The 120,117-nt window shown below is 45.4% G+C and overlaps 2 protein-coding genes across 5 annotated transcripts; one reads left to right on the plus strand and one right to left on the minus strand.

Annotated features, from left to right (window-relative positions):
• Positions 1-23,745: 23,745 nt before the first annotated feature.
• On the minus strand, positions 23,746-29,764 carry LOC309972930 (speedy protein E4-like; the record flags this gene model as incomplete). The annotated part of the gene is made up of 7 exons (XM_082856827.1): positions 23,746-23,871; positions 25,710-25,814; positions 25,975-26,143; positions 27,681-27,766; positions 28,252-28,310; positions 28,916-29,128; positions 29,614-29,764. The coding sequence occupies 7 exons, from the start codon at positions 29,762-29,764 to the stop codon at positions 23,746-23,748; spliced, it is 909 nt and encodes a 302-aa protein (XP_082712953.1).
• Positions 29,765-38,538: 8,774 nt separating this feature from the next.
• On the plus strand, positions 38,539-98,668 carry LOC309973746 (zinc finger protein 12). Of its 4 annotated transcripts, none has more exons than XR_014326836.1 (7): positions 38,539-38,655; positions 38,838-38,964; positions 39,949-40,013; positions 71,150-71,214; positions 77,931-78,057; positions 78,326-78,421; positions 81,272-87,034. XR_014326836.1 is itself a non-coding variant. In XM_082858155.1 (7 exons), the coding sequence occupies exons 3-7, from the start codon at positions 71,200-71,202 to the stop codon at positions 97,838-97,840; spliced, it is 351 nt and encodes a 116-aa protein (XP_082714281.1). In that variant the 5' UTR covers positions 38,539-38,964; positions 39,949-40,013; positions 71,150-71,199; the 3' UTR covers positions 97,841-98,668. The 4 variants fall into 4 exon arrangements, 2 of the variants coding, with proteins under 2 accessions (XP_082714281.1, XP_082714280.1); XM_082858155.1 differs by adding an exon at positions 97,836-98,668 and having other exon boundaries at positions 38,539-38,964; positions 81,272-81,379; XM_082858154.1 differs by having other exon boundaries at positions 38,539-38,964; positions 81,272-81,379; positions 84,569-87,034.
• The last annotated feature ends 21,449 nt before the right edge of the window (positions 98,669-120,117 follow it).

Genomic DNA, 120,117 nt, shown 5'->3' on the forward strand with positions numbered 1-120,117 from the left:
AAAGAAATCTCATTGTTGTGCAACCATCCCGACTGTCCGTCTCCAGAATGTTTTCATGCTGTCAAACTGAAACTCTGTCCCCAGTAAACACTGACTCCCCATCCCTTCAGCCCCTGACACCCACCCTTCCACTTTCTGTCTCCATGAATTTGACCCCTCTGGGGATGTCACCGAAGTGGAATCATGTAACATTTGTCCATTTGTATCTGGCCTTTCCACTTAGCATAATGTCTTCACGTGTCATCCGTGTGGTAGCCTGTGTCAAAATTTCCTTCCTAGACCCCAAAGCCAGTGTGGACAGTACACAGTGAGTGAGAAGGAAATAAAACCCTGGGTCTGAAGAAGTTCAGATGTATGCCAAGTGCAGTGGGAAAGCAGTGAATGAGAGGTGTCGTGATCCAGTTTGCACTGAAAGGGAAACAATTGATGTTGGCTGCTGTAGAAATGGATGGGGTGGGGATTCAGCAAGAGTGGAAGTCGGGAGACCCAGATATGGTTAGGAATTTGGCGTGGTAGTGCAGGAAGACGATGTCTGAGAAGATGGAGAAAAGCCAACGGGTTCCATATATTTGGAGGGAGACTCAGCAGGGCTCATCGGGGGATCAGATTGGGGGGAGGTAGCGGGGCGGTATTTCTGTTTACTCTGTGTGCACATGTGTGCTTATGCCTCTACTGCTGAGACTTAACTGTTTCTACAAAGAAACACTAACCTTTCCTCTTACAAGTGGAATTGTTAAAGTTTCACTGTTTATACAAAGAAATGTCAAACAATCATTGAAAAATACCGAAATGACCTTTCTATCAATTAGAAACTTTCCTTCCTGTTTGTGGATGAATAATATCTGTTGTATGAATATACACACTACATTTTCTTTATCCATTCATCTGTCAATGAACGCTTGGGTTGTTTCTACATTTTGGCTCTGAATCTTGCTTTTGAATTATTGTTTGGACTTTGATGAGAAGTATCTCTGTTGTTCAGGATGTGCCCAGAGTTTTATTTTGTCTTTGGATCACTTACATATTTCTAATTAGCCCAAGCAATGCATACGTAGAGTCAGATCAGTTCATCCAAGGTGCAGGGACTGAGTGTCTCTTTGGTTTGCACTCGTGGACTTTCTGAGATGTTCTAGGTCTCAGAGGCCATGCAAAGAGCATCTGAGGTCCTCCAGAGCTGCCACAGCCCGGCTCTCCTCAGGGTCCGCACTGCTGGGAAAAGCACTGCTGCTTGAGGACCTGTGTCCCTCTGCTGTAGACTTTCCATCGTTAGGAGGCAAATGAGTTCAGATTTGCATTCATTGTACTTTCAACCATCACCGCTGATTGGGTCCTTGTATAACAGAACAGAAGTTCACTCTCCCTCTTGGTTAAGAGGCTTTCAAATCTTAGAAGGTTGGTATTCTGTCCCCGTGAAAATTTCTCTTGTATACTGTGAAATACCCTGATTGCTTTATCTAGTCTTCGGATATGGATTTGCATAATCCCACCCCACCTCACCTTGTCTAAATGTGCTAAAGTCGGGTGGGACCCATCTTATGATGTGTTGGTATGTTGTCCAAAAACGGCGTAAACAGCCAAGATCGAATCTGATGTTGTAAGTGAGCAGGACCTTGTGGGGCCTTCCTGGGACGGATTCTCCCCATGTCTTCTGCCTGCTTCTTGTCTTTAGAAAATTTTAGCCTCCTAGCCTTCCCTGAGTTCGAAACGGACAATTTAATCAGAGAAGGGAGAAAGTGCAAAAAGAAAGGAAAAGAGTCCAAAACGACCAAATAATACTAGTGTAGCCATTAAACAAAGTCAAGGACCTTTCCTTCTTCCTCAAGGGCTGTAGATACTGTTCTGAGCCTCGTCCTTGGAGCTGTTTTGCAGACTGAAGCCCCCAGCAGGTGGAAGAAGTGAACTGCATGCTGCCCGCAAGCACGTAGGCCCCAGACCAGCTGGAACCAGAAGGTTGATGATGTTGACCTCAAATTATCTCACCACCAACCAATCGGAAGAATGTCCACAAGCTGACCACACACCCCTCAACCTCCCCTCCCTCACCCCACTCTTTTGTAATTCACTTTAAACATTTTTTAAATTTTATTTTGGGACTATAGTTGGTTTACAATGTTGTGTTAGTTTCCAGTGTACAGCAAAGTGATTCAGTTATATGTACACAGATATCTTTTCTTTTTCAGATTGTTTTCCCATTTAGGTTATTACAAAATTTTGTGTTTTTTTTCGTTGCGCTGTGTGGCTTGTAGGATCTCAGTTCCCTGACCAGGTATTGAACGCGGGCCACGACCATGAAAGACCAGAATCGTAACCTCTGCGCCAGCAGGGGACTCCTTACGTTAATAGAGAATATTGAGTAGAGGCCCCTGTGCTATACAGGAGGTCCTCGTTAATTGCCTATTTTGTATATAGTTGTGTGTGTACGTTAGTCCCAACCTCCTGATCTATTCCTCTCCCCCACCTTTCCCCTTTGGTAACCATAAGTTTGTTTTCTATGTCTGTGAGTCTGTTTCTGTTTTGTAAAGATGTTCATTGGTATCATTGTTTTAGATTCCACATAGAAGTGATATCATATGGTATTTGTCTTTCTCTGTCTGACTTCCTTCCCTTAGTATGATAATCTCTAGGTCCATCCATGTTGCTGCAAATGGCATTATCTCATTCTTTTTTATGGTTGAGTAGTATTCCATCGCATGTATGTACCACGTCTTCCTTATCCATTCCTCTGTCGATGGACGTTTAAGTTGCTCCCATGTCTTGGCTATTGCAAATAGTACTGCTATACATATTGGGGTGCATGTGTCTTCTTGAATTATGGTTTTCTCTGGGTCTGTGCCCAGGAGTGTGATTGCTGGGTCGTACGGTAGCTCTAGCTTTAGTGTTTTGAGGAACCTCCACACTGTTCTCCATAGTGGCAGCACCAGTGTACATTCCCACCAACAGCCTCACCCCATCTGTAAACACCTTTCCCTGAAAGCCATTGGGGAGTGGGGGCCTTCTGAGCCCTACATACCTGGACCCCTTGCTTGTTGCCCTGCCAGAAACGCGGCACTTTCCTTCACCGTGACCCGGTGTCAGTAGATTGACTTTAGTGCGTGCGGGCGAGTGGACCCAAGTTTGGTTCAGTAACAGCGTGTTTGTAGACAAGCAAAACTATCACCTCTCCTCCTCTCTTTTCCTCCTGTGGATGCAGTTTAATATAACAACGGCTGTAGCTCTAATGCAGAAATATCAGTAGAGTGAAGCACAAGTGCTTTGTCAATACAATCCTTTCCGCATGAAAGTCACGTGGAGAAAATATTACAACACAGATGCCTGGACCCAGCCTCACAGATTCTAATTCCACAGCACTGAGCTAGGGCCTAATTTTAACTTTCTCAATTGACATTCTTCGGATTTGGAAATCTCTGGGTGGGACGTGCCACCCAGGCTGGTGCAGTAGGGGGGCTTCAAGGCGTCGTTGAATGAAATAAGAAGGAGGGAGGTGAACCGTGACCTGGATTTCACCCAGGCATCCTCTGGCAGGGCTGTGGCCAGGCCATGGGTCCACAGCTGAGCGGACGTCTGTGTCAGCCTCCAATCCTCCTGCCAACGCATCCGTGACAACCCCTCCAGCAGCCCGGTGCTGCCGTGGATAAGCAGCCCTGGGATCGGAGTTCAGCCCAGGCACCTACCTTGTACATGCATAGTGCATGTGCTGGTGAGGAAAACGCCCTCTCCACTGGGAAGCCTGGAGCACATCCTCCCGTACAGCCCTCAGAGGGGACCAACCCTGCTGACACCTTGATCTCAGACTTCCAACCTGCGTAAATGTCGGACAGTGCATTTGTGTTGCTTAAGCCTGCCAGTTTGTCGTACTTGGTGACGCAGCCCAAGCAAACCGCTACAACCTGTAGTTTGAAAAAGAAGAAATTCACATGTGACGGTCGCTTTCCTGCTTCCCCTGCCTTTATTTTTTTATTTTTTAAAAAATATTTATTTCTCTTAGGCTGCGTCGTGTCTTAGTTGCGGCATACGGTCCTAATTGCCCCGTGGCGTGTGGGATCTTAGCTCCCGGACCAGGGTTCCCGGGCCTCGAACCCGCATCCCCTGCATTAGAAGGCGGATTCGTTACCACTGGAATACCAGGGAAGTCCCTCCCCTGCCTTCAAATTAAGACGTGTCACTGAACTTCAAAGAAGAACCTGTCCTTTTCTGTTAGATTAGAAACCTGAGCTTTCTTCTTAAACGTTGCGTTTCCCGGTTGTGGTAGATGTGTTAGTGTTGAAAAAAAATGGCTGAGAGACTTTAAGAGGAAAAGGATTTTACAAATCCTGAAGATGGCTGCCAGTTATCGTGATAAAACTGCTATGTTAACAGAGCAAAAATAAACAGGAGACAACACAGATAAGTACTTAGGAAATGCAGGATGGGAAAGGCTGCTTCAAGGACAGTGTCAAAGCAGATGAAAAGTATGTAGTGGAAGTGAAGGATTTGAACACAACATAGTTTTTTAAGTGTGTGTATAAGAGAATGTGAGAGTAAAAAGTTAAAAAGATAAAGAACAGGAATTGACAGATACACACTTGTATATGTGAAATAGATAAACAGTGATGACCTAGTGTATAGCACAGGGAAGTATGTTCAATACCTTGTAATAACCCATAATGGAAAAGAGACTGAAAAAGAATACATATATTCTTACATAAATACATGTAACCGAATCACTTTTCTGTACACCTGAAACCTTGCAAACCAACTATACTTCAGTAAAAATAGAGAACTGACAAAATAGGGGAAATATCTGTAGTTAATAGAGATGCAGATACACAAGGAGAAAGCTTTGTATTGTAAATATCCATATATATGAAGAGATCCTAAGGAAACCAAACTAAAAGGTGGCCGTTGCTGCCTCTGGTCAAGGTGCAGTCGCAGGGTCCAGGTTTACCCTCCTAGCTTAAAACAGCTTTAAAAAGGGGGAAATGTATGAAATGACGGTTTTTCGCCTTTTGGAGAGAGGGGTGAGTCGTGAGGGACATCAGCTCACTGCTGGACATCCTATTCATTGGGATGACTCCGTCCTTATTCCCTTTTTTAGAGCATTTCCTCAAGACAACTGGTAATAGAAATACTTCCAGAGAGTGTCCAGGGCAAAGTACAGGGCAGGGGGCTGGGGAGCCCAGCATGTCCCTGGGCTGAAGGGATAGAGTGAGGTGTTGAGGTGGGCACAGCAGCTGGGGTTCACAGGCCACCCCAGTGTTCTGCTGAGACCCGGTCAGTGCATGTGGGTGAGCTGAGAACTGGAGGCCTGGTGGCGGGCTGATGGGCGCGCTGCCCACCCACGGTGCTTCCGAGCAAGGTACTCCGTGTAACTGACGTCTTTACGTGGTGAAAATGGAAAAGGCGAGAAATGCGCCCTGGAGGTTTGCCAGGCTCAGGCTCAGAGCAGGCGTGGTCGCTGTCATTCACACACAGACAGCATTTCATCGGTGAGATATCAGGCAGAGGCCACAGTCAACAGCAGCAAGAACCGGAAAAGACCATTCCTGGCTCCAAGCAGCCACTTCCAAGAGCAATTTTGGAGAAGCACGCAATTGTGCAGGATTAATGTAATGTGGCAGTTCAGCTGGGGAAATCAGGAATGGGTTATGTGCTTATTCATTTGGACGAATCATCACTTCTTATTTCCGTTTTTAGAGGATTTCCTCAAGACGCTTGTAATAGAAATAGTTCCTCTGTCCCTTTCGTAAGTATCTAAATCTTTTTAAAAGCTAAATCAGTCTCTTGCCAGCATTACAACCCAGGAATGTCTTTGTTAAGGACCTGAGAGCTATCTTCTTTATCTCTCTGTCACTGGGGGAGTTTAGGCTAGGTGGTAGGCACTTTGCTCTGAGCTGTAAGTACCTGCTTATCCTAGAGATAGGAGCAGTTGTCTTTCTCCCTTGGATAAAGGGTATTAACTAGAATGGACAGCCACCGAGATTACCAGGTGAATTTAGGATATACTCTGAAAGAATGTATGCCATTTTTATGATGTTGTCCAGTCTTTTCACATGAGACAAGTTCCCGTTTATCTTGAGAACATGTATGCAACAGATTTTATCTGCTGAGCTATAAAAAAAAAAAAAGGTGAGGTTGATTTCATTTGCACAAACATGTGCTTCGCCTGTGGTGCACAACAGTCTGGTTTAATGGTTATTCAACAGTAAAACCGTTTTCTTTACGTCTACATTTGTGGAGAGGATTTTCTCGGTTGGCGGGAGATTTTATTTTTTTTATTTTGTTTGTTACTTACTTACTTAATGGGACTGCACTGCGCAGCATGCGGGATCTTAGTTCCCCAACCAGGAATCAAACGCGTACCCCCTGCAGTGGAACCTAGGAGTCTTAACCACTGTACCGCCAGGGAAGTCCCTGGAGATTTTATTTTTAACTTTTCCCCTAGCAGCTTTTAAGGAACAGTTGGCCAAAAACACAGTTATATTATTTCATCCCCAAAATAGTGATAAATCATTACCCTTATGATTCCATTTTTGAAAAATGATATTTTTACCTCACATAAACGGTATCCTCTTTAAGAGGTAAGATCCCTGGTATCTGATCTTCGTACAGTTTTTATCGTGTTGGCTGTGTAAACAGCTACAATTTCTATTTTCTTTTCTTTCCGTGGGTAATATTAGTTTGTATCATGGCTGGGCATTTATTGTATCCTAGGATTTGAAGGAAAGTTGTAGCTTTTCAGTTAAGCGATCGTGATACACTCCTTCCCCTCTCCTGGCGGTGGGGGAATCTCAGATGTAACCCGAAATGTCTCAGGGCAGGGAAAGGACCAGGGACCCTGGAGGCCATCACACAGCCCCCGCTTGAGGCCACAGCTTTCCTTGATCCCTAACAGGAGTGAAGACAAATGGGCAATTGAGTCCCTGGTCCCGACGGCCCACCGTCGCAGCCCAGCAGCTCTTCACGGCCAGATGACTTGAAGACGTTTAAGTATCTCACTAACTGGACGGCGCGGAGACTTCTGGGAAATAGAGTCCTGGCACTTGTTCCGCTCTCCGGTCGGGCTGTGGCAGGCGGACTTCCGGCGTCCTCCTGCGCAGGTGCGCCTCACGGTTTGTGCGTGTTGGCGCAACGCCTCGTCGCCGCGCCGCCGTCGCTTCCTGTGTGTGCAGTGGTGTCCGCTGGTCGTGGTTCCCTCGACTTGGCCTCTTGTGGGCGAGCATTTCGGGGCCTGCGGGGCTGGGCGCCGTCCGGCCCGGCCGGCAGCCAGCGCGAGCGTGTTGTTTGGGCGAGGGTTGGCGCAGGCCGGGCGGAGGCTGGAAGTGGGACCCCCGAGCTCGAGCTGCGGAGCCCGCGGCCTGGGCCGGAGTGGCCGAGCGGCCGGCGGCGGTGCAGTGCCCGACCGTCTGCAGCGCGCGGCATAGCGAGTTCTCGGGAGAGACGTGGGCCTGAAGGGAGTTTGTGCCATAGGCCCAGAGCCGGCTCCTCGGTCCCAGTGGCTTCGTGAGGCGCAGCGGAGGGACCCGAGAGAGGAGCGCGCCGGAGGAGCAGCCCTCGGACCGGAGCCTCGGGAGTCCGGGGCCGGTCAGCTAGTCTCGACGGGGTAGGTGTTGCGTCTGTGGGCCTGCAGGCGGTTGCGGACCCTGCGGCCCTTGGAGAGCGGGGCTTCTTCGGGTAGCCCGCCCCGGGCCCCGCGGGGGAGCGACCGGGAGGGTTTGAGCGCTTCCCCGAGGTGGATGGGCCGGGCTGGAGGGCAGGGCCGGCTGCTCCGGATGGGGCTCCCCTGGGACTTGTGAGCTCCGGGGGTCCTGGGGGAGCAGGGGCGGGACGTGCCGCGTCCATCCCTCCGTCCAACCGCGATCCTCCTGGTCTTCCTCCTCTTGTCGTCTGGGCATCTCGCACGTGCCTCTCAAAGCGCGTTAGCACATTGGTTGTGTAAGCTAAGCGTCCGCTGCCCCCCTGGGTTGTGCCCTGTGGAATCGCACAGTGTAATCGGTGCAGGATGAGTCTGCAAGGCTTCTGTCCTGCTGCCTCGCTTGAGGAAGGAAGAGATTGGGCCTGAGAAGGGAGATGACTTGTCCTAGATCCTCACCGGGTGTGCACGTGGGGTCGCTAACAGGACTCCAAACTCCTGGGGCAGGTGTTCTGTCCACTTAAAGTCCGTTTTAATGAAAGAGTATTTTGAGCGTCGCACTGAAGTTTGTAAAGTTTGTACAAATAATTGAAAGACTGAAACGCACCTGTGTCTCTTTATTCCGGGTATGCTGTGGATTTCCTGATCTAAGTTGTTAACAGACTTAGAGGAGATAAACTATAAGCGTTTTTTAATTTCATATTTATTGACGGAGGTTTAATTTAATAGGACTCAATGTACCCTCGCTACTGAAAAAAAAGTATCCCCTCAGGTACCCCAGCCACGTGGGAGTTACAGACCTGAGGGTGGTTGCTCCCTCCTCATTCTAACAGGCCCTTCTGAAGATGAAATGGCGGGTCTCCCACAGGTGTCTCTTGTGGAGCGCGGGGCGGGTGCTCGTGCAACCCCGAGCCGCTTCAGTCGTAGCTTCACTGCCTGCGTTTTCCTTCTGCAGGTCCGCCTCCACTGTCACAGTCCTGCACGGTGTTCCAAGAGCAGCGGAAAATGAATCAGCCCCTGGTGAGTTTTGTTGTTTACTTATTTACCTGCTGCTGTTCTTTTGTGATAACACCTTGGGAGGCGAATAGTTCAAAATGTGAAATGGGAAAGTAGGAGTAGGGAAAAGATGTGGTTCGACAAAGCGTAGAGGAGCAGGTCAGTACCAAGTGTTTCTGGCAAGTTCCACGTGTAGATCCCACGATCCTCTTATAGACACAGTACAAGCCTCGTGTTCTTGACATTTGTGGCAAAACGCCATCCCTTGCTTGACTTACATTGTCCTGCCGAAGCACTTTTGTTCTCGGGCGTTAAAGGTTTCCTTGAGGATCCCGCTGTAGGCCGCTAGCCTTCCTGAGCCACAGCCCCTAACGTGTTGACATCGGTGCCTTCCTTGTGCTTCCCGTAAGCCGAGAGCACGCCTTCCAGGGAGCCCTCAGGGCATAGAACTTTTCTGTTCAGTAGAACACCGTTGTCACATAGGTACATTGTTTTCAGTGCTCAGTCCAGGGATGCAATGAGGAGCATCTGGAAGCACAGCCTTGTCACCCTTCCAGTAAATTTCCCTCTCTGTCACTTACAATCTAACAGGGTCGCGTTACACACCATGTAGTGATGTCTGTGGCAAAGATTCCGTGTTTCCTACCTGAATTGTATCGTGCGGTCTTGGTTCTGCCCCTCCCCGGAACCTGATCCGGTTGAGGTGACCTGGCATCCAGCGTACAAACCAGTGGAGATTTGCCAGTCGTCACCTCAGACCACTGTCGCCTTCCCATCTGCAGAGTCGGCTGTGTTGGTTTCTGTGACAGATCTCTCCTTGCTCTCTTCCTGACTGATTCTTTCTTCCCCCCTCTCTGTGTGTTGTCTTTTCACTCTTGGTTCATGACTCTTCAACCTGTCTGACTTCGCCTTGTGGTGCTTTTCACTTCCAGCTCTGTCAGTTCTCCCAGCTGGACCAGATAGATGCCTCTGTCCAGCCACTTGCCAGCATCTCTGTGGAGTTTGTCCAAAGGGCGCCTCAAATTGCTAGATCCAGTAGATCCAAGAATGACTATTTACAGCTCCCCCGCCCCTTGCCCTCTCCTTTTGTCCCTGGCAGCTCATCGTTGCATCGTCTAGCCTGTCACCCTACCCAGAAAAATGGGTTCATTCTAAAGTCCTTCTCCAGCCTCTGTTACCATGTTGTAGTATTAGGCTTGTTAATGTCGTAGTCTAAATAGTTTTTATTCGTTCCCCTTCATCCCTACTTGGTACCATTAAAATAGCTTATCTTTTCATTTCTGTAGTTACGGAAACTTTTCTTCTGTGCTGCTACCTCTTTCCTCCGGCAGCTCAAGTGTATTGTGCACGCTGAGTATTTCTCCTAAAATATTAATCACAGCGTTTTGTCTGCATATGGGAAGCACTTTAGAGGTTCCCTGGGTGACTGGACAAACGAGGTAGCCGTTCTATGGAGCCATTAACCGTCGAGCCCAGCACTGGGGGGAGGTCGTACCCCGCTGATGATGCGTTTGGATGGATCTGTGGGGTAAAATCCTGATCGGAGACACTTAGGAGAGAGGAGTGGGAGAACTGGGTTTGTTCTGTTTCTAACTTTTTCAGGACGTTTTGCTGTGACGGGGAAAAGAGAAATTGGACGGTAGCTGGAGTAGGAGCTGAGGTCCGGGGAGGGTGTTGTGTTGTGTTGTGTTTTGACGGGAGAAGTAAGAGTGGGAATGATCCAGTAGATGCGTGTGGGGGAGGGGAGAGCTTCTGCCCGGGGTGCTGGAGTGGGGAGGGGATGGCAGAGCTGGGTTGCAGGTGGGGAAGCCCTCCGATGGCTTCTCTGTTCTCAGGGAAGCAGCTCCTCAGCTGAGGGTGAGGGTGAAGTTGGGGGTTTGAGGAGAGAGCAGAGCTCTGGGGCCCAGCTCCATGGTGACCGTCAGCACACACAGTGCAGCCAGCTGGGAAGACTGTACTTGCCTTGTCTGCCTGAAGAGCCATCTCCTCTCTTAAATGTGGGAGGAATTACTTTTTGGGGAGCCTATGTAATGACACGGGTGCTTCTCAGCTCAAAGCGAATTGAGCGCCAGTTCTGGCCACGGACACTTTCTGCTCTGCTGGTGGAAGGGTCCCCAGACGATGTGTCCTGCTTCCCTGGCTCTTGGCCTCGGGGACCCTTCACGCCATCTAGTGTCGTGTCTTTTATCTTAGACATAAACTTCAGATGTCTTCAGGTTCTGCATGTGATCTTGAGCAATTCTCTGCTTCCAGGAGCTTCTGTTCTCCTCGGGAAAGGCACTTCACAGACGTAATTACAGGAGAGGACGGGAATCCTGCCCATCGATACGTCGGGAACTCCAGAGTGCTGACACAGCAGAGCCTGCTTTTATTTATTTATCTATGTGTTTTAATTTTTGTTTCTTATTAATTTATTCATTTTTGGCTGCATTGGGTCTCTGTTGCTGCGCGCAGGCGTTCGTCTCTAGTTGCGGTGAGCTGGGGCTACTCTTTGTGGGGGTGCGCGGGCTTCTCATTGCGGTGGCTTCTCTTATTGCAGACCGTGGCTTCTAGGCATGCGGGCTTCAGTAGTTGCGGGCCGTGGGCTCAGTACTTGTAGCGTGCGGGCTGTAGAGCGCAGACTGAGTAGTTGTGACTCACGGGCTTAGTTGCTCCGCAGCATGTGGGATCTTCCCGGACCAGGGTTCGAACCCGTGTGCCCACCATTGGCAGGCGGATTCTTAACCACTGCGCCACCAGGGAAGCCCGAGAGCCTGGTTATAAATGCATCGTCAGAGCACGTGGCTCAGTGACTCGGGGAAGGGTGACGGCCCTCAAGTGACCAGGACTTGGGTAGCTGCAGAGGTTGTCGAGGCTCTCAGAGCAGCGTGAGGTGGACTGGATGAGGCTCCTGAGGTGCTGGTAAGGACCTCCTTCCTTAGGACGTGGGCCTCCCGTCAGGAACAGCGGGACGTGGATGCAGGCAGACCCTGAGGTTGACTGAAGAGCCTCCCCTCTGTGCTGGTTTTGGTTTCATCCTGTGGAGAAACTGAAACCTTGTAATCGGGACAGTGAGTCATCTGATCTAAAGATGTCATGTGTAGAGACCGTGGACGGCATGAAACACGGGGTGGGGTGCGGTGGGTCAAGTCAGGGGGACTCGGCTCCAGCGCGATGCCCGACAGGAAGGGGCTAGGCCGCGGCGTGTTCCCGCTGGTCCTAGGCCCCGGTAAGCAGTATGGACGTTCCCTTGGGGTTTTTCTGAATCGTGAATGAGGTTGAGAGTATTTTCACACGCTTAGAAGCTGTTTCTTCTTTTTAATGGATAGACAGTTTTTAGAGCAGTTTTAGGGTTCCAGGAGAATCGAGCAGACAGCAGTTTCCTATGCCCGTCCCTCTGGGTTCCCTCCCTTGATAACCTCTCAGGCCTGTGTGGCGCGTCATCTCAGTGATGGCTCAGCATTGACCCCTGACTCTCCCGTGGAGTCTGTAGTTTGTATTAAGGCTCCCTCTCTGTGTCCTGCTGCCCAGGTTTGGACAAGTGTGATGACCTGCAGCCACCACTGCAGTGCCACCCAGAAGCATTTCACTGCCCGAAACATCCGTGCCGGTCACCTGTTCATCCCCCCCAGTGTCCCCAAGCCCCCGACAGCTGCTGATCTTGTTACTGTCTGTGTATTTTTGCCCTTTCCAGAATGTCACGTAGTTGGAATCCTTCTGTCTGTGGTCTTTTCAGACTGGTGTATTTCTGTTTTTATATGAAGGGCCTGTCATGTCCATTGCCCGTCTTCCTGCCCCAATACTGTCTTGTTTTGTTTTGTTTCGTTCTGTTTTGTTTTCCTTGTCTTAATTGGCTTTCAGAGTCGTGTTAAATGTTCCTAAATTTTTCCAGTTGGGGTCATGTTAGTAAACATTGTTTTCCAAGGTTTATTGTCTTTTTCCTGTATTTTCCAGCATTGCTATGTAATTCATTACTTTTTTTTTTTACTTTGAGAGGTTGAATACTATGCATTTCAAAAGTTTCTCAAAATCAGCACGTTTGTGTGGGTAAGATTCCTAGTTGAAGAGCACCCTCCTTGGTCAGTACTGAGGTGCAGCTTCTTTGCGGGCGGAGGCGCGTGAGGGGGGAGGAATGCATCGGTCTCGTGGTTCCCTTTCTGCTGGGTCTCAGTTCCCCTTTCTGGTTCTGGGCAGTGCGTCAGCCACTCTCCTGGGACAGGCCAGGCAGGTGGGGTCCTCGCTTCCTGGCTGTGGAGGCTGTGTGTGTCTGGGAACACCTTTCTTTTTCCCTGAGGAGCGAGAGGACCCTTTTGGTTGTGGAGCGGCGTCCTAGGACTGCGGCCCCTGGGCCCCCGCTGTTGTGTGTCATTTGGGCTCCAGTCATGCATGGGAGATCTCTGACACAGGGACGCAGCTGTTAAAGCCCTCTTGGGGTTTTGTCATGTACAATCCTCTGAGGAATACTCCTTTTCTCTAATGGAATTCCAGTGCTTAAGGTTTCTAGCCACTCGTGAAAAGAATCTCAGAAAGGAAAGGAGACCTGTCCTCTCTGCCACCAAGCAGGGGAGTGAGCCGACACTGTGAACGTAACGCTGAGAAAGTGGCTTGTGGGAAATGTGTAACCAGTTCTGAGTTGTGGGATTACAAGGCTGTCTGTGGAATCTTACTGTACCAAGTGGTCTTTTAAGACACATTCATCGTGGGTGGTTCCCTTGTGTTTTGAAACTAACTTAAAACCCCTCAATATTTGCAGTTCTGATTGCTTTCTTAATTTGTTATCCAGGTTTCCTGACATCCATTTTTTTAAGTTTAAAGTGCAATTTTCTCATCTTCCCTTTACATAAACGTGAACGTGGGCAAGCCACTTAACCCATCACCAAATAGAAAATCATCTGGAACATTCACATGAATGCTGTTTTCAAGCAGCAACAGTGCATATATTTTTATGCCCATTACCAGTGAAAACCATAATGTTTTCTTATCGTGCTGTTTTTTTCTCATCCGGCAAAATTACAAGCACTTAGAAAAGCCCCACAAGTCACACATTTTGTGAAATTACAAATGCAGAACCGGAAAGGAGAATACGGTGTGCGTGCTTCTGCTTCTGCTTTAAAATGAGAGTAGTTCATGGTCTGATCCCTCACTCTCTTGCATTTGGTAATAACTTTCAGTGTGTGAACGTGTGGGCCCCCAGTCTTCATCCGGGCAGCCACAGGTGTGACCAGTGACGCCTGAATGGAATATGGGCAGAGCTTCTGGAAGACTTGCTGTCGATTTCTGAGACAGGCTTCTCGAGGCTGAGCCGAGGCAGTTCTGCACAGACGCTCGTCTGCCTTGTGTGGCAACCAGCTCTTGCCCCCGCCCCGCTCACCCCCCCCCCCCGGTGTCCTGTCAGCAGGTGGGCACCCTCAGCCTTCCCAGGCCAGCAAAGCCTGGGTCCCAGACGTCTGTGCATCTGGAGCTGGGGGTCAGGTGACCTGGCATCTCAGGGGACCTTGGTAACAGGACCCATCCTGCCTCTTCGGTTGTTACACATAAAGAACTTTGATTTCCAGTCAATGTCAGGAGTTTGTTGCCATCTGAAACGGCCTCTGTGCTTGGCGTGGTCTTTTCCTTAACCTCCTCCACACCATTCCTTAGTTACCCTGCGGCACGTGGGATCTTAGTGTCCTGACCAGGGATTGAACCCAGGTCCCCTGCATTGTAAGGGGGATTCTTTACCACTGGCCCACCGGGGATGTCCCTACCCTTATGTTTTAACATTTTTGTAGGTCTTCACAGAGATCCTGGATGGATTCACCTAACAGCACCAGGTAAACTTCATGTCAAGAGTAGTACACCTCATTCGTCAAAAATTTTAAAGTAGGACTATTATAAGATGCAGAAATTCCACTTCTGTGTATTTTTTTGGAAGAAAACAAAAACACTAGTTCAAAAAGACACATGCACTCCTATGTTCATTGAGCATTATTTATAATAGCCAGTGTATAGGAGCAACCTACGTGTCCATCCATAGATGAATGGATACAGAAGATGCGTCACATACACACACACACACACACACACACACAGTGAACTATTAGCCAGAAAAAAAAAAAAAAAAGAAGAATGAGGGGCTTCCCTGGGGGTGCAGTGGTTAAGAATCCACCTGCCAGTGCAGGGCAAATGGGTTCAAGCCCTGGTCTGGGAGGATTGCACATGCCACGGAGGAACTAAGCCCGTGTGCCACAACTATTGAGCCATGCTCTAGAGCCTGCGAACCACAACTACTGAGCCCGCGTACCACAGTGACTGAAGCCCGCTCACCTAGAGCCCATGCTCTGCAACAAGAGAAGCCCCCGCAATGAGAAGCCCACGCACCGCAAGGAAGAGAAGCCCCCGCTGGCCGCAACTAGAAAAGATGCCGCCTGCAGCAACAAAGACCCAATGCAGCCAAAAGTAAAATCAATAAATTTTTAAAAATTAAAAAAAAAAAGAATGAAATCTTGCCATTTGTGGCAACATGGATGGAGGCAGAGGGTGGTGTGCTAAGTGCAACAAGTCAGAGTGAGGAAGGCAAATACCGTATGATCTCATTTGTATGTGGCATATAAAAAACAAAGTAAATGAACTAATGTCACTATACAGAAACAGACTCATCGATACAGAGAACAAACAGGTGGTTGCCAGAAGAGGGTAGGTGGATGAGTGAAATAGGTGAGGGAGATTAAGAGGAACAGATAAGCAGTTACAAAATAAATGAGTCTTTGGAGTGAAATATACAGCATGGGCAATACAGTCAATAACATTATAACTTTGTACGGTGACGGATGGTAACTCGACCACAACTAGACTTAATCTTGGTGATCATTTTCTAATGTATAGAAATACTGATATTATGCACCTGGAACTAACATAGTGTTGTAGGTCAGTTACACTTGAATGAAAATGTTTTAATTCAAACGAAAAGAATAGTGTGCCTCGTTAACTATAGACGCTTAGTCATACAGCAGTTCTCTAGAACATATTCATCCTGTGTAACTGTAACTTTATACCCATTGAACAACTCCCCATTCTCTCCTCCCCCACCCCTGACAATTTATGTGTGACTCTTTTAGATACCTCATATAAGTGGAAACACACAGTTTTGTCCTTCTGTGACTGACTTATTTCACTTATCATAATGTCTTCTAGTTATATCCCCGTTGTCACAACTGGTAGGATTTCCTTCTAATAAGTCTGAATATTATCCTATGTATATACCCCATTTTCTTTATCCATTTCTGTGTTGGTGAAAATTTGCGTCGTTTTCCTATCTTGGCTCTGGTGAATAATGCTGTAATGAATATAGAGGTGCACGTATCTCTTCTAAATATTGATTTCCTTTTCTTTGAATATACAGGCTATATTATAATTTATTATATTATATTACATTATATTCTATTATAGTTATTGTGCTTCCCGGATCTTGTGCTTTTCACAAATTGAAGGTTTGCGGCAACTCTTTGTTGAGCAAGTCTGTTGGCACCGTATTTCCAACAGCAGTTGCTCACTTCTTGTCTGTGTGTCATACGTTAGTGATTCTCACACTATTTCAAACCCTCCATCAGCAAAAAGGTTACTACTCGCCGAAGGCTCAGATGATGGTTAACATTTTTTAGCAGTAAAGTATTTTTAATTTTTTTTTGTTTCGGCTGTGCTGCACAGCACAGCACGTGGAATCTCAGTTCCCCGACCAGGGATCAAAGCTGCGCCCCCTGTATTGGAAGGCGGATTCTTAACCACTGGACCACCAGGGAAGTCCCTAAAGTATTTTTTTTTTTAACATCTTTATTGGAGTATATTTGCTTTGCAGTGTTGTGTTAGTTTCTGCTGTATAACAAAGTGAATCAGCTGTATGTATACATATATCCCCATATCCCCTCCATCTTGCGTCTCCCTCCCACCCTCCCTAGCCCACCCCTCTAGGTGGTCACAAAGCACTGAGCTGATCTCCCTGTGCTATGCGGCTGCTTCCCACCAGCTATCTGTTTTACATTTGGTAGTGTATATATATGTCCATGCCACTGTCTCGCTTCGTCCCAGCTTACCCTTCCCCCACCGCCCCGTGTCCTCAGGTGCATTCTCTGCGTCTGTGTCTTTATTCCTGTCCTGCCACTAGGTTCATCAGAACCCCCTTTTTTTTTTCTTTCGGTTCCATAAATGTGTGTTAGCAGACGGTATTTGTTTTTCTCTTTCTGACTGACTTCACTCTGTTTCACAGACTCTAGGTCCATCCACCTCACTACAGATAGTTCAATTTCGTTTCTTTTTATGGCTGAGTCATATTCCATGGTATATATGTGCCACATCTTCTTTATCCATTCATCTGTCAGTGGACACTTAAGTTACTTCCATGTCCTGGCTATTGTAAATAGTGCTGCAGTGAACATTGTGGTACGTGTCTCTTTTTGAATTATGGTTTTCTCAGCATAGGTACCCAGTAGTGAGATTGGAGGATCATATGTTAGTTCTACGTGTAGTTGGTCTTTTGTTTTGTATAAATTTATGTCGTTTTATTTATTCCTTATTTTCGGCTGTGTTGGGTCTTCGTTGCTGTGCGTGGGCTTTCTCTAGTTGCAGCGAGCAGGCGCTTCACTGTGCGGTGCACGGACTCCTCTTGCGGTGGCTTCTCTAGTTGCGGAGCGCTGGCTCTAGGCGTGCCGGCTTCAGTAGTTGTGGCACGCGGGCTCAGTGGGTGTGGCTTGCGGGCTCTAGAGCGCAGGCTCAGTAGTTGTGGCACACGGGCTTAGTTGCCCTGCGCATGTGGGATGTTCCCGGACCAGGGTTCGAACCCGTGTCCCATGCACCGGGAGGAGGATTCTTAACCACTGCGCCACCAGGGAAGCCCTATTTTTAGTTTTTGAAGGAACCTCCGTACTGTCCTCCGTAGTGGCTGTATAAATGTACATTCCCAGCAGCGTGCAGGAGGATGGTTCCCTTTTCTCCACACCCCTTCCAGCAGTTATTGTTTGTAGATTTTTTGATGATGGCCATTCTGAGTGGTGTGAGGTGATACCTCACTGTAATTTTGATTTGCCTTTCTCTAAGGATTAGTGTCGTTGAGCATCCTTTCATGTGTTTGTTGGCAATCTTATATCTTCTTTGGAGAAATGTCCATTTAGGTCTTGTGTCCATTTATGGATTGAGTTGTTTGTTTTTTTGATATTGAGCTGCGTGAGCCGCCTGTATATTTTGGAGATTAATCCTTTGTCAGTTGCTTCGTTCACAAATATTTTCTCCCACTCTGAGGGTTGTTGTTTTGTTGTTGTTGTTTATGGTTTCCTTTCCTGTGGAAAAGCTTTTAAGTTTCATTCGGTCCCATTTGTTTATTTTTGTTTTTATTTCCATTTTTCTAAGAGGTGCGTCAAAAAGAATCTTGCTGGGATTTATGTCATAGAGTGTTCTGCCTATGTTTTCCTCTAAGAGTTTGATAGTGTCTGGCCTTTCATTTAGGTCTTTAATCCATTTTGAGTTTATTTTTGTGTTATGGTGTTAGGTAGTGTTCTCATTTCATTCTTTTACAGGTAGCTGTCCAGTTTTCCCAGCCCCACTTATTGAAGAGGCTGTCTCTTCTCCATTGTATATTCTTGCCTCCTTCATCAAAGATAAGGTGACCATATGTGCGTGGTTTATCTCTGGGCTTTCTATCCTGTTATACTGATCTATATTTCTCTTCCCTAAAGTATATTTCAATAAAGGTATGTACATTGTTTTTTTAGACACAAGGCTATCGCACACTTAACAGACTACAGTATAGTGTAAACATAAGTTTTTCATGCACGGGTACACCAAAGAATTCATGTGACTCGCTTTATGGCGGTATTCGCTTCATTGCAGTGTTCTGGAACCGAAGCTGCAGGGTCTCTGAGCTGGGCCTGTATACCCATAAGTGGGATTGCTGGATCATATGGAAATTTTATTTAAAAGATTTTGAGAAAACTGCGTACTGTTTTCCACAGTGCCTGCACGATGTTACATTCCTGCCTACAATATGCAAGGGTTACGATTTCTCTACAACCTTGACAACTCTTATCTTTAAAAAAAAAAAAAAATTGTGGGCATTCTAACAGATGTGAGGTAATATCTCATTATGATTTTGATTTGCATTTCCCGGATGATTAGTGACGTTGAGCACCTTTTCATGTACCTGTTGCTGTCTTAAGTCTTTCTAACACACACACACACACACACACAGGGATAGAAGGAATGTTTTGGAAGTGATGAGTATATTACCGTGATGGTGGTGGTGGTATCACAGGTATGTGCATATTTCCAGACTCATCAAGTTATACAAATTAAACATGGGCTGCATTTTGTATATCGATTACATGTAAATAAATCTGTAAAAACCCAGCAAAAAGTGGTGTGTTTCATTAGCCAGTGAAGCCCAGGTACGTCTTTTCTCCTCTCCCAGGGGTGAACCCAAGCTGCCATTGAACTTGGAGCACTTTCTGTTTCTTTAGTTTCCCCTTGTATTACTTTTGTGTTTCTGCGTTGTTTTCAGATTACAGCTGAGTGGTTCCCCATTTGGAGCAGCAGGGATTCTGAGTTTGGCTCTGTCGTTTGAAGACTTTTGATGGTCTCTCCAAAGGGATTAAGTTTCTACAGAACTAATCTCAGTTAGGTGAGAGGTAACAGAGGATCTGGTTTGTTAGTCTTTTCTTAGTCTTTTCTGTTTGTCTACTTGGACAAGCTCAGATCAATTGAGAATCTCTTGCCCAATGGGAGAAGAACTGCTCTTTAACATCTAGACTGGTGAGTGTTTATTCCTGACTCATGTCTAAGACTTGAGAACTGAAGGTAAAAGTTCCATTCTCTGTGTCTGTGTGTCTGTAATTCAGAAAGGTCTTTACCTCTGGCAGTGTGAGTATGTAATGTTTTCCTACTTCTGGATCTATTAAAGTACATTGTAGAGTCTCTTAAATTAACGGGTTTCTGTCCTGATTGGCCTACAAAGATACAAATGTGCTTATAAAAATTATATATCCCTAAAATTCTCAGAGAGAAAGGAATTAGAACTTCTCATATGTTAAATATGCTAGAAAAGTATTCTTGTAGAAATCAAGTCAGGGAATTCCCTGGCCGTCCAGTGGTAGGACTCGGTGCTTTCAGTGCCAGGATCCGGGTTCCGTCCCTGGTCAGGGAACTAAGATCCAGGAAGCCTGTGTGTGCAGCCGAAAAAAAAAAAAAAATCAACTCAGAAATTGAAAGACTTCAAGTTTACATAATTTAGGTAAATCTTTGACAAATGAAGCTAGTCTAATATTTTTGGTTTAATAAATATTTATACCTATCTTAATTATCGGTATTAGGCATACATTTAAAAAAATTCTACTTGGGAGTGTTCTTCCTAAATTTATATAGGTGTGCCCATCAAATAAGCTAACGTTACTTCTACTTAATATTTAAGTCTGTGAAAAATGTGAATTTGTGTTTAAGTGCATTTAATTATTATTCCGACAAACTTTCTTTCAACAGTAACTGTGTTTTGTACTGTGTTAGCTTGTCGATAAATTCCAAGATCTTTAGTTTACGTAAAGCCTTGAACTGATATTAAATTGTGTTACTTACTGGATAATCGTTGGATACCGAGGTCATTTCTAAGCAAGACAGAAATCCGAAACATTGATTACTAAGCATAATCTCAAGTTCTATGCTCTTGCTGCATATTTTTATTTGTTACCTAGAGGCTATGTCTGTGGGTGTGTTAATGAATGTGTTTGTCTCTGCCACTTGGAGAAGTCGTGTAAGGGATGTTTGTGGCTATGTAAAGTTGTGCTATGTGTGTTCGTGAGCTCTCCTAGCCTAAAATGCTGATGTGTGATGGGCAGTTGTCAATTATTCACTCCTAGTTTTCTTTGTGAAATGGAAGTAACTTTGGTTCAAAGTTATCATTAATATAATATGAATGAGACTTGACCAATAGTAATGTTATCGGCTGGAACAGAACTCAGGTTCAGCTGATCATCGCTCAGCAGTCAATGTTCCAGAGACAAAGGTTGGTGGAGGAAGAAAGATGCTTTATTCAGGAAGCTGGCAACCTGGGAAGATGGCGGACTAGTGTCCCCAAAACCATCTCCCAGTTGCCAATTAGAGGGAAAACGGGTTGATAGGGAAAAGACGGGAAGTCTCTGGGCTGTGCGGGTGGGAGCTACATGCAGAGTAGCACAGTCAGCTCTGACCATCATCTTGAAATTGGTCATGCAGTGGTGTGGTCGGTGTCATGTTGATTGTTTCAGGCACAGTTAATCTTCAACTCCAGTGTTGGTTTGTTCCCATTGCCTTGAGGGCAGTTCCTGGAATTGTGTAAGCCATTGGTTCAGGTCTGCTCAAGGTGGAGCAGCTTACGTCATAGCTCCAGTCTGGTGATCATACAGTTAGCTTTCTTCTCTTGGAGTGGTTTTAGTATCTGCTGAACAAGTTAGGAGTGTGTCTCTGACACTGTTACTTATGTCCTTCGGGAGGAACCAAAGATTCTGTGAGTGCTGTTGTCCTAATCATGAACTGCTTGAACCTGTTCTTTTGTGACTCAGGGGAGGCCTGGGAGACTGCAGCTGTTTTACAAACAAGAGGCAGGGGACATGGAAGGGCCCTGCAGGGTCCTGCTTGGTTCCAGCAGCCGAGAGGTACAACTTTGTATGCAAGATAATGAGATGTAGTTTTGTTTATTCACAGGAACAAAACTAGTTTGGTCCTAAAGTGAAATGACTGATTGTTCCAGCACCAGAAAGAGGATAGTGAAGGACACAACCTCAGTGAATATAGAAAGTTGCAGGAGATGGGTGGAAAGGGAATTTCATTTGTCTGAGCCGAAGGCGGCTCAGTTTTGATGTTTATTCCAGAGGTTTTCAAAAAAGAGCTTCTGGTTCTCTGAGTATCAAATATTATATTGATGCAGAGCTGGAGTTTGGTTTTCTCTCTGTAAAATGATAACTGTTTCTAGTGGAGTGTTGGTCTCTTTAATAAGTGGTTGGAAAGTTGTTCTCTAAATCTGCGTAAACAGCAGAGCTTCTGTGTCTCACTGGAAGAGCTTTCTGCCCCTAGTTCTGAATTCATCCGGCCTTATTACGTTTCGAAAATAAATGCACAGGGACTTCCCTGGCGGTGCAGTGGTTAAGAATCCGCCTGCCAGTGCAGGGCACACGGGTTCGAGCCCTGGTCCGGGAAGATCCCACATACTTTTAGAAACTAGAGCACGGAGAGAGTAAGGTCATACGAAATTTGAGACGCTAAATATTGTCATAGTTTAAGCAGTTTGAAGATTGTTGGAAGAAATTATTTGTCATTCATTCAAGCCATAAACATTTGATGAATACTTGCAAAAAATAGAAAATAAAGAAACCTCGAGAGGCCGCGAGCCACAACTACTGGAACCCACGTGCCTAGAGCCCATGCTCCGCAACAAGAGAAGCCACCGTATTGAGAAGCTGATGTACCACAACGAAGAGTCGTCCCCGATCACGCCAACTAGAGAAAGCCCACGTGCAACAACAAAGACCCAACACAGACAAAAATAAATAAATAAATTGATAAATGTATTTAAAAAAAGAAAAAGTAAATGCACAACAAAATTTCTGCATTTCTGAGAAAGTTAAGCTTCCTTAAAACTGTGTTTCTTTTGGTCTGTTTGTTTTTGTTTTTTTTAAGTGTACTGTCAGGAATTCCCTGGCATTTCAGGGGTTAGGACTCTGCGTTTCCACTAGTAGAGGCCTGTTTTTGACCCCTGGTCAGAGAAGTAAGATCCTGCAAGCTGCATGGCGTGGCCAGAAAAACAGCAAAGACAAAATAATCATACTTTAGCCGTTCAACACAGTCAGGGACCTTTAGTTCCTCCTCAAGGGCTATCGGGTAATATTCTGAGCCATGTCCTTGGAACTGCTTGGCAGAGACTGAAACCCCCAGCAGGTGGAACAAGTTAACTGCATGCTGCCCACAATCACATAGACACCAGACCAGTTGGAACCAGAACGCTGATGATGTTGAGTCCCCGTGACCTCACCACCAACCAATCAGAAGCATGTCCGTGAGCTGATCACGTACCCTGTAACCCTCTCTTCACCATGTAGCCCCTTTCTCTTCTCCCTGTATAGTCCTCAAGCAAAACCTCAGGAGGGGAGAGTTGGTTCTTCGGGACACGAGCCCACCATCTCCCCTGGACTGCTGGCTTCCTCAATAAAGCTATCTTTCCTTTACCCAACACTTGTCTCTCAGTATTGGAGTCCTGAATGATGCAAGATGTGCCTCATCTTCCGTAGTTTTCTCTACACGAAAAGTAATTCAGGATTATTTTTCAGAGTTAAGAAATGTGGTTGGATAATCACAACACCATCAAGCAACACCTCGTTGGACAGCAAAGAGGCGAAGCCGACTGGTAATGACCACACACATCATGACTGTGGGAAGACTTTCGTCTTTATTGTATTTTCCCAAAAGCTGCAGTGCACGGTGCTCTTTAATAACCTAAAATAACATACAGACATGTGGAGACAAGTTAAAAAATTACGACTGAATTCCCACAATTCAATAATGAGAACTAAAAAAATAAAATTTATGCTTACAAGATTTGGGAGGAAATACCCACCTAGCTATAAGTAGAATGGGAATATTGTGTAATATGTAAAATGTATATTATGTAATAGATGAAAATAAAAATCTCTCTTGAAAATGTGAATAAAACTGTATATATGTGTAAATATACAACAGCTGTAATACTCATCAGAAAAGTTTGTAGGAACAAGGTGTTTCAAAATGAAGACTATTTCAAAACTATTTAAAATAAATATATAAATATAAAAATACAATAATTTTATAGCTGACATTTTCCAAATAAGCCTGTGAAAGTTAAGTCATCAGTCACGACCCTATGGCTCTCATTATATATTTTAAACTTTTTCTCTCCTATTCTGAGCCCCTACACTCCACCTTCAAATGCTTCTAGACTGGGGCAAACAAGTGTATAAAAATTGGGACCTCCAATGGGACCTCAGGGGAGATTTGAATGAAATGATCTGAAAATTGGGGTGGTGACTTCCAAAAGGATGGAATCTGAGAAAACCCTGTTTTCTTATTGTCCTGCCACAGACTCCTAGAAGCATGCCCCGCTCCTAGGAGTATGATATGAACACTCTTCTCAGCTCGTTCTAGAAGGTGCTGGGTTGTTCGCGATTATCTGCACAAGAGGCTTTCTCCCTTCCTTCCTCACAGCTGTCATCACTGTCTGGAGTGCCCTCGTGTTGAACATCCTCATCTCTCCTGGGCTCTGTGATCTGGATGTAAGAGAAAGAGCGAGGATGTCAGATTGCAAAGTGGCAACTGTGCAGCTATAAAGGTTTTCACATGCTTAGTCAATTCTAAGCAGAACTGAGACTCCTTTATGATTGCAGTTTTATCTCAAATTCGCCATTCTGAACCCCAGTCCTGAGCCATTCATTGTTTTCAAGTGTGATTCTTGGACTCTGGTGACCCTGACTCCAAAAACTACTGAATACAGCTAAGGTCAGGCCCAGTAATCTGCTTTATAGCGAAGACCCCAGGTGATTCTGCGCAGGGAGCTGGCATTTGGAGAAATGCTGCTTTAGTCTCAACTCACCTTGGTCCTCTGGCACCACTTCAGTTCTGAACTTGGCACCACACTATAGACATGACTGACAAGTCAGCATCGTGGACCAGGAGACCTGATGCCGGATGCCTAACCCTGACGCTAACCCTGCATCCTAATGTCTATTTTATTATCAATTTTTCATTTATTTACTTATTTCCTTTATTTTATTTTTGGCTGCATTGGGTCTTGGTTGCTGCGCGTGGGCTCTCTCTAGTTGTGGTGAGCGAGGAGTACTCTCCATTGCTTCTCATGACGTTGACTTCTCTTGTTGCGGAGCGTGGGCTCTAGGCGCACAGGCTGAGTAGTTGTGACTTGCGGGCTCTAGAATGCAGGCTCAGTAGTTGTGGCTCGTGGGCTCTAGAGCTCAGGTGCAGTAGTTGTGGCGCACGGGCTTAGTTGCTCCGCGGCATGTGGGGTCTTCCCGGACCAGGGCTCGAACCCGTGTGCCCTGCGTTGGCAGGCGGATTCTTAACCACTCTGCCACCAGGGAAGTCCCTGGATCCTAATGTTTAAATAATACTCAGTCCTCAACTTGGTTAGTGTTACGGGCTGAATGTTTGTGTCCCCCCAAAATTCTTATGTTGAAATCTTAAAATCTTAACCGCTAAGGTGCTGGTATTAGGAGGTGGGGTCTTTGGGAGGTTATTAGGTCATGGGGTAGAGCCCTCATGAATGAGGTTATTGGCCTTGTAGAAGAGACTGTGGAGTGTTGTTTATGAGCCACGCGGTCTGTAGTAGGTAGGGCAGGTCGAATGGACTAAGACAGCTAGTTTGCAAGATTTAAGCCAAATGTTTGCTCAGTCCTCTGCCCACATCTAGCACTCTAATGTGTCAATTGTAATAAGCCATGCTGAAGATGGCATTCCTTAACCTTCACTCGTTGTGATAAACCCCCTTGACCGTCAACTTGAGGGGGAAAAGGTGAATTGCACAAGAGGAATCATTGGTCCAGAAGTGGTGAGTCAGGGGAAATAAAGAGTCCCAGGTCATCTGGCCATAAGCAGTTTGAAAGTAAATTTGGATGAAAGTAAAGCCAGTCCTAATTCATCTTTTCTTATTGAACGTGTGGCCTGTTGTATGTAATATCTGTTTGTAGACATTTACTTTGTTGTAGTTAAATGCTAGAACCCATATCCCTGAGGGATGTAAGGCCAAAAATGAATGAAAAAGAGAAACTGGAAACACAGTATATGGAAGAAAATCACCATCTCGTCAAAGCTGTTATTTGGACCCAGTTGCTTTGGGTGAAATGACTTCAGTGAGACCCATGCGTCTGGGACAAACTGGTTTCCCCGAGGTCTGGCGCCCACGGGCCCCGCGGTGCTGGTGTGTGTGTGTGGCTGTCAGTCCGTGGCTGGGCGCTGAGTCGGCGTGTGGCTGTGTGCCCGGCTGGCCCCCTTCACAGCGTGAGAGGTGATGTGGGTCCAGCAGTGGGATCCCTCCGATTTCCTCAGTAGACAACACGTCATTCCGCCCTCACCTTTGCGTACTATGCAGACCTACCTTTGCGCAGGCCGATGACCTGAGGCCTGCGTGCTCCTGGGGCCCCTGGGGCAAGAGGGTGCGATCTCTTCCCCACACCCAGAGCTCTGGATCAAAAGCCTGGATCTGGAAAGAAAAACAGCCCCTGGCAATGAGGATGCCGCTGCCTCCCGTTGCCCGGCCTCCGGTTCTTTCTCGTCCATCCCCAAGTCCCAAACCGAGTTCCCCGTGATCCCCCCCTCCTCTCCGGCCCTCCCCCTCCCCGAGACCGCCACAGCCCACCCACCTGCTCGCACTCTTCCCGAGTGACCCTCGTCTTCCAGCCCATGGAACGGATGAACTGGGAACGCAGTTTGTGGAACAAAGGACGCTGGGAGCGGTTCTTTCCATAGAGGAACGAAAAGATGGCCTGTTTGGGGGCCTGGTTGTCCTCTTCCATGTCGCTGGCCACATAGCTGGGGAAAGACATCAGGTCACTGTCATCAGGACAGGAAGGGCCTCCGCTTGAGATCAGCTTCCCAGGAAAGAGGCAGGCTGAACATCCTCACGCGACCCACCCAGCCCTGCCCAGTGTCACCGTCACCGTCACCGAGAGCCGCCCAGTCTTCAAGGAGGCACTGCCAGGCAGGACCTTCGGAAGGGTGCCTCTCACACCTTGAGGATGAGGACAAAATCCAAACCCCCTGTTCCCTTCAACTTGTTTTATGTGCACACACCTCTCTCCCTATGTTGTAGGTACATGGACAGTTCCTGAGGGCAGGACCTGATCTGATCTGTTTCTGCATTCATCCCTCTCCTACCAAATGACACATTTAGGGCTTGGTTCGTATTGATGCATGAATTCAACAGCCTTTTGTGAATCTCTGTTCCCATCACCTCATATTCCGCGGTATGTAGGGTGTACTTTATAAGTTTTCATTAGATCAATGAATGAATGAATGAATGAATGAACATTTAATCTCAGAGCCAAATGCAATACTGATTACCTCGAAGACTCACAATAACGAACATTTGCAAAATGAAAAGAATTGTGCTGAGCGTTTTGGGAATACATTGACATTTTGACAAGACCTGCCTTCCACATTGTGTCCAGTGTTATGGGACTGGGGAAGGGGAAGGGGGGAGATAAGAAATGACTATAATGCAAAGCATCACATTATAATACGATTTTAACTCAAGTGCCTCGGGATGCAGAAGTTAGGGAGATCAGGCATCGTGAAGGTTTTGGTGTTTGAACCCACTTTAAGGATAGGGTCATTTTCTTCAGATAAATGTGTGGGAAAGATACCTGGACAGAAAGCCCAATAGAAACTTAGAGGGCAGGGTATTTGGAAGGAGCGGTGGAACACAGGAATGAAGTGTCAGGACAGTGTGATGGAGATTGCAGAGAGAGTTGAATTCCAACCCAGAACCCTGGCCCTGATTTGGCACGGCATTAGCCGATGAAATTGTGTGAAGCGGTCAGACCTGTGTTTTGGGAGGATATTCAAGCAAATAGAGCCGACTGGCTTGGGAGACTTGGAAGAAACGTCAGTGGGGAGCGTTTTACACCAGAGCCGTGCTATGTGATAAGGGCCCCCCGATTGTGGCATGTGTCGTGGGAACGCAGAAACGGAAGATAATCACACTTGGTGCTGATGTGGGAAGACCCGAGACTGGAAAATCGGAACCGGAAACGTCTCAGGGCTGTTTACTCGGGGGCAGGATGGTGTCAGTTCTTTCTTCCTCTCCTCTTAGGAAGCTTTTGTGTTTTGCTTTGTTTCGTTCAGTGTTTTAATTGACATTAGGGTAGTTTGTTTTGACAACGAATGGTATAAAAAACATAACTTTGTTTGGAAAAGAAACCACTGTACCGTAATCCTGTCATTTTCACACCAGAGTAAACAGTACAAAGGGGTTTAAAAAAATAGATGAAAGGTCAGCGCCCCCGTCTCTCTCTCCGCCCTCCCAGGGTGTTGAATGTTGATGGCGGGGATGGAGCAAGGTACTCACAGAGCTATGAAGAAATGGATTCTCTGGAATTGCCAGGAGAAGAGCCCGGCCCGGCTAAAATAAGCTATCACCATCGACAGGAGATACTGATGGAAAGAGGGAAAAAAGCGTAGGAGAGAGGTCACCTCCTGGAAGAGGAGAAGGAGTGGGAGGGAGAAGGGAGCAGGGGACGAGGAATGGGTGGTGCCACTTGGAGAGGAGACCCCCCGTGTTGGGTGAGCCTGATTATTTGGGGAAGGGGAGAGGACAGAAGGTCAGAGTTGGCGACGCTCCAAGGATGGGAGGCTGTGGGTTTGAGGGCGTGGACTTAGGGCCACTGGCACTGGATTGTGTTTGATGAACCGGAGCCAAGGCGAGTCCCCAGGAGCTGAGAGGAGAGGGGACTTTGGCAGCAGCCATCAAAGGGGCTCACCTGGGGCTCAGATCCCAGAGGGGACCTCGAGGCCCCTGGAGGGAAGTGTGGACAAGGCATCAGGTTGGGAGGGGAGTGGAAACGTGGGTGTAGAAAGCACCCCGTGCGCCCACCCAGGACAGGCGCTGGAGCTGGAATCCATCTCAGCGGGTGGTTTACCTTGTCAGATACTTCCAGCCTTTTGTCCCAGGCAAGGAATTTCTTAACGACGGGATCCTCTGTGAAAAGAGGGCAGATGTTGCCCGTGGGAACTGGGCTGTCGTGGGAGCATTGCAGAGCCAAGAGGGAGAACCGCCCCACCCCCGGGGAAATGCCAAGTTGTGGCCCAGGGTGAAGCTGACGGGAAGAGGGGATTGAAGACCATTCACTGTGGGAGGAAAGGGGGTGACTCCCCTTCTAGGGGGCCGAGTGACAGGGAGTGATGCCCCTTCATCGTGCATTCACGTATCACTGCAGAGGGCATCGAGTTACTCTCAGCCAGTTTCTCAATTGACAGTCTCGTTGGGGCGAAGATGGACTGTCAGCCCCCCGCCCCCGCCCGCCCCACACCAGTAAGATTCAAAAGGCCAGTAAGAGCTAGAGTCTCAGGGGTACAGTTGAAACCCAACAAACCTAACCCTGTATCATTTCTAAATGTAACCTCATCCTGCATCATTTACGTGTCCCCTGTATCCTTTGTCCGTAGACAGTCCGCCAGGGACGGAGAGCGCACCAACTAGCAGGGAATTGTTTTCCACTGGAAAAGTGTAGTCATGGGAAGATTTGTTTCTTTGTTATTCAAGTATAGCATTGGAGGGTGCTGGGCGAGGGGGCGGGTCCTTACCGAGCATCCTGTTGAAGACCTCGTGGTGCTCAGGCAGCACTGAAGACACCCGCTGTCGCTTCAGCTTCATCTTGAGCCCAATCAGCCACTCCACGACCCAGGTGTCCTGGGCCTCAGCGGCCGGGTCGCCCTCCACCTCCGCTCTGAACGCCACTGACCTCTTCCTCTTACCGCCAGGGCGCTGAGGTGGGGAGGTGCAACCGGCCCAGGGGGCTGACGAAGGAGAAGAGACTACAGTATGACGCTCTCGTCTTGGGAATTCAGCCACTGGTGACCACCCAACCCCACCCCGACTCTGCCTCCCCCCTGGAGCACCCCCGTGCTTTCCAGTCTCACAGACCGCTGACCTTGCCCCAAGTCATCTTTCCATCTTTCTGTGTCCATATCTACCGATCCCTCCCCTGACTCCTTGTGTCATTTTGCCAGCTTCCTGTCCTCGAAACTCTTTCTCATGGTAGATAATTTCTCCCACCAGAAAAACAAAACAAAACAAAACAGAACCCTCCCCTTGTTTCCTCTCTTCCCTCCTCTCATCCTTAGATCTCGTCTCCTAACCCTCTTTCTTGCTCCCCATGTGTTCCGTGTCCCCAGCTCCTGTGCTCTCCTCCCTCAATCCCTGGCTTTCCGAATGTCTCCTTTCTTTCATAGGCACCTTTCGCAGGGGCTCTTTCCCGACCTCTGTACCCATTCCTCCTTACCGGTCAAGCCTTTGAAATTCCTTCTCGTGCCAGCTCCTTCACCTGACGGTCCTGGGTTTTCTTCATAGACAGTCACCTCCAGGGGGTACCCTGAGGAGCTGGGCTGGCAGGTCTCGTCCTCAGCCTGGGAACTCGGTGGACGATTGTCCATGATGTCTCCCAAACTCTTCCCTTCCTCGAAGCCTAGACTCTGCTTTGTCCCAACTCTTGTTCTGGACTTGGGCTAAACACGAGTGGTCGTCCCTTCTCCAAGCTGCGGGGCAACTGGCAGTGGAGAGAAGCTCTGGCGAGATGCTATTGTCTACTACTGTTGCCGAGCACCACGGAGTCTGGTCCTTCCAATCAGGAAGGTCGGAAGCCTCTGATGTCATCATCCGTCATTCCAACCTGGCAAGCAGTTTGAAGGAAATCACAAGTAACTGTCAGACCTATGTGTGCACTTGTCCCAGAGATCGGGATAAATGGTATCTCCTGCCACTGACCCAACCTCTGCCCGTCCTCCAAAACCCCCCTCAAGGTGTCCAGACCCCGCTTTACCGCTTCCCAGCAGGTGCGCTGTCCTCTCCCTGCTGGACTCTCCCCCTCCCTCCCATTCCTTTTCCACGGGCTGGTGGGAGAGTGGGGAGAGGGACAAGGAGACTTAGGGGAAGCAGCAACGGTTCAGCCTTATAAGAGTGAGATAAGTATGTAAAAAGATATCCCAGGTACATTGACTCACTGGATTAAAAAGTTACGTTAAAACATGGAATTTTGCAAAGCTCTTCTGCTCAGTGTTTACTGGCACTGTGTTCAGAATTCTGTAGTGGGGGAGCACACGTCCGCTACCCTCAGGCACCTTTGAGTCCAAGAGGTATTTTGAGAAGCTAAAATCATACAGAACTACTCGTGCTCACGAACCCTTCAACGGGTGTCTACAGACAGACACACACACACGCACACACAAAAAGGGCACCTTTGGGTTTCACAAAGTCCATGGATTGTCCAAAGCCTGCCCCTCGATTCCAATTAAGAAGTTCTTGTCTACTTACCAAAATTTTGAGAATGTAGTATCACTGTTGTCCCAGAGATTTCACTACCTGAATAAAAATGTCACATGTACAAAAGCCTAAATGGGAAAATCTCCAGTTCAAGACAGGTTATTTTTCTATGAGGGTAGGAAGTACACGGTAGACGAGATGCAGAGAAGAAAATAGCCAACTCGGGATCGTGCAGTGTCACTGGAAGCTTCTTCTGAACTTCCCAACTCATGCTTCCACACCTCGCCTGGGGGGTCTGCGTCTTGCTTTTCCTTCCTTCCTGCCTCCCTCCCTCCCTCCCTCCCTCCCTCCCTCCCTCCTCCCTTCTCTCTTTTTTTATTGTGATAAAATTTGCATTACATGAAATTTGCCCATTTTAAGGGTACAGTTGAGTGACATGAAGAATTCACATTGTTGGGTTACCCTGGTGGCACAGTGGTCAAGAATCCGCCTGCCGATGCAGAGGACACGGGTTCGAGCCCTGGTCCGGGAAGATCCCACATGCCGCGGAGCACCGTAGCCCGTGCGCCACCAGTACTGAGCCCGCAAGCCATAACTCCTCAGCCCGCGAGCCACAACTACTGAGCCCGTGCGCCTAGAGCCCGTGTTCCACCGTAAAGAGAAGCCACCGCAATGAGAAGCCCGTGCACCGCAGCGAAGAGTAGCCTCCGCTCACTGCAACTAGAGAAAGCCTGCGCACAGCAAAGAAGACCCAACGCGGCCAAAAATAAGTAAAACAAAACTCTTAAGAAAAAAAATAAAGAAATCTCATTGTTGTGCAACCATCCCGACTGTCCGTCTCCAGAATGTTTTCATGCTGTCAAACTGAAACTCTGTCCCCAGTAAACACTGACTCCCCATCCCTCCAGCCCCTGACACCCACCCTTCCACTTTCTGTCTCCATGAATTTGACCCCTCTGGGGATGTCACCGAAGTGGAATCATGTAACATTTGTCCATTTGTATCTGGCCTTTCCACTTAGCATAATGTCTTCACGTGTCATCCGTGTGGTAGCCTGTGTCAAAATTTCCTTCCTAGACCCCAAAGCCAGTGTGGACAGTACACAGTGAGTGAGAAGGAAATAAAACCCTGGGTCTGAAGAAGTTCAGATGTATGCCAAGTGCAGTGGGAAAGCAGTGAATGAGAGGTGTCGTGATCCAGTTTGCACTGAAAGGGAAACAATTGATGTTGGCTGCTGTAGAAATGGATGGGGTGGGGATTCAGCAAGAGTGGAAGTCGGGAGACCCAGATATGGTTAGGAATTTGGCGTGGTAGTGCAGGAAGACGATGTCTGAGAAGATGGAGAAAAGCCAACGGGTTCCATATATTTGGAGGGAGACTCAGCAGGGCTCATCGGGGGATCAGATTGGGGGGAGGTAGCGGGGCGGTATTTCTGTTTACTCTGTGTGCACATGTGTGCTTATGCCTCTACTGCTGAGACTTAACTGTTTCTACAAAGAAACACTAACCTTTCCTCTTACAAGTGGAATTGTAAAAGTTTCACTGTTTATACAAAGAAATGTCAAACAATCATTGAAAAATACCGAAATGACCTTTCTATCAATTAGAAACTTTCCTTCCTGTTTGTGGATGAATAATATCTGTTGTATGAATATACACACTACATTTTCTTTATCCATTCATCTGTCAATGAACGCTTGGGTTGTTTCTACATTTTGGCTCTGAATCTTGATTTTGAATTATTGTTTGGACTTTGATGAGAAGTATCTCTGTTGTTCAGGATGTGCCCAGAGTTTTATTTTGTCTTTGGATCACTTACATATTTCTAATTAGCCCAAGCAATGCATACGTAGAGTCAGATCAGTTCATCCAAGGTGCAGGGACTGAGTGTCTCTTTGGTTTGCACTCGTGGACTTTCTGAGATGTTCTAGGTCTCAGAGGCCATGCAAAGAGCGTCTGAGGTCCTCCAGAGCTGCCACAGCCCGGCTCTCCTCAGGGTCCGCACTGCTGGGAAAAGCACTGCTGCTTGAGGACCTGTGTCCCTCTGCTGTAGACTTTCCATCGTTAGGAGGCAAATGAGTTCAGATTTGCATTCATTGTACTTTCAACCATCACCGCTGATTGGGTCCTTGTATAACAGAACAGAAGTTCACTCTCCCTCTTGGTTAAGAGGCTTTCAAATCTTAGAAGGTTGGTATTCTGTCCCTGTGAAAATTTCTCTTGTATACTGTGAAATACCCTGATTGCTTTATCTAGTCTTCGGATATGGATTTGCATAATCCCACCCCACCTCACCTTGTCTAAATGTGCTAAAGTCGGGTGGGACCCATCTTATGATGTGTTGGTATGTTGTCCAAAAACGGCGTAAACAGCCAAGATCGAATCTGATGTTGTAAGTGAGCAGGACCTTGTGGGGCCTTCCTGGGACGGATTCTCCCCATGTCTTCTGCCTGCTTCTTGTCTTTAGAAAATTTTAGCCTCCTAGCCTTCCCTGAGTTCGAAACGGACAATTTAATCAGAGAAGGGAGAAAGTGCAAAAAGAAAGGAAAAGAGTCCAAAACGACCAAATAATACTAGTGTAGCCATTAAACAAAGTCAAGGACCTTTCCTTCTTCCTCAAGGGCTGTAGATACTGTTCTGAGCCTCGTCCTTGGAGCTGTTTTGCAGACTGAAGCCCCCAGCAGGTGGAAGAAGTGAACTGCATGCTGCCCAGAAGCACGTAGACCCCAGACCAGCTGGAACCAGAAGGTTGATGATGTTGACCTCAAATTATCTCACCACCAACCAATCGGAAGAATGTCCACAAGCTGACCACACACCCCTCAACCTCCCCTCCCTCACCCCACTCTTTTGTAATTCACTTTAAACATTTTTTAAATTTTATTTTGGGACTATAGTTGGTTTACAATGTTGTGTTAGTTTCCAGTGTACAGCAAAGTGATTCAGTTATATGTACACAGATATCTTTTCTTTTTCAGATTGTTTTCCCATTTAGGTTATTACAAAATTTTGTGTTTTTTTTCGTTGCGCTGTGTGGCTTGTAGGATCTCAGTTCCCTGACCAGGTATTGAACGCGGGCCACGACCGTGAAAGACCAGAATCGTAACCTCTGCGCCAGCAGGGGACTCCTTACGTTAATAGAGAATATTGAGTAGAGGCCCCTGTGCTATACAGGAGGTCCTCCTTAATTGCCTATTTTGTATATAGTTGTGTGTGTACGTTAGTCCCAACCTCCTGATCTATTCCTCTCCCCCACCTTTCCCCTTTGGTAACCATAAGTTTGTTTTCTATGTCTGTGAGTCTGTTTCTGTTTTGTAAAGATATTCATTGGTATCATTGTTTTAGATTCCACATAGAAGTGATATCATATGGTATTTGTCTTTCTCTGTCTGACTTCCTTCCCTTAGTATGATAATCTCTAGGTCCATCCATGTTGCTGCAAATGGCATTATCTCATTCTTTTTTATGGTTGAGTAGTATTCCATCGCATGTATGTACCACGTCTTCCTTATCCATTCCTCTGTCGATGGACGTTTAAGTTGCTCCCATGTCTTGGCTATTGTAAATAGTACTGCTATACATATTGGGGTGCATGTGTCTTCTTGAATTATGGTTTTCTCTGGGTCTGTGCCCAGGAGTGTGATTGCTGGGTCGTACGGTAGCTCTAGCTTTAGTGTTTTGAGGAACCTCCACACTGTTCTCCATAGTGGCAGCACCAGTGTACATTCCCACCAACAGCCTCACCCCATCTGTAAACACCTTTCCCTGAAAGCCATTGGGGAGTGGGGGCCTTCTGAGCCCTACATACCTGGACCCCTTGCTTGTTGCCCTGCCAGAAACGCGGCACTTTCCTTCACCGTGACCTGGTGTCAGTAGATTGACTTTAGTGCGTGCGGGCGAGTGGACCCAAGTTTGGTTCAGTAACAGCGTGTTTGTAGACAAGCAAAACTATCTCCTCTCCTCCTCTCTTTTCCTCCTGTGGATGCAGTTTAATATAACAACGGCTGTAGCTCTAGTGCAGAAATATCAGTAGAGTGAAGCACAAGTGCTTTGTCAATACAATCCTTTCCGCATGAAAGTCACGTGGAGAAAATATTACAACACAGATGCCTGGACCCAGCCTCACAGATTCTAATTCCACAGCACTGAGCTAGGGCCTAATTTTAACTTTCTCAATTGACATTCTTTGGATTTGGAAATCTCTGGGTGGGACGTGCCACCCAGGCTGGTGCAGTAGGGGGGCTTCAAGGCGTCGTTGAATGAAATAAGAAGGAGGGAAGTGAACCGTGACCTGGATTTCACCCAGGCATCCTCTGGCAGGGCTGTGGCCAGGCCATGGGTCCACAGCTGAGCGGACGTCTGTGTCAGCCTCGAATCCTCCTGCCAACGCATCCGTGAAAACCCCTCCAGCAGCCCGGTGCTGCCGTGGATAAGCAGCCCTGGGATCAGAGTTCAGCCCAGGCACCTACCTGGTACATGCATAGTGCATGTGCTGGTGAGGAAAACGCCCTCTCCACTGGGAAGCCTGGAGCACATCCTCCCGTACAGCCCTCAGAGGGGACCAACCCTGCTGACACCTTGATCTCAGACTTCCAACCTGCGTAAATGTCGGACAGTGCATTTGTGTTGCTTAAGCCTGCCAGTTTGTCGTACTTCGTGACGCAGCCCAAGCAAACTGCTACAACCTGTATTTTGAAAAAGAAGAAATTCACATGTGACGGTCACTTTCCTGCTTCCCCTGCCTTTATTTTTTTATTTTTTAAAAAATATTTATTTCTCTTAGGCTGCGTCGTGTCTTAGTTGCGGCATACGGTCCTAATTGCCCCGTGGCGTGTGGGATCTTAGCTCCCGGACCAGGGTTCCCGGGCCTCGAACCCGCATCCCCTGCATTAGAAGGCGGATTCGTTACCACTGGAATACCAGGGAAGTCCCTCCCCTGCCTTCAAATTAAGACGTGTCACTGAACTTCAAAGAAGAACCTGTCCTTTTCTGTTAGATTAGAAACCTGAGCTTTCTTCTTAAACGTTGCGTTTCCCGGTTGTGGTAGATGTGTTAGTGTTGAAAAAAAAATGGCTGAGAGACTTTAAGAGGAAAAGGATTTTACAAATCCTGAAGATGGCTGCCAGTTATCGTGATAAAACTGCTATGTTAACAGAGCAAAAATAAACAGGAGACAACACAGATAAGTACTTAGGAAATGCAGGATGGGAAAGGCTGCTTCAAGGACAGTGTCAAAGCAGATGAAAAGTATGTAGTGCAAGTGAAGGATTTGAACACAACATAGTTTTTTAAGTGTGTGTATAAGAGAATGTGAGAGTAAAAAGTTAAAAAGATAAAGAACAGGAATTGACAGATACACACTTGTATACGTGAAATAGATAAACAGTGATGACCTAGTGTATAGCACAGGGAAGTATGTTCAATACCTTGTAATAACCCATAATGGAAAAGAGGCTGAAAAAGAATACATATATTCTTACATAAATACATGTAACCGAATCACTTTTCTGTACACCTGAAACCTTGCAAACCAACTATACTTCAGTAAAAATAGAGAACTGACAAAATAGGGGAAATATCTGTAGTTAATAGAGATGCAGATACACAAGGAGAAAGCTTTGTATTGTAAATATCCATATATATGAAGAGATCCTAAGGAAACCAAACTAAAAGGTGGCCGTTGCTGCCTCTGGTCAAGGTGCAGTCGCAGGGTCCAGGTTTACCCTCCTAGCTTAAAACAGCTTTAAAAAGGGGGAAATGTATGAAATGACGGTTTTTCGCCTTTTGGAGAGAGGGGTGAGTCGTGAGGGACATCAGCTCACTGCTGGACATCCTATTCATTGGGATGACTCCGTCCTTATTCCCTTTTTTAGAGCATTTCCTCAAGACAACTGGTAATAGAAATACTTCCAGAGAGTGTCCAGGGCAAAGTACAGGGCAGGGGGCTGGGGAGCCCAGCATGTCCCTGGGCTGAAGGGATAGAGTGAGGTGTTGAGGTGGGCACAGCAGCTGGGGTTCACAGGCCACCCCAGTGTTCTGCTGAGACCCGGTCGGTGCATGTGGGTGAGCTGAGAACTGGAGGCCTGGTGGCGGGCTGATGGGCGCGCTGCCCACCCACGGTGCTTCCGAGCAAGGTACTCCGTGTAGCTGACGTCTTTACGTGGTGAAAATGGAAAAGGCGAGAAATGCGCCCTGGAGGTTTGCCAGGCTCAGAGCAGGCGTGGTCGCTGTCATTCACACACAGGCAGCATTTCATCGGTGAGAATTCAGGCAGAGGCCACAGTCAACAGCAGCAAGAACCGGAAAAGACCATTCGTGGCTCTAAGCAGCCACTTCCAAGGGCAATTTTGGAGAAGCACGCATTTTGTGCAGGATTAATTTAATGTGGCTTCTCAGCTGGGGAAATCAGGAATGGGTTATGTGCTTATTCATTTGGACGAATCATCACTTCTTATTTCCGTTTTTAGAGGATTTCCTCAAGACGCTTGTAATAGAAATAGTTCCTCTGTCCCTTTCGTAAGTATCTAAATCTTTTTAAAAGCTAAATCAGTCTCTTGCCAGCATTACAACCCAGGAATGTCTTTGTTAAGGACCTGAGAGCTATCTTCTTTATCTCTCTGTCACTGGGGGAGTTTAGGCTAGGTGGTAGGCACTTTGCTCTGAGCTGTAAGTACCTGCTTATCCTAGAGATAGGAGCAGTTGTCTTTCTCCCTTGGATAAAGGGTATTAACTAGAATGGACAGCCACCGAGATTACCAGGTGAATTTAGGATATACTCTGAAAGAATGTATGCCATTTTTATGATGTTGTCCAGTCTTTTCACATGAGACAAGTTCCCGTTTATCTTGAGAACATGTATGCAACAGATTTTATCTGCTGAGCTATAAAAAAAAAAAAAGGTGAGGTTGATTTCATTTGCACAAACATGTGCTTCGCCTGTGGTGCACAACAGTCTGGTTTAATGGTTATTCAACAGTAAAACCGTTTTCTTTACGTCTACATTTGTGGAGAGGATTTTCTCGGTTGGCGGGAGATTTTTTTTTAATTTTGTTTGTTAATTACTTAATTAATTAATGGGACTGCACTGCGCAGCATGCAGGATCTTAGTTCCCCAACCAGGAACCAAACGCGTTCCCCCTGCAGTGGAACCTAGGAGTCTTAACCACTGTACCGCCAGGGAAGTCCCTGGAAATTTTATTTTTAACTTTTCCCCTAGCAGCTTTTAAGGAACAGTTGGCCAAAAACACAGTTATATTATTTCATCCCCAAAATAGTGATAAATCATTACCCTTATGATTCCATTTTTGAAAAATGATATTTTTACCTCACATAAACGGTATCCTCTTTAAGAGGTGAGATCCCTGGTATCTGATCTTCGTACAGTTTTTATCGTGTTGGCTGTGTAAACAGCTACAATTTCTATTTTCTTTTCTTTCCGTGGGTAATATTAGTTTGTATCATGGCTGGGCATTTATTGTATCCTAGGATTTGAAGGAAAGTTGTAGCGTTTTAGTTAAGCGATCGTGATACACTCCTTCCCCTCTCCTGGCGGTGGGGGAATCTCAGATGTAACCCGAAATGTCTCAGGGCAGGGAAAGGACCAGGGACCCTGGAGGCCATCACACAGCCCCCGCTTGAGGCCACAGCTTTCCTTGATCCCTAACAGGAGTGAAGACAAATGGGCAATTGAGTCCCTGGTCCCGACGGCCCACCGTCGCAGCCCAGCAGCTCTTCACGGCCAGATGACTTGAAGACGTTTAAGTATCTCACTAACTGGACGGCGCGGAGACTTCTGGGAAATAGAGTCCTGGCACTTGTTCCGCTCTCCGGTCGGGCTGTGGCAGGCGGACTTCCGGCGTCCTCCTGCGCAGGTGCGCCTCACGGTTTGTGCGTGTTGGCGCAACGCCTCGTCGCCGCGCCGCCGTCGCTTCCTGTGTGTGCAGTGGTGTCCGCTGGTCGTGGTTCCCTCGACTTGGCCTCTTGTGGGCGAGCATTTCGGGGCCTGCGGGGCTGGGCGCCGTCCGGCCCGGCCGGCAGCCAGCGCGAGCGTGTTGTTTGGGCGAGGGTTGGCGCAGGCCGGGCGGAGGCTGGAAGTGGGACCCCCGAGCTCGAGCTGCGGAGCCCGCGGCCTGGGCCGGAGTGGCCGAGCGGCCGGCGGCGGTGCAGTGCCCGACCGTCTGCAGCGCGCGGCATAGCGAGTTCTCGGGAGAGACGTGGGCCTGAAGGGAGTTTGTGCCATAGGCCCAGAGCCGGCTCCTCGGTCCCAGTGGCTTCGTGAGGCGCAGCGGAGGGACCCGAGAGAGGAGCGCGCCGGAGGAGCAGCCCTCGGACCGGAGCCTCGGGAGTCCGGGGCCGGTCAGCTAGTCTCGACGGGGTAGGTGTTGCGTCTGTGGGCCTGCAGGCGGTTGTGGACCCTGCGGCCCTTGGAGAGCGGGGCTTCTTCGGGTAGCCCGCCCCGGGCCCCGCGGGGGAGCGACCGGGAGGGTTTGAGCGCTTCCCCGAGGTGGATGGGCCGGGCTGGAGGGCAGGGCCGGCTGCTCCGGATGGGGCTCCCCTGGGACTTGTGAGCTCCGGGGGTCCTGGGGGAGCAGGGGCGGGACGTGCCGCGTCCATCCCTCCGTCCAACCGCGATCCTCCTGGTCTTCCTCCTCTTGTCGTCTGGGCATCTCGCACGTGCCTCTCAAAGCGCGTTAGCACATTGGTTGTGTAAGCTAAGCGTCCGCTGCCCCCCTGGGTTGTGCCCTGTGGAATCGCACAGTGTAATCGGTGCAGGATGAGTCTGCAAGGCTTCTGTCCTGCTGCCTCGCTTGAGGAAGGAAGAGATTGGGCCTGAGAAGGGAGATGACTTGTCCTAGATCCTCACCGGGTGTGCACGTGGGGTCGCTAACAGGACTCCAAACTCCTGGGGCAGGTGTTCTGTCCACTTAAAGTCCGTTTTAATGAAAGAGTATTTTGAGCGTCGCACTGAAGTTTGTAAAGTTTGTACAAATAATTGAAAGACTGAAACGCACCTGTGTCCCTTTATTCCGGGTATGCTGTGGATTTCCTGACCTAAGTTGTTAACAGACTTAGAAGAGATAAACTATAAGCGTTTTTTAATTTCATATTTTTGACGGAGGTTTAATTTAATAGGACTCAATGTACCCTCGCTACTGAAAAAAAAGTATCCCCTCAGGTACCCCAGCCACGTGGGAGTTACAGACCTGAGGGTGGTTGCTCCCTCCTCATTCTAACAGGCCCTTCTGAAGATGAAATGGCGGGTCTCCCACAGGTGTCTCTTGTGGAGCGCGGGGCGGGTGCTCGTGCAACCCCGAGCCGCTTCAGTCGTAGCTTCACTGCCTGCGTTTTCCTTCTGCAGGTCCGCCTCCACTGTCACAGTCCTGCACGGTGTTCCAAGAGCAGCGGAAAATGAATCAGCCCCTGGTGAGTTTTGTTGTTTACTTATTTACCTGCTGCTGTTCTTTTGTGATAACACCTTGGGAGGCGAATAGTTCAAAATGTGAAATGGGAAAGTAGGAGTAGGGAAAAGATGTGGTTCGACAAAGCGTAGAGGAGCAGGTCAGTACCAAGTGTTTCTGGCAAGTTCCACGTGTAGATCCCACGATCCTCTTATAGACACAGTACAAGCCTCGTGTTCTTGACATTTGTGGCAAAACGCCATCCCTTGCTTGACTTACATTGTCCTGCCGAAGCACTTTTGTTCTCGGGCGTTAAAGGTTTCCTTGAGGATCCCGCTGTAGGCCGCTAGCCTTCCTGAGCCACAGCCCCTAACGTGTTGACATCGGTGCCTTCCTTGTGCTTCCCGTAAGCCGAGAGCATGCCTTCCAGGGAGCCCTCAGGGCATAGAACTTTTCTGTTCAGTAGAACACCGTTGTCACATAGGTACATTGTTTTCAGTGCTCAGTCCAGGGATGCAATGAGGAGCATCTGGAAGCACAGCCTTGTCACCCTTCCAGTAAATTTCCCTCTCTGTCACTTACAATCTAACAGGGTCGCGTTACACACCATGTAGTGGCAAAGATTCCGTGTTTCCCACCTGAATTGTATCGTGCAGCCTGCGGTCTTGGTTCTGCCCCTCCCCGGAACCTGATCCGGTTGAGGTGACCTGGCATCCAGCGTACAAACCAGTGGAGATTTGCCAGTCGTCACCTCAGACCACTGTCGCCTTCCCATCTGCAGAGTCGGCTGTGTTGGTTTCTGTGACAGATCTCTCCTTGCTCTCTTCCTGACTGATTCTTTCTTCCCCCCTCTCTGTGTGTTGTCTTTTCACTCTTGGTTCATGACTCTTCAACCTGTCTGACTTCGCCTTGTGGTGCTTTTCACTTCCAGCTCTGTCATTTCTCCCAGCTGGACCAGATAGATGCCTCTGTCCAGCCACTTGCCAGCATCTCTGTGGAGTTTGTCCAAAGGGCACCTCAAATTGCTAGATCCAGTAGATCCAAGAATGATTATTTACAGCTCCCCGCCCCTTGCCTTCTCCTTTTGTCCCTGGCGGCTCATCGTTGCATCATCCACCCTGTCACCCTACCCAGAAAAATGGGTTCATTCTAAAGTCCTTCTGCAGCCTCTGTTACCACGTTGTAGTATTAGGCTTGTTAATGTCGTAGTCTAAATGGTTTTTATTCGTTCCCCTTCATCCCGTACTTGCTACCATTAAAATAGCTGATCTTTTCATTTCTGTAGTTACGGAAACTTTTTTTCTGTGCTGCTACCTCTTTCCTCCGGCAGCTCAAGTGTATTGTGCACGCTGAGTATTTCTCCTAAAATATTAATCACAGCATTTTGTCTGCATATGGGAAGCACTTTGAGGTTCCCTGGGTGACTGGACAAACGAGGTAGCCGTTCTATGGAGCCATTAACCATCGAGCCTAGCACTGGGGGGAGGTCGTACCCCGCTGATGATGCGTTTGGATGGATCTGTGGGGTAAAATCCTGATCGGAGACACTTAGGAGAGAGGAGTGGGAGAACTGGGTTTGTTCTGTTTCTAACTTTTTCAGGACGTTTTGCTGTGACGGGGAAAAGAGAAATTGGACGGTAGCTGGAGTAGGAGCTGAGGTCCGGGGAGGGTGTTGTGTTGTGTTGTGTTTTGACGGGAGAAGTAAGAGTGGGAATGATCCAGTAGATGCGTGTGGGGGAGGGGAGAGCTTCTGCCCGGGGTGCTGGAGTGGGGAGGGGATGGCAGAGCTGGGTTGCAGGTGGGGAAGCCCTCCGATGGCTTCTCTGTTCTCAGGGAAGCAGCTCCTCAGCTGAGGGTGAGGGTGAAGTTGGGGGTTTGAGGAGAGAGCAGAGCTCTGGGGCCCAGCTCCATGGTGACCGTCAGCACACACAGTGCAGCCAGCTGGGAAGACTGTACTTGCCTTGTCTGCCTGAAGAGCCATCTCCTCTCTTAAATGTGGGAGGAATTACTTTTTGGGGAGCCTATGTAATGACACGGGTGCTTCTCAGCTCAAAGCGAATTGAGCGCCAGTTCTGGCCACGGACACTTTCTGCTCTGCTGGTGGAAGGGTCCCCAGACGATGTGTCCTGCTTCCCTGGCTCTTGGCCTCGGGGACCCTTCACGCCATCTAGTGTCGTGTCTTTTATCTTAGACATAAACTTCAGATGTCTTCAGGTTCTGCATGTGATCTTGAGCAATTCTCTGCTTCCAGGAGCTTCTGTTCTCCTCGGGAAAGGCACTTCACAGACGTAATTACAGGAGAGGACGGGAATCCTGCCCATCGATACGTCGGGAACTCCAGAGTGCTGACACAGCAGAGCCTGCTTTTATTTATTTATCTATGTGTTTTAATTTTTGTTTCTTATTAATTTATTCATTTTTGGCTGCATTGGGTCTCTGTTGCTGCGCGCAGGCGTTCGTCTCTAGTTGCGGTGAGCTGGGGCTACTCTTTGTGGGGGTGCGCGGGCTTCTCATTGCGGTGGCTTCTCTTATTGCAGACCGTGGCTTCTAGGCATGCGGGCTTCAGTAGTTGCGGGCCGTGGGCTCAGTACTTGTAGCGTGCGGGCTGTAGAGCGCAGACTGAGTAGTTGTGACTCACGGGCTTAGTTGCTCCGCAGCATGTGGGATCTTCCCGGACCAGGGTTCGAACCCGTGTGCCCACCATTGGCAGGCGGATTCTTAACCACTGCGCCACCAGGGAAGCCCGAGAGCCTGGTTATAAATGCATCGTCAGAGCACGTGGCTCAGTGACTCGGGGAAGGGTGACGGCCCTCAAGTGACCAGGACTTGGGTAGCTGCAGAGGTTGTCGAGGCTCTCAGAGCAGCGTGAGGTGGACTGGATGAGGCTCCTGAGGTGCTGGTAAGGACCTCCTTCCTTAGGACGTGGGCCTCCCGTCAGGAACAGCGGGACGTGGATGCAGGCAGACCCTGAGGTTGACTGAAGAGCCTCCCCTCTGTGCTGGTTTTGGTTTCATCCTGTGGAGAAACTGAAACCTTGTAATCGGGACAGTGAGTCATCTGATCTAAAGATGTCATGTGTAGAGACCGTGGACGGCATGAAACACGGGGTGGGGTGCGGTGGGTCAAGTCAGGGGGACTCGGCTCCAGCGCGATGCCCGACAGGAAGGGGCTAGGCCGCGGCGTGTTCCCGCTGGTCCTAGGCCCCGGTAAGCAGTATGGACGTTCCCTTGGGGTTTTTCTGAATCGTGAATGAGGTTGAGAGTATTTTCACACGCTTAGAAGCTGTTTCTTCTTTTTAATGGATAGACAGTTTTTAGAGCAGTTTTAGGGTTCCAGGAGAATCGAGCAGACAGCAGTTTCCTATGCCCGTCCCTCTGGGTTCCCTCCCTTGATAACCTCTCAGGCCTGTGTGGCGCGTCATCTCAGTGATGGCTCAGCATTGACCCCTGACTCTCCCGTGGAGTCTGTAGTTTGTATTAAGGCTCCCTCTCTGTGTCCTGCTGCCCAGGTTTGGACAAGTGTGATGACCTGCAGCCACCACTGCAGTGCCACCCAGAAGCATTTCACTGCCCGAAACATCCGTGCCGGTCACCTGTTCATCCCCCCCAGTGTCCCCAAGCCCCCGACAGCTGCTGATCTTGTTACTGTCTGTGTATTTTTGCCCTTTCCAGAATGTCACGTAGTTGGAATCCTTCTGTCTGTGGTCTTTTCAGACTGGTGTATTTCTGTTTTTATATGAAGGGCCTGTCATGTCCATTGCCCGTCTTCCTGCCCCAATACTGTCTTGTTTTGTTTTGTTTCGTTCTGTTTTGTTTTCCTTGTCTTAATTGGCTTTCAGAGTCGTGTTAAATGTTCCTAAATTTTTCCAGTTGGGGTCATGTTAGTAAACATTGTTTTCCAAGGTTTATTGTCTTTTTCCTGTATTTTCCAGCATTGCTATGTAATTCATTACTTTTTTTTTTTACTTTGAGAGGTTGAATACTATGCATTTCAAAAGTTTCTCAAAATCAGCACGTTTGTGTGGGTAAGATTCCTAGTTGAAGAGCACCCTCCTTGGTCAGTACTGAGGTGCAGCTTCTTTGCGGGCGGAGGCGCGTGAGGGGGGAGGAATGCATCGGTCTCGTGGTTCCCTTTCTGCTGGGTCTCAGTTCCCCTTTCTGGTTCTGGGCAGTGCGTCAGCCACTCTCCTGGGACAGGCCAGGCAGGTGGGGTCCTCGCTTCCTGGCTGTGGAGGCTGTGTGTGTCTGGGAACACCTTTCTTTTTCCCTGAGGAGCGAGAGGACCCTTTTGGTTGTGGAGCGGCGTCCTAGGACTGCGGCCCCTGGGCCCCCGCTGTTGTGTGTCATTTGGGCTCCAGTCATGCATGGGAGATCTCTGACACAGGGACGCAGCTGTTAAAGCCCTCTTGGGGTTTTGTCATGTACAATCCTCTGAGGAATACTCCTTTTCTCTAATGGAATTCCAGTGCTTAAGGTTTCTAGCCACTCGTGAAAAGAATCTCAGAAAGGAAAGGAGACCTGTCCTCTCTGCCACCAAGCAGGGGAGTGAGCCGACACTGTGAACGTAACGCTGAGAAAGTGGCTTGTGGGAAATGTGTAACCAGTTCTGAGTTGTGGGATTACAAGGCTGTCTGTGGAATCTTACTGTACCAAGTGGTCTTTTAAGACACATTCATCGTGGGTGGTTCCCTTGTGTTTTGAAACTAACTTAAAACCCCTCAATATTTGCAGTTCTGATTGCTTTCTTAATTTGTTATCCAGGTTTCCTGACATCCATTTTTTTAAGTTTAAAGTGCAATTTTCTCATCTTCCCTTTACATAAACGTGAACGTGGGCAAGCCACTTAACCCATCACCAAATAGAAAATCATCTGGAACATTCACATGAATGCTGTTTTCAAGCAGCAACAGTGCATATATTTTTATGCCCATTACCAGTGAAAACCATAATGTTTTCTTATCGTGCTGTTTTTTTCTCATCCGGCAAAATTACAAGCACTTAGAAAAGCCCCACAAGTCACACATTTTGTGAAATTACAAATGCAGAACCGGAAAGGAGAATACGGTGTGCGTGCTTCTGCTTCTGCTTTAAAATGAGAGTAGTTCATGGTCTGATCCCTCACTCTCTTGCATTTGGTAATAACTTTCAGTGTGTGAACGTGTGGGCCCCCAGTCTTCATCCGGGCAGCCACAGGTGTGACCAGTGACGCCTGAATGGAATATGGGCAGAGCTTCTGGAAGACTTGCTGTCGATTTCTGAGACAGGCTTCTCGAGGCTGAGCCGAGGCAGTTCTGCACAGACGCTCGTCTGCCTTGTGTGGCAACCAGCTCTTGCCCCGCCCCGCTCACCCCCCCCCCCCCCCGGTGTCCTGTCAGCAGGTGGGCACCCTCAGCCTTCCCAGGCCAGCAAAGCCTGGGTCCCAGACGTCTGTGCATCTGGAGCTGGGGGTCAGGTGACCTGGCATCTCAGGGGACCTTGGTAACAGGACCCATCCTGCCTCTTCGGTTGTTACACATAAAGAACTTTGATTTCCAGTCAATGTCAGGAGTTTGTTGCCATCTGAAACGGCCTCTGTGCTTGGCGTGGTCTTTTCCTTAACCTCCTCCACACCATTCCTTAGTTACCCTGCGGCACGTGGGATCTTAGTGTCCTGACCAGGGATTGAACCCAGGTCCCCTGCATTGTAAGGGGGATTCTTTACCACTGGCCCACCGGGGATGTCCCTACCCTTATGTTTTAACATTTTTGTAGGTCTTCACAGAGATCCTGGATGGATTCACCTAACAGCACCAGGTAAACTTCATGTCAAGAGTAGTACACCTCATTCGTCAAAAATTTTAAAGTAGGACTATTATAAGATGCAGAAATTCCACTTCTGTGTATTTTTTTGGAAGAAAACAAAAACACTAGTTCAAAAAGACACATGCACTCCTATGTTCATTGAGCATTATTTATAATAGCCAGTGTATAGGAGCAACCTACGTGTCCATCCATAGATGAATGGATACAGAAGATGCGTCACATACACACACACACACACACACACACACACACACAGAGTGAACTATTAGCCAGAAAAAAAAAAAAAAGAAGAATGAGGGGCTTCCCTGGGGGTGCAGTGGTTAAGAATCCACCTGCCAGTGCAGGGCAAATGGGTTCAAGCCCTGGTCTGGGAGGATTGCACATGCCACGGAGGAACTAAGCCCGTGTGCCACAACTATTGAGCCATGCTCTAGAGCCTGCGAACCACAACTACTGAGCCCGCGTACCACAGTGACTGAAGCCCGCTCACCTAGAGCCCATGCTCTGCAACAAGAGAAGCCCCCGCAATGAGAAGCCCACGCACCGCAAGGAAGAGAAGCCCCCGCTGGCCGCAACTAGAAAAGATGCCGCCTGCAGCAACAAAGACCCAATGCAGCCAAAAGTAAAATCAATAAATTTTTAAAAATTAAAAAAAAAAGAATGAAATCTTGCCGTTTGTGGCAACATGGATGGAGGCAGAGGGTGGTGTGCTAAGTGCAACAAGTCAGAGTGAGGAAGGCAAATACCGTATGATCTCATTTGTATGTGGCATATAAAAAACAAAGTAAATGAACTAATGTCACTATACAGAAACAGACTCATCGATACAGAGAACAAACAGGTGGTTGCCAGAAGAGGGTAGGTGGATGAGTGAAATAGGTGAGGGAGATTAAGAGGAACAGATAAGCAGTTACAAAATAAATGAGTCTTTGGAGTGAAATATACAGCATGGGCAATACAGTCAATAACATTATAACTTTGTACGGTGACGGATGGTAACTCGACCACAACTAGACTTAATCTTGGTGATCATTTTCTAATGTATAGAAATACTGATATTATGCACCTGGAACTAACATAGTGTTGTAGGTCAGTTACACTTGAATGAAAATGTTTTAATTCAAACGAAAAGAATAGTGTGCCTCGTTAACTATAGACGCTTAGTCATACAGCAGTTCTCTAGAACATATTCATCCTGTGTAACTGTAACTTTATACCCATTGAACAACTCCCCATTCTCTCCTCCCCCACCCCTGACAATTTATGTGTGACTCTTTTAGATACCTCATATAAGTGGAAACACACAGTTTTGTCCTTCTGTGACTGACTTATTTCACTTATCATAATGTCTTCTAGTTATATCCCCGTTGTCACAACTGGTAGGATTTCCTTCTAATAAGTCTGAATATTATCCTATGTATATACCCCATTTTCTTTATCCATTTCTGTGTTGGTGAAAATTTGCGTCGTTTTCCTATCTTGGCTCTGGTGAATAATGCTGTAATGAATATAGAGGTGCACGTATCTCTTCTAAATATTGATTTCCTTTTCTTTGAATATACAGGCTATATTATAATTTATTATATTATATTACATTATATTCTATTATAGTTATTGTGCTTCCCGGATCTTGTGCTTTTCACAAATTGAAGGTTTGCGGCAACTCTTTGTTGAGCAAGTCTGTTGGCACCGTATTTCCAACAGCAGTTGCTCACTTCTTGTCTGTGTGTCATACGTTAGTGATTCTCACACTATTTCAAACCCTCCATCAGCAAAAAGGTTACTACTCGCCAAAGGCTCAGATGATGGTTAACATTTTTTAGCAGTAAAGTATTTTTAATTTTTTTTTGTTTCGGCTGTGCTGCACAGCACAGCACGTGGAATCTCAGTTCCCCGACCAGGGATCAAAGCTGCGCCCCCTGTATTGGAAGGCGGATTCTTAACCACTGGACCACCAGGGAAGTCCCTAAAGTATTTTTTTTTTTAACATCTTTATTGGAGTATATTTGCTTTGCAGTGTTGTGTTAGTTTCTGCTGTATAACAAAGTGAATCAGCTGTATGTATACATATATCCCCATATCCCCTCCATCTTGCGTCTCCCTCCCACCCTCCCTAGCCCACCCCTCTAGGTGGTCACAAAGCACTGAGCTGATCTCCCTGTGCTATGCGGCTGCTTCCCACCAGCTATCTGTTTTACATTTGGTAGTGTATATATATGTCCATGCCACTGTCTCGCTTCGTCCCAGCTTACCCTTCCCCCACCGCCCCGTGTCCTCAGGTGCATTCTCTGCGTCTGTGTCTTTATTCCTGTCCTGCCACTAGGTTCATCAGAACCCCCTTTTTTTTTTCTTTCGGTTCCATAAATGTGTGTTAGCAGACGGTATTTGTTTTTCTCTTTCTGACTGACTTCACTCTGTTTCACAGACTCTAGGTCCATCCACCTCACTACAGATAGTTCAATTTCGTTTCTTTTTATGGCTGAGTCATATTCCATGGTATATATGTGCCACATCTTCTTTATCCATTCATCTGTCAGTGGACACTTAAGTTACTTCCATGTCCTGGCTATTGTAAATAGTGCTGCAGTGAACATTGTGGTACGTGTCTCTTTTTGAATTATGGTTTTCTCAGCATAGGTACCCAGTAGTGAGATTGGAGGATCATATGTTAGTTCTACGTGTAGTTGGTCTTTTGTATAAATTTATGTCGTTTTATTTATTCCTTATTTTCGGCTGCGTTGGGTCTTCGTTGCTGTGCGTGGGCTTTCTCTAGTTGCAGCGAGCAGGCGCTTCACTGTGCGGTGCACGGACTCCTCTTGCGGTGGCTTCTCTAGTTGCGGAGCGCTGGCTCTAGGCGTGCCGGCTTCAGTAGTTGTGGCACGCGGGCTCAGTGGGTGTGGCACACGGGCTCAGTTGCCCTGCGCATGTGGGATGTTCCCGGACCAGGGTTCGAACCCGTGTCCCATGCACCGGGAGGAGGATTCTTAACCACTGCGCCACCAGGGAAGCCCTATTTTTAGTTTTTGAAGGAACCTCCGTACTGTCCTCCGTAGTGGCTGTATAAATGTACATTCCCAGCAGCGTGCAGGAGGATGGTTCCCTTTTCTCCACACCCCTTCCAGCAGTTATTGTTTGTAGATTTTTTGATGATGGCCATGCTGAGCGGTGTGAGGTGATACCTCACTGTAGTTTTGAATTGCCTTTCTCTAACGATTAGTGTCGTTGAGCATCCTTTCATGTGTTTGTTGGCAATCTTATATCTTCTTTGGAGAAATGTCCATTTAGGTCTTGTGTCCATTTTTGGGTTGAGTTGTTTGTTTTTTTGATATTGAGCTGCGTGAGCCGCCTGTATATTTTGGAGATTAATCCTTTGTCAGTTGCTTCGTTTACAAATATTTTCTCCCACTCTGAGGGTTGTTTTGTTGTTGTTGTTTATGGTTTCCTTTCCTGTGGAAAAGCTTTTAAGTTTCATTCGGTCCCATTTGTTTATTTTTGTTTTTATTTCCATTTTTCTAAGAGGTGGGTCAAAAAGGATCTTGCTGTGATTTATGTCATAGAGTGTTCTGCCTATGTTTTCCTCTAAGAGTTTGATAGTGTCTGGCCTTTCATTTAGGTCTTTAATCCATTTTGAGTTTATTTTTGTGTTATGGTGTTAGGTAGTGTTCTCATTTCATTCTTTTACAGGTAGCTGTCCAGTTTTCCCAGCCCCACTTATTGAAGAGGCTGTCTTTTCTCCATTGTATATTCTTGCCTCCTTCATCAAAGATAAGGTGACCATATGTGCGTGGGTTTATCTCTGGGCTTTCTATCCTGTTATACTGATCTATATTTCTCTTCCCTAAAGTATATTTCAATAAAGGTATGTACATTGTTTTTTTAGACACAAGGCTATCGCACACTTAACAGACTACAGTATAGTGTAAACATAAGTTTTTCATGCACGGGTACACCAGAGAATTCATGTGACTCGCTTTATGGCGGTATTCGCTTCATTGCAGTGTTCTGGAACCGAAGCTGCAGGGTCTCTGAGCTGGGCCTGTATACCCAGAAGTGGGATTGCTGGATCATATGGAAATTTTATTTAAAAGATTTTGAGAAAACTGCGTACTGTTTTCCACAGTGCCTGCACGATGTTACATTCCTGCCTACAATATGCAAGGGTTACGATTTCTCTACAACCTTGACAACTCTTATCTTTAAAAAAAAAAAAAAAAATTGTGTGCATTCTAACAGATGTGAGGTAATATCTCATTATGATTTTGATTTGCATTTCCCGGATGATTAGTGACATTGAGCACCTTTTCATGTACCTGTTGCTGTCTTAAGTCTTTCTAACACACACACACACACACGCAAAGGGATAGAAGGAATCTTTTGGAAGTGAAGAGTATCTTACCGTGATGGTGGTGGTGGTATCACAGGTGTGTGCATATGTCCAGACTCATCAAGTTATACAAATTAAACATGGGCTGGATTTTGTATATCAATTACACGTAAATAAATCTGTAAAAGCCCAGCAACAAGTGGTGTGTTTCATTAACCAGTGAAGCCCAGGTACGTCTTTTCTCCTCTCCCAGGGGTGAACCCAAGCTGCCATTGAACTTGGAGCACTTTCTGTTTCTTTAGTTTCCCCTTGTATTACTTTTGTGTTTCTGCGTTGCTTTCAGATTACAGCTGAGTGGTTCCCCATTTGGAGCAGCAGGGATTCTGAGTTTGGCTCTGTCGTTTGAAGACTTTTGATGGTCTCTCCAAAGGGATTAAGTTTCTACAGAACTAATCTCAGTTAGGTGAGAGGTAACAGAGGATCTGGTTTGTTAGTCTTTTCTGTTTGTCTACTTGGACAAGCTCAAATCAATTGAGAATCTCTTGCCCAATGGGAGGAGAACTGCTCTTTAACATCTAGACTGGTGAGTGTTTATTCCTGACTCATGTCTAAGACTTGAGAACTGAAGGTAAAAGTTCCATTCTCTATGTGTCTGTGTGTCTGTAATTCAGAAAGGTCTTTACCTCTGACAGTGTGAGTATGTAATGTTTTCCTACTTCTGGATCTATTAAAGTACATTGTAGAGTCTCTTAAATTATAGGGTATCTGTCCTGATTCGCCTACAAAGATACAAATGTGCTTATAAAAATTATATATCCCTAAAATTCTCAGAGAGAAAGGAATTAGAACTTCTCATATGTTAAATGTGCTAGAAAAGTATTCTTGTAGAAATCAAGTCAGGGAATTCCCTGGCCGTCCAGTGGTATGACTCGGTGCTTTCAGTGCCAGGATCCGGGTTCCGTCCCTGGTCAGGGAGCTAAGATCCAGCAAGCCTCTGCGTGCAGCCAAAACTCAACTCAGAAATGGAAAGACTTCAAGTTTACATAATTTACGTAAATCTTTGACAAATGAAGCTAGTTTAATATTTTTGGTTTAATAAATATTTATACCTATCTTAATTATCGGTATTAGGCATACATTTAAAAAAATCTACTTGGGAGTGTTCTTCCTAAATTTATATAGGTGTGCCCATCAAATAAGCTAACATTACTTCTACTTAGTATTTAAGGCTGTGAAAAATGTAAATTTGTGTTTAACCGCATTTAATTATTATTCCGACAAACTTTCTTTCAACAGTAGCTGTGTTTTGTACTGTGTTAGCTTGTCGATAAATTCCAAGATCTTTAGTTTACGTAAAGCCTTGAACTGATATTAAATTGTGTTACTTACTGGATAATCGTTGGATACCGAGGTCATTTCTAAGCAAGACAGAAACCCGAAACATTGATTACTAAGCATAATCTCAAGTTCTGTGCTCTTGCTGCATATTTTTATTTGTTGCCTAGAGGCTATGTCTGTGGGTGTGTTAATGAATGTGTTTGTCTCTACCACTTGGAGAAGTCGTGTAAGGGATGTTTGTGGCTATGTAAAGTTGTGCTATGTGTGTTCATGAGCTCTCCTAGCCTAAAATGCTGACGTGTGATGGGCAGTTGTCAATTATTCACTGCTAGTTTTCTTTGTGAAATCGAAGTAACTTTGGTTCAAAGTTATCATTAATATAATATGAATGAGACTTGACCAATAGTAATATTATCGGCTGGAACAGAACTCGGGTTCAGCTGCTCATCGCTCAGAAGTCAATGTTCCAGAGACAAAGGTTGGTGGAGGAAGAAAGATGCTTTATTCAGGAAGCTGGCAACCTGGGAAGATGGCGGACTAGTGTCCCCAAAACCATCTCCCAGTTGCCAATTAGAGGGAAAACGGGTTGATAGGGAAAAGATGGGAAGTCTCTGGGTTGTGCCGGTGGGGGCTACATGCAGAGTAGCACAGTCAGCTCTGACCATCATCTTGAAATTGGTCATGCAGTGGTGTGGTCGGTGTCATGTTGATTGTTTCAGGCACAGTTAATCTTCAACTCCAGTGTTGGTTTGTTCCCATTGCCTTGAGGGCAGTTCCTGGAATTGTGTAAGCCATTGGTTCAGGTCTGCTCAAGGTGGAGCAGCTTACGTCATAGCTCCAGTCTGGTGATCATACAGTTAGCTTTCTCCTCTTGGAGTGGTTTTAGTATCTGCTGAAGAAGTTAGGAGTGTGTCTCTGACACTGTTACTTATGTCCTTTGGGAGGAACCAAAGATTCTGTGAGTGCTGTTGTCCTAATCATGAACTGCTTGAACCTGTCCTTTTGTGACTCAGGGAAGGCCTGGGAGACTGCAGCTGTTTTACAAACAAGAGGCCGGGGACATGGAAGGGCCCTGCAGGGTCCTGCTTGGTTCCAGCAGCCGAGAGGTACAACTTTGTATGCAAGATAATGAGATGTAGTTTTGTTTATTCACAGGAACAAAACTAGTTTGGTCCTAAAGTGAAATGACTGATTGTTCCAGCACCAGAAAGAGGATAGTGAAGGACACAACCTCAGTGAATATAGAAAGTTGCAGGAGATGGGTGGAAAGGGAATTTCATTTGTCTGAGCCGAAGGCGGCTCAGTTTTGATGTTTATTCCAGAGGTTTTCAAAAAAGAGCTTCTGGTTCTCTGAGTATCAAATATTATATTGATGCAGAGCTGGAGTTTGGTTTTCTCTCTGTAAAATGATAACTGTTTCTAGTGGAGTGTTGGTCTCTTTAATAAGTGGTTGGAAAGTTGTTCTCTAAATCTGCGTAAACAGCAGAGCTTCTGTGTCTCACTGGAAGAGCTTTCTGCCCCTAGTTCTGAATTCATCCGGCCTTATTACGTTTCGAAAATAAATGCACAGGGACTTCCCTGGCGGTGCAGTGGTTAAGAATCCGCCTGCCAGTGCAGGGCACACGGGTTCGAGCCCTGGTCCGGGAAGATCCCACATACTTTTAGAAACTAGAGCACGGAGAGAGTAAGGTCATACGAAATTTGAGACGCTAAATATTGTCATAGTTTAAGCAGTTTGAAGATTGTTGGAAGAAATTATTTGTCATTCATTCAAGCCATAAACATTTGATGAATACTTGCAAAAAATAGAAAATAAAGAAACCTCGAGAGGCCGCGAGCCACAACTACTGGAACCCACGTGCCTAGAGCCCATGCTCCGCAACAAGAGAAGCCACCGTATTGAGAAGCTGATGTACCACAACGAAGAGTCGTCCCCGATCACGCCAACTAGAGAAAGCCCACGTGCAACAACAAAGACCCAACGCAGACAAAAATAAATAAATAAATTGATAAATGTATTTAAAAAAAGAAAAGAAAGTAAATGCACAACAAAATTTCTGCATTTCTGAGAAAGTTAAGCTTCCTTAAAACTGTGTTTCTTTTGGTCTGTTTGTTTTTGTTTTTTTTAAGTGTACTGTCAGGAATTCCCTGGCATTTCAGGGGGTAGGACTCTGCGCTTCCACTAGTAGAGGCCTGTTTTTGATCCCTGGTCAGAGAAGTAAGATCCTGCAAGCTGCGTGGCGTGGCCAGAAAAACAGCAAAGACAAAATAATCATACTTTAGCTGTTCAACACAGTCAGGGACCTTTAGTTCCTCCTCAAGGGCTATCGGGTAATATTCTGAGCCATGTCCTTGGAACTGCTTGGCAGAGACTGAAACCCCCAGCAGGTGGAACAAGTTAACTGCATGGTGCCCACAAGCACGTTGACCCCAGACCAGTTGGAACCAGAAGGCTGATGATGTTGAGTCCCCGTGACCTCACCACCAACCAATCAGAAGCATGTCCGTGAGCTGATCACGTACCCTGTAACCCTCTCTTCAACATGTAGGCCCTCTCTCTTTTCCCTGTATAGTCCTCAAGCAAAACCTCAGGAGGGGAGAGTTGGTTCTTCGGGACATAAGCCCACCATCTCTCTTGGACTGCCGGCTTCCTCAATAAAACTATCTTTCCTTTTACCCAACACTTGTCTCTCAGTATTGGAGTCCTGAATGATGCAAGATGTGCCTCATCTTCCGTAGTTTTCTCTACATGAAAAATAATTCAGGATTATTTTTCAGAGTTAAGAAATGTGGTTGGATAATCACAACACCATCAAGCAACACCTCGTTGGACAGCAAAGAGGCGAAGCCGACTGGTAATGACCACACACATCATGACTGTGGGAAGACTTTCGTCTTTATTGTATTTTCCCAAAAGCTGCAGTGCACGGTGCTCTTTAATAACCTAAAATAACATACAGACATGTGGAGACAAGTTAAAAAACTACGACTGAATTCCCACAATTCAATAATGAGAACTAAAAAAATAAAATTTATGCTTACAAGATTTGGGAGGAAATACCCACCTAGCTATAAGTAGAATGGGAATATTATGTAATATATAAAATGTATATTATGTAATAGATAAAAATAAAAATCTCTCTTGAAAATGTGAGTAAAATTGTATATATGTGTAAATATACAACAGCTGTAATACTCATCAGAAAAGTTTGTAGGAACAAGGTGTTTCAAAATGAAGACTATTTCAAAATAAATATTTAAAACTATTTAAAATAAATATATAAATATAAAAATACAATAATTTTACAGGTGACATTTTCCAAATAAGCCTGTGAAAGTTAAGTCATCAATCACGACCCTATGGCTCTCATTATATATTTTAAACTTTTTCTCTCCTATTCTGAGCCCCTACACTCCACCTTCAAATGCTTCTAGACCGGGGTGAACAAGTGTATAAAAAATGGGACCTCCAATGGGACCTCAGGGGAGATTTGAATGAAATGATCTGAAAATTGGGGTGGTGACTTCCAAAAGGATAGCATCTGAGAAAACCCTGTTTTCTTATTGTCCTGCCACAGACTCCTAGAAGCATGCCCCGCTCCTAGGAGTATGATATGAAAACTCTTCTCAGCTCATTCTAGAAGGTGCTGGGTTCTTTGCGATTCTCTGCACAAGAGGCTTTCTCCCTTCCTTCCTCACAGCTGTCATCACTGTCTGGAGTGCCCTCGTGTTGAACATCCTCATCTCTCCTGGGCTCTGTGATCTGGATGTAAGAGAAAGAGCGAGGATGTCAGATTGCAAAGTGGCAACTGTGCAGCTATAAAGGTTTTCACATGCTTAGTCAATTCTAAGCAGAACTGAGACTCCTTTATGATTGCAGTTTTATCTCAAATTCGCCATTCTGAACCCCAGTCCTGAGCCATTCATTGTTTTCAAGTGTGATTCTTGGACTCTGGTGACCCTGACTCCAAAAACTACTGAATACAGCTAAGGGCAGGCCCAGTAATCTGCTTTATAGCGAAGACCCCAGGTGATTCTGCGCAGGGAGCTGGCATTTGGAGAAATGCTGCTTTAGTCTCAACTCACCTTGGTCCTCTGGCACCACTTCAGTTCTGAACTTGGCACCACACTATAGACATGACTGACAGGTCAGCATCGTGGACCAGGAGACCTGATGCCGGATGCCTAACCCTGACGCTAACCCTGCATCCTAATGTCTATTTTATTATTAATTTTTCATTTATTTGCTTATTTCCTTTAATTTATTTTTGGCTGCATTGGGTCTTGGTTGCTGCACGTGGGCTTTCTGTAGTTGTGGTGAGCGAGGAGTACTCTCCGTTACTTCTCATGACGTTGGCTTCTCTTGTTGCGGAGCATGGGCTCTAGGTGCACAGGCTGAGTAGTTGTGGCTTGCGGGCTCTAGAATGCAGGCTCAGTAGTTGTGGCTCGTGGGCTCTAGAGCTCAGGTGCAGTAGTTGTGGCGCACGGGCTTAGTTGCTCCGCGGCATGTGGGGTCTTCCCGGACCAGGGCTCGAACCCGTGTGCCCTGCGTTGGCAGGCGGATTCTTAACCACTCTGCCACCAGGGAAGTCCCTGGATCCTAATTGTTAAATAATACTCAGTCCTCAACTTGGTTAGTGTTACGGGCTGAATGTTTGTGCCCCCCAAAATTCTTATGTTGAAATCTTAAAATCTTAACTGCTAAGGTGCTGGTATTAGAAGGTGGGGTCTTTGGGAGGTTATTAGGTCATGGGGTAGAGCCCTCATGAATGAGGTTATTGGCCTTGTAGAAGAGACTGTGGAGTGTTGTTTATGAGCCACGCGGTCTGTAGTAGGTAGGGCAGGTCGAATGGACTAAGACAGCTAGGTTGCAAGATTTAAGCCAAATGTTTGCTCAGTCCTCTGCCCACATCTAGCACTCTAATGTGTCAATTGTAATAAGCCATGCTGAAGATGGCATTCCTTAACCTTCACTCGTTGTGATAAACCCCCTTGACCGTCAACTTGAGGGGGAAAAGGTGAATTGCACAAGAGGAATCATTGGTCCAGAAGTGGTGAGTCAGGGGAAATAAAGAGTCCCAGGTCATCTGGCCATAAGCAGTTTGAAAGTAAATTTGGATGAAAGTAAAGCCAGTCCTAATTCATCTTTTCTTATTGAACGTGTGGCCTGTTGTATGTAATATCTGTTTGTAGACATTTACTTTGTTGTAGTTAAATGCTAGAACCCATATCCCTGAGGGATGTAAGGCCAAAAATGAATGAAAAAGAGAAACTGGAAACACAGTATATGGAAGAAAATCACCATCTCGTCAAAGCTGTTATTTGGACCCAGTTGCTTTGGGTGAAATGACTTCAGTGAGACCCATGCGTCTGGGACAAACTGGTTTCCCCGAGGTCTGGCGCCCACGGGCCCCGCGGTGCTGGTGTGTGTGTGTGGCTGTCAGTCCGTGGCTGGGCGCTGAGTCGGCGTGTGGCTGTGTGCCCGGCTGGCCCCCTTCACAGCGTGAGAGGTGATGTGGGTCCAGCAGTGGGATCCCTCCGATTTCCTCAGTAGACAACACGTCATTCCGCCCTCACCTTTGCGTACTATGCAGACCTACCTTTGCGCAGGCCGATGACCTGAGGCCTGCGTGCTCCTGGGGCCCCTGGGGCAAGAGGGTGCGATCTCTTCCCCACACCCAGAGCTCTGGATCAAAAGCCTGGATCTGGAAAGAAAAACAGCCCCTGGCAATGAGGATGCCGCTGCCTCCCGTTGCCCGGCCTCCGGTTCTTTCTCGTCCATCCCCAAGTCCCAAACCGAGTTCCCCGTGATCCCCCCCTCCTCTCCGGCCCTCCCCCTCCCCGAGACCGCCACAGCCCACCCACCTGCTCGCACTCTTCCCGAGTGACCCTCGTCTTCCAGCCCATGGAACGGATGAACTGGGAACGCAGTTTGTGGAACAAGGGACGCTGGGAGCGGTTCTTTCCATAGAGGAACGAAAAGATGGCTTGTTTGGGGGCCTGGTTGTCCTCTTCCATGTCGCTGGCCACATAGCTGGGGAAAGACATCAGGTCACTGTCATCAGGACAGGAAGGGCCTCCGCTTGAGATCAGCTTCCCAGGAAAGAGGCAGGCTGAACATCCTCACGTGACCCACCCAGCCCTGCCCAGCGTCACCGTCACCGAGAGCCGCCCAGTCTTCAAGGAGGCACTGCCAGGCAGGACCTTCGGAAGGGTGCCTCTCACACCTTGAGGATGAGGACAAAATCCAAACCCCCTGTTCCCTTCAACTTGTTTTATGTGCACACACCTCTCTCCCTATGTTGTAGGTACATGGACAGTTCCTGAGGGCAGGAGCTGATCTGATCTGTTTCTGCATTCATCCCTCTCCTACCAAATGACACATTTAGGGCTTGGTTCATATTGATGCATGAATTCAACAGCCGTTTGTGAATCTCTGTTCCCATCACCTCATATTCTGCGGCATGTAGGGTGTACGTTATAAGGTTTCATTAGATGAGTGAATGAATGAATGAATGAATGAACATTTAATCTCATAGCCACATGCAATACTGATTACCTCGAAGACTCACAATAACGAACATTTGCAAAATGAAAAGAATTGTGCTGAGCGTTTTGGGAATGCATTGACATTTTGACAAGACCTGCCTTCCACATTGTGTCCAGTCTGATGGGACTGGGGAAGGGGAAGGGGGGAGATAAGAAATGACTATAATGCAAAGCATCACATTATAATACGATTTTAACTCAAGTGCCTCGGGATGCAGAAGTTAGGGAGATCAGGCATCGTGAAGGTTTTGGTGTTTGAACCCACTTTAAGGATAGGGTCATTTTCTTCAGATAAATGTGTGGGAAAGATACCTGGACAGAAAGCCCAATAGAAACTTAGAGGGCAGGGTATTTGGAAGGAGCGGTGGAACACAGGAATGAAGTGTCAGGACAGTGTGATGGAGATTGCAGAGAGAGTTGAATTCCAACCCAGAACCCTGGCCCTGATTTGGCACGGCATTAGCCGATGAAATTGTGTGAAGCGGTCAGACCTGTGTTTTGGGAGGATATTCAGGCAAATAAAGCCGACTGGCTTGGGAGACTTGGAAGAAACGTCAGTGGGGAGCGTTTTACACCAGAGCCGCGCTATGTGATAAGGGCCCCCCGATTGTGGCATGTGTCGTGGGAACGCAGAAACGGAAGATAATCACACTTGGTGCTGATGTGGGAAGACCCGAGACTGGAAAATCGGAACCGGAAACGTCTCAGGGCTGTTTACTCGGGGGCAGGATGGTGTCAGTTCTTTCTTCCTCTCCTCTTAGAAAGCTTTTGTGTTTTGCTTTGTTTCGTTCAGTGTTTTAATTGACATTAGGGTAGTTTGTTTTGACAACGAATGGTATAAAAAACATAACTTTGTTTGGAAAAGAAACCACTGTACCGTAATCCTGTCATTTTCACACCAGAGTAAACAGTACAAAGGGGTTTAAAAAAATAGATGAAAGGTCAGCGCCCCCGTCTCTCTCTCCGCCCTCCCAGGGTGTTGAATGTTGATGGCGGGGATGGAGCAAGGTACTCACAGAGCTATGAAGAAATGGATTCTCTGGAATTGCCAGGAGAAGAGCCCGGCCCGGCTAAAATAAGCTATCACCATCGACAGGAGATACTGATGGAAAGAGGGAAAAAAGCGTAGGAGAGAGGTCACCTCCTGGAAGAGGAGAAGGAGTGGGAGGGAGAAGGGAGCAGGGGACGAGGAATGGGTGGTGCCACTTGGAGAGGAGACCCCCCGTGTTGGGTGAACCTGATTATTTGGGGAAGGGGAGAGGACAGAAGGTCAGAGTTTGCGACGCTCCAAGGATGGGAGGCTGTGGGTTTGAGGGCGTGGACTTAGGGCCACTGGCACTGGATTGTGTTTGATGAACCGGAGCCGAGGCGAGTCCCCAGGAGCTGAGAGGAGAGGGGACTTTGGCAGCAGCCACCAAAGGGGCTCACCTGGGGCTCAGATCCCAGAGGGGACCTCGAGGCCCCTGGAGGGAAGTGTGGACAAGGCATCAGGTTGGGAGGGGAGTGGAAACGTGGGTGTAGAAAGCACCCCGTGCGCCCACCCAGGACAGGCGCTGGAGCTGGAATCCATCTCAGCGGGTGGTTTACCTTGTCAGATACTTCCAGCCTTTTGTCCCAGGCAAGGAATTTCTTAACGACGGGATCCTCTGTGAAAAGAGGGCAGATGTTGCCCGTGGGAACTGGGCTGTTGTGGGAGCATTGCAGAGCCAAGAGGGAGAACCGCCCCACCCCCGGGGAAATGCCAAGTTGTGGCCCAGGGTGAAGCTGATGGGAAGAGGGGATTGAAGACCATTCACTGTGGGAGGAAAGGGGGTGACTCCCCTTCTAGGGGGCCGAGTGACAGGGAGTGATGCCCCTTCATCGTGCATTCACGTATCACTGCAGAGGGCATCGAGTTACTCTCAGCCAGTTTCTCAATTGACAGTCTCGTTGGGGCGAAGATGGACTGTCAGCCCCCCGCCCCCGCCCGCCCCACACCAGTAAGATTCAAAAGGCCAGTAAGAGCTAGAGTCTCAGAGGTACAGTTGAAACCCAACAAACCTAACCCTGTATCATTTCTAAATGTAACCTCATCCTGCATCATTTACGTGTCCCCTGTATCCTTTGTCCGTAGACAGTCCGCCAGGGACGGAGAGCGCACCAACTAGCAGGGAATTGTTTTCCACTGGAAAAGTGTAGTCATGGGAAGATTTGTTTCTTTGTTATTCAAGTATAGCATTGGAGGGTGCTGGGCGAGGGGGCGGGTCCTTACTGAGCATCCTGTTGAAGACCTCGTGGTGCTCAGGCAGCACTGAAGACACCCGTTGTTGTCGCTTCAGCTTCATCTTGAGCCCAATCAGCCACTCCACGACCCAGGTGTCCTGGGCCTCAGCGGCCGGGTCGCCCTCCACCTCCGCTCTGAACGCCACTGACCTCTTCCTCTTACCGCCAGGGCGCTGAGGCGGGGAGGTGCAACCGGCCCAGGGGGCTGACGAAGGAGAAGAGACTACAGTATGACGCTCTCGTCTTGGGAATTCAGCCACTGGTGACCACCCAACCCCACCCCGACTCTGCCTCCCCCCTGAAGCACCCCCGTGCTTTCCAGTCTCACAGACCGCTGACCTTGCCCCAAGTCATCTTTCTATCTTTCTCTGTCCATATCTACCGATCCCTCCCCTGACTCCTTGTGTCATTTTGCCAGCTTCCTGTCCTCGAAACTCTTTCTCATGGTAGATAATTTCTCCCACCAGAAAAAAAAAAAAAAAAAAAAAACAGAACCCTCCCCTTGTTTCCTCTCTTCCCTCCTCTCATCCTTAGATCTCGTCTCCTAACCCTCTTTCTTGCTCCCCAGGTGTTCCGTGTCCCCAGCTCCTGTGCTCTCCTCCCTCAATCCCTGGCTTTCCGAATGTCTTTCCCGACCTCTGTACCCATTCCTCCTTACCGGTCAAACCTCTGCAATTCCTTCTCGTGCCAGTTCCTTCACCTGACGGTCCTGGGATTTCTTCATAGACAGTCACCTCCAGGGGGTACCCTGAGGAGCTGGGCTGGCAGGTCTCGTCCTCAGCCTGGGAACTCGGTGGACGATTGTCCATGATGTCTCCCAAACTCTTCCCTTCCTCGAAGCCTAGACTCTGCTTTGTTCCAACTCTTGTTCTGAACTTGGGCTAAACACGAGTGGTCGTCCCTTCTCCAAGCTGTGGGGCAACTGGCAGTGGAGAGAAGCTCTGGCGAGATGCTATTGTCTACTACTGTTGCCGAGCACCACGGAGTCTGGTCCTTCCAATCAGGAAGGTCGGAAGCCTCTGATGTCATCATCCGTCATTCCAACCTGGCAAGCAGTTTGAAGGAAATCACAAGTAACTGTCAGACCTATGTGTGCACTTGTCCCAGAGATCGGGATAAATGGTATCTCCTGCCACTGACCCAACCTCTGCCCGTCCTCCAAAACCCCCCTCAAGGTGTCCAGACCCCGCTTTACCGCTTCCCAGCAGGTGCGCTGTCCTCTCCCTGCTGGACTCTCCTCCTCCATCCCATTCCTTTTCCACGGGCTGGTGGGAGAGTGGGGAGAGGGACAAGGAGACTCAGGGGAAGCAGCAACGGTTCAGCCTTATAAGAGTGAGGTAAGTATGTAAAAAGATATCCCAGGTACATTGACTCACTGGATTAAAAAGTTACGTTAAAACTTGGAATTTTGCAAAGCTCTTCTGCTCAGTGTTTACTGGCACTGTGTTCAGAATTCTGTAGTGGGGGAGCACACGTCCGCTACCCTCAGGCACCTTTGAGTCCAAGAGGTATTTTGAGAAGCTAAAATCATACAGAACTACTCGTGCTCACGAACCCTTCAACGGGTGTCTACAGACAGACACACACACACGCACACACAAAAAGGGCACCTTTGGGTTTCACAAAGTCCATGGATTGTCCAAAGCCTGCCCCTCGATTCCAATTAAGAAGTTCTTGTCTACTTACCAAAATTTTGAGAATGTAGTATCACTGTTGTCCCAGAGATTTCACTACCTGAATAAAAATGTCACATGTACAAAAGCCTAAATGGGAAAATCTCCAGTTCAAGACAGGTTATTTTTCTATGAGGGTAGGAAGTACACGGTAGACGAGATGCAGAGAAGAAAATAGCCAACTCGGGATCGTGCAGTGTCACTGGAAGCTTCTTCTGAACTTCCCAACTCATGCTTCCACACCTCGCCTGGGGGGTCTGCGTCTTGCTTTTCCTTCCTTCCTGCCTCCCTCCCTCCCTCCCTCCCTCCCTCCCTCCCTCCTCCCTTCTCTCTTTTTTTATTGTGATAAAATTTGCATTACATGAAATTTGCCCATTTTAAGGGTACAGTTGAGTGACATGAAGAATTCACATTGTTGGGTTACCCTGGTGGCACAGTGGTCAAGAATCCGCCTGCCGATGCAGAGGACACGGGTTCGAGCCCTGGTCCGGGAAGATCCCACATGCCGCGGAGCACCGTAGCCCGTGCGCCACCAGTACTGAGCCCGCAAGCCATAACTCCTCAGCCCGCGAGCCACAACTACTGAGCCCGTGCGCCTAGAGCCCGTGTTCCACCGTAAAGAGAAGCCACCGCAATGAGAAGCCCGTGCACCGCAGCGAAGAGTAGCCTCCGCTCACTGCAACTAGAGAAAGCCTGCGCACAGCAAAGAAGACCCAACGCGGCCAAAAATAAGTAAAACAAAACTCTTAAGAAAAAAAATAAAGAAATCTCATTGTTGTGCAACCATCCCGACTGTCCGTCTCCAGAATGTTTTCATGCTGTCAAACTGAAACTCTGTCCCCAGTAAACACTGACTCCCCATCCCTCCAGCCCCTGACACCCACCCTTCCACTTTCTGTCTCCATGAATTTGACCCCTCTGGGGATGTCACCGAAGTGGAATCATGTAACATTTGTCCATTTGTATCTGGCCTTTCCACTTAGCATAATGTCTTCACGTGTCATCCGTGTGGTAGCCTGTGTCAAAATTTCCTTCCTAGACCCCAAAGCCAGTGTGGACAGTACACAGTGAGTGAGAAGGAAATAAAACCCTGGGTCTGAAGAAGTTCAGATGTATGCCAAGTGCAGTGGGAAAGCAGTGAATGAGAGGTGTCGTGATCCAGTTTGCACTGAAAGGGAAACAATTGATGTTGGCTGCTGTAGAAATGGATGGGGTGGGGATTCAGCAAGAGTGGAAGTCGGGAGACCCAGATATGGTTAGGAATTTGGCGTGGTACTGCAGGAAGACGATGTCTGAGAAGATGGAGAGAAGCCAACAGGTTTCATGTATTTGGAGGGAGACTCAGCAGGGCTCATCGGGGGATCAGATTGGGGGGAGGTAGCGGGGCGGTATTTCTGTTTACTCTGTGTGCACGTGTGTGCTTATGCCTCTACTGCTGAGACTTAACTGTTTCTACAAAGAAACACTAACCTTTCCTCTTACAAGTGGAATTGTTAAATTTTCACTGTTTATACAAAGAAATGTGAAACAATCATTGAAAAATACCTAAATGCTGTATCAGTAAGAAACTTTGCTTCCTGTTTGTGGATGAATAATATCTGTTGTATGAATATACACACTACATTTTCTTTATCCATTCATCTGTCAACGAACGCTTGGGTTGTTTCTACATTTTGGCTCTGAATCTTGCTTTTGAATTATTGTTTGGACTTTGATGAGAAGTATCTCTGTTGTTCAGGATGTGCCCAGAGTTTTAGTTTGTCTTTGGATCACTTACATATTTCTAATTAGCCCAAGCAATGCATACGTAGAGTCAGATCAGTTCATCCAAGGTGCAGGGACTGAGTGTCTCTTTGGTTTGCACTCGTGGACTTTCTGAGATGTTCTAGGTCTCAGAGGCCATGCAAAGAGCATCTGAGGTCCTCCAGAGCTGCCACAGCCCGGCTCTCCTCAGGGCCCGCACTGCTGGGAAAAGCACTGCTGCTTGAGGACCTGTGTCCCTCTGCTGTAGACCTTCCATCGTTAGGAGGCAAATGAGTTCAGATTTGCATTCATCGTGCTTTCAACCATCACCGCTGACTGGGTCCTTGTATAACAGAACAGAAGTTCACTCTCCCTCTTGGTTAAGAGGCTTTCAAATCTTAGAAGGTTGGTATTCTGTCCCCGTGAAAATTTCTCTTGTATACTGTGAAATACCCTGATTGCTTTATCTAGTCTTCAGATCTGGATTTGCATAATCCCACCCCACCTCACCTTGTCCAAATGTGCTACAGTCAGGTGGGACCCCGTCTTAAGATGTGTTGGTATGTTGTCCAAAAACGGCGTAAACAGCCAAGATCGAATCTGATGTTGTAAGTGAGCAGGACCTTGTGGGGCCTTCCTGGGACGGATTCTCCCCATGTCTTCTGCCTGCTTCTTGTCTTTAGAAAATTTTAGCCTCCTAGCCTTCCTTGAGTTCCGAAACGGACAATTTAATCAGAGAAGGGAGAAAGTGCAAAAAGAAAGGAAAAGAGTCCAAAACGACCAAATAATACTAGTGTAGCCATTAAACAAAGTCAAGGACCTTTCCTTCTTCCTCAAGGGCTGTAGATACTGTTCTGAGCCTCGTCCTTGGAGCTGTTTTGCAGACTGAAGCCCCCAGCAGGTGGAAGAAGTGAACTGCATGCTGCCCAGAAGCACGTAGACCCCAGACCAGCTGGAACCAGAAGGTTGATGATGTTGACCTCAAATTATCTCACCACCAACCAATCGGAAGAATGTCCACAAGCTGACCACACACCCCTCAACCTCCTCTCCCTCACCCCACTCTTTTGTAATTCACTTTAAACATTTTTTAAATTTTATTTTGGGACTATAGTTGATTTACAATGTTGTGTTAGTTTCCAGTGTACAGCAAAGTGATTCAGTTATATGTACACAGATATCTTTTCTTTTTCAGATTGTTTTCCCATTTAGGTTATTACAAAATTTTGTGTTTTTTTTCGTTGCGCTGTGTGGCTTGTAGGATCTCAGTTCCCTGACCAGGTATTGAACGCGGGCCACGACCGTGAAAGACCAGAATCGTAACCTCTGCGCCAGCAGGGAACTCCCTAGGTTAATAGAGAATATTGAGTAGAGGTCCCTGTGCTATACAGGAGGTCCTCGTTGATTGCCTATTTTATATATAGTTGTGTGTGTACGTTAGTCCCAACCTCCTGATCTATTCCTCTCCCCCACCTTTCCCCTTTGGTAACCATAAGTTTGTTTTCTATGTCTGTGAGTCTGTTTCTGTTTTGTAAAGATGTTCATTGGTATCATTGTTTTAGATTCCACATAGAAGTGATATCATATGGTATTTGTCTTTCTCTGTCTGACTTCCTTCCCTTAGTATGATAATCTCTAGGTCCATCCATGTTGCTGCAAATGGCATTATCTCATTCTTTTTTATGGTTGAGTAGTATTCCATCGCATGTATGTACCACGTCTTCCTTATCCATTCCTCTGTCGATGGACGTTTAAGTTGCTCCCATGTCTTGGCTATTGTAAATAGTACTGCTATACATATTGGGGTGCATGTGTCTTCTTGAATTATGGTTTTCTCTGGGTCTGTGCCCAGGAGTGTGATTGCTGGGTCGTACGGTAGCTCTAGCTTTAGTGTTTTGAGGAACCTCCACACTGTTCTCCGTAGTGGCGGCACCAGTGTACATTCCCACCAACCGCCTCACCCCATCTGTAAACACCTTTCCCTGAAAGCCATTGGGGAGTGGGGGCCTTCTGAGCCCTACATACCTGGACCCCTTGCTTGTTGCCCTGCCATAAACGCAGCACTTTCCTTCACCGTGACCTGGTGTCAGTAGATTGGCTTTAGTGCGTTCGGGCGAGTGGACCCTAGTTTGGTTCAGTAACAGCGTGTTTGCAGACAAGCAAAACTATCTCCTCTCCTCCTCTCTTTTCCTCCTGTGGATGCAGTTTAATATAACAACGGCTGTAGCTCTAATGCAGAAATATCAGTAGAGTGAAGCACAAGTGCTTTGTCAATACAATCCTTTCGGCATGAGAGTCACGTGGAGAAAACATTACAACACAGATGCCTGGAGCCAGCCTCACAGATTCTATTTCCACAGCACTGAGCTAGGGCCTAATTTTAACTTTCTCAATTGACATGCTTCAGATTTGGAAATCTCTGGTTGGGATGGGCCACCCAGGCTGGTGCAGTAGGGGGGCTTCAAGGCGTCGTTGAATGAAATAAGAAGGAGGGAGGTGAACCGTGACCTGGATTTCACCCAGGCATCCTCTGGCAGGGCTGTGGCCAGGCCATGGGTCCACAGCTGAGCGGACGTCTGTGTCAGCCTCCAATCCTCCTGCCAACGCATCCGTGACAACCCCTCCAGCAGCCCGGTGCTGCCGTGGATAAGCAGCCCTGGGATCGGAGTTCAGCCCAGGCACCTACCTTGTACATGCATAGTGCATGTGCTGGTGAGGAAAGCACCCTCTCCACCGGGAAGCCTGGAGCACATCCTCCCGTACAGCCCTCAGAGGGGACCAACCCTGCTGACACCTTGATCTCAGACTTCCAACCTGTGTAAATGTCGGACAGTGCATTTGTGTTGCTTAAGCCCGCCAGTTTGTCGTACTTGGTGACGCAGCCCAAGCAAACCGCTACGACCTGTATTTTGAATAAGAAGGAATTCACATGTGACGGTCGCTTTCATGCTTCCCCTGCCTTTATTTTTATATTTTTATTTTTTAAAAAAAATTTATTTTCTTAGTCTGCGTCGTGTCTTAGTTGCGGCATACGGGCTTAATTGCCCCGTGGCGTGTGGGATCTTAGCTCCCGGACCAGGGTTCCCGGGCCTCGAACCCACATCCCCTGCATTAGAAGGCGGATTCGTTACCACTGGAATACCAGGGAAGTCCCTCCCCTGCCTTCAAATTAAGACGTGTCGCTGAACTTCAAAGAAGAACCTGTCCTTCTCTGTTAGATACAAACCTGAGTTTTCTTCTTAAACGTTGCGTTTCCCTGTTGTGGTAGATGTATTAGTGTTGGAAAAAATGGCTGAGAGACTTTAAGAGGAAAATGATTTTACAAATCCTGAAGATGGCTGCCAGTTATCGTGATAAAATTACTATGTTAACAGAGCAAAAATAAACAGGAGACAACACAGATAAGTACTTAGGAAATGCAGGATGGGAAAGGCTGCTTCAAGGACAGTGTCAAAGCACATGAAAAGTATGAAGTGGAAGTGAAGGATTTGAACACAACATAGTTTTTTAAGTGTGTGTATAAGAGAATGTGAGAGTAAAAAGTTAAAAAGATAAAGAACAGGGATTGACAGATACACACTTGTATATGTAAAATAGATAAACAGTGATGACCTAGTGTATAGCACAGGGAAGTATGTTCAATACCTTGTAATAACCCATAATGGAAAAGAGGCTGAAAAAGAATACATATATTCTTACATAAATACATGTAACCGAATCACTTTGCTGTACACCTGAAACCTTGCAAACCAACTATACTTCAGTAAAAATAGAGAACTGACAAAATAGGGGAAATATCTGTAGTTAATAGAGATGCAGATACACAAGGAGAAAGCTTTGTTTTGTAAATATCCATATATATGAAGAGATCCTAAGGAAACCAAACTAAAAGGTGGCCGTTGCTGCTTCTGGTCAAGGTGCAGTCGCAGGGTCCAGGTTTACCCTCCTAGCTTAAAACAGCTTTAAAAAGGGGGAAATGTATGAAATGACGGTTTTTCGCCTTTTGGAGAGAGGGGTGAGTCGTGAGGGACATCAGCTCACTGCTGGACATCCTATTCATTGGGATGACTCCGTCCTTATTCCCTTTTTTAGAGCATTTCCTCAAGACAACTGGTAATAGAAATACTTCCAGAGAGTGTCCAGGGCAAAGTACAGGGCAGGGGGCTGGGGAGCCCAGCATGTCCCTGGGCTGAAGGGATAGAGTGAGGTGTTGAGGTGGGCACAGCAGCTGGGGTTCACAGGCCACCCCAGCGTTCTGCTGCGACCCAGTCGGTGCACGTGGGTGAGCTGAGAACTGGAGGCTTGGTGTTGGGCTGATGGGTGCGCTGCCCACCCACGGTGCTTCCGAGCAAGGTACTCCGTGTAGCTGACGTCTTTACGTGGTGAAAATGGAAAATGTGAGAAATGCGCCCTGGAGGTTTGCCAGGCTCAGGCTCCGAGGAGGCGTGGTCGCTGTCATTCCTATAGGAGCAGCATTTCATTGGTGAGAGTGTCTCAGTTCAGCTGGGGAAATCAGGAATGGGTTGTGTGCTTATTCATTTCGACTAATCATCACTTCTTATTTCCGTTTTTAGAGGATTTCCTCAAGACGCTTGTAATATAAATAGTTCCTCTGTCCCTTTCGTAAGTATCTAAATCTTTTTAAAAGCTAAATCAGTCTCTTGCCAGCATTACAACCCAGGAATGTTTTTGTTAAGGACCTGAGAGCTATCTTCTTTATCTCTCTGTCACTTGGGGAGTTTAGGCTAGGTGTTAGTCACTTTGCTCTGAGCTGTAAGTACCTGCTTATCCTAGAAATAGGAGCAGTTGTCTTTCTCCTTTGGATAAAGGGTATTAACTAGCATGAATAGCCACCGAGATTACCAGGTGAATTTAGGATATACTCTGAAAGAATGTATGCCATTTTTATGGTGTTGTCAAGTCTTTTCACATGAGACAAGTTCCCGTTTATCTTGAGAACATGTATGCAACAGATTTTATCTGCTGAGCTATAAAAAAAAAAAGGTGAGGTTGATTTCATTCGCACAAACATTAGTGGTCCGCCTGTGGTGCACAACACAGTCTGGTTTAATGGTTATTCAACAGTAAAACCGTTTTCTTTATGTCTACATTTGTGGAGAGGATTTTCTCGGTTGGCAGGAGATTTTATTTTTTATTTTTGTTAGTTACTTAATGGGACTGCACTGCGCAGCATGCGGGATCTTAGTTCCCCAACCAGGAACCAAACGCGTTCCCCCTGCAGTGGAACCTAGGAGTCTTAACCACTGTACCGCCAGGGAATTCCCTAGAGATTTTATTTTTAACTTTTCCCCTAGCAGATTTTAAGGAACAGTTGGCCAAAAACACAGTTATATTATTTCACCCCCAAAATAGTGATAAATCATTACCCTTATGATTCCATTTTTGAGAAATGATATTTTTACCTAACATAAACAGTATCTTCGTTAAGAGGTAAGATCCCAGGTGTCTGTGTGTACATTCTGATTTTCGTACAGTTTTTAAAGTGTTGGTTGTGCAAACAGCTACAATTTCTATTTTCTTTTCTTTCCGTTGGCAATATTAGTTTGTATCATGGCTGGTCATTTATTGTATCCTAGGATTTGAATTAAATTTGTAGCGTTTCAGTTAAGCGAACGTGATACACTCTTTCCCCTCTCCTGGCGGTGGGGGAATCTCAGATGTAACCCGAAATGTCTCAGGACAGGGAAAGGACCAGGGACCCTGGAGGCCATCACACAGCCCCCGCTTGAGGCCACAGCTTTCCTTGATCCCCAACAGGAGTGAAGACAAATGGGCAATTGAGTCCCTGGTCCAGACGGCCCACCGTCGCAGCACAGCAGCTCCTCTGTGACAAATGAGATGAAGACATTTAAGTCGCTCACTAACTGGACGGCGCGGAGACTTCTGGGAAATAGAGTCTTGGTACTTGTTTCGCTCTCCGGTCGGGCTTTGGCAGGCGGACTTCCGGTGTCCTCCTGCGCAGGTGCGCCTCACGGTTTCTGAGGGTTGGCGCACGCGCGCCGTCGCCTCGCCGCCCTCGCTTCCTGTGCGTGCGCGGGTCGGCTATGGTCGTCGTTCCCTCGTCTTGGCCTCTTGCCGAACATTTCGGGGCTTGCGGGGCTGGACGGCGTCCCGCCCGGCCGGCAACAAGCGCGAGCGGGTTGTGCGGGCGGGGTTTCGCGCAGGCCGGGCGGAGGCTGGAACTGGGACCCGCGAGCTCGAGCCGCGGACCCCGCGGCCTGGGCCGGAGTGGCCGAGCGGCCGGCGGCGGTGCAGTGCCCGACCGTCTGCAGCGCGCGGCATAGCGAGTTCCCGGGAGAGACGTGGGCCTGAAGGGAGCTTGTGCCGTAGGCCAGAGCCGGCTCCTCGGTCCCAGTGGCCTAGGGAGGCGGAGAGGAGGGACCCGAAGAGGAGCTCGCCGGAGGAGCAGCTCCCGGACCGGAGCCTCGGGAGCCCGGGGACGGTCAGCGAGTCTCGACGGGGTTGGTGCGTCTGCGTGCCTGCAGGCGGTTGTGGATCCTGCGGCCCTTGCAGAGCGGGGCTTGGGGTACCCCACCGCGGGCCCCGCCGTAGTGTGATCGGGAGGGTTTGACCGCTTTCCGGAGGTGGAGGGGCCGGGCTGGAGGGCAGGGCCGGCTACTCCGGATGGGGCTCCCTTCGGACTTGTGAGCTCCGGGTGTTCTGGGGGAGCAGGGGCCACAGACTCGGCCGAGACGTGCCTCGTCCTCCCCTCCGTCCAACCCCGATCCTCCACGTCCTCTTGTCGCTGTGTCGGCATCTCGCACGTGTCTCTCAAAGCGCGTCACCACCTTGGTTGTCTAATCTAAGCGTCCCCTGCTCCCCTCGGTTGTTCCCTGTGGATTCTCACAGTGTAATCGGTGCAGGATGAGTCTGCAAGGCTTCTGTCCTGCTGCCTCGCTTGAGGAAGGAAGAGATTGGGCCTGAGAAGGGAGATGACTTGTCCTAGATCCTCACCGGGTGTGCACGTGCGGTCGCTACCAGGAATCTAAACTCCTAGGGCAGGTGTTCTGTCCACTTAAAGTCAGTTTTAATGAAAGAGTTTTTTGAGTGTCGCACTGAAGTTTGTAAAATTTGTACAAATAATTGAAAGACTGAAACGCACCTGTGTCTCTTTATTCCGGGTATGCTGTGGATTTCCTGATCTAAGTTGTTAACAGACTTAGAGGAGATAAACTATAAGCGTTTTTTAATTTCATATTTATTGACGGAGGTTTAATTTAATAGGACTCAATGTACCCTCGCTACTGAAAAAAAAGTATCCCCTCAGGTACCCCAGCCACGTGGGAGTTACAGACCTGAGGGTGGTTGCTCCCTCCTCATTCTAACAGGCCCTTCTGAAGATGAAATGGCGGGTCTCCCACAGGTGTCTCTTGTGGAGCGCGGGGCGGGTGCTCGTGCAACCCCGAGCCGCTTCAGTCGTAGCTTCACTGCCTGCGTTTTCCTTCTGCAGGTCCGCCTCCACTGTCACAGTCCTGCACGGTGTTCCAAGAGCAGCGGAAAATGAATCAGCCCCTGGTGAGTTTTGTTGTTTACTTATTTACCTGCTGCTGTTCTTTTGTGATAACACCTTGGGAGGCGAATAGTTCAAAATGTGAAATGGGAAAGTAGGAGTAGGGAAAAGATGTGGTTCGACAAAGCGTAGAGGAGCAGGTCAGTACCAAGTGTTTCTGGCAAGTTCCACGTGTAGATCCCACGATCCTCTTATAGACACAGTACAAGCCTCGTGTTCTTGACATTTGTGGCAAAACGCCATCCCTTGCTTGACTTACATTGTCCTGCCGAAGCACTTTTGTTCTCGGGCGTTAAAGGTTTCCTTGAGGATCCCGCTGTAGGCCGCTAGCCTTCCTGAGCCACAGCCCCTAACGTGTTGACATCGGTGCCTTCCTTGTGCTTCCCGTAAGCCGAGAGCACGCCTTCCAGGGAGCCCTCAGGGCATAGAACTTTTCTGTTCAGTAGAACACCGTTGTCACATAGGTACATTGTTTTCAGTGCTCAGTCCAGGGATGCAAAGAGGAGCATCTGGAAGCACAGCCTTGTCACCCTTCCAGTAAATTTTCTTCTTTGTCTCTTACAATCTAACAGGGTCGTGTTACACACCATGTAGTGATGTCTGTGGCAAAGATTCTGTGTTTCCCAGCTGTATTGTATCGTGCAGCCTGCGGTCTTGGTTCTGCCCCTCCCCGGAACCTGATCCGGTTGAGGTGACCTGGCATCCAGCGTACAAACCAGTGGAGATTTGCCAGTCGTCACCTCAGACCACTGTCGCCTTCCCATCTGCAGAGTCGGCTGTGTTGGTTTCTGTGACAGATCTCTCCTTGCTCTCTTCCTGACTGATTCTTTCTTCCCCCCTCTTTGTGTGTTGTCTTTTCACTCTTGGTTCATGACTCTTCAACCTGTCTGATCTCACTCTCTGGTGCTCTTCACCTACAGCTCTGTCAGTTCTCCCAGCTGGACCAGATAGATGCCTCTGTCCAGCCACTTGCCAGCATCTCTGTGGAGTTTGTCCAAAGGGCGCCTCAAATTGCTAGATCCAGTAGATCCAAGAATGACTATTTACAGCTCCCCCGCCCCTTGCCCTCTCCTTTTGTCCCTGGCAGCTCATCGTTGCATCGTCTAGCCTGTCACCCTACCCAGAAAAATGGGTTCATTCTAAAGTCCTTCTCCAGCCTCTGTTACCATGTTGTAGTATTAGGCTTGTTAATGTCGTAGTCTAAATGGTTTTTATTCATTCCCCTTCATCCCATAGTTGCTACCATTAAGGTAGCTTATCTTTTCATTTCTCTAGTTACGGAAACTTTTTCTGTGCTGCTACCTCTTTCCTCCGGCAGCTCAAGTGTATTGTGCACGCTGAGTATTTCTCCTAAAATATTAATCACAGCATTTTGTCTGCATATGGGAAGCACTTTGAGGTTCCCTGGGTGACTGGACAAACGAGGTAGCCGTTCTATGGAGCCATTAACCATCGAGCCTAGCACTGGGGGGAGGTCGTATGTCGCTGATGATGCGTTTGGATGGATCTGTGGGGTAAAATCCTGATCGGAGACGCTTAGGAGAGAGGAGTGGGAGAACTGGGTTTGTTCCGTTCCCAACTGTTTCAGGACGTTTTGCTGTGATGGGGAAAAAAGAAATTGGACAGTAGCTGGAGTAGGAGCTGAGGTCCGGGGAGGATGTTGTGTTGTGTTGTGTTTTGACGGGAAGTAAGAGTGGGAATGATCCAGTAGATGCGTGTGGGGGAGGGGAGAGCTTCTGCCCGGGGTGCTGGAGTGGGGAGGGGATGGCAGAGCTGGGTTGCAGGTGGGGAATCCCTCCGATGGCTTCTCTGTTCTCAGGGAAGCAGCTCCTCAGCTGAGGGTGAGGGTGAGGTTGGGGGTTTGAGGAGAGAGCAGAGCTCTGGGGCCCAGTGGACATTTTCTGCTCTGCTAATGGAAGGATCCCCAGAGGAAGTGTCCTGCTTGCCTCGTTCTTGGCTTGGAGACCATTCACAGCATCTAGTATTGTGTCTTTTTTCTTAGACACAAGAAATATCAAATGTTTTCAGGTTCTGCATGTGATCTTAAGAAGCACTTCTCTGCTTCCAGTAGCTTCTCTTCTCCGCAGGGAAGGCACTTCACAGACATCATTACAGGAGAGGAAGAGAATCCTGCCCGTCGATGTGTAGGGAAATCCAGAGTGCTGACAAAGCAAAGTCTGGTTTTATTTATTTATTTAAACTTTTATTTATTTATTAATTTAGTCATTTTTAGCTGCGTTGGGTGTTTGTTTTTGCCTGCTGGCTTTTTCTCTAGTTGTAGCGAGTGGGGCCTACTCTTCGTGACGGTGCGTGGACTTCTCATTGCGGTGGCTTCTCTAACTAAGGAGCATGGCTTCTAGGCATGCGGGCTTCCATTGTTGTGGCTGGCGTGCTCAGTAGTTGTGGCTCACGGGCTTAGTTGCTCCGCAGCATGTGGGATCTTCCCGGACCAGGGTTCGAACCCGTGTGCCCACCATTGGCAGGCAGATTCTTAACCACTGCGCCACCGGGGAAGCCCGAGAGCCTGGTTATAAATGCATCGTTAGAGCACGTGGCTCAGTGACTCGGGGAAGGGTGACGGCCCTCAAGTGACCAGGACTTGGGTAGCTGCAGAGGTTGTCGAGGCTCTCAGAGCAGCGTGAGGTGGACTGGATGAGGCTCCTGAGGTGCTGGTAAGGACCTCCTTCCTTAGGACGTGGGCCTCCCGTCAGGAACAGCGGGACGTGGATGCAGGCAGACCCTGAGGTTGACTGAAGAGCCTCCCCTCTGTGCTGGTTTTGGTTTCATCCTGTGGAGAAACTGAAACCTTGTAATCGGGACAGTGAGTCATCTGATCTAAAGATGTCATGTGTAGAGACCGTGGACGGCATGAAACACGGGGTGGGGTGCGGTGGGTCAAGTCAGGGGGACTCGGCTCCAGCGCGATGCCCGACAGGAAGGGGCTAGGCCGCGGCGTGTTCCCGCTGGTCCTAGGCCCCGGTAAGCAGTATGGACGTTCCCTTGGGGTTTTTCTGAATCGTGAATGAGGTTGAGAGTATTTTCACACGCTTAGAAGCTGTTTCTTCTTTTTAATGGATAGACAGTTTTTAGAGCAGTTTTAGGGTTCCAGGAGAATCGAGCAGACAGCAGTTTCCTATGCCCGTCCCTCTGGGTTCCCTCCCTTGATAACCTCTCAGGCCTGTGTGGCGCGTCATCTCAGTGATGGCTCAGCATTGACCCCTGACTCTCCCGTGGAGTCTGTAGTTTGTATTAAGGCTCCCTCTCTGTGTCCTGCTGCCCAGGTTTGGACAAGTGTGATGACCTGCAGCCACCACTGCAGTGCCACCCAGAAGCATTTCACTGCCCGAAACATCCGTGCCGGTCACCTGTTCATCCCCCCCAGTGTCCCCAAGCCCCCGACAGCTGCTGATCTTGTTACTGTCTGTGTATTTTTGCCCTTTCCAGAATGTCACGTAGTTGGAATCCTTCTGTCTGTGGTCTTTTCAGACTGGTGTATTTCTGTTTTTGTATGAAGGGCCTGTCATGTCCATTGCCCGTCTTCCTGCCCCAATACTGTCTTGTTTTGTTTTGTTTCGTTCTGTTTTGTTTTCCTTGTCTTATTGGCTTTCAGAGTCGTGTTAAATGTTCCTAAATTTTTCCAGTTGGGGTCATGTTAGTAAACATTGTTTTCCAAGGTTTATTGTCTTTTTCCTGTATTTTCCAGCATTGCTATGTAATTCATTACTTTTTTTTTTTACTTTGAGAGGTTGAATACTATGCATTTCAAAAGTTTCTCAAAATCAGCACGTTTGTGTGGGTAAGATTCCTAGTTGAAGAGCACCCTCCTTGGTCAGTACTGAGGTGCAGCTTCTTTGCGGGCGGAGGCGCGTGAGGGGGGAGGAATGCATCGGTCTCGTGGTTCCCTTTCTGCTGGGTCTCAGTTCCCCTTTCTGGTTCTGGGCAGTGCGTCAGCCACTCTCCTGGGACAGGCCAGGCAGGTGGGGTCCTCGCTTCCTGGCTGTGGAGGCTGTGTGTGTCTGGGAACACCTTTCTTTTTCCCTGAGGAGCGAGAGGACCCTTTTGGTTGTGGAGCGGCGTCCTAGGACTGCGGCCCCTGGGCCCCCGCTGTTGTGTGTCATTTGGGCCCCAGCCATGCATGGGAGATCTCTGACACAGGGACGCAGCTGTTAAAGCCCTCTTGGGGTTTTGTCATGTACAATCCTCTGAGGAATACTCCTTTTCTCTAATGGAATTCCAGTGCTTAAGGTTTCTAGCCACTCGTGAAAAGAATCTCAGAAAGGAAAGGAGACCTGTCCTCTCTGCCACCAAGCAGGGGAGTGAGCCGACACTGTGAACGTAACGCTGAGAAAGTGGCTTGTGGGAAATGTGTAACCAGTTCTGAGTTGTGGGATTACAAGGCTGTCTGTGTGGAATCTTACTGTACCAAGTGGTCTTTTAAGACACATACGTCGTGGGTTGTTCCCATGTGTTTTGAAACTAACCTAAAACCCCTCAATATTTGCAGTTCTGATTGCTTTCTTAATTTGTTATCCAGGTTTCCTGACATCCATTTTTTTAAGTTTAAAGTGCAATTTTCTCATCTTCCCTTTACATAAAAGTGAACGTGGGCAAGCCACTTAACCCATCACCAAATAGAAAATCATCTGGAACATTCACATGAATGCTGTTTTCAAGCAGCAACAGTGCATATATTTTTATGCCCATTACCAGTGAAAACTATAATGTTTTCTTATTGTGCTGTTTTTTTCTCATCCGGCAAAATTACAAGCGATTAGAAAAGCCCCACAAATCACACATTTTGTGAAATTACAAATGCAGAACCGGAAAGGAGAATAAGGTGTGCGTGATTCTACTTCTGCTTTAAAATGAGAGTAGTTCATGGTCTGATCCCTCACTCTCTTGCATTTGGTAATAACTTTCAGTGTGTGAACGTGTGGGCCCCCAGTCTTCATCCGGGCAGCCACAGGTGTGACCAGTGACGCCTGAATGGAATATGGGCAGAGCTTCTGGAAGACTTGCTGTCGATTTCTGAGACAGGCTTCTCGAGGCTGAGCCGAGGCAGTTCTGCACAGACGCTCGTCTGCCTTGGGCGGCAACCAGCTCTTCCCCCCGCCCCGCTCACCCCCCCACCCCCCACCCCATCCCCCGGTGTCCTGTCAGCAGGTGGGCACCCTCAGCCTTCCCAGGCCAGCAAAGCCTGGGTCCCGGACGTCTCTGCATCTGGAGCTGGGGGTCAGGTGATCTGGCATCTCAGGGGACCTTGCTAACAGGACCCATCCTGCCTCTTCGATTGCTCCACATAAAGAACTTTGATTTTCAGTCAATGTCAGGAGTTTGTTGCCATCTTAAATGGCCTCTGAGCTTGGCGTGGTCTTTTCCTTAACCTCCTCCACACCATTCCTCCCTCCACGTTCTTTTGAAATCACCTGAACTTTTTTATGTTTAACATGCTGGTCCTGTGTTGTATTCCTTTCTTGGCAATTGCATAAACTTAACAGCCACATTACATTTAGTTATTTAAATTTACTTCTCTGTTTTCTGCTTCATATTTGTCCTCCTTTCACGAGTAATGGGATACACTTTAGATTATCAACAATAATAGTAGGTATCATTGAGAAGCATTTTATGTCCAAAGAACTATGTTAAGTGCTTTCCATGGATGAACCCATTTGATATTGATCTGTATCATTAGGTGATAGGTACCATTATTATCTTTATTTCAGAGGTGATGGTACAGAAGGAAACAGTTTGTAATGACTGCTGTGAGTGTTCGTGAATTTATTCAAAAGATCCACGCTAAAACGTCTGGGTGTGGCGATTTCTAGTTCTTTTGTGAGCTCTCTGTCCCTTGTCAGGAGTGTGCTCCTCCCCTGGAAGGTGTTCGTGGGGATTCCAAGTCCCCAGCTGGGAATTAGGGGCAGCTGACCCAGAAGGTGTTCGTGGGGATTCCAAGTCCCCAGCTGGGAATTAGGGGCAGCTGACCCAGCTGTCCCCGACAGCTCGTTTGGCAGGTCAGGGTCAGACCATTCCAGGCTTATCTTCATAGTAAAATACAGAACTAGGATGTGTTGCCTGGCTTGCTTGTTACTTTGGGAAGTGTGGCCAGTACTGCAGCTCAGCTCCTTCTGTGAGCAGTAGGAGAAGCTTAGGACAGGAATGGGACACATGTGTCCGGAGTTTAGGAGAGAAGCCTGGGCTGGCGATATAAATTTGGGAAATGTTGATATGTAGATGGTAATTAAAGCCATGAGGCCAGATGGGATCACCATCAAAGCAAAGTGTAAAAGAAAATAACTGAGCCCCAGGTCCCTCTAACTTGAGGATGACTCAGGGGAGAGGAGGAGCCAGCAAACAAGACTGAGAAGGAGTGGCCGGGGAGGTAAGAGGAGGACCACGCTGTTAACAGTCTGGAAGCCAAGCGAAGGGGCACAGTGCATCCCGGGTTGGCACGCATGCCCTCAGACCTGTGCTCCTCGGGGGCAGGGGCTTTGTCTGCTGTTGTAGGTCCCCAACAGCCAGGATTGTTCCTGGCTCACAGTGTAGGACAATATTTTCTTTCTTTGCTGTACACTGAACGAACTCATAGCAGTGTATTTATTTTCCTCCCACGAGATCCATAACGTAAAAGTATACAGTGTTAACTTTCTTGGTGAGCTGGGTGAGCTCTTGTCCCCCTAAGTCTTCTCCACGTCACCCAGTTCCCATCACGGTGCCATTACAGGGGCCAGTGTCATTCAAGGACGTGGCTGTGGACTTCACCCAGGATGAGTGGCAGCAGTTGGACCCTGAGCAGAAGACAACCTACAGGGATGTGATGCTGGAGAACTACAGCCACCTCGTTTCTGTGGGTGAGGAGAGCCTGCTTTCTGAATTGCTGAGATAAACAGGATTTCCCTCTAACTTACTGACTTTAACTTTGAATTTAACGGGACAAATGTGAGTAATCTGGGGCACCAGGCAGGAGGGCATTTGGTCTTTGCCTCCAAGTAGGTTCTAATTTTGGTACAGCACAGATGGCCACTTCTGTTGTGTAGCTCGAAAGGCAGCCCTTTGCTTAGATGACAGATCTGGAAGCCCAGCAGCCAGGCTCAAGTTCTCTCTCATTTCTGTTAACAGGGTGTCACATTATCAAACCGGAAGTTATCACCAAGTTGGAGAAAGGAGAAGAGCCATGGATAGTGGGAGGAGAATTCCTACTTCAGAGTTACCCAGGTGTGTGAGTGAGGCAGTGAGGAGGTCGGTAACTCAGAAGTGTTTTTCCCTGGAATTTTTTAATGGTGCCGAGCCTTAGAAGTGACCAAGGAGAGTTGCTCGTGTGCTGTAGCTACACGAATCTCACTCCCCAAGACTTCCTCCTTCCCCACAAAAGCTTATGTTGGTAGAGCTCCTCCACGCTTGCTTCTACCCAGAACCAAAGCCACTCACTTCCTTCTTCCTCTTAAACCTCAGATCCTCTTGTTCTTACAGCATATTCAGTAACCTCTTATCGTAGATTCTTTTTGCTTTCAGGCATTCATAGTCTGTTACTAGAGAATAACTCGTGACTCTCCATATTCTTTTACCTTCCTTTTTTCTTCTTTCCCATGAAATGCCTCAGACTTGTTTCTGTCTGCAGTTTCACTTCTCACTTCTCTTTCCTTGAGGTCAGAGGTCAAACCCCCATCTTGTGCATAAACCAGTAAACTCAGTTCACCTTTGCTGTCATGAGCACAGGTGCTGGTCATTCCTGAGACGAGTGCTGCTGGAGTTTGGATCTCCCTCTTCCTCCAAATGCCCATTTTCATCTTGTCTCCTATTTACTGTTCTGTGGCCAGGGCCTTGAATGCTGTCGTGTCGGAGTAGGTGTGGAGTGAGTAGGAGGTACAGAAATGAGTCGTGGATCATTTATCCTCCCACCCCCCCCCCCGAAATGTCTCTGAAGGATCTGCTTCGCACTTCAGTGGTTTGTCCCCCGACTTCTTCAAAGGGCTCCTCCTGTCTGAAGTCTTGAGGGTTTTTGTCTGTTTAATGCTGCATTGTCCACCCTGTCCTCTGGTTCAGTGTTTCCTGTGGGAGCAGTAGGCGCTCCTTCATTCTGACTGGATTTGCAAGATGTGTTCATCTGCCTTTCTAACCCATCTTATCACTAGTCTCATAGGGTAAGCCTACAGCAATTCCCTGTTGATGCTAAAAAGAATTTAAACTGCTCCTCCTTTAAGAATTACCCAATATCGGCCCTGTGTTACCTGGAAATTTTAATTTTCTATTGTTTTCCGAAACTCCGGATAAACTCCCTTTGGTCCACACTTCTAAATGTCTTCTGTTTCATTGGGGTGTGGGTTATTTGTCCAGATTACACATTCTTTAAGTCTGAACTCAAATATTCAAACCCTCCTTGAAGTTTTTACTTCCAGCTCTAATCATCACTCCAATCTCTTCTTTGACTTTGACTCCACCTCATCATGGTGATGCCTTAAAAAAAAAGCTAGGTCTGATCAAGGAATCTGTTATTTGATTATGTATTTTTTGCTTGAGCTTCTGCACACCACGCCCCCCATAATCCAATAAAGAAAAGGCCATGTTCTCTCCCCTCATCATAGTATGTAATATATAGTACGTTTATTTCTTTGATAATCTGAGGAGCCAGGTCAGTGAAAGAACCTTCTTGTCCATTCAATCAGAAATAATTTATAGGCAGGTATTTCTTTTTATTTTATTTTATTTTTTTTTTTATTGAAGTATAGTCAGTTTATAGTGTTGTGTTAGTTTCAGGTGTACAGCAAAGTGATTCAGATATAGGCATTTATTTCTAAATATGTGACATCCCATATATTCTGCTGGTAGTCAAAAGATGTCCATATGATTAAAATTAAGAACAACTATGATTTCTATTGAGGGGTTCAAAAGAAATAGGAAATAGAGCCATACTTTCTAAGAGGTTTTGGTTAAGAAAAGAGAACAGAGATGCATGGGTAATTTAAAAGTCAGCATTGCACATGGAATGTTAATGTTCCAATGCAAGGCTGAATCAAAAATATATGGAGAGTAATTATTTTCACCTTTAAGGGGAAATGGAGCTAATTAACTTGAGAAAGGACTTGAATAGTATTTTTTTTTAAGCATGGACACACCCTAAAAGATAGGGTTTGAGTGGATCAAGGCTGGAAGTCCAGCAAACTTAGTGAAACAATAGGAGCAGAGACCTGTGGTTGAACGTTATCTGGAGCATTGCTGGTACCAGACATCTCGGTGTAGGTGACAGTGCCTTAGCCTGTGATCTGTCTCTCCACCTGATGTGAAAGTGCCATGGTGTAAAGTGCTGATCCACCTCCTGAGACTGATTCCTCCTTGTCCTTGTCCAGTGGCTAAACTCATTGTCACCCCATCAGTTTACCTGTTTGCAGTGAGTCCTTTCACATCTAAGAATTGGTCATTCACCCAGCATCTTTTGTCTTCTCATCATTGCTCCACGTTTGTATTTTACCTTCTATACCCAGTTTTGAACAAAATCTTAAAAGTAGCAAAGATGAAAGGTGCTTGTGTGTGTTTTTGCTGCGTTGGGTCTTCGTTGCTGTGCGTGGGCTTTCTCTAGTTGTGGCGAGCAGAGGCTACTCTTTGTTGCAGTGTGCAGGCTTCTCACTGTGGTGGCTTCTCTTGTTGCAGAGCACGGCCTCTAGGTGTGCGAGCTTCAGTAGTTGCGGCACACAGGCTCTAGAGCGCAGGCTTAGTAGTTGTGGCACATGGGCTTAGTTGCTCTGTGGCATGTGGGATCTTCGCAGACCTGGGCTCAAACTCGTGTCCCCTGCACTTGCAGGCAGATTCTTAACCACTGCACCATCAGGAAAGCCCGGTGCTTGTGCTTTTGTCAGCTTTTCTCACCACTGGAGATTGTGGAGGTTGTGTGTGTGCATGTGGGTGCTTATTCCAAACCAAAAGAATAAGGGAAAAAAGTACACTTGGAATTGTTTTCATCTGTCCATGAAGCTAGCACCTGTGCCACAAAGAAATGGCTTGTGTACAAATCACATCTCATATCTTATATAGGAAGATGTATAAAAATTGGTTAATTTTGCCTCTTTTTAGAAGAAGACTGGGAAGCCCATGATCTGATAGAGGGAGCCCGGGAAAATGAAGACAAACATTCAAGGCAAACCGAATCTGTCAACAACAAAACCCTGATTGAAGAGAGAGGTAATGTTTTTGGTAAGACTTTTAATGTGGACACAAACCCTGTTCCTTCAAGAAAAATATCCTGTAAATGTGACTCATGTGGAAAGAGTTTAAAATCTACTTCAGAATATATTAGTAGTGATGGAAGCTATGCAAGAATGAAGCCAGATGAATGTAGTGCATGTGGGAAATCACTTCTCCATGTTAAGCTTGAAAAAACTCATCCAGGAGATAAACCTTATGAATTTAATCAAAATAGGGAGGCTTATGCTCTAAATGAAGGAAGTATTTATCAGAACATTCATATTTTAGAGAAACCCTTTGAATATATGGAATATCAGAAAGCCTTTCAAAAGGGTACAGTGTTTGTTAATCATATGGAGGAGAAGCCCTACAAGTGGAACGAATCTGAAATAGCCTTTCTCCAAATGTCAAACCTCAGTGTGCACCAGAGAGCTCATATGGAAGTGAAGCCCTATGAATGCAATGCATGTGGGAAGTCCTTCTGTAAAAAGTCAAAATTTATTATACACCAGAGGACTCATACAGGAGAGAAACCTTATGAATGTAACCAATGTGGGAAATCCTTCTGCCAGAAGGGAACCCTCACTGTACATCAGCGAACACACACAGGGGAGAAGCCCTATGAATGTACTGAATGTGGGAAAACTTTCTACCAGAAGTTACACCTCATTCAACATCAGAGAACTCACTCAGGAGAGAAGCCCTATGAATGTAGTTATTGTGGAAAATCATTTTGCCAGAAGACACATCTCACACAACACCAGAGAACACATTCAGGAGAGAGACCCTATGTTTGTCATGACTGTGGAAAAACCTTCTCCCAGAAGTCAGCACTTAATGACCATCAGAAAATTCACACAGGCGTGAAACTCTATAAGTGCAACGAGTGTGGGAAATGTTTCTGCCGCAAGTCTACTCTGACTACACACCAGAGGACACACACAGGAGAGAAACCCTACGAGTGCAATGAATGTGGGAAATTCTTCTCTCGGTTGTCATATCTCACTGTACATTACAGAACTCATTCAGGAGAGAAGCCCTATGAATGTAACGAATGCGGGAAAACCTTCTACCTGAACTCAGCCCTCATGAGACATCAGAGAGTCCACACAGGAGAGAAGCCCTATGAATGTAATGAATGTGGAAAGTTATTCTCCCAGTTGTCATACCTCACTATACATCATAGAACTCACTCAGGCGTGAAACCCTATGAATGTAACGAATGTGGGAAGACCTTCTACCAGAATTCAGCCCTTTGTAGACATCGGAGAATACATAAAGGAGAGAAGCCTTATGAATGTTACATATGTGGGAAGTTCTTCTCTCAGATGTCATACCTCACTATACATCACAGAATTCATTCAGGAGAGAAGCCCTATGAATGTACTGAATGTGGGAAAACCTTCTGCCAGAATTCAGCTCTTAATAGACATCAGAGAACACACACAGGAGAGAAAGCCTATGAGTGTTATGAATGTGGGAAGTTCTTCTCTCAGATGTCATATCTCACTATCCATCATCGAATTCATTCAGGAGAGAAACCTTTTGAATGTAACGAATGTGGGAAAGCTTTCTCTCGGATGTCATACCTTACGGTACATTATAGAACTCATTCAGGAGAGAAGCCCTATGAATGTAACGAATGTGGGAAAAAATTCTACCACAAATCAGCCTTCAATAGCCATCAGAGAATTCACAGGAGAGGGAATATGAACGTACTTGACGTGGGAAGGCTTCTCTGAAGTCACACCTCATTTAATGTCACAGAACCCTCAATATTCCTACCATCCTAAGATCACACAGGTGAGTGTGGACAAGCCTTCGAGCATTATAGTCAGACTTGGAATCGGAAGTTCACAGGATGGAAACCACAACTGTAACTAGGCCCCATGATGGGTTGACAAAAGTAAAAATTTATTGATACTTAAATTGTACATAGTTTCATCATGGATTCAAACTGTTTCACGTATCAGGGAATTCAGACCAAGGGAAAATCTCTCAACTTAAGGAATGTGGAGAACATATTCTGTTGGAAATTATGAATACTGAAAGTTATGTTTCTGATAAAATATAAAGCTTTTTGTAAAAAAGGAGCCGCAGAAGATGGCTGTTGTGAATAAATATGCTCCTTATGTAAATAGAAGCTGTAAAGTTGTCAGGTAGCTAATCAAGACAGCAACATGGCAACATTAAGCTCATATATGAGTGGGTCCTGAGGATGTAGGACTAATGCTTTCGAGGGTGTTTTGGTCTGTTTGTTTGCTTTTTAAGATGCTGCATTACAGGAATTGTTTGTTCAGTTTGACTCATGTTTGAAAAGGCATCCTATTCTTATTAGAATAATTTCTAAGGCATATGGTAAAGACCCATTTTAAGTAGCACCACTATGTTAGTATCTTAAATGCATTGTTACTGAACTGAACTAATATTTGAAAGATAAGAAGTATGCTTCTTTTTGTAATCTTCCCTGGTATTTATAAATGCATTTTATCATTGGTAATGAACTAAGTCTCCATAAGGGAGCCAGTGTTTTTAATAATGTTTTCAACTGTATCTGAATTAGCAAGAGATAGAAATCTATGCAAAAAATAGAAAATGGCATAGATAATTTACAACTGTTAATGCCAGAAGTCTGTAGTGAGGAACATAGGACTCATTGCACTCAGTACAGTTTTTTAGCTGAACCTAAAATAGTTTCATTTTAATCTAATTTTTTCCACCTACGGTTTTTTATTTAGATCCCTACCTAAGTGTAAGTGTGCAGAGCACACATAATGTGTAACCTAGGAATTAATTTTATTTGATACAATGGTATTTTTAAACACTGTGCTTTGCTCCTTCCTGAATGGATTAAGAGTGGGTTCATATGGCTTTGTAGCTGGCATTGTTTGGGTGACCACCCTAGTCACTCGCTCCTTATTGTTGGCTGGCCAAGTTTGGGTATCCATTTCTCGTGACAGAACAGAAAAATCCTGATTAGTTTCAGCCAATAATGATAATCCCTTTCTCATGGCCAGCAACTGGTTTAGAGTGGTCCAAGGACCCATTCTAGACAAATAAAGGAAACATCTGACAGGTTATTTCTGGAAAAGTTTTCTTCAAAGCTTCAAGGAATCATGCTGGGTGAAATGGAACCTTGTTGAACTTTTCCTCCTCTGGAATGTGATGCCTGGCTCTGTCTTTCAGCAGTGAATTATGATATAATTTGCACATGGCAGAGCAGAAAGATTGGAAGAACCTGGGACCTGGGCAATGCTCTTGAGCCACTGAACCAGCCAGCCATGTAGCCATTCCACCTCTGGACTGTTTCTTTTCTGAAAGACTAAATTTATTTTTAAGATGATTGATTTAGGTTGTTTTTAGGGATAACTAAAGATACAGAGTTTGTAGGAGTTATGCGATTGAGAAGTGGACTTTAGGCAAATCATTTATTTTGAGCTGTTGATTTCAAAATTACCTTATTTTCTGTAAATTTTGGTGTAAATAGTTTAAGCATTAGAAAACCTGAAACCATTAAATGTGTATGTTTTTCTAAATTATGTTACTGACCTAAGAACCTCTGGAACCTGATACGATGTCAGGTATATCTATCTTTTGGTAATGCATGACATAAATTTTGTTTAGGTTAATTTGTTATTCATGGATCATTGCTACCATGCTGTTGACAATATATGGTGTCAGGTAAGGACCTACTTCTGTTGTCCAGTGATTAGCCTGATAGCCTGTATTATTTGAGTAATTCACCCCTTACCACGGAGATGAAATGCCATGCTTGTCATGTATTTCTGTCACTCATGGCACCTGTTTTTTGTTGCTTATCACTTTTCCACCATATTTGTCTAGATGATCTTGAGTCTGCTACATAACAGGAATTAAAATTCTGGTAGAGTGTATAATAGTTTTGTGTAGCAACTATATTTGTTGAAATTATATTTGCAGAGGTTTCCTACACTAGAGGGAAGTAGCTTAAATAAACAGTATGCATTTTAAGTAAAATATTTGAAAAGTTTAAATGGTTTACCACATTCTTTTTCTCTTATGGAGTGCCTGACATGAAAGGGTCCTGTACATGTAAGTGGTCCTCAACTGCCTCTTCAGTAACGCAGTCGTGGGATTTCTTTATTGTTTCAGAGATGTCAGTGTTTTCATATTATTACATCTCTGAAATTAGGATCTATAGCATGTTCTGAGTCAACTGGCACTGATTTTTTTTCTTCCTTAGAGGTACTTAAAATAATGGGTTGTCTTAGATTTGATGGAATGCAATATTTGAAAAGTTTTTAACTACTCCTGGCAAGGCCTAAGTTCATGAAAGAAGGCACCACAGGGGATGGTTCTGTTTCCCCACCCAGCAGCAAACCGAATGTGGAATTGGGCAGAGCAGGAGTACTTGCTCTTTATACACAGTTACCTCATACTGTGGAGTGTGAGCAGATTTGGAACTCCCAGGGGGTTTCCAAGGGCTGAGCAGGAGGTCGACCCCTCCTGGCACATAGAGGTGAGATTCCCTCAGGGTTTTTTGTCTGTTTTTTCAGTTTTCCTAGTGTTAGTGAAATGGTGGTTCATTTGATGCTTCTGTGGCCTCTCAAACAGGTCAAAATGAAGACCATTCCTAACCCCAGGGCCCTCTTCTGAGGCAACAGAGAGTCACCCTCTCTTTATTCCACCTCAGTGTGGCTGGCTGGGCTGTCCACTCTAGCGCCCCAAAGAAAGTTGTATGGATAGATACTGGTAAGGATGTATTGGTATGTTTGTATACTGTGGAAATATGTAAAATGATACAGGCATCTGGGAAACTAACCTGGAAGTACCTTTTAAATTCAATAATATGTGTGCTTTATCATGCAGTAGTACCCCAATCTGTTGATAGATCCCAGAGAAATTCTATACACAGGAGGATGTATATACAGGGAATTTCACCACAGCAGGACTTTTGAGATATCCTAGGTGACTGTCATTAGAAGAGGTGAGTAAAATGTGGATCAAGCAGTGGGGTGGTGTCCAGCAGTTAGCAGTGTGTGCTTTGTTGTAGCACAGCTGATAAACATTTTTAGATATGAATGAAAGAAAAATGGATGGAATGAGATTTTGTGCAACTAAAAAATGTTTACATCAAAGTTACACACACACCCTCATAGAGGCCACAGTAGTATGTGCTTAAGGTCATACCTTCATCAGTGTGAGTACCTGTGGGGGAAGGGATGGAATTGGGGTTTGGCATGAAGAAACAGTGGGGTCCACACAGAAACCAATGCTGATAATAAGTATGTTTTTAACTGAGTAGTACAGTTAACACTGTGCCCAGGACTCCTCCAGAAATATGAAAACATGCACACAGGAAAACTAAAGGCCCCTAATTAAAATCCCCAATAATGTTTTATTCTGTTCAGTTTTAGCCAGAATTTTATAGCTTAGGTACCTAAATGATGCCTCCTGTGCCTTTTCTGGCAACTTCTACCCAAGCCAACTTTCAGGAAAATGGCACAGCTGCTTGTAAACGTTATGATGAAAGAGTTCTACATGTGAGTGTCTGCATCACTTTGTAGAACTCAGTGTAATAAACTGGGCTGCTGACTGTACTGCAGTGTTACCCTGCTTTGTTTATGAAAGAGATTCCCCCTTCAGTTTCAACTGGCACATCACTGGAGATTTGACTTCTCAACTTACCTTTCAGGTAGGTGGAGCCAGGTGATTATGTTGGAGCCCATTAGGGAAATCTGTGTCATCCGCTGAGTCACATTCTTAAAAGAGTCACATTCTTAAAAGTTGGTTCTTCACTGCCTTTCCTCCTTCCCTTGCTTGGGCTGTGTTTGATAGAACTTATTCTAAAACATATAAAAACCATTTTGGTTTATGCTGTACAAAAAAGAGGCAGTAGGCCAAATTTGGCCTATGATCCATATTTTGCCAACTCCTGCTTAGGGGATGGAAAAGTAATACGTTGAAGGGAAACTTTTCTCTGGATAACACCATGGAACGGGATGGGGAGGGTCCCCTACCTCCCTGGACCCCCTGTTTGGAATTGTACATGAGATTTCAATCTCTTGGTTCAGCCACTTTGCTTGGCAGCCAATCTGACACTTACACAGAATTAGCCAACAAAAAATGAACTGCAGTCATGTCTTCTAAAATGCAACCTATGCCTTCCTCCAAAACTTAGTGGTACGCTAATGATGAAATACAAGAGTGAGTCTTAGAAAGTAAAAGGCAGCCCACTCAAAATCTTTTCAACAATAATCTTTTCAACAAAATTATTCATGGAATCAACAGAATCCTAATAAATACTAGCACACTGTAATAGTATTAAATTCCTAATTAAATATGCAGTATTTTACCTTCAGAAAAATGTGTGTGCCCGCCACCCCCCCCCCCAGAAAAAGAAAAATGTTCACCCAGATCTTGGTTTGTAATTATTCTCCACTAAATGGAACCAGAGCTCTTAAGAGTAAAAGCTTATTCCAATGCTGATTAGGAAAATTAAGTGTAGAACAGTCATTTGTATTAGCAATCAGGAAGTGCTCGAAAACTGACGGGAAGTGATTTCACCAAAAATGGCAGAGTAGAGAAATCTGTACCCCTCCCCCAACATGAACAATTAATGAGCTGGCAATGTTGGCAAAACTCTAGAATCTAGTCTGGGACTTAAAACCACCAAGGAAGCTTGATAAGGGCAACACTTTGCAATGAGAAAGCTGCCCACCCACTGTCCCCCACATCTCCGGTCACCAGCCCGATTGATGGCAGCCTGAGTCCCAGGCACAGGTTGCTGGGGGCAGGGCAAGAATGAGACCTTACCCCACAGAGCTGTGCTTGTGGGCCTCACCTGTGGGCTGCTGTCTGTAAGTCAGTAACAGGGCTTCCCTTTGTTGTTTCCTTGACTCAGAACAGTCTTCCCAGAGGGCTGGTTCCAAAGGCATTTAAAGGCACAAGTCCTGGGGGTGGGGGCAGCAACCTGGGGGGCAGGATGACAGTCAAAGTGAGCAGCAGACGTATTGAGAAGCCTGGGAAGGGACAGGTTGGAAAATGGAGTTGTGTGTGGCAATACGAGCTTTTGAAAAGCTTCCTAGTGCACATCGTGTGTGCCCAGGTGAGACACAGCTCAGAAAAGACCTGAAAAGTCCCTATGCTCTCACCTGGACTGGCCTGCAGGCTCCATGTAAGCTGGAAGTGAAAGCTAAGGCAGAGTGGAACCAGCCTGGCTAAGCGCTGAAGGAGTGCCCAACACAGCCAGCCTGCAAAACTGGGGGGAATGTCCCCTTTTTTTGGCTCCAGGTGTTTACAGAAGCTGACAAAACACAGCTGACCTCTGGAAGCTAATGGAACAGAATTAAGTGGCCACACAATATACAGATTCAATGCAATCCCTATCAAGTTACCAATGGTATTTTTTACAGAACTAGAACGAAAATTTTTTACGTTTGCACAGAAACACAAAAGACCCCAAATATCCAAAGTAATCCTGAGAAAGAAAAACGGAGCTGGAGGAATCAGGTGCCCTGACAAAGCTACAGTAATCAAAACAGTATAGTACTGAAAAAAAAAACATATAGAGCAATGGAACAGGATAGAAAGCCCAGAAATAAACCCACGCACCTATGGTCACCTAATTTACGACAAAGGAGGCAAGAATATACGAGAAGACAGTCTCTTAAATAAGTGGTGCTGGGAAAACTGGACAACTACATGTAAAAGAACGAAAGCAGAACATTCTCTAATACCATACACAAAAACTCAAAATGGATTAAAGACCTAAGTGTAAGTAAGGCCAGACACTATAGAACTCTTAGAGGGAAAACATAGGCAGAGAACACTCTTCGACATAAATCGCAGCAGTATCTTTTTGGATCCACCTCCTAGAATAACGAAAATAAAAACAAAAAACCAAATGGGACCTAATTAAACTTAAAAGCTTTTGCACAATAAAGGAAATGATAAACAACAAAAAGTCAACCCACAGATGGGGAAAAAAATATTTGTAAATAAAGCCACTGACAAGGAATTAGTCTCCAAAATATACAAACAGCTCATGCAGCTCAGTATCAAAATAACCCAATCAAAAAATGGGCAGAAGATCTAAATAGACATTGCTCCACAGAAGACATACAGATGGCCAAAAAGCACATTAAAAGATGCTCAGCATCGCTAATTATTAGAAAATGCAAATCAAAACTACAATGAGGTTATCACCTCACAGTAATCGGACTGGCCATCACCAAAAAGTCTATAAACAATAAATGCTGGAGAGGGTGTGGAGAAAAGAGAACCCTCCTGCACTGTTGGTGGGAATGTAAATTGGTGCAGCCACTATGGAGAACAGTATAGAGGTTCCTTAAGGAACTAAAAATAGAACTACCCTATGATCCAGCAATCTCACTCCTGGGCATATATCCAGAGAAAACCATAATTCAAAAAGATAAATGCACCCCAATGTTCATAGCAGCAGTATTTACAATAGCCAAGGCATGGAAGCAACCTAAATGCCCATCAACAGAGGAACGGATAAAGAAAACGTGGTACATATATATAATGGAATATTACCCAGACACAAAGAATGAAATGACACTATTTGTAGCGACACGGATGGACCTAGAGATTATCATACTAAGTCAGACAAAGACAAATATGGTATCACTTATATGTGGAATCTTAAAAAAATGATACAAACGAGCTTATTTACAAAACAAACAGATTCACAGACTTCAAAACAAACTTATGGTTACGAAAGGGGAAAGGTAGGGGGGAGGGATAAATTAGGAGTTTGGGATTAACATATACACACTACTAAATATAAGATAGATAACCAACAAGGACCTATTGTATAGCACAGGGAACTATATTCAATAACTTGTAATAAATCACAATGAAAAAGAATATGAAAAAGAATACATATATTCTTTATGAATCACTTTGCTGTACACCAGAAACTAACATGACATTGTAAATCAACTATACTCCAGTATAAAACAAAAACTAAAAAGAGTTAAGTGGCCACACATGACGAAGGATATAGACTTATAAAAATAGTTTAGAAAAGTCGATAAGGACGCAAACGACAAGAACCCACAACAAAAAATCCCTGGGGCAGGGGGAGAATCTGATTTCCAGAGTTCCCACGTTATCTAAAATGTCTAGTTTTCAGCAAAAAATTACAAAACATGCAAAGAAAGTATGGCCCACTCACAGGAAAAAGACCAACAGAAACTGTCTCTGAGCCCTGCCTCTGGTTGGGGGGAAGTGGTCCAGCCGGTGGGATTAGGAGTGCCACTCAGTAGGCAGCTACTTTAGACTAAATTTAAATTCAATCAGAATCCCAAAAAGCTCTGGAGAGGAGCCTGGTAAATCCGTTCTAAAGGTCGCCTCTAAGAATTAATGTGGGAAAAGCCAAGAAAGTCTTGAAAAATAGAAATGAAGAGGGACTTGGAGAAGTGTTACAAAGCAAGAAGAATTAAAATGCCACTTTAGTTAATTAGCACAAGTGTAAAATGTGAGCTATATAAATAAAACAAAAATCTGGAAAGAACCAGAGTACTTACAACCTGTGAGTCAGGACAGAGAAGGCAAATAAGACAATGTAACCAAGCTGCCTGCAGCTCCAAGGTCAAAACAGACCAACCACTGGTCTACAATCATCTGCTGAGCCTGTGCTCTAGAGCCCGTGAGCCACAACTACTGAGCCCATGCGCCTAGAGCCCACGCTCCGCAACAAGAGAAGCCACCACAATGAGAAGCCCACGCACTGCAACAAAGAGTAGCCCCCACTCATCGCAACTAGAGAAAGCCCGCGCACAGCAACGAAGACCCAATGCAGCCAAAAATAAACAAATAAATAAAAACAAATTTATAAAAAAAAATAACAAAACATGGAGTATAGACTCTCATAGCCCCATGTCAATCCATGTACCCTATGAATCAGAATCTACAGGTAAGTGATGTAGGCTTATGTACTTAGGAAATGCTTTCTGAATAAACGTATCTATCAGCATTAATAGATGAGCATATCTATTATATACTATACATCAAATTAAGGAAGAGTTAAAAAAAAAAAGACGCCCCCCAGATGGGGACAAAGGCCTCAGCAATAACCAGATGCTCTCAGGTGTCACAGTATATGATGAGGTCTGAATTCCTTATGGCTCAGCTGCTAAGTGAAATGGGAATTCTAAGAGGGGAGAGAGTAAGAAGCACTTCAAAACAGAGGTGAGTACTTGAGCTCAAACATAAACTAAGTGTAAAATACGCACAACAAGCATTAACTACATGCCAGGCACAGTCCTAAGCCCTTTCTTAAGGATCTGGACAGGCAAACCTCAAGAAGAGGTGCAGATGTGGGTAAGATGTATGAGCAGTATTTAGAAGGAGGATCATATGGAACTTACCATGAGTTTTTGAGTAACATCAACAAAAAAGGATGAATATGGACTGATATGTTTAAGAAAAGGTATCTTAAGTAATAGAGGACAACCCTAGGATTATATAAGGCCAGCAACAAGACGAAACAGATGCTTTAGATTTAAAAGTATATACTTACAGTTAGGAATGAAATAAGGCATCAGAGAATAAGGTTCCGGTTTTAAGTAAGGTCACTGGAAGGTAAGAATAAAAGCTATAGAAGACAGTTTTCAAAAGAAAATTAAAAATAAGAGGAACTATGGACAGATCAGTATTACAGGTACTTTTCATGGTTGTCAGATACGGAAGAAGAAAAGGATTAAAACCCAAGTGGAAATAAGGAACGTGAGAAGATTTACAATTTGGAAGAAATGATTTTAGGGTTAATTTCTGCCACACTGACAATGAAAAGACTAGAACACCTCAGGTAAAGCAGAGAGTAGAGGGCAGACGAGGCGGAGATAGAGGACGTGGGAATTTTTCAGTCACTGGGTAAAGTGAAAACCTTAACTCTTAGGAACAGATGAGGTACAGGGAAGGGACATTGTAAGACCTAGTTCTTGACAAACTCTTCCCAGCAGAGTGATCATGTGATCAAAACTGTTTGCTATTGAAAGACGTCTTAATTTTTGCCAAATTTGAGCACAGAAAATGCTATTTCACTGTCATACTTTTTATTTCTCTTATTACGAATGAAGTTGTAGATATTCTCATTTATCATTTGTGTTTTTGTTTCCCACTTGTGTTTCCTTTTCATGTATGTCTTTTGTCCACTTCTCTGTTGGGTTGTTTGACTTTTTCTTATGAATTGTAGAAGTTCATTATTCAACAAACTTTTATTGAATGCTAAACTGTGGCTGGCACTATCCTAGACAGTGGAAACACAGACATGAAAGAAAACAAACCCTGTTCTCATGAAGTTTACATTCCAGTGGGAGGAAGCAGAAATTAAGTAAAATGAATAATGTATAATGTCTTATTTAAATTTGTTTGAGAAAAGCCATGAATGTATTTTGGATATTAAGCCTTTGCTGGTTATATATGTTACAAATAACTTCTCTCACTCTATGCCATGAATTTTGAATTTTTATGGTGTTTTGTAATGAGTGAATGTTCTTAATATAATCTATTTTTTCTTCTAAAACAGTATTTTTGTGCTGTTTGAGAACCCTTTCATAAGGATTGTACATAGATGATGATACATATATATCAAGAGCGTACATATATTCCCCTTTTATATAGTTATAAACATATTCCACTATACTTTCTTCTAGAAGTTTTATATATTTTACTTTTAAATTGATTTCTGTATAATGGTAAAAGACAAATGTTTTCTCCATATGAATAATTTTCTCAACAGCACTTATTGAATTACATCCCCTTTGTCTGTTTCTCACATATCTGATTTCCATATGTGTGGAGCTAGTTCTGGAATCTTCTGATCCGTTTATTTTTTTTTTTTTTTTAAGCCCTGCCTTCCCTGGCTCTTAGCCTCATTCTCCCATCTTCAAAGGCACCAATGTTGCATCTCTCTGTGCCTTTATTCAGTAGTCAGGACTTCCTCTGACCACAGCTGGGAAATGTTCTGATTTTTTTTTTTTAATTTATTTATTTTTGGCTGTGTTGGGTCTTCGTTTCTGTGCAAGGGCTTTCTCTAGTTGTGGCAAGTGGGGGACACTCTTCATCGCAGTGCGCGGACCTCTCACTATCACAGCCTCTCTTGTTGTGGAGCACAGGCTCCAGACGCGCAGGCTCAGTAGTTGTGGCTCACGGGCTTAGTTGCTCCGCGGCATGTGGGATCCTCCCAGACCAGTGCATGAACCTGTGTCCCCTGCATTAGCAGGCAGATTCTCAACCACTGCGCCACCAGGGAAGCCCCCTGATCTGTTTATTCTTACATTAATATCACACTACAGCCAATAGCTAGCACTGAATTTGAAAGGGCAAGCTCCCCGTAGTTTTTCTTAGCCTTCTAAACTGCTTTGTTTATTTTGGGACGTGGCTATTCCACACAAATTTTAAAATTTTATATCTAATAATCCTAAAATCTTAAGTCCTTTATGTTTTAACTCTATCCTGATAATCAATCCCCACTTCAATTTTAGACTTAGTTCTCACTTAAGTAGCACTCAAAAACAATCTTCTGCTATTTTATACTTTACCATTTCTTGATTAAAGTTCATGTTCTAGAAAATTCTTTACAAAGAACTCACGAAAACAATATTTCCCTGCATTCTTGCATGTTCAAACTTACTGTTACTTTAGCTGAATAACATTTTGTCTACATATAAAATTATTGGGATTTACTTTTAGTTCTTAAGGATTTTGTAATTCTTTCTCCACTGCTTTTAAAAGCACTGAATGTTATTATGGACGTCTGAGATCAACTTGATTTTTTTTCTCCCCCTTAAAAATGACTGGGGAGTTCCCTGGTGGCCTAGTGGTTAGGATTCAGTGCTTTTGCTGTTGTGGCCCAGGTTCAAACCCTGGCCAGGGAACTGAGATCCTGCAAGCCGAGGAGCACAGCCAGAATTTAAAAGAAAAAAGACTTAATTCAAGTGCTGGGGATCTAATGTAGAGCATGGTGACTATAGTTAATAATATGGTATTGTACCCTTGAATGCTGTTGCAAATATATCTGAATCATTCTCACACACCCCCCCCCAAAAAAACCACACATACAAATTACCTGTTAACTATGTAAGGTGATGGATGTGTTAATTATCTTAATCTTGGTAACCATTCTACAATATATGTACATCAAATCGTCACACTGTACGTTTTAAATATATACAATTATATTTGTCAATATTCCTCAACAAAGTTTTAAATGACTTAATTCTTTGGTTTTGCAGACCAAAAAGAACCTTTCTTTCTTTAAAAATCTAGTAACTTCCCTAGGATACACCATGGTGGTGACAGTTCTGAGTTAGTTTCCCGTAAGTTAGTCCTTTTCATGTAGACTCCAGTCTTCTTTCGTACCAGGAAGCTTCTTTGAAATGTATCTCTAAGTATTTGTTCTATACAATTATCTCTGGCTTTCCACATGGGGGACTGGATGGTGTGCATGCTGAACCTCCTTTTCCAGTCTTCCACATGTGACCCTTTTAACTGTGCCCCGATTCCCATTCCATCTGCTCACTTCCTGTGCTCCTCTCTTCCAGGCCCCTCACTATGTTTTCAGCTCTTTGTGCTCCTTCCAATTCTACACATTTTACTGTCAGGATGTTTCTTCCAGTTCATTCCTGAGCACTGGAAGCTTTCAGACAATCTCCTGTGTCTCTTCATCTCTCCCCTCAGTGCTTATATATGGTTCCTTGTGCTTTTGAATCATAAAAGCAATTGCTTCATTAAGCTGTGAAACATTAATAGTGAGATACTTGGTCACAATATTTCTCTCATCTATGACAATATTTTTCAGGTGCGTGTTCTTCACTTACTAATTTTTTTTTTTTTTTTTTTTGCCTTTTCTTTTTTTCTCTTTCTCCCTTTTTTTTTTCTTAGGAAAACATCCATGCATCCTGCACTGGCTGCTTAGGACCAAGGACTTAACATTGTATTTGATTATTTTTTATTTCTCTCTGAAAACCTATGGGCATTTTCACGTGCAAAGTCTCGTTTATCCCCCAAATGCTACAAAGACCAATACTTTACACAGTTAAGGGTTATGTGTGTGATTCCACCCTGAATCCCACTTCTCTGCTTCTCAGAACCAAAGCAGGTAACAAGGAAGTTCCTGCCACAATCTTGTTCAATCCCTTCCTGATGTTTTACCAAGGGCTAGTCACCTTGCATTTCTTTCTGAGGTCAGCAGCCCTGGAGGTCTCTCTCTGGTTCCAATTCCAGGTGCCTGTACCCAGCTTGATTTTTTATTGCTTTCAACAGTTCTTCCCCTTATGTCATGGTTTCAAGTTTAGCTATTTCTCAGATTTATACAAAATACCAGTCTGCAACTCATTTCTCAATCTCCTAGTTGGTTTTAGACGGTTTACAGGAACAAAGGGGGAAAACGCTGACTTCATATTTCCAATTTCAAACTAGAAATTCATTGTGTCCTTCTTGACAAGCACCTTTCTTGCCCTCCAGACATCTCTCTGGGTTTTCTTCTCTGTTACGCTTGTGACTCCTACGTGTTGTAAGGCTGTGGGTTGCAGCCTCTTTTCCTGTCTATCCACATCCGCTGCCCAAGGCCCAGTTATGTCTGCATACCACCTTTCAACTCATGACTTTCAAATTTAATCTGCACTCCTGTCTGTTCTCCAACTCCAGATCTGTATGTCCAAGGGCCTTATCAACATCTAAATTTGAATAATCATCTCAAGTCACTGACGCTTCTCAAAGTCACTTCTTAAAAAATTTGCCCCGAACTGCTCCTCCCCACTTTTCCCATCTCAGTGAACACTTCCCACCCCAGCAGGTTGCTCAGACTAAATACTGAGGTCATCCTCGGCTCCCCACCCCGTTCTCTCACTCCACATCCTACCCAACAGCAAATCCTACTCTCTCAACGTGGAGCCACATTTCATCACGTCTACCCCCTCCCTCACTTCACATCTGAGCCACTGCAAACACCTCTTTGCTGTCGAGAGCTGAAACCGTCAACACCCACACAGCTTACTCTCTGCATTACCATGACTACTGTTCTACTGTGTTACCGGCAGACTTTCCTGCCCCATGAAACTCATGCCCAGGAAAATAAAAGTTGCAAATGATCTTACTGTTCATTTCAGAAGCTTCCTCAAAACCCTTTTAAACAAACTTCTCACCTTTCCCATAGATACTATACTACTTATTCTCCAAGACCTGTCCACAAATCCTAAACTGTTAAATCATAATTCTTACCCAAAGGTTATTAAGCCCCTGAATTAAAAAAATATACTTTAAACTATACCCTCAAATCTCATAAATAACCTTTGTTCACTCTTTTCCAAGATGCTACGAAGACTGTCAGGGTGAGCAATAAATTAAGATTTGCCTTAACAGTGGTGGTGGCCAGTATTTCAGGAGCCAGCATTTCACACTGTCTTGATGCTTTTACTTTGTCCACCACCCTTGTCCCCGTCCCCAATTTCCTCTGCATAGTGGCAAAGAAATTCTTTTAAAACATACTCTTTTGCAGAAATCCAGTAATAGCTACACAACTCGCCCCAAATGAAGTCAAAGCCCTCGCCGTGTCCTGTAACACATCATTTGGCCCCTGGCTACCTGTCTGATGTCACCTCCCACCAGCATCCCTCTCAGGTGCTCCCCTGCCACCACTCCGGCCTCCCTGTTTTCCTCAGAGCACTTCCAACAAACTCCTGCCGCAGGAACTTGGCCCTGTGGCTGTTCCTTCGCCTGGAACCCCCAGGATCCACATGACTCACCTCCTTACTTCTTTATCTGCTCTAATGCTGACATCATCAGAAAGGCATTCTCCAACCACCTTTTACAAGAGCACACCCCGCTCTCTATCTCCTGTTTTAGTTCTTTTCACCATTCTCATCACCACTGGATGTGTAAACTTATTTATTCACGTCTCCTCCTCCTGCTAGCTTGTAAGCTATAGGAGCTCAGGAACAGTGTTTGTTCATTGGTGTATCCCCGACACCAGGAGCGAGGGTGGCACAGAGTAAAAATATCTGCAGAATGAATTAATAAATGCCTGCGGGGAAAACTGAAAAGAAAATAGTCCATGAAAATGGAGAGAAGATGAATACTAGAAAGGAGAAACCAAGAACAAAGGTCAGGAGGCAGGCAGGGGGTCAACACTGGGCACAGAATGGTCACCTTCCCTAAAAGTCAGGCCAGAGAGGAAAGCGCTGGTACTTAAGAGTGGTGGACGGAAATGTGGTTCAGGTTATCTGAGGCAGGCTGGCTCGCCATTCAGTTACTTCCCAAGGTCTGAAGCCCCTACATAGAAGTACTGAGACAGACACCAAAGGTCTCAACTTCTGGACCAATCCATCTGGGTCTGCTTTTCCAGTGGCTTCTTTTTTTTTCACCTGATAATGACTAACTCACCTGGATCACTCCGGCATGGAAATGCTCTCTCTAATGGCCACAGCTCTTCTCCTTGCTCTAGCTTGAAGATCACCTCTGGTTTGCTGACGCAGTACCCTGTGAGTGAGATACAGGGTTAAGACTTCAGACAAGTTGCTTGGACATCGGGGGCCCTGAAGGATAATGAAGGTGCCGGTTCAGGAATCACATGATAATGGTGCCCATTTGAACCTTTATTTAGGGACGTGAGAACAGAAGCCTTCTTTCTGTGCTCAATAGCAGCACTCATTTCTGACCCGTGAGGTGTGCAGATATCATAAAGCTCCACCAAGGGCTCGTAAGCTTTGGCGGCTAAGAAACAAATGCACACGCTGAGGCGCTACACAGGGAACACGCCTCACCCACGGAGACCAGCATCACATCCCGGTACAGGGTCCTCTGCATGCAGGTCAGCTGTAGCCACTCATCCCAGGTGAAGTCCACAGGCACGTCCTTGAATGACACGGATCCCTGGCCAGCACACTTCTGTTCAAGCCAAAGAGATCAGTATTGGGTGATGTGAGAGAGATGGGAAATAATTCTTAACATGTTGATTTTGAGAGTTTACCATAAATATTATATAGGCTGCCTATTCTATACCTTGTTTTGTGGTTTACTTTGTGGGATAAAGTGATATCATAATAGGAAAATCCAGATTGTAGATTAACTTATTAATTCAAACAAAAAAAACTGAAGTTTCTACCATGTGTCTGAAACTATCCTAGCTTGCCAAGAATATTGACCTAAATCAATCTTTTTTTGCGGTACATGGGCCTCTCACTATTGTGGCCTCTCCCATTGCAGAGCACAGGCTCCGGACGCACAGGCTCAGTGGCCATGGCTCACAGGCCCAGCCGCTCCCCGGCATGTGGGATCTTCCCGGACCGGGTCACGAACCTGTGTCCCCTGCATCGGCAGGCAGACTCTCAACCACTGTGCCACCAGGGAAGCCCCTAAATCAATCATTTTTATTTGGCCTTTAAGAAGCTTAAATCTTGGTAAGGAGAAAAATCATACCTATGAATACTTATCGTGTAATAAGGTATTATTAGAGCTATGCTAGAATCAGTGTTATATAATGTAGGAGATATGACTATTTTGTATTGTCAGGTCGGGATTCACAATAGCAGATCTTCATTAATGTGGTGCAAGCACATACACAAAGTCAAAGAGGTATGAAAAACACAGCAGTATGACAGGAACAGGGGAACAGGGCAGGGCCATGAGAAGAGGAAGAACTGCAAAGGTGTTCAGCAGCACATTGTGCAGTAATTCTGGACTCATCTGTGTAGCTGAGTGGTCTCCAAAATACTTCATCACCATTCTGGCAGTAAAGTTTTGAACACCCCCAATTTATTTATTTTTAATAAGTACTATATACATCCACATGATAATAAGCTTAATTTATCTTTTTTTTCCTCATTAAAAGTTTAAATGTAATCAACCTGTTTTCCTCCCAATGGAGAAGAAAGCACTGGGATATCTTGTGCCAACACAGGTGGGAGGTGTGACCACTGAAGAAATGAGGAGCTGGTGAAGACACACATGCAATCACCATGGTAGCTGTAACGTTTACATTAAACAGCAGCAAGGAAGATCTCAAATCAACAACCAAACATTACAATTTAAGGAGCTAGAAAAAGAACAAATTAAACCCAAAGCTAGCAGAAAGAAGAAAATAATAAAGATTAGAGCAGATGTAAACAAAATAGAAAACAGAAAAACAGAGAAAATGAAACCAAAAACTGTTTTTTAAAAAAGATGAACAAATTTGACAAACTTTTACCTAGATGGAATAAGAAAAAAAAGGAAAGACTCAAATTACTAAAATCAGAAATGAAGATATGAACGTTACTACCGATTCTGCTGAAGTAAAAAGGATTATGGGAGAGTACTGTGAACAACTGTACAATAAATTGGATTACCAAGATGAAATGGAAAAATTTTTAGACACATAAAATCTACCAAGACTAAATCATCAAGAAAATAGGCACACTGAATACACCTATAACTAGTGTGGAAATTGGGTCAGTAACCAAAAACATCCCGACAAACAAAAGTCCTGGACCATGGCTTCACTGGTTCATTTTACCAAACATTTAAAGAAAAGCTGGGCTTCCCTGGTGGCGCAGTGGTTGAGAGTCTGCCTGCCGATGCAGGGGATACGGGTTCGTGCCCCGATCCGGGAAGATCCCACAGGCCGCGGAGTGGCTAGGCCCATGAGCCATGGTCACTAGGCCTGCATGCCCGGAGCCTCTGTTCCGCAACGGGAGCGGCCACAACAGTGAGAGGCCCACGTACCGCAAAAAAAGAAAGAAAGAAAGAAAAGCTAATACTGGGACTTCCCTGGCAGTCCAGTGGTTAAGACTCCACGCTTCCACTGCAGGGGGCATGGGTTTGATCCCTGGTCAGGGAACAAAGATTCCACATGCTGTGCAGCACAGTCAAAGAAAGAAAGTAGAGCTAATACAAATCCTTCTCAAACTTTTCCAAAAAATTGAAGAAGAGTGAACGCTTCCTAACTCATTCTATGAGGCCAGCATCACCCTTATAACAAAACCAGACATAGATGTTGCAAGAAAACTACAGACCAATATCCCTTATAATACTACAAAGCTACAGTACTAAAAATGGTGTGGTACTGGCATAAAAATAAACAGACAAAAGGAATAAAATACAGAGCCCAGAAATAAACCCTCAAATTTATGCTCAAATGCTTTTTGACAAGGTTGTCAAGACCACCCAATGGGGAAAAGATAGTCATTTCAGCAAATGGTACTGGGAATACTGAATATCCACATGCAGAATAATAAAGTTGGATCTTTACTTAACCTCAAATAAAAAAATTAACTCAAAATGGATCAAAGACCTAAATGTAAGACTTAAAACTATAAAACTTTTAGAAGAAAACAGGGCAAACGCTTCATGACTCAGTATCTGGCTATGATTTCTTGGATATGACACCAAAGGCACAGGGAACAAAAGAAAAAACAGACAAACTGGACTCCCTGAAAACTAAAAATGTTCTGCATCAAAAGACACTATCAGGGCTTCCCTGGTGGCGCAGTGGTTGAGAGTCCGCCTGCCGATGCAGGGGACACGGGTTCGTGCCCTGGTCTGGGAAGATCCCACGTGCCGCAGAGCAACTAGGCCTGTGAGCCACAACTACTGAGCCTGCGCGTCTGGAGCTTGTGCTCCACAACAATAGAAGCCGCGACAGTGACAGGCCCGCACACCGCGATGAAGAGTGGCCCCCGCTTGCCACAACTAGAGAAAGCCCACACACACAAACGAAGACCCAACACAGCCAAAAATAAATAAATAAATAAATTTTTTTAAAAAAAGAAATATCTATACACCCATGTCCATAGCAGCATTACTCACATTAACTAAAATGTGAAAGCAACCCAAGTGTTCACTGACGAATAAATAAGCAAATGTGATATGTATATACAATAGAAAGGAAGGAAATTTTCACATATGCTACAACATGGATGAACCTTGAGGACATTATGCTAAGTGAAATAAGACAAGCACAAAAGGACAAATACTACATAAAACCATTTATATGAGGTACTTAGAATAGTCAAAATCACAGAGACAGAGAATATAATGATGGTTGCCAGGGGCTAGGAGGAGGAAGGAATGTGAAGTTATCGTTTAATGGGTACAGAGTTTTAACTTTATAAGATAAAGAGTCATGTGGATGGGTGGTAGTGACGGTTGCACAACATTATAAATGTACTTATTTAACACTACTGAATGCTTAAAATGGTTAAAGTGGTTTTTTTTATTTTTTGGAGTATAGTTGATTTACAATGTGTTAGTTTCAGGTGTATAGCAAAGTGTATCAATTATACATATACGTGTATCCACTCTTTTTTAGATTCTTTTCCTACGTAGACCATTACAGAGTATTGAGTAGAGTTCCCTGTGCTATACAGTAGGTCCTTATTAGTTATCTAAAAATGATAAATTTTATATGTGTATTTTACCACAACAAAAAAACTGGGGGAGTGGGGGGAACTCCATTAAAGATAAGAGTTTGAACACCCCTCCCCACCATGTACATGGATGGAGAAAGACACACCATGATAATACTAATCAAAAGAAAGCAGGAGTGGAGTGGCTATATTATTTTCAGACATAGCAGACTTCAAAGTAAGAAAAGTTATCAAGGATAAAGAAAGTCATTCATAATGATAAAGGGGTCAAATCTCCAAGAAGAGGTAACAATCCTTAACATGTATGCACCTAACAACAAAGTGTCAAATACATCGGCAAAAAGTGATAGAACTACGAGGAGAAACAGATGGAATCTAATGTTGGAGACTTCAACACAGCTCTATCACAAACAGTGGGCTGAAAATCAGTAAAGACACAAAGACAAACCTCATTTTACTGTGCTTCACAGATACTGCCTTTTTTTTTTTAATACAAGTTGAAGGTTTGTGGCAACCCTGCATCGAGCAAGTCTACTGCCATCATTTTTCTAACAGCATCACTTTTTAAATTGTTATGTGCATTTTTTTAGGCATAATGTTACTGCACACTTAACAGACTACAGTACAGTGTAAACATAATGTTTTTTTGTTTTTTTTTGCGGTACTCGGGCCTCTCACTGTTGTGGCCTCTCCCGTTGCAGAGCACAGGCTCTGGACACTCAGGCTTAGCGGCCATGGCTCACGGGCCTAGCCACTCCGCGGCATGTGGGATCTTCCCGGACCAGGGCACGAACCCGTGTCCCCTGCATCAGCAGGCAGACTCTCAACCACTGTGCCACCAGGGAAGCCCTGTAAACATAATTTTTATAGGCAATGGAAAACCGAAAAATTTGTGTGACCCATTTCATGATGATATTCGCTTTACTAGGATGGTCTGGAACCAAACCCACAATATCTCTGAGGTTTGCCTGAGTTGAACTCAACAACACCATCAGTCAATTGGCTCTAATTGACATCTATAGACTGCTTCATCCAACAAAAGCACAATACACATTCTTCTCAAATTCACATGGAATATTCACCAAGATAGACCACATTCTGGGCCATAAAACACACCTTAATAAATTTAAAAGAACAGAAATCATACAATGTCTAACCTCTCAGACCACAATGGAATTAAACTATAAATCAGTAACAGAAAGGTAGCTGAAAAACTCTAAAATACAAGAAGATTAAACAACACATTTCTAAGTAACACATGGGTGAAAGAAGAAATCTCAAAAGAAATTTTAAAATATTTTGAACTAAATGAAAATTAAAACACAATTTATTGTGTGATGCAGCAAAATCAATACTAAATTTATAGCATTGAGTGCATATATTTAGAAAAAAGAAAGATCTAAAATTAGTCATCTGGGCTTCCCTGGTGGCGCAGTGGTTGGGAGTCCACCTGCTGATGCAAGGGACACGGGTTCATGCCCCGGTCCGGGAGGATCCCACATGCCGTGGAGCGGCTGGGCCCGTGAGCCATGGCCACTAAGCCTGCGTGTCCGGAGCCTGTGCTCTGCAGTGGGAGAGGCCACAACAGTGAGAGGCCCGTGTACCACAACAAATAAATAAAATCAGTCATCTAAGATTCCACCTTAGAAAACTATATGAAGAACAAATTAAATCAAAAGTAAGCAGAAGAAAAGAAATAATAGAAACTGGAGTAGAATCAAAATGAAATTTCAAAAGAAATTGAAAATAGGAAATCAATGGAGAAAAATCAATGAAACCAAAAGCCGATTCTTTGAAAAGATCAATAAAATTAATAAACCTCTAGCTAGACTAAGAAAAAGAGAAAACACAAATACTAATATCAGAAATGAAAGTGGGGATATAACTACAGATCCCATTGACATTAAAATAATAAAGAAATATAATGAGTAACTCTCTGCCCACAAATTTGACAATGATGAAGTGGACCAATCTGTTCAAAGTCACAATCTACCCAACTCACACAAGAACAAATACACAATCTAAATAAGGCTATATTTTTAAATTGAGTCAATAATTAATAACCTTCCAAAACAAAAAGAACCAAGCCTAGATGGGTTCACTCATAAATTCTACCAAACACTTATGAAAGAAATTATACTAAATATCTACAATCTCTTTCAGAAGATAGAAATAGGGAATAGTTCCTACCTCTTTGTCTCAAGACAAAGACATTACAAGATAAGAAAACCACAGACAAATATCTCTCATGAATATAGATGCAAAAATCCTTCACAAAATATAAAAAGAAATACACACCACAATGGGAGAGGCCACAACAGTGAGAGGCCCACGTACCGCAAAAAAAAAAAAAAAAAAAAAAGAATCCGTTTGCCAACGTAGGGGACATGGGTTCAAACCCTGGTCCGGGAAGATCCCACATGCCGCGGACCAACTAAGCCTGTGCACCACAACTACTAAGCCTGCGCTCTAGAGCCCACGCGCCACAACTACTGGAGCCCATGCACCATAACTACTGAAGCCCACGCGCCCTAGAACCCACACACCGCAACTACTGAGCCCATGTGCCTCAACTACAGAAGTCTGTGCACTCTAGGGCCAGTGTGCCGCAACTACTGAGCCTGCATGCTGCAACTACTGAAGCCTGTGCACCTAGAGCCCATGCTCTGCAACAAGAGAAGCCACTGCAGTGAGAAGCCCATGCACCACAATGAAGAGTAGCCCCTGCTAGCCACACCTAGAGAAAGCCCACACACAGCAATGAAGACCCAACACAGCCAAAATAAATAAACTCTCAGCAAACCAGGAACAAAGAGGAACTTCCTCAACTTGATAAAGAAATCTACAAAAGCCTACAGATAACATCATACATAATGGTGAGAAACTAGCAGCTTTCCCACTAATATAAGGAACAAGGTAAGGATGTCCCCTTTCACCACTCCTTTTCAACACTGTACTGGAAGTCCTGGCTAACGCAACAAGACAAGAAAAGGAAACAAAAGGTATACTGATTAGGAAGGAAGAAATAAAACTGTCTTTATTGTCAGATGACAAAATCGTCTATGTAGAAAATCTGAAAGAATCAACAAAAAAGTCCTGAAACTACTAAGCGATTATAGCAACTTTGCAGGGCACAAGGTTAATATATAAAACTCAATCATTTTTCTATATAACATCAATGAACAAGTGGAATTTGAAATTAAAAACAGTATCATTTACATTCACTCACCCCCCAAATGAAATACTTATGTATAAATCTAACAAAATACATACAAGATGTATATGAGGAAAACTGTAAAACTCTGATGAAAGAAATAGAGGAACTAAATAAATGGAGAGATATTACATGTTTGTGGACAAGAAGACTCAATGTTACCATGATGTCAGTTCTTCCAAACCTGATCTACAGATTCAATGAAATCTCAAAATCCCAGTCAACTATTTTGTGGATATCAACAAACTGGTTCTAAACTTTTAAAAAGGCAAATGACCCAGAATAGCCAAACAATATTGAAAGAGAGGAACAAGGTTGGAGGACGGACATTACCTGACTTAAAGCCTTACTGTAAAGCTACAGTAATCAAGACAGTGAAAGAATAGACAAATAGATCAATGAAACAAACTGGAGATCCAAGAAATAGACCCACATACATGTAGTCAACTGATCTTTGACAAAGGAACAAAGACAATACAATGGAGCAAAGACAGTCTTTTCAAAAAATGGTGCTGGAATAACTGGACATCCACAAGCAAAAAAAATAATCTAAACACAGACTTTACACCCATCACAAAAGTTAACTAAAAATGGATCACAAACTTAACTAAAATACAAAATTACAAAAGTCTTAGAAGATAACACACGAGAAAATCTGATGACTTTCAGTTTAGCAATCACTTTTTAGACACAGCACCAAGGGCATGATCCATGAAAGAAATAACTGATAAGCTGTACTCCATTAAAATGAAAAATTTCCACTCTGTCAAAGACACTGTCAAGAGAGTGGAAAGACAAGCCACAAACTGGGAGAAAATATCTGCAACAGACACATCTGATAAAGGACTATTATCCAAAATATACAAAGAACTCTTAAAACTCAACAATAAGAAAACAAACAACCCAAGACTTTAAGGGACTGCTTACCAAAGAAGATATACAGATGACAAACAATAAGCATATGAAAAGATGCTCCACATCACATGTCATTAGGGAACTGCAAATTACACCAATGAGATTCCACTATACACCTGTTAGAATGCCCAAGATCCAGAACACTGACAACACCAAATGCTGGTGAGGATGTGGAACAACAGGAATTCTCATTCATTGCTGGTGGGAATGCAACATGGCACAGCTACTTTGGGAGATAGTTTGATGTTTGCTTACAAAGATAAACATGCTGTCACCGTACAACCCAGGAATCATGCTCCCTGGTATTCACCCAATGAAGTTAAAAACTTATGTCCACACAAAAACCTGCACACAGATGCTTATGGTAGCCTTACTCTCAACTTCCCAAATTTGGAAGCGACCAAGATGTTCTTCAGTAGGTGAATGGATAAACTGTGGTACATCTAGACAATGGAATACTATTCAGCACTAAAACAAAATGAGCTATCAAGCCATGAAAAGAAGCGAAGAAATCTTAAATGAATATTACTAGGTCAAAAAAAGCCAATCTGAAAAAGCTACATACTGTATGATTCCAACTATACGACATTCTGGAAAAGGCAAAACAATGGAGACAATGAAGTGGTTGGTGGGGGGAGGGGAGGCAGGGAGGGAAGGGAGGGATGAACAGGTGGCGCACAGAGTAGTTTTAAATGCAGTGAAACTACCCTGTATGATACTATAATGGTGAATACATGTGACACATTCATCAAAACCCACAGAATGTACAACACCAAGAGTGAACCCTAATGTAAACTATAGATTTTGGGTGACAATGATGTGTCAGCGTAGGTTCATCCACTTACCAAGCGTACCGTCTGGTGGGGATTGTTGATAATGGGGAAGGCTGTAGGTGTCTGGGGGCAGGTGGTATATGGGAAATCTCTGTACCTTCAGCCCAGCTTTGTTGTAAACCTAATACTGCTCAAACAAACATGAATTCTTACAAAAGCAACAATAACAAAAATAGTCCACCTTGCATGATCCAAGATACCATTCAGAGAAGGGAAAGGAGACCCCAATTCTCCTGGATGGCCCTGCTCCGTATTCAGGCAGGGTGATTATCCAGTCAGAGCAGAGTTTGCTTCCCAAGCCTACCATTTGCTTATTCAGCCACAAACACGTGATGAGCACCTACCAGGAGTAAGGCACAGGGTGAGGAACGGAAAATATGAAGATGAACACGGCATGAACATGGACTTTGAAGGGCTAATGGCCTGTCAGCACAGACACAAACAGGTAATTTCCACACAATGGACAAAGCGCAGTGACAGGGGCAGCAGGGGCATTGTGGAGCACAGAGGGGAAGGGCAATTAATCCAGAGGGGGACAAAGAAAGAAGAGAAGGGCTTCCTGGAAGAGATCTCCTCCAAGTTAGCTCCTGAGAGATGAACTGGAGACTCAGGAAAGGAAGTGGAGCAGGGCTCCCAGGTCAGCCCGCAGGACAGAGACGTGAGTGAGATGCACAGATGGGTGGTAACCGGATGTGTTCAGGAAGTTATGTCAGGTTTGGGGTCACTGGAGACCACTGTTACATGTTTACTCTTTAAATGTCACCTTCTCTAAACTGTGAACTCCATCAAAAAGGGACCAGGTCTCTACATCGTTCTGAGCAGAGTCTGTGGCACACAGTTCAGTACCTCACACACTAATCAATCACTGTTGAATAAAATGTAGAATATGAGAATTTTTTAAAATATTTAATAAAGAGAAATAGGAAGTGGTTCTGTTCTCAACAGCCTTAATTTCATGATAAGAACTCAGCCTTTCCCCTCTGGAGGGCCAGAAGCTATTCAAGTGGTTTCCATACTGAAGTGGCATCATCTGAATAGCATTTCAGATTCCTCAGGAGGACAGACTTAACCTCGGGGAGAAAGAAGCAAAAAACTGTTCCAACAGTGCAGGGGAGAGAAGATGAAGCTCTGATAAGGGGAGAAAGAATTAAGCAGAAAACACAGGTTTAAGAAATGATGACATCTTAAAGGTAGTAGAGCCTAGATGCTACCCAGGATGAGGTAAGGGATGGGAAGAATAGGATGAATCCCATTTTGGTGGCTTTTTATCTATTTCCACTTTTCCATCTTAACATATGAACACCCTAAAAAAAGCCATGAAATCCACTGGAAAATGAAATAGGGAATAGAGAAAAGAAATACTTCACCTGGGATTTGTTCATTTTCTGTTGTTCCTGGAAGACTGTCAAAACCTGGGAAGGCATTCCTGGAAGAGGAGGAAAGAGGAACAGGATAATGAGAGCTCCTCAACGCTCTTCCTAAAAACTTCCACACGCCAGCTGGGTAACCTTTAATCCTGGAGAAGGAGAGGAAGGTTAACACCTGCCCCTTAGTGACTCCTTAAACCCACAATGTTCCCTACTCCTTTAACTATATATGTTCCCCTCTCACTAACTCAGAAGTATTTAAAGCAGAATTATTAAGCATATGATAGCATCTCAAAATATGAAATATGATGCCTTCATTAAAACATATAGCAGGGGGAAAAACCCTAAAGGCGATTTTGCGTAACTGTTTTTCTACCAAGATGTTAACCCCCTGAGTCCGAGAATCCTCATAAAGTTTTGAAACAAGGAACAGGTGCCTTAAACTTGTTTTTTTAAAAAGAAAAACTGTTTCTTCTAACTTGCTTTTTCTCAAAAGGATTTTTTTTAATATTTATCTTTTTTTTTTTTATGGCTGCACCGGGTCTTAATTGCAGCACAGGGGATCTTTAGTTGAAGCATGTGGACTTCTTAGTTGCAGCATGCATGCGGGATCTAGTTCCCTGACCAGGGATCGAACCCGGGCCCCTGCATTGGAAGCATGGAGTCCTACCCACTGGACCACCAGGGACATCCTCAAAAGGATTTTTTTAAGAGGAAATGTGTTTCCGTGCGATCGTGTGGACAGCACATGCCAGGACTTCTATGTGCTTCTTACTGATTCTTCACAAGTCATTTCCCCTTTCAGGTTTTTTCCCTTCTGTCAAATGAAAAAAAAAAAAAAGATAATCCTGGCAAACCGTTTGGGAACTACTACTCTTGACTCTAAGAACAGGAACGACAGAAAAGCGCTGCCCAGCTTCTGGAAAGAACTGGTGGAGAATGAAGGGAGGGGAGGTTGCCATTGGGGGTGGGGTTAAAGATAAAAGCTTCCCAGCTGCGGAATCCCCCAGCATCCCACCACTCCCGCCACATGTCACACTCAGTCCCAGCTCCCTTCTGTCTTCCAAAGTGACTCACAGCTGATGGTGGTGAAATCACTCAAGCCTCCGCTCTCCGGGCGATACGCTCCTTTTCTGGGTTTCTTCCGCTTCTCTTCTGAAGCTCCGATGGGTCTTGGGTCAGAGGCTAGAGGGAGCGGGGGTTCTTCCCTGTGAGATTCCCGTTCCTGGAGTCCCCCTCCTTCCGGCTCAGTAGAGATGCTCTGTTCCAGGAGAGCCTAGGGGACAAATTCACTTCAGCGGGAACCTTCATCCGGGTGCCATATCTGCCTCTCTGAGAACACGCAGCTCCAGAGACCTCAGGCCGCACTTCTACGACCGCAGAGGAGGCTGAGGACAAAGGCGGGCTGGCCGCGGCTTAAGTGCCCTCGGCCCCTGGACGGCACAGCTGCGGGGCGTCTCCGTCGCGGCCGGAGGCTGCTCCGAACAGCGCTGGGCCAGACGGATACCAGTCTAAGGGAACTAAGGAAAGCCGGGATGCACAGCGCCGCCGCAAGCCTCGGGCACACACGCTTCGGTTACGCATTCGGGCCCGAGGAACGCGCGCCACGCCGCGCCGAGAAGCATCACGGGGCTAGTCTTACCTCGCCGGGCTGCGAGGCCCGATGGGGTCTGTCGCTCAGTCCTCTGGGCCGCGTTCGGGCCGCCTCGGCGATTACGAGGATGGAGACCCCGCAGCCAGCGCGGCCTCTCCCACAAACGCGGCCCTTCCCGCGCGTTCGCTCGGGACCCCCAGTCTCCCCCCATTCAGTGTGGACGCGGCCCAGGCGGCGCTGCCTCTGCCTCCGCCCCGCGCCCCTCTTCGCAGCCTCGGGAGGCCCGCGCTGAACAGGACGCCGACCTCCAGGGCCTACCGCCCGCCCCACGCGCGGCCGCGCCCAGACAGGCCGGAGACCACCAGGGAGCCCCGCCGAGAACCGACGCGCGCCTGCGCACAGAGCCCGACGCCGATATAGGTCCTCGGCGAGCTCCGCCCACTGTGGGGCGGGGCCTGCGCGGGGCCCTTCCCTCTCCACCCCCAACCCCCCCACATCGCCCCAACTCCCACAACCCCGTCGCTCCCCACGTCATCCCCACCTCTCCTAGTCCGACCTCACCTGCCCCTCCCCCTACACGCCCCGCCCCTACATCACCCCCACAGCACCCCAGCCCCTACCGCTCTGCATCACCATCACCCCCACCTGGAGATGACGGGCCTCCTCGCAGCCGCCAGCTAGAGAGAGATTTAAGAACACAGATGAAAAAGTTAACCAAATTAGCCCAGCCAAGCAATTGTTTTTTCTTTTTTTCTTTTTTTTTGGCATTGCTGCCGGGCTTGTGGGATGTTAGGTCCCCTACCAGGGATGGAACCCGCCCCGCCGCAGCGAGAGCTTGGAGTCCTTACCACTAGACCGCCAGGGAATTCCCCAAGCAATTTTTTTTTAATGTGAAAGAAAAAGAAGTAACGGGGGTGCAAAATTTAAGATTCAATACACGAAAATTGAAGGTAAGTCAAAATTCACACAAGTGAAGTGGGGTGGGGGGGAGTATCTCACACATTCTCCCAGAGATGACTGTGCTGAACCGCTAGGCGCGCATCTTTCTGACATTTTTACCATAAGGGAAAAATTAAAAAGGATCATGAGCTAGAGAACAGGCCTAGGAGAAAGGGTATTTAGCACTTTACCAAATGGTAAAGGGGCCTTTGGGATTGGTGGGGAGTATTCAATATACTATGTTAGCTCAACCAGTGACTGCACTCAAATACAATTAGTGTTAAACTCCTAGTTCACACATTAGGATAAATGAGTTTTACCTGGATTCAACATTTTTAAATTCAAAAGAAAATTCTTAAAGCATAGTGAATTTTAGAAATATATAATCAATAGGGAAAACATATGACAACAGAGAAACCATTAAACTAAAAACTGTTTTTATTTTAGAAAGTTACACATTTCAGTTTCAGATTAAAAATTGCAACTAAGTTTAAAGAAAAACTAAGAAAAGGTCTTTATAACATATATAAGAAACAAAGACTTTATAATTTTAATGTATTAGCAGCTTTTATAAATCATTGAGAAGATCAACATTATTGTCACTTCTTTAAGATATGAAAAGGGAATTAAAAGACAGGATGTATCAATAAGTGAACAATAAATATATTTAAAAGTCTCGTGATAAATAAAAGACATCAAAATTTAAGATATTTTTTGAAAATAAAATTTGAAAAGAATAAAATAATAGGAATATCCAGGACTTCCCTGGTGGCGCAGTGGTTAAGAATCCGCCTGTCAATGCAGGGGACATGGGTTTTATCCCTGATCCGGGAATATCCCACATGCTGCGGAACAACTAAGCCCATGAGCCACAATTACTGAGCCCGTGAGCCACAACTATGGAAGCCCACGTGCCTAGAGCCCGTGCTCTGCAACAAGAGAATCCAGTGCAATGAGAAGCCCACACACTGCAACGAAGAGTAGCCCCCGCTTGATGCAACTAGAGAAAGCCCGCACGCAGCAACGAAGACCTAACGCAACCAAAAATAAGTAAATAAATAAATAAATAAAAGAACAGAACTTAAGGCCTGTTGGGGTTGAGCTACTCAGAATCTGAGGTCAGTGATTTGTCACAGCAAAGCCTAAGACACTGTACCAAGCTCTTCCCACGTGTACCTCACAGCAACCCTATCATGTAGATGTGCTGCCCTATATATGTGGGGAAACTGAGGCTTTTAGAGGTTCAGTCACCTGCAGAGGTCATAAAACTGTGACCATTTCCCTCAAATCCAACTCTTAAGCATAACGCCAGATTCGTACCACTAACAAAAGTACCGGTTCCGCCATGCCGCCAGACAAACTTATGGGAGCTCCATCCAAGGGGCCACGTCTCTCTTTGACCATGAGGAAGGACAGACATCCAGAATAAAGAGGCCAACTGAGTCAGAAGAAGAAACATGAGCCCGTATTCGCATGATGTCTTCTTCCTTCCTCTTACACCTAAAAAGTGAGAACAGAAGTGGGTAAGGACACAGCTGCATCTCTATCACTTTCCGTCCTTCACCTTTAAGGAGGAGAGGGAAGAAAGCACTCATTCCCTGAGGAAATCCACCTGGACCCTCCCAGCGCTCCCTCTCTGCCCTCCTCCTTGGGGACTAGAGCATCCCGATAATGCTCTTTCTCCATATTTACTGAATAAGCTGGATTTCAGCCCAAAGGCTCTGTATCTGTGAGGGACACTGACCCTATTTTTAGGAGAGTCTCGAGGAGCATAGAAAGGGCAGAAATTCAGAGCCACAAGAAAAGCAACCTCGTCCCAGGGCACTTGGTTAAGTTAGGGGGAAAACATTCAACTTTGTTTTGAAAGGAATAGCATGCACGTGAAGTCCTGGGTAAATTCAGACGCCCAGGCTGGATTCGAACCCCAGAGACCAGGATCTTCCATCACCCCAGGTTGGAGTCCCACTGATGTCCAAGGTCAAGGATCAGAGGCAGAGGTGAGCTCCTCCAGACTTGACTTGGACCCACAGGGGCACTGGGAGGGGTCAAGGCCTCGGCCCGGTTAGGGAGACCCTGCTTGCGGGTCCCCCACCTCTGTGCTCCGTGAGCAGGCCAAGGAGAGGACATCAGCCTGGGCCCGGGAGCAAAAGAGGTCGGGAAAACTGCCGGGACCTGAGGCGAGGCATGCTGGGAGTCACCCCCGGGGTCCTGCCGCTCCCTCCAGAGAGCTCAGCCACCCGCTGGCCTCTGGGCTCCACCGCGGGCTGACTGATGAGGGCCTGGGGGAAGGAAGCAAGATGGCGGCCGGGGAAAAGGCGGGAAGAACTTCAGAGCCTCAGCCAATCCAGAGGGAGAATCGCGTGGACAGCCTGCCTCAGCCAATCCTAGGAGAGCAGAATGGCTCTTGGAAACTCTGCCTCAGCCAATCCTGAGGGAGCAGAAGTGAGTGTGGAGAGCCTTCCTTAGCCAATCCCGAGGGAGCAGTATCGGGCGTGGAGAACCTGACTCCGCCAGTCTCGAGGGAGCAGTCCAGCGACGGGCCTGCCTCAGCCAACCCCGAGGGTGCATACGGCATACTGGGCAAGCTCTTCAACCAATGAGAGAACGTTGTTCATCCCTCCAAGGTCTCTTTGTAAAAACCACTTTAGGCTGCATACGTTTTTTCTGGGGTTGCAGGAACTGGTTTTTCACTCAGACACGAGCTTAGGAAATATAAGTTCTCGGTAATTAGTGTTTAACAGTAATGTCGTCTGAGCCAAGAAAGACTACCTACTTGGTTCTTTCTCTCCCACAAACCTGTATTCCTGGGAAAATCTCCCAGGATTCTCCAAAGGATTTAAACCATCGCAAAATGAGAATTATAGGGAATTTGGGGAAATTGTCATGCAGGCATCCTTATTTAACACCTGAAATTGGCTGTGCTGTCAATAGGATTATTTTTCTTTTACTGTATTTTTTTAAGATAAAAATTCACTTTTTAAAGAAGGTACAAAAAACGGATTTAAGGACAACTAAGAAACAAATTTTACTTTTATTTGCAAGTCATTTGATTCCTATACTATTTTGCTTTCTATGTAGGTGGTAATATTGCCTGCTTATTAAGAAATAAATTCCTTTATTAAAACTTTCCTCTGAGCCTCCGTGTTTGTAACAACAGTAAGAAACAACACAGTTTTTTTTGTTTGTTTGCGGTACGCGGGCCTCTCACTATTGTAGCCTCTCCCGTTGCGGAGCACAGGCTCCGGACGCGCAGGCTGAGCGGCCATGGCTCACGGGCCCAGCCACTCCGCGGCATGTGGGATCTTCCCGCACCGGGTCATGAACCCGTGTCCCCTGCATTAGCAGGTGGACTCTCAACCACTGCGCCACCAGGGAAGCCCAAGAAGCAACACGTTTTCAGCCCTCACTACTAACGAGCCAAGAGCCATTCTAAAAGTTTCTACTCATTTGATTCTAATGACAAAGCTGGGAGGTAGCCATTGTGTTGAGGCAACAGAGGCACAATTTTATTGAGGTAGAAGTGACATACAGTGAATTGAACTCGTAAAGAAGTATACAATATCGTAAGTTTGGGTGCATGTATATAGCTGCAAAACCATCACATCAAGATAATGAACAGATCAGACTCCAAAAAGTCTCCTCATGCTCCTTTATAATCCCCCACCTCTTACTTCTCCCTGCCCCCCCAACCCCCGCCAATTCCCAGACAATCACTGCCCGATCTTTCTGTCGCTGTAGATGATTTTGCATTTTCGAGAATTTTTGAATTTTATCTAAACGGAATCATACGCCTTTTTGAATGGCCTCTTGAAGGCAACATCATTATTTTGAGGTTCATCAATGTAATTGAGTGTATCAATATTGTATTCCTTTTAATTGTCAAGTTGTATTCCACTGCATGAACAAACCATTCCTTGTTTACCCATCCACCTGTTACTGGACATTTCATCCACCTGTTTCCGTTCATTCATCTTATGTAAATACCTAGGAGTTGAAGAGCTGAGTCATATGGTAGATGTATAGTTAACACTTTAAAAACTGCCAAACAGATCGTTTTACATTCCCACCAGTGATGTATGAGAGTTTAAGTAGCTCCACATGCTTGCCAGCATTGGCTCTGGTTAGTTTATTTAGTTATAGCCGTTTTCATAGGTGGGTAGTAGTATCCTATCATGGTTTACATTTGTATTTTCCTAATGACTGATAATGCTGAGCTTCCTTTCAGACGCCTAACTGCCATCCATGTAGCTACTTTAGTGAATTGTCCAAATCTTTTGCCCATTAAAAAAAAAAAATGGGGTCCTTTGTTTTCTTATTATAGAAATTTTAGAGTTTTTTTAAGTTGAAATGCATAATTTAATTATTAGAAATAATCAGTAAATCTTTATATCCACTAATGGAATAAAATACAAATTACATAGTCAGCACAATTCAGTGCTTACAAGCTATGAGGAGAATGCAAAACAATAAAGAACAGCTGCTCAGTTAATCAAACATTTCCATCTTTATTAACTGGAGAACTATATGGTAATCATTTAAATTGAAAAGAACTGTGTTTAGCGGGTAATACATTTAACCATTCCAGATACTTTCTTCAGTGAAATATTTATTTTCATCCTGTTATCAGATTATTTTTATTGTTGAGAACTTTTAAAAATTGAAGTATAGTTAATTAACAATTTTATATATTTCTGGATACAACCCCTGTATCAGATATGTGACTTGTCAATATTTTCTCCCAGTTTTATCATTCTCTTAACAATGTCTTTCAAAGTTCTTCATTTTAATAGTCCAATATATCATTTATTTTCTTTTATGAATCTTGTAACTAAAAAAACTTTGTCTAACATTTCTAAATGTTCAGAAAATTTTCTCCTATGTTTTATCAGAAGCTTCACAGTTTTAGGTTTTACATTAGGTCTCTGATCTCATTTGAGCTGATTTTGGTACCTTGAGAGAGGGGTGGATAAAAATACAGTTTAATCCAGTGTTCCAATAGGAATTGAGAAGAATAGAATGATGGAAAGGCAATATTATAAGGTACGGTCTAAGAACTTTACAGATTTATGAAATATGTTCATACATCAATTCAGAAAATAAAATAGGTTCTATGCCAGACAAAATTTAAAAATACACACCTTCCCATTAGACTGCTGTCTTCTTTTATTAATAGGAGTTTTTTGAGTATTTTAGACATTGCAAATATTTTCCCCCTCTGATATCTGTTTATTGAGTTTATCTCTGGAGTCCTTCATAGTACAAATTTACAAACCTTGAAGTAATCAAATTCATCAATTTTTTGCCTCATGGCTATGTATTAGAGTTTTGTTCAGTCCTTTCCTACCCTGAGGTCACAAAGATATCACCTACATTTTGTTCTGATAATATTATGGTTTTACTTTTACATTCAGTTCTTTAATGTATCTGGCATCCACTTCTTTATACAAGGTTAAATAGTGATCCAATATTGTCAGCCAGTTGCCCTAACATCATCTGCCGAACAGTCTGTGCTTTCCGCCTATTGGTAGGGTAAGTTACCCCCTCTTTACGCGTCTTCTTCCACAGAAATTTATCAAGGCCTTCAAAAAGCTCAACTGACCATATGTGCGTGGGTTTATCTCTGGGCTTTCTATCCTGTTCCATTGATCTATCTTTCTGTTTTTGTGCCAGTACCATACTGTCTTGATTACTGTAGCTTTCTAGTATAGTCTGAAGTCAGGGAGCCTGATTCCTCCAGCTCTGTTTTTCGTTCTCAAGATTGCTTTGGCTATTCGGGGTCTTCTGTGTTTCCATACAAATTGTGAAATTTTTTGTTCTAGTTCTGTGAAAAATGCCAGTGGTAGTTTGATAGGGATTGCATTGAATCTGTAGATTGCTTTGGGTAGTAGAGTCATTTTCACAATGTTGAATCTTCCAATCCAAGAACATGGTATATCTCTCCATCTATTTGTATCATCTTTAATTTCTTTCATCAGTGTCTTATAATTTTCTGCATACACGTCTTTTGTCTCCTTAGGTAGGTTTATTCCTAGATATTTTATTCTTTTTGTTGCAATGGTAAATGGAGTGTTTTCTTGATTTCACTTTCAGATTTTTCATCATTAGTGTATAGGAATGCCAGAGATTTCTGTGCATTAATTTTGTATCCTGATAAACCCACGCACATATGGTCACCTTATCTTTGATAAAGGAGGCAGGAATGTACAGTGGAGAAAGGACAGCCTCTTCAATAAGTGGTGCTGGGAAAACTGGACAGGTACATGTAAAAGTATGAGATTAGATCACTCCCTAACACCATACACAAAAATAAGCTCAAAATGGATTAAAGACCTAAATGTAAGGCCAGAAACTATCAAACTCTTAGAGGAAAACATAGGCAGAGCACTCTATGACATAAATCACAGCAAGATCCTTTTTGACCCACCTCCTAGAGAAATGGAAATAAAAGTAAACAAATGGGACCTAATGAAACTTAAAAGCTTTTGCACAGCAAAGGAAACCATAAACAAGACCAAAAGACAACCCTCAGAATGGGAGAAAATATTTGCAAATGAAGCAACTGACAAAGGATTAATTTCCAAAATTTACAAGCAGCTCATGCAGCTCAATAACAAAAAAACAAACAACCCAATCCAAAAATGGGCAGAAGACCTAAATAGACATTTCTCCAAAGGAGATATACAGACTGCCAACAAACACATGAAAGAATGCTCAACATCATTAATCATTAGAGAAATGCAAATCAAAACTACAATGAGATATCATCTCACACGGGTCAGAATGGCCATCATCAAAAAATCTAGAAACAATAAATGCTGGAGAGGGTGTGGAGAAAAGGGAACACTCTTGCACTGCTGGTGGGAATGTGAATTGGTACAGCCACTATGGAGAACAGTATGGAGGTTCCTTAAAAAAACTACAAATAGAACTACCATATGACCCAGCAATTCCACTACTGGGCATATACCCTGAGAAAACCATAATTCAAAAAGAGTCATGTACCAAAATGTTCATTGCAGCTCTATTTACAATAGCCCGGAGATGGAAACAACCGAAGTGTCCATCATCAGATGAATGGATAAGGAAGATGTGGCACATATATACAATGGAATATTACTCAGCCATAAAAAGAAACGAAATTGAGCTATTTGTAATGTGGTGGATGGACCCAGAGTCTGTCATACAGAGTGAAGTAAGTCAGAAAGAGAAAGACAAATACCGTATGCTAACACATATATATGGAATTTAAGGGGAAAAAAAATGTCATGAAGAACCTAGGGGTAAGACAGGAATAAAGACACAGACCTACTAGAGAATGGACTTGAGGATATGGGGAGGGGGAAGGGTAAGCTGTGACAAAGAGAGAGAGTGGCATGGACATATGTACACTACCAAATGTAAAATAGATAGCTAGTGGGAAGCAGCCACATAGCACAGAGAGATCAGCTCAGTGCTTTGTGACCACCTAGAGGGGTGGGATACGGAGGGTGGGAGGGAGGGAAACGCAAGAGGGAAGAGATATGGGAACATATGTATATGTATAACTGATTCACTTTGTTATAAAGCAGAAACTAACACACCATTGTAAGCAATTATACTCCAATAAAGATGTAAAAAAAAAAAAACAGCTCAACTGAGGGCTTCCCTGGTGGCGCAGTGGTTGAGAGTCCCCCTGCCGATGCAGGGGACACAGGTTTGTGCCCCGGGCCGGGAAGATCCCACATGCCGCGGAGCAGCTAGGCCCGTGAGCCATGGCCGCTGAGCCTGCGCGTCGAGCCTGTGCTCTGCAACGGGAGAGGCCCCAACAGTGAGAGGCCCGCCTACCGCAAAAAAAAAAAAAAAAAAGCTCAACTGAAAATTTTATTAAAATTGCATTGAATTTGGGGAGAATTGACATCATTCCTTCCAAGCGCATGGAATACAATTTACTAGGATTGCATTAGGATTGCTGGGTTGCAATTACAAATGCAATTGCAGAGAAACACTGCTGATATCTTCAGGTTGATCTTGTATGAACACTTCTATAAGTTCTAGTATTTTAGCAATGGATTCTTATGTTTTTCTAGATCATGTTATCCGAGAAGAATGACATTTTTATTTCTTCCACTTAAATTCTTACACCACCTCTGCCCTTGCATGGAAACTCCAGCACTATGTTAAACAGTAGCAGGATGGTGGATATACTTGTTTCCAGTTCTAAATGAAATCCATCTAATGTTTTCCCAACAAGTGTAAAGTTTGTATAGGTTTTTGTTATATACCCCTTACAAGGCTAAGGAAGTTTCCCTCTATTTCTAATTTGTTGAACTTGATCTAATGTCCTTTTTGTATCAGTTGTAATATATGAAGTTGATGACTAATATATACAGTTTAAATAGTTATATATAACTATAAAATATAATCAGTATATATTATTCATAGTAACATGTATAATATATAGGCACACTATGTGTGTGTATGTATACATATATTATATATGGTGAAATATATAATTTTGTATAGTTATATATACACAGAACCTGATGACTAATATGTACAGTTTAACAACATTCAAAAATATTGTTTTAGAGACATAACTATGTAGCATAACTCTAAAAACAAACACAGGAATGATGAACAGCAAATTAATGATAATAATCCCTTCCATAGAGGAAAGGAAGAGAATGAAACCAGAGAGGGAAATGTAGATGAGTTCTTCTGCACCTGTAATGCTTGTTTCTAACAAAATAAAAATGCTGATGCAATATAGGAAAACATTAAGTCTGGATATAGACGAAAGATTCACGGTTATTCATTATAGTATATTCTCTACACCAGTTATTTTTACATTTTTAGTTAAAACAATTGCATTCTGTCTTACCCATCAGGTTGCTAAAGATCACGAGGTTTGCTAATACGTACTGTTGGCAACGGTGTGGGAAAACAGGAGCGAGTGTGCTGCTGATGAGAGTGTACACTGTTATAGTTACTTGGGCAAAACTCAGCCCGAATGTACCCTCTGACACAGCAATCCCACCCCTAGGAATTTATCCTACCAATCACATTAACAAGTGTGGGCGGAGGACATACATGCCTTCCAGCATCGGTTGTGGTAGCAAAAGACAGGAAGCATCCCAGGTGTTCATTAAAGGGGATCTGAGTGAAAAACAAACAAACAAACAAACATTCATACAATGCAACTATGTAGCATTAAAATGAAGAGGTAAATCTCATTGTGCTAGTATGGAACTAGCTTCAGGAAATATGGTTAAGAGGATAAAAGCATTGTGTTTAGTAATGCACCGTCGTTTAAAAAGAAGGGAGGGATATATATGTATTTGAATATGAACATAGTTTCTCTGATTCACACGAGAGGTTAATAACAGCAGGTGCCTTTCAGGAAGGGAATGGTGAGCAGGTGGGGCTCTGAAATAGCTATGAGGAAAAGAATAACATTTTTTGCCACTCCTAACTAAAGCCTTTTAACATGTTTGAATTTTTATGATATGCATGTATTAATTTTTCAAAAATACAAAATCA

The sequence above is a fragment of the Leucopleurus acutus genome (assembly GCF_964270905.1).
Source record: "Leucopleurus acutus genome assembly, chromosome: 16".
NCBI lineage: Eukaryota > Metazoa > Chordata > Mammalia > Artiodactyla > Delphinidae > Leucopleurus > Leucopleurus acutus.

Bases quoted from the DNA above. Each gene is read 5' to 3' on its own strand.
- LOC309973746 (XM_082858154.1), top strand. The intron at 78,058-78,325 runs GTGAGGAGAGCC...TTCTGTTAACAG, and splicing joins CAGCCACCTCGTTTCTGTGG to GGTGTCACATTATCAAACCG. The intron at 78,422-81,271 runs GTGTGTGAGTGA...GCCTCTTTTTAG, and splicing joins CCTACTTCAGAGTTACCCAG to AAGAAGACTGGGAAGCCCAT.